The 144179-nt window shown below is 41.6% G+C and overlaps 6 protein-coding genes across 11 annotated transcripts; 3 read left to right on the forward strand and 3 right to left on the reverse strand.

The window, feature by feature from the left end:
* Positions 1 to 5017: 5017 nt before the first annotated feature.
* Positions 5018 to 9255, reverse strand: plac8l1 (PLAC8 like 1). 2 transcript variants are annotated; one of them, XR_009770219.1, is made up of 5 exons: positions 9122 to 9255; positions 8340 to 8557; positions 8134 to 8270; positions 7130 to 7369; positions 5018 to 5114 (listed from the first exon to the last, which is right to left on the reverse strand). XR_009770219.1 is itself a non-coding variant. In XM_061702847.1 (4 exons), the coding sequence occupies exons 1-4, from the start codon at positions 9145 to 9147 to the stop codon at positions 7238 to 7240; spliced, it is 513 nt and encodes a 170-aa protein (XP_061558831.1). In that variant the 5' UTR covers positions 9148 to 9255; the 3' UTR covers positions 6691 to 7237. The 2 variants fall into 2 exon arrangements, 1 of the variants encoding a protein (XP_061558831.1); XM_061702847.1 differs by lacking the exon at positions 5018 to 5114 and having other exon boundaries at positions 6691 to 7369.
* A 5849-nt stretch (positions 9256 to 15104) lies between these two features.
* On the reverse strand, positions 15105 to 37459 carry lars1b (leucyl-tRNA synthetase 1b). 2 transcript variants are annotated; one of them, XM_061702998.1, is made up of 32 exons: positions 37357 to 37459; positions 36910 to 37031; positions 35478 to 35565; positions 35305 to 35385; positions 35082 to 35219; positions 34398 to 34559; positions 34210 to 34322; positions 34083 to 34146; positions 33074 to 33162; positions 32755 to 32980; positions 29614 to 29701; positions 29184 to 29260; positions 28997 to 29050; positions 28779 to 28919; positions 27897 to 27974; positions 27690 to 27775; positions 27548 to 27613; positions 27335 to 27417; positions 26054 to 26192; positions 25739 to 25951; positions 24825 to 24882; positions 24618 to 24681; positions 22481 to 22664; positions 20699 to 20789; positions 20447 to 20587; positions 19720 to 19860; positions 19378 to 19488; positions 19188 to 19298; positions 17465 to 17569; positions 17245 to 17340; positions 17028 to 17160; positions 15105 to 15474 (listed from the first exon to the last, which is right to left on the reverse strand). In XM_061702998.1, exons 1-32 carry the CDS (start codon positions 37360 to 37362, stop codon positions 15269 to 15271), a joined length of 3555 nt encoding a protein of 1184 aa, XP_061558982.1. In that variant the 5' UTR covers positions 37363 to 37459; the 3' UTR covers positions 15105 to 15268. The 2 variants fall into 2 exon arrangements, with proteins under 2 accessions (XP_061558982.1, XP_061558983.1); XM_061702999.1 differs by having other exon boundaries at positions 15381 to 15514.
* Positions 37460 to 37746: 287 nt separating this feature from the next.
* rbm27 (RNA binding motif protein 27) lies at positions 37747 to 59367 on the forward strand. Its single transcript, XM_061703013.1, has 21 exons — positions 37747 to 37925; positions 40013 to 40131; positions 40455 to 40582; positions 40662 to 40741; positions 43923 to 44125; positions 44344 to 44646; positions 46151 to 46387; positions 46796 to 46975; positions 48011 to 48157; positions 48265 to 48418; positions 49185 to 49332; positions 49480 to 49689; positions 49904 to 50017; positions 50521 to 50646; positions 50800 to 50874; positions 51370 to 51540; positions 52072 to 52176; positions 54545 to 54742; positions 54830 to 54913; positions 55116 to 55235; positions 57909 to 59367. Exons 1-21 carry the CDS (start codon positions 37867 to 37869, stop codon positions 58005 to 58007), a joined length of 3060 nt encoding a protein of 1019 aa, XP_061558997.1. The 5' UTR covers positions 37747 to 37866; the 3' UTR covers positions 58008 to 59367.
* A 7790-nt stretch (positions 59368 to 67157) lies between these two features.
* LOC133415978 (POU domain, class 4, transcription factor 3-like) lies at positions 67158 to 70763 on the forward strand. The gene is made up of 2 exons (XM_061702544.1): positions 67158 to 67341; positions 67578 to 70763. The coding sequence occupies exons 1-2, from the start codon at positions 67261 to 67263 to the stop codon at positions 68508 to 68510; spliced, it is 1014 nt and encodes a 337-aa protein (XP_061558528.1). The 5' UTR covers positions 67158 to 67260; the 3' UTR covers positions 68511 to 70763.
* Positions 70764 to 86659: 15896 nt separating this feature from the next.
* rad50 (RAD50 homolog, double strand break repair protein) lies at positions 86660 to 116640 on the reverse strand. Of its 4 annotated transcripts, none has more exons than XM_061703107.1 (28): positions 116571 to 116640; positions 107062 to 107199; positions 106907 to 106990; positions 106416 to 106567; positions 103798 to 103983; positions 103520 to 103724; positions 101721 to 101849; positions 101422 to 101587; positions 101228 to 101286; positions 100957 to 101091; positions 100667 to 100873; positions 100397 to 100579; positions 100152 to 100309; positions 99288 to 99463; positions 98968 to 99205; positions 97014 to 97203; positions 96785 to 96911; positions 96233 to 96426; positions 96018 to 96128; positions 95819 to 95911; positions 95544 to 95657; positions 90573 to 90700; positions 90373 to 90474; positions 90144 to 90266; positions 87803 to 87888; positions 87348 to 87490; positions 87107 to 87240; positions 86660 to 86984 (listed from the first exon to the last, which is right to left on the reverse strand). In XM_061703107.1, the coding sequence occupies exons 2-28, from the start codon at positions 107188 to 107190 to the stop codon at positions 86798 to 86800; spliced, it is 3939 nt and encodes a 1312-aa protein (XP_061559091.1). In that variant the 5' UTR covers positions 107191 to 107199; positions 116571 to 116640; the 3' UTR covers positions 86660 to 86797. The 4 variants fall into 4 exon arrangements, with proteins under 4 accessions (XP_061559091.1, XP_061559090.1, XP_061559093.1 ...); XM_061703106.1 differs by lacking the exon at positions 116571 to 116640 and adding an exon at positions 107658 to 107938; XM_061703109.1 differs by lacking the exons at positions 86660 to 86984; positions 87107 to 87240; positions 87348 to 87490; positions 116571 to 116640 and adding exons at positions 89681 to 89771; positions 107658 to 107938 and having other exon boundaries at positions 87819 to 87888.
* Positions 116641 to 118221: 1581 nt separating this feature from the next.
* Positions 118222 to 127814, forward strand: drd1b (dopamine receptor D1b). The gene has a single exon (XM_061702853.1). It carries the CDS (start codon positions 119314 to 119316, stop codon positions 120706 to 120708), a length of 1395 nt encoding a protein of 464 aa, XP_061558837.1. The 5' UTR covers positions 118222 to 119313; the 3' UTR covers positions 120709 to 127814.
* Positions 127815 to 144179: the final 16365 nt, after the last annotated feature.

Below are 144179 nucleotides of genomic sequence, written 5' to 3' on the forward strand. Positions count from 1 at the left end.
CTGAAGCACAAGGCCCCCCTCGGCATCACGGGGTCCCCCAGCCAGCGAGGGCGTTACCGGCAGCGGAATAACAAATAGTCCTTGTGGAGCGAGCGTAAACATTCACTTTGAAGCTTTCACATGAAAGTAGTCGAGATGGCACCTTCAAAGGAGTCTTTCTCCCCCTCTGGTGTACCTCGTACGCCAATATGTCTTCAGCTAGCCTGCAGAGACAAGAGACGTTAGTTAGCGTTTAGCTGTGAGCGGCCAAACATTTCATCCCATTCAATTTGATAGAAAAACTCACTGAACACAACCAAGACTCCAGCGTGGTGCGAACAATCGGTTAATACAGTACCTTGACTTGTGAGTTCACTACGTTCCATAATCAAGCCTGCAACTCAATTTATTTGTATTTGAAAGTAATTTTTCCCATTGAAATGAACTGAAATGCCCTCAATCTGTTCCAGCCTCCCAAAATCACCAGCATTTCTAAACATAAACATAAGAAAAGAGAAGCTAAATATACGAAATAAAAAAATGTACTTAAACAATTAAATTGTACTTAAAAGTTAAATACAACTGAACTGTACTTAAGAAAGTGCTTTTACAAAAATGTAACTGTAACATTACGCACGGCTTGAATATTAACACTACACTTAAACATAGGAAGATTAAAAAAGTATGAAGTGTCCTGTGCTTTGGCTATGTGTACCGTAGGAGTGAATGGTGGACTTTGCGTACCACTAGAGGGAGCCCACGTACCACTAGTGAATCACTGGTCTATGCTTTCGCTTTACCACGGATGTTTTTAATGTGTTTGCTTTCTATGTTGCTTTAACATTGGCAGGTATCCGATACGAAATCGGATTTCTTTGGAAGAGGTTAGATTCCGATCTATAAGGATAATCGATTCTATGTGGTTTTCTCGTTGTTGTTTGTGCTGCTGCGACTTGTCGGAATTGCGTCACTTGAACAATGCAATGTAAATCCAGCCTTGTATCTCTTTTAACCACTGTCAACGAGCCAAAAAACAAAAAAACAAAAAAAAACATCAACAAATAAACAAACACAAAAATATGCACACTGCAAGACATGTTTGTCGCTTTTGTTAACAGTTCAACCTTGGCGTAGCTGTACATTTCCCTGAGTGACATTCTAATTGGAACTGCAACACAATAAGGTCCCAGAATGCATCACACCTCCTTTTCCATTTAACTGAAGCAGAGAAAGTGCACTCACAAAAGTACTCACTATATCGCTGAAGTACTGCAAGTAAACAAACAAAACAAAACCAAACACAACAAAACTAAAAACCGTATTATGGCTGTGCTGTGTGTATCGATAAATCAATGATGTTGCCGTTGGTGCGAAAATTATTTCTAATTGTGCCTTTCTTTCCCCCTCCTCTCCTCCTGTTCCCTGAACTCGGTTTCATCTCAGTGTCTTAAACTACCCTTTGCACTGCACAAGTAATACAATTCTGTATATGAGAGTGCATAGTGTCTATATACTCCACTGAATGGAGTGTCACCTCAGTGATCAAAGTGATAAATGCGCACCTCGCCTTCATTATTTCGGTGCTGTCGGAGTCCGTTTCTTGCTGCTTTATTCTGACAAAACTGTGACGGGGGGTGGATAACAAAATGGCAGATCCAGTACAAAAATAGGTTACTTGTGTGTGTAGCCCATCATTGGCTGCAATTAGTATAATGAAATATAATAGTTTTTAATTATACAAAAATGACAAGAATTGGGCTAATTTTGCAGTCCTGCTATTAAGTACAGACAGTAAAACATGCTCTATAGCTGGAAGATTATTATATTGTAAAAAGATGGAAGATTATTATTTTGTAAATATAATATAATTTTTGTTGGGTGATTTTATGAAACATTTATTACAAAACACTATTTCATTGCATCTTCATTGTAGGGGGACAAGAAAAATGCCCCACCCCATTGTCATCATCATCATCATCATCATCATAATACAGTTTTCTCAATTGCCAAAACATGTTTCTTGAAACCTCCGCCCATTTTCTCCACACCTTAAACATCCATCCATCCATTTTCTGAGCTGCTTCTCCTCACTAGGGTCGCGGGCGTGCTGGAGCCTAAAAACAGAATTATTATTATTATATTATCTTTACTCTTCACAATACAAATGCATTTTTTCAAAACAAAAGTCATTTGTAATTTTGATACAGACTTGAACAAGAATCATAGAAATTGATACACACAATTTGCTTTCGCGGGCCATATAAAATGATGCGGTGGGCCAGATCTGGCCCCTGGGCCTTGGGTTTGACACCGGTGATGTAGGTTAACGAAATAAGCAATTACCTGTTCACGTCTCAGAATCTTCGGACTACAGTATGGTGGACACAAAGAATCTGCTGAGGTTGGGCTGCACTAACTGCATTCCCGCTTCCCTCATTGTCAAAGCACATGCTCTACGAAAGTTCACAATGAATTTCATCTGAAATACCTAATTACTTTTTGTCTTGTACTGTACCTCCTCTTTCTCCTTGGCCACCTCTTACTCTGCCTCTTTCTCTCTGATTGTCTCCATTCATAGTGAAACTCCCTGAACTGGCTTACATTGGTTTCTTCACATCATTAGCACATAAAGTGTGATCAATTTTGAGTTGATGTGTTTATGTTGCGCCAGCTGTGCTTTCACTTTTGCTACCCTTGCTTGCCAATATGCAACACAGGGGCATCAGAGTGCAAAATGTGTTTTAGTGGGTGAAAATATGTTCACAAGCTGCGGCTGAAAAGTGTTTAATGTTCCACCAAAAGGGTGTCCAATTCATAAGTGGGTTCAGGACATTGAGCGTTTGGTCTCGATTGGCAAAAACTGTAAATGTGATAATGAGCTCATTTCCCCATGACATACTGTGGGTGTAGGTTTTTTTTGTCTTACTGTGCTTGTGTGGCATAACTCTTGACTTCTAGCCCTGTGCGTGCATGCATGTGCGTATGTCTAAACCCAAGTGCTGCATGTTATATCACCAGGGGATCAACTATATTCCAGCTTTGTGCATTTGATTGCACTTTTCTCATTTATATTTCTCCTGGACGACTTTACCAGTGTTGGCTTACTAAAATAAATACATTTTAATATCCACCTCTTTCTTTCCGTATGGAACTAAGAATCGACCCACTTAAGCTTTTTGCAGCTAATTTTAAATTGCATGAAGCCTTGATGGAAGTCCTCCTAAAAATGGACTTTATTGTGTTGAATTCTTTGGAAATCCAGTCCCCTGAAGCCATGAGTTCACCACGTAACCCAAAAAATGAGAATGGCGGTTTGATCAACATAACGCTTCTTTGTCGCCTCGTCATCTTTACATAGTGCTGGTGCTGGTGGGTGTGCATCTTTAGGCTGTTTTATACGTGTTCCCCCTTGAGCTGTGTTTTCATTTCAGCTGTTTGTGAGTGGTAAAAGTGTGCAATCACATCACAGTGATACAGCCTAAATTAATCATCCACAAATTTCCCGAAAGGGCTGTTTTCTATAAGCGTGTGTATTCCACAGCCGATACATCTGTGCGTTTTGATGCCGAAAGTGCAGGAAGTAATATGAGCGTACAGTTTTATGGCCTGCCTGCTGACTGCTTGGAATCTTGACTTCTTCTCCTGCTTTGGGAATCGAGGGTCTGACCTCAGATCAGTACACTGGACTGACTACTTCTCCCTCTGGGGCAGTTTCACTCCTTAGGATTATTATTAGAAAACAGCAGATTGACATCTGCAGCAAGACTGCCCCCTGGTGGCTAAGTAGGCATTATCGAAGGATTTTTTTATTTTATTTTTGGGATGGCACTGCCACATCCCGTTTTACAGTCAGTAGGGCTGTGAAACATTTCCTATCCGCAGTGGGTAGCTGGCAATACCCAAAAGTGGGAGGAAATCCCACTTTTCCCAGTGGCCCATTTTTTTTTTTTTTGCTTCCCCACCCTTAGATCCTGACTGTGACAGAATCATGTTTCTGGATAACACAGCTGTATCCAAAAGCCAATAAACCTTCTGAATCCACAGAGGGGGAACCGGCTGGACCCAAAAATGACCTAAAGTCCTACATTTTGAGTGTATGGGTTTGTTGTCAGGCATATTTCCATGTCATGTTTTTGCTGCTGGGTCCCTTTTCCACTTAGGAGGACTGGGAAAATCTCCAAACCCACAGCATGGTCCCAAGCCAGACTTCAAACTGAACTGGAATCTTACTTTTTACACTCTCTCTTTTTTTTGGGGGGTGGGGGATTATGCAAAAGATGTTGAAAAATTATTTCTTGACCTTCTTCCAACCAGGAAGTTCAAAAAACCTGCGACTGACTGTTGAACAGTCCATGGAGTACCCCTGCCTAACCGATGAGAACAAGTGCTATTAAAAAATAAAAAATAAAAATAAAAATTATGATGGAGTTCAGAGAACTTTCCAATCCGCTTTTCCTTTTTCATAATTTTTCTATGCCGTCACTCTGTTCCTAGTGTTTATTTTCAGACAGATTCCGACATATTTTTGTTTTTTTTACTTGTAGCTCGGAAATTTTGTCAGCAAACACAATAGCTAAACAAACACTACTTTCTTATGAGGCAGGGCTTTGTCGCCATCTTGTGGCATTTTATAGAATTCCCCCCAAAAAACAAAAATACGCAAATAGATTACTTTTGAGGCAGCAGAAAATAGGTTTTCACAAGAAAACATGCATGGTTCACTGTATGCAACACTTCATTTTTCCTTTTTTCCCGAATTGCGATGAATTGCTTTCCAGGTCGTCAGCGACCTCCACTAGATGGTAATAAATGACATGTTTGCCCTTTGAGCACCCATCTGGTTTGCGCATAGTGATGTTTTCACACCCTCACGGTGAACGCTTGCTGGCTGGCATTTCAAATTGAGGGAAACAAGGCAATCAAGATTAATAACATGATTGAACGCCTGCAGGGTGGGAACGCAGGCGGGGATGCGTAAAGGCATAACAGCAAGTATGAAAATTCTATTTGTTATCAACACGCTGTACCTCGGCTTTTAACTGCAGCTGTTGTTGTGACTTTCGGCTTGTCTCGTCAGGGGTCACTCGGGCATCTTTTGGGTCCTTGCTGGCCACTTCATTAGGTACCTGCGCAATCTAAAGTATGAATGTCAAACACACACATAAAAAATGGAAGCAGGTGTGTGTGAGTATTGAATGTGATTGGTTAATTCTCAACACAGCCACATCCCCATTTTTTTTTTGTCTTTCTTCAAATGAGTTGTCCAGTCTATTGGTCAAATTAATGGTGAAAAAAAGTTTTGACTTGATTAATCTTGGGTCTCATTTTTTTGACATCACAAATATCTGGCATTTGAACAGGGGTGTGTTGACTTTTCATATCTACTGTATTGGCTCTCCAGAGGCCCAGTTTTGCGCCCGCATTACTTCCTCGCTTTACCTCGCCATCATGTAAGAGAGAGCGATTACATTTAATGTGTCAGCTGACCTTTGGTGTGAAAGACAAAAATCAAAAAAGCTCCTGCAAAATCCATAAAGCATTACAACACGGCAGCTGGAAAGATTATGAGGCTCATATCTCTGGACGTGCAGGAAAATAATACAGATAATGACTTTTTCTTTTTTTCCTATAATGCATTCTGATGAAAACCAGACAAAGCGGCTTATGGCAGTAAAGTTTGTAGATTTATTGTGCCCCCCCCCTATCCATCCATCCATCTCGATAGCACTTGTGCTCAATAGGTTTTTGGCTCATAATTAAATGTGTGTAGTTGGATGTAGTCAAGCCAAACATGTCCACTCTGTCACAGTGACATCTAAATCAATATGAAAACATTTTAGAAATCCCTCCATCCATTTTCTGTGCCGCTTCTCCTCACTCGGGTCACGGGCGTGCTGGAGCCTATCCCAGCTATCATCGGGCAGGTTGCCAGCCAATCGCAGGGCACATACAAACAAACAACCAGTCGCACTCACACCTACGGGCAATTTAGAGTCTCCAATTAATGAATGTTTTTGGGATGTGGGAGGAAACCAGAGTGCCCGGAGAAAACCCACACAGGCACGGGGAGAACATGCAAACTCCACACAGGCGGGGCCGGGGATTGAACCCCACGCCTCAGAACTGCGAGGCAGACGCTCTAACCAGTCGGCTATCGTGCCGCGTGTTAGACACAGGCAGCGTGCTAATAGAATCATGTTGCTACTGTAAGTGAGGCTCCACAGTGTGCTCATTAAATGCTAACATTACCCCAAAAATGTTCATTCTGTCAGGAAGTTTGAATATTTTGCTGTTTGTATGTACTTTGTCTGTCTGCAATGAATTCATGATGGTGATATTGACTCATTATAATAAATAATGCATGTTTCACTGACACGGACAGATGTATTAATTTAACAATACTGTACATTTATTATTGTGGCTGTAGTTAAGATTAGTGTAATTGCTTCAAACTTAAATCTGTTGTTGATATTTTGTCCCTCACATGTGGACTATATAAGGTAACCAAAATGAATGTGATTAGAAAAGTCAATACATTAGAAAAGATGATGCAAAAGCTATATAAAAATTAGTGCTGCAACTAAGGATTATTTGAATAATCAATTAATATGACGATTATTTTCTTGTTTAAACAATGAATCGGATTAAAAATATGTTTTCATTTCCATTCCTTTATTCAAGAATAGGATTTTTTTCAAATTGACAGTGCAGAAAATGTACAAACATAAATTGATTGTGATTTAGTTATTGCTTTGGTCTGTACCATGTCATAAAATGGTGACATTTTTGTTTTGTTTTCCAAAGTCAGATGTTTGCAAACATCTTATTTTGATTAAACATAGAGATAACTGGTCTGCTTTCACGGAGCACTACAGAAATCTGGGATTATTTACTGTTGAGAGGATAAAATTCTGAGGATTTGGACAAGGTCTCTCAATGATTAATCATTTATCAAAATAGTTGTCGATAGTTTGATATGCGATTAGTTGTTGATTAATCGATCGTTACACCTCTAAAAATGTAATAATAATGCTTAGTTTTGATTGACACTGACAGTTAGACAACATAAAGTGAGCGTTTGTATTTTATATTAAGACACAATTGTGGCTATAGCTTTCCGATTGCATCTCATTACATTGTGCAGGTGTACCTAATAAAGTGGTTTGTGCAGCTTTTCTTCAGGGGCCTTTGGAATTGACACTGCTGAGTTCAAGTACGTGAGACCTTCGGGGTCAGGTCTGGAGGTCGTGGTTCCAGTTCACGAGCACTGTAGTGCGGTGGATACGTGGTACGTCCGAGTCACCGTGCGCCGCTTCAGCTCTCGTGCCATCTGACACACGGCCAGGGAGTAACAGCAACACACGGCGCTCCAGTCGTCGCAAATGTTACCCTGTAGATGAACACAACACACACACACACACATTGTCACATTATTGTTCGAGGTCATCCTATTGATTTTGAGTATTCTATGAGGCTAAGATTTTTGACGAATTAAGAGATCAAACTTTTACAGCTTGCTTTTTGAGCTTAGCGCAAGCATGCTATTGATTTTGTATTTCACCAATACCAAATTTAACACACCCGCTCCCAATTCATACCTGAGACCTTGTAACACTAATGAGTCACCTAAAGAGAAAAAATGGCTCATTGTGCATTTTGGACATTTTCACTTCTGGGTGTACTCACTTTTGTTGCCATTGGTTTAGACATTGTGTATTATGTAATTTTGAGGGGGCTTTGGTCACCCACAAGAGGGAGACATTCACCAGGGATGTGTATCGTCCAAGGAGGTGCAGGAGATGAAAAGGTTAAAGGGAGTTGTTGGCTTCAAAGGGAGTGGTTGGCTATTTGAATTTAAAAAAAAAACTGTATGTGGACATGACTGGTTCTCGTATTGTTATTTACCGCATCTCCACAGGGCAGTAAATGTACACCGTTATACAAGTTGTAGACTGACTACTTTACATTGTAGTAAAGTGTCGGTTCTTGAGCGTTGCTTCAGGGAAAGGTATGATGAAATATTTACAAAAACACACTTTAAAAACAGTCACCATGTTGGAGTAAGAACCCTCTTGATTTCTTGTCGTATCTTCCATTTTTTATTATTTTTTGGTGCCCATGGTAAATCTGTCCTGTTCTGTACGTGAGACTCACTCGTATCTTGTACCTCTCCCTGAGCGCAACCCTCAGAGCGAAGGAGGACCCTGGCAGGAGAGGCAAACAGAGACACTCCCCGTACTGGTGAGCGAGACTCAGGTCCAAACAGCACGGCGCCACAGCACCGACGACACCTGCACGAGAAGAACACAATCTTAACCAATGGAATCAAAGAAGGACAACACATGCATAACATCAGTTACACGTGCGCTCGTCTGCGCAGATGTCAAACAGGCCGCTGCTCCAGTCGCCCCCCGTCTGCGTGATGGTGGTGACGGTCGTCGTGGTGACACCAAGGCCGGGCTGAGTCAGTGCGACTGCGCTCGAGTAAGGGACGCTGTTTGACCAGCAGTTCATGTCACTTCCTGTGGAGAAACCTCCACCCTCCTTTTCCTGAAACATGGACCCTGATCGAGAGGGTCTATTTGACATAGACTTGTTACATACGGTAGACGTTTAGTGAATTTGCATGAAACACTTGCCATAATATATATATATATATATACACACACACACAGAAACGCAGTATGTTACTTAAGGCATTGACTGTACAGTTAAAAGGTTTTCATGATGGTAATAAATTAAATTGGCATTATTTTCTTTATTAATTGGGAGAAAATTGCTTACAACCTAACCATTGCATTTTGGATCTGAGAAATAGAGCAATTTATTAAAAAAAAAAACATTATTTCCTTATTAGAAATGAATAAATAGACTTTCAGCCACAACACTCATCTCATCTTTAAGATTTAAAACAATAATAAAATAGTATTTTATCTGTCTGCCTTAAAAGTGAGCATCGTTATCTTTGTAAAGGCAGAATTATTGATTCAGCTCTCGTATCGGATTTCATTACATTATGCAAGTGTACCTAATGTTTTGGCCTGTGACTAGAACACCAAGAAAGAATAAAACAGCTTCCCCAAACATTATTTGCTGTCAGGCTCAGTGGTGAAGACAAGCGCTCAACAAGCTAAACACTTACTGGTGTGTGACAGCGGTCTGCTCCATCACTACAAGCTGCTGGCATCCAGAAAGGGGAGCAAAGCCTGGGAGATTCGGCAAGAATGAGGAGGAGGAGGAGGTGGAAGAAGAAGAATTGACATTCACCCAGCGAGAGCGAACATGTCAGGGGCAGATAAAGCAGCCCAACGCAAGGCTCGGCAAAAAAAGGAAAACGCTGCCTGGTAGAGATAAGTCTACTAGCTGTCCTCTGCCCTTAATGCTGAAAAAGATCACATCAGGTTTGTAGGACATGAACACACAAAAATACCATTCGAGAAAATTGTTAAAAGGATAGGCTTTAGAAATTTAACAGTCATGAACATACACTTGACACAAACCCTCACATACTGTTTGGGTCAAATATGACCCATTTTGACATTTGACAGCAATAAAACAAAAAAATACTCCAAATGTCATTCTTTAACGTTGAAATTTGACCCAAAACAGATAAAAATGAAAATATTTTAAAATGGAATCCTGTTGTACAAGTGCTGGAATTTAAACCATGTCAACTAAAATTGATCTTAAAGTCACCAGTGCCTGTTGTATCAAGGGATACTGTTAATGGTAGGAACCTTGCAACTGAAATTTCCAACAATTATCACATCTGCATAGGTTCTGGCTGGAAAATGCAGCTGTTTGTCTTTGGACCATGGGGAAATCTTGAAACAGTAATGAGTAAAACTGCATACGAATGACCATACATATTAAACAGCTCAGTAGATAAGAGTGGGTCCTCCAGTGACCAAAGGGTTAGTGGTTCGAATCCCGGCTACGACAGTGTGCATGTTGGCAGGGCAAGACACTGAACCAGCTGCCCATTGGTGTATGAATGTGTGGGTGAATTTGAGGCTTTCTAAAGCGCTTTGGGCACTGTGACGGTGTCGATAAAGCGCTATATACTGGAAGTGCAGTCCTTTTACCATTTTACCATTTACCATAAGGAGCAGAAGTCACACAGAGGTCAGAGGGTGCGTTGACACAGGTGTGAGAGCTGCATCTGTAAAAGCAAGCAGACAATGAAGAAAATAAAAAATAACACTTTCCCATTTCGATGAAACATTACAGCTTAATCATCCATCCATTAAAGTGAAATAATTTTGAGAGAGAAAAAACAACTACCTGTGAATCTTAATGTAGACAATCAAAATTGACTTGCAACATACTGTGTGCATGGAAAATTAACAGTAAGTAAACATTGAAAACATTTTTAATCGTTTTGAATTCAGGGCCACATTGGGGCACATTCCTAATGATGATCATGTTCCTTACAACAACACAAGCAAGTAAATGTTACACTCACCCTTGGGCGTGAAATCAAAAACTGACTTCAACAGATGAGGTGCAGGCAAGGGAAAAATTGATTCAAGGAGAAAATACCTACAGTTAACCTGCAAAAGTGGATTTATTCGTTCCATTGGCTGTGACATGATGCGACTTTTTTTTTTTTGGTTTGTTCCGACCCTGTCCAAAAACTAATCAAGTAAAAACACAAGTTCAGAGACAACATGTTTTGTCTGCATCACAGGAATAAGCATCGAAAGGAAGACGCATGAATAATAGCCATCCCTCGAGCTGAAGTATTAATCGTGTTGCCTTTGAAGCACAGAACCACTGTATTACTAATAACTTGAAGGAATAAGGCTCCTTATTTGGTACCCAATGTCACTTCTAAACAGCTCTTTTTGGCAATGATGTGTTTTTCCCTAGTATTTATGCAAACAATCACGTATCCAGCACTGAATAATCAATATGAAATATAACGCCTTGCCGTATCATTGACAATACTGCATATAAACTCATGACAAAGAACACAGAGGACATGAATTTATGACAAAAAATCAACCAAAATGGTTTTTGCCAATGGAATGGAGTGCCTGCATGATGATCAATAAAATAAATTATAGCAGGGGCCCAAAATGGATCGATTTTGGACCTTGACCATCAGTTTGGAAAACTTTAAAGGGGAAATTTTTATGGAAAATTTAGTTTTTATTGCTTGTATAGAAATAGTTGGGTCTCCACAGTCCCTGCCCACCAGTCGGGCGTGGAATTAAACAACAAAGTACATTGGGAGGGAAAAAGTATGGAAACCCTTTGGAATTTCTGCATAAATTGGTCATGAAATGTGGTCTGATATTCATCTAAACCACAAGAATAAACATAGACTGCTTAAACTAATACCACACAAACAATTACAACCCCAATTCCAATGAAGTTGGGACGTTGTGTTAAACATAAATAAAAACAGAATACAATGATTCGCAAATCATGTTCAACCTATATTTAATTGAATACAATACAAATACAAGATTTTTAATGTTAAAACTGATCAACTTTATTGTTTTTAGCAAATAAGCATTAACTTTGAATTTTAGGGCTGCAACACGTTCCAAAAAAGTCATGTTTACCACTGTGTTACATCACCTTTTTCATTCAATAAACGTTTGAGGACACTAATTATTGAAGCTTTGAAGGTGAAATTCTTTCCAATTCTTGCTTGATGTACAGCTTCAGCTGTTCAACAGTGCGGGGTCTCCGTTGTCGTATTTTACGCTTCATAATGCGCCACACCTTTTCAATGGGAGACAGGTCTGGACTGCAGGCAGGCCAGTCTAGTACCCGCACTCTTTTACTACAAAGCCACGCTGCTGTAACACGTGCAGAATGTGGTTTGGCATTGTCTTGCTGAAATAAGCAGAGGCGTCCACGAAAAAGACGTTGCTTGGTTGGCAGTGTATATTTCTCCAAAACCTGTATGTACCTTCCAGCATTAATGGTGCCTTCACAGATGTGTAAGTTACCCATGCCATCACAGATTCTGGCTTTTGAACTATGCGTCCATAACAGTCCGGATGGTTCTTTTCCTCTTTGGCCGGGGGACACGACGTCCACAATTTCCAAAAACAATTTCAAATGTGGACTCGTCGGATCACAGAATACTTTTCCCCTTTGCATCAGTCTATCTTGGATGAGCTCGGGCCCAGACAAGCCGGCGGCGTTTCTGGGTGTTGTTGATAAATGGCTTTTGCTTTGCATAGTAGAGTTTTAAGTTGCACTTACGGATGTAGCGCCAAACTGTATTTACTGACATTGGTTTTCTGAAGTGTTCCTGAGCTCATATGTTGATATCCTTTACAAATTGATGTCGGTTTTTGTTGCAGTGCCGCCTGAGGGATCGAAGGTCACGGGCATTCAATGTTGGTTTTCGGCCTTGCCGCTTACATGCAGTGATTTCCTTTTGATGATATTATGTACCGTAGATGATGAAATCCCTAAATTCCTTGCAATTGTACGTTGAGGAACATTGTCCTTAAACTGTTCGAATATTTTCTATATATATATATTTTTTGCCACCTGTCCCAGCTTTTTTGGAACATGTTGCAGCCATAAAATTCTAAGTTAATGATTATTTGTTAAAAACAATAAAATTGATCAGTTTAAACATTAAATATCTTGTCTTGTATTAAATATAGGTTGAACATGATTTGCAAATCATTGTATTCTGTTTTTATTTATGTTTAACACAACGTCCCAACTTAATTGGAATTGGGGTTGTATGTTTTAATTTTTCATGTAAACATTCACAGAACAAGGAGGGAAAAGTAATTGAACCCTTGGATTTAATAACTAGTTGTCCCTTATCCTTTGGCAGCAGGAATAACCTTCACCAAACATTTTCTGTAGCTGCAGATCAGACGTGCACAATCAGGATGAATTTTATACAATTCCTCTTTACAAAACAGTTGCAAGTTGAGCTAGATTCCTGTGATGTCTGGTGTGCACAGACAGACCTTTATTGGTGCTTCGTAATTGGCCCTTTTGCCCTGGATAAGAAAAGTCCCCTTTTACATGGATCACTTTTTTGGGGGGTATTATTATTATTCGAATCGAATGGCAATGACCGATCGAATCCCTCAAGGGTCAGTTCTTCGACCCCTCATGTTCAGCCTGTATATGCTATCCTTGGGTCAAATTCTTCAGAACTTTAATTTTGACTATCATAGGTATGCAGATGACACAGAGTTATATCTAGGGGTGTCTCCAGATGACTACAGTTCTAATTGAGGTGTTGTGTCACGGTCTAAAACAGATAAATAACTGGATGAGCCAACATTTTCTTCAATTAAACCACAACACTGAGATAATTGTTTTTGGCAATAAAGAGGGTTGCTGTTAGTAAATACCTGGGGTCACTCTCTTTAAAAACCAAAGACCAAGTCCGAAACCTTGGTGTTCTGCTAGATTCCAACCTGACTTTCAACAGTCATATCAAATCAATTATTAAAACTGCCTTCTACCATCTGAATAACATACCCAGAGTGAAGGCTAGCATGTGTCAAGCAGACCAGGAGAAGCTCATCCATGCTTTTACCTCAAATAGACTTGACTGTTGTAATTGTCTTCTGACTGGACTCCCTAAAAAGAGCATTAAACAGCTGCAGCTCATTCAGAATGAGAAGACCAGAAGAAAGAGGTCAGATCATATTACGGCAATTCTAAAGTCTTTACACTGGCTTCCAATCAGCTTTAGAATAGATTTTAAAGTTCTGCTACTGGTCTATAAATCACTAAACGGTTTAGGTCCTGAATACATGAATGAAATTCTAATTGAATATAAACCCAGTAGGGCTCTGAGATCAACAGACTCAGGTCAAATAGTGGAGTACAGAGACCACAGCAGACATGGCGAAGCAACATTTTGCTTTTATGCTGCACACTAATGGAAAAAGTCTGCATGTTTTTAAGTCCAGGTTAAAAACTCTTTTTTTCCCCATGTTTTTTTTTCTTGCACTGTACGCTGGTTTAATTGTATTTTTTTTATATATTGTATTTTTTCCCCTCTTTGTTTTAAATATTTATAAGCTGATTTTTTTCTTTGTTTTTAGATGCTTTTAATCATGTAAAGCACATCGAGTTACCTTGTGTATGAAATGCGCTATATAAATACATTTGCTTTGCTTTGCTTATTAAGCACTATTTTAGAAAATGAAAAAAAAAAAGATCTTCTCTGTCATCAGTTTCAACCAAAATGCTTTTGATATCAAAAAGACATTTATTTGAGTTCTGGGGAAACACATATGCTCGCACATTGCCCCTCACCTCACTCTCCTATTAGCTCTATTGGGAGGGGGATTAGGGGACTGTCAGACAGGCAGGGAATTTAAAGACATTTTTGCAGATCAAACAAGTTCACCGGTTTCGTTTAATTTGAATCTTAATCATGTTGATGTGGACGCCAGAAGAAAAGCATGACCAGAAACACATTTTGTGAACCATTTTGAAAATAGAATTCACGTTGTCTAATAGGGTCTCGTGTGTTTTTCAGTTCAGTCACTTTTTTAGATTTGGAGTTTAAGTGCAGTCACAAGCTCTGCCTCTAGTTGTCATGGTAACGACATTGGCCATTGATCCGGCATTAAGTGTGGGGAGGATGAGGGCTGGCTTACTTGCTTGCTTAAGATAAGGCTGCCCACTCCTTTGCAGCTGATTTCAGCAAGACAAGAATTAGGGTGTAAATGAGACTAGAAATCTTGAGGCAGACTACTTTGAAGAAAGCATGTCACAGATAAGGTATTAAAAGACATGGAAGGGTTTTAAATTGTGAAAGAAAATGCATGCCACTTTTCAGTCAGGTGCATTTTGTACCCAATTCCAACCGATGCATGAGACCCACACTACTGAGGCGATTATTGTGCTACCGAAATCTCAAAAGTGCTTCCAAGAAATCGATTCCTGAGTAGAAAATGTGCCTTGGGAAGAAATGTAACAGATATAAGAGGAGGGGAGGGGAATCTGAAGAGGCTAAACATTTCATTTCACAGATTTTATTATTTCCTTGGAAATAATAGTAATAATAAAAAAAAGCGGACGTTAGACAAACGGCATCTACAGACACACAACAGGAGGGACCATGATGCCTCACCTTAGATGCACAAAACAAGCCAGCAGACATGATTCAATCAGTTTGAAAAGCTGTATTTTAATGATAAAAGTTGCTCCAAAGTGGGTGGTTTCTTCTTGTTTCTTTCTTTTTTTTTAATCAAAAAAAGTTTCCAGAAATCAAATCATAATGTCCTGTTGTGTCATAACATTTAATGATGACTGTTTTTGTGTGTTTTAACTTTTAATGAACCAGGTAGGCCAGAGTGTCGCCAATGTCCACTGTGAGGCCGTTGTCAACCACGGTGACTTTCTTCTCGTCCAGGTTGATGCTGAACACGGACTGAGCGGAGATGGTGACTTTGCCCTGCTCCTCCTGTCCCAGCACGGGCACCCGACGTGGCCCCAGCAGGGGGTCCTCGTACCTCATCAGCTTCACTTTGGGGAGATCTGGTGGGAGGAAGCGTGGCACCAGGAGGTCAGGGGCGAGCTTGAAATGGCAAATCGAGAGTGCTCAGACGAAAACATGAATTGTGGACTGTAATGCTGGTTAATAAATCACACGTTATTATAGCAAACCCCAGATGTGACAATTAAGGAACTGCAGCAAAGAAAGGGGTGACATGAAGAACTCCTATCATATTCTGGTCATGCCATGATTTAACTGATCATACTCATTCTGCTTACGTAGTTGTATATTGTTGCCGTTCACTTGTAGGTTAAGGTTTCACTGAAAATGCATTTCATTGGACAGCAACAATAAAGCAATGCCCAGACACCATGAAAACACATTTGCGCATATATATATATATATATATATATATATATATATATATATATATATATATATACACGTGTATATACACACACACACATATACATATATATATATATATATATATATATATACACACACACACACATACATATATATATACATATACATATATACACACACACACACACACTGACACTTTAACAGAATACCTTTTCAGCCTTTGCATTGAAACTGGCATCCTAAAACCCTATTCACTATTCGTATTGACAGTAGCGAATCACACTCAAATCATTACTCCTTGTACTATTCGGTAATAATAGTCCAACAACTGAAAAATGAGAATCAGAATCATCTTTATTTGCCAAGTATGTCCATAAAACACACAAGGAATTTGTCTCCGGTAGTTGGAGCCGCTCTAGTATGACAAGAGACAGTCAATTGACAGAGAACACTTTTGAGACATAAAGACATTGACAAAAAACAGTCACTGAAAACTATCTATTGAACCGATAAGAGGATGCTGGCATGTTTTATCTGACGCATTTTAGCTGTTGCGGCTCTGTACAGGAAAGTTTTTCTTTTTAGGTTAAAATGGCTTACTTTAACCTTGCCGTACCTTGGCCATAGATAGAATCCCGGGTCTGTTTTGCGCTTGTTGGTGCCATAAATCCTCGCGGACCGGACCAAGCTGCCGCCTTTCCAGCTAACCTACTGGGTACTTAGCCTGTTGGCTATCTAGCCACTGTTGTCATCTTTCACGATTTGTTAGATTAACTTTCTCCAATTCAATCTGCCGACTCCAGCGATGGCTCCTTTTCGGCTTGCGTTGTGGCACTTCCATGTTATCCGTGCGACTCATTGAAGCGAGCTAAATGCAAGCCTTCTTCAATGGAGAGTATATGTGCAGAAGCGATGTCCACCAAGTAAAAATGGCCGGCGTCCGTAAAACAACAGGAGTGGCAGCATTGCAGCTCTTGTCAGAATAAAGTATTGTATTTTTTGATTTGTTTTGATTTGAAAGTGAAAATTCTGACTCAAGATTCTTTCTTTATGGGGATTTGTGAGTTATTTCGAATCACCACTGATTCATTCGTAGCTCAAGTTTTCAGTAACATCTACTCAGAGACCCATTTTCAAATGTATGTGTTTTTAGCAACACTGAATCCATATCTAATTTCAGTTAAAATGGCCCCAAAGTCAACCTGGACCATAGTGGATTACCAACCTTTGATGAGTCTGTTGACCTTGGCGAGTCTGCGGACAACGTTGTCCCTGCTGTCCCCCTGTCTGATGTCGAGCTTGGTAGAGAAGAGGCCGTTGCACGGCTGAGGGTTGACCAGGGACACGCACACTGCCGGCTGTCGAGAGAAAAATTGTGCATTTCTAATTCATGCAGACCACATGTAACCTTGAGAAGCACAAAGCCGTCCTTCACACGTCACCTCGGATCTGAACACACAGAACGGTTGCCCCGGGCAACAGTCTTCCTTCACTTTGTTGTCGGCCTCGGATGCAAAAAAGATGTCGATCTGCTCCAGCTACATTAAGCATGAAAAAATGATGAAACACATTCAAAATTCCTTATCTTTCTGATTGACTGTTGAGCTACAGTATGTCAGGCATATTTGAGAGTACAATCAGTCTTGTGTGGTGTAAACACACCTCAAGAGAATTGGTTAAGTAGACGCGGTTCTCAATCAGAACTGCCCGCTCGTCAAACTCCAGCTCGAGGTCCAAAACTCTGGGCCCGTTCTTCTCGAGGTTCTCCTATGGAAAGCAGCATGCATGATGGTTTAACTCACTGGTGGTTTATCTGTCAAGTTTAAGGGAAACAACTTGGACTCCATCAGTAGCTCAATATAGGTCTCCACGGGGGATTAAATTGAGTGTTGCGGTGCCATTTGTGAAAGGATTTTAAAAAACAAAAAAGCAAAAAAAACAATTGAGATGGAAAAAGCGAAACAATAAGAGAACAAACAAAACACACATTTTGTTTGCGTTTTTCCTCTTCGCTCGATAGTACCTATGAAGATTATAAGCAACTGAGACCTGCAAATTCCAGTGTAAAATCAATACAGCACTTTCTTCCCGCAAATGTCCTTGTTCAACAAAATTGAAGAAAAACTTTTTATTGTCCTCCAGACAGACAGAAGACAAAATAAACCTTCAGCTCCAGGGCACATTTTAAAACAAACAGACAGGACAGGTCGTTTGTAGATAAGGTTAAAAAAAACATTTTGTAATAAAATAATTCACTTTAATTTCTATAAGTTATTTAATTAGAATTAATGAACCAATTACAGTGGTGCCTTGAGATACAAGTGACCTGACTTATGAGCTTTTCAAGATGCGAGCTGTCGTCCTGCCAATTTTCTTGCTTTGAGTTGTGAGAAAAAACTTGAGATACGAGTGCTTTAGGGTGGCAGGGAACTCAACTCACCTCGCAACAAGCAGTAGTTTGGCAGATTGTGAACAATTCTTCCAAATAAAGAGGCTTTGCGCTGTTTAATGCCACTCCCAGTTGATGTTTACTGTCCAACTAAACATAATACAAAAGGAATTTCACGTTGTCTATTTAAAAAAAAACACACAGCTTTGCCTTACGACAGTCCCTTTAGCCTAATGCTAACAAACTATGTAAAACGCCATTGTCGGGCTAATGAAGAGCTTCTACTGAATGTCGCTGTGTTATAATGCTTTAAGCAACGGATACTTGAACACAAATGGTGCATTAACACATTAAGACAGACAATAAAACAATACTAACGCACATATCTTTTATCTGCAAAGAATAACTAATATTACTGTGGCTTACTGAGGTGTGGCACAATGTCCATTGAAATTAAGTAAAAACGTAGCAAGGTTCTTTATATTTAATATGTTATTACAGTGTTTTTTCTTTTTTTTTTTTTTTTACAGACTGCTATTTTCCTTATTAAAAACAATTACAAAGGGTTTTGTTAGGTTTTCTGAGGGGCTGGAACGGATTAATTGCATTTCCATACATTTCAATGGGGAAAGATTAGTTGAGATACGAGTTTTTTTGAGTTACGAGCGTGATCAGAGAAATAATTAAACTTGTATCTTAAGGCCACACTATTAGATGTTTTTAGAATGTCATGTATGTATATACAAAATGGGTCATATTACTATTTTACATAATTTACAAAAAATAAAAAATAAATAACCTGTATTTATTAATAAATACAAATGGAAAAATACAATTCATTAATCAATTGTGGGGGGAAAAATGCGACAAATTGTCTTCATACTGTAAAATGCTCGCTGAGCCGGATTAAAGAATGGAGTGGGCTATTTTGCCCACACCTATGCTAGACACCTTATGATTAGATGCAAATGGCCCGCCACACCGTTAATAGCGTACCTTGATCATGGCCACAAAGGGCATGACTCTCTTCATGTACTTCTTCAGCTCAGGCAGCGCTCCGAGCTCGCTCGCTATGACCTTGTTGTCTGGAAGGACGCCGTTGTTGCTCTGCACAAAGACAAACAAAGGCGCAATTTGGGTATCCATCTGACGCATAATGTACAGTACGTGTGTGCATGTCACCGACCTTGTAGTGTTTGCCCAGCAGGGATAAGGCGCTGTGCTGCCATGTGGGGTAGCTCTTGGCCACGTAGATGGTGCAGTGGGAAGGCTTGGCGGGGGGCTTTGAGTCACCTTTCTGTGCAAGAAAAACATCATCAAAATCAGACTGATCTTACTAATACTGATAATTACAAAAGACTACTGGCCAGAAACATTTACATAGTGTATAGTGGATTTGATTATGCATAAAGGCGCATCTTAATAAATCTTAATATAGAAGATGGGTGTATGTATGGATAAACCAGAAACAAAATATAAACGCCTTACCACCAAATGAACAGAACTCCGTCGTATGCCTGCATTGTACCTTATTTTTCGGGGGAAGCATGTATGCTTTGAGTCTCAGTCGGAGATCGTGTGCCGTCTCCATCAGGTACTGAGAGGAGCGGATGAGAATCTCATCCACTGGACCGGCGGCAGGCCACGATGCCTTTGTCACAGAAGTAGGCTGTCAGAGGGAAAAAAACAGATGGAGGAGGGGAGACAGCTTTAACTGGACTTCAGAAATGCATTTGCATTATAACAACAAAACATAGCAGGGTGAAAACATTCGCGCCTATTAGCTTTTTAGCTGGTGCACGAAATCAAACTGGATTATCATGGTTCGATTGTTGCTAGGTGACAACCAAAAATACCCATCTCCACCTCAGCAGCCTTCTTTTGTACTCATACATGAGTGTTCAAAATATTCTTGGTCCTCTATGTTGTTAGGAATATGCACAATAAGTGTGGGCCCTACTTTAAGGGTGGCAACAAGCGGAAGCATATGTGTGTGAAGACAAGCTCCTGGTGGTAGCGCCGAGAAAGAGAGTGAGAAGTGGATTAAATAAGCCGGGCTGATGACGGGCATACTCATGAATAAATATTAGCGCCGGTCTTTTAAAACGTCGCTTTGGTGCCGCATCTCCTTTCCAGAGAATAAAAGGAGTTGAACACAGCGGCGGAAGGAAAGGATGAAAGTCAGGTTTCACCTCGTGGCCAGTATTCCTAATGTGAATACCAAAATGGAGGTGGCAAATTTACATATTTCTTACCTTGCCCAGGAGACCCCAGGTGTATTCGCACAGGTGTGGGCAGATTGGGGCCAGCAGAAGCGTTTGTCTCTCTATGAACTGGAAGACCAGCTCTTTGTGCATGCCTTCAATAGCCAACTCCCTGTACTTATCTTTGGCAGCCTATAGGAACCATTCATCATATTAATACTGGTTTTAGGTGGATTTGGGATTTTTTGGGGGGGGGAATAAACAATTATGAATTGCTTGGTAGGATGACAGAATGTTGTTTACCTGGAACTCGAAGAAGCCGCACTTCAAAGCCTCCTTGAACATCAACCTGTCATAATGTTGCTCAGTCTTGAAGATTCCGGAATTCATCTCGCTGGCCAAGACACAAAATTCTTTAAGGTTTAGTCTAGGGGCCTCTTTTTATTTTTATTTTTTAATGCAGCCACTGAAACGCTTGCAGACAGGCTCGCTATCAGCTCTTGAAACTCTCAATTTATTTTACTACAACTTTCGTATTAGATTTCAATAGAATAATATGCAAAGTGTACTCACTCATATATATCATAAATAAGGAGGAGACTCTGGAGCGCGTCACCAGTTTTAGGTACCTTTGGGTGGTCAAAGACAGTAAACTATCTTCACGGAAACACAGATGTTGTGTACAAAACATCACAGCAGCGACTGCACTCCGGATACTCAATCAGTGTGGAGTGTACAGCGACCTGATGGAAATGTTTTATCACTCCATGGTCAAATCTGTCCTGACCTTTGCCAACAACCCCTGGTTTGGCAGTCTCACATTAGGTGATAAAAAAAAAAAGGTTAGAACGTGGTTAAAACAGCAAGTAAAATTATTGGTGTCACACTGTCCGCCCTGTCAACAACGTTTTGCAAAAGGGTACACTCCATACAGTGTCCTGATCATGCCGAGTTCCAGGTCCTATCCTCTGGCAGGTGATTCGAAGTGCCAAAGACACAATCAAACAGTGGAGAAAAATTCATTTGTAATTGAAGCCATCACACAATTAAATTTGAAAAGTGACACTTTCAGACATTCATGGATACAAATATAATGATGTTCCTGCCTCCAGTTGTCCCTTACAGTTTTATCATGTATTCATTCATTCATATTCCTCTCCAGTGTTGTTGTTGATGTATGTGATTGTACTTCCTATGTCTGTTTTTTACTTGTCTGCAAGATTTAATGTATTAAAAAACAAAGTACAGCGAGTACACACCAGAGACAATAGTATTAGGAAACCTTGGCCTTAAAAAAACTCATAGGGGCTAATTTACTAAAGTCCCAAATAATGGGTGCTAAATTTGATGTTAAATCACCCTTACTAATTGTGTGTGCTGTTAGCAAAGGGCGGAAAAGTGGTGGAGACTGCAGGATTTTAAAAAAAGATGGATTTGCACTTAAGTAGCTCAGATGTTTTTCACCATGGAAAATTTGGGAGAGCCTGACAACCTCAAAATGAAGTTTGAAGTGATGGAACCGGAAGTGTTAGTGGAAGAGACAACTACACATATTGTATCAAGAAATCTATCGCTCCAATAATTTTGGGGAAGCCATCAAGCGCCTAAAAGTCAAATTTTGTTTAATTTAATCCACCCCGAATGGGTGGCTACTTGATGTATGTGTCTATCCTGCCCATCCTTGCATTTAAAATTGGGAACAGGACACATGAAAAAACTGCTCTGAGAGAGGCCAGGACCAATTGTTACAAACTCAGCCAGTGAAATTCATATCAGATTTGGTAAATCACATTGCTTGTGTTAATTAATCTATTTGCATGTTCTCCTCCCAGAACAAACAAAATGAAGTGTGTGGCAATTTTGCATGTTTAGCAGACGCAATCTTGGGTGCGCCCGATAAGTGGATCAGACTCCACATCTTTTTGCATGTGCAATCAAGTTTACGTCCATTTTTGCATGGGCAAACTTTGAGTAAATCAGGCCTGAAGATTCTAACTGATTAACTATTACTATATATGTCTCAATATCTGTGTCCATTTTCTACCTCTGGCATGGTGTTGCATGTAAATGAATGGCTGAGTCTACCTCGTGAAAACACGGTCATTGAAAGTGTCGGCAGGTCCGGTCCTCAGGTTGTTCTGGTTGGCTAGCATCTCCTTCACCCACTCCAGCCAGGTGTAAAGGCGCAGGATGCCGGCGTCCGCCATGGTCTCCACAAAGTTGGCATCCTCCACCGTGTCACCTGCGTCGGCCAGAGCCAGACGCATACCTGAAGTAGAGGAAGATGGACGGGAGAACACTACAGTTTACCGTAGTTCCTCAAATAGTTGCCTGGGACTTACACTTGATAGAGCGTCAAAGAGCACCGGAGTACAATGTTCACCAAAAAAAACTTAAATAAAATGATAATAAACAGTGTACAGTATCCGAGCCCTAGCACAAAGGGTGAAAAATAGTGAGTAACTGACGCACTCCCATATAGATGTTTTAGAAATTGCCTTTATTAATAGTTTAAACCAACTACACCACAACTATGATACCAAAAAAATCTTACAATATTACCCTTAAAAATAAGTGGCTTTCAGGTGGTTTGATTTGGAAAAAATGTGCCTGAAGTGCGCATGTATATGCGATGAAGACTCTCCACTAACAACCCAGGCTCCTCCCCAACATACTCGTCTTTCAGTTGAGATACATCACTTTCAACAAACTTTAGACGTATCAGATAGTTATTGGTAATTACATCTTTTTTTTCTGAGACGGGGATAAAAGGAGCCATTTATTTTAGGTGAAGCGTCTCACTGTTCAAGGGAACGACGCACCCGGGCTCAAAACGAGGTTATATCAGAGCGGAGGCCAATATTTGAGGAAAGGAGGTAATTCATGCATAGGCAAACATGAGGACAAATAACTTCATTTCTTAATCTGCACAATGACTGTCAACTTGAGACTCCTGCAAATACCCAGCAGACACCAGTTCGAGCTAGGCGACATCTTCATCAAGAGATGCCTTAATTATACATCACTGTGATATAAGTGATGCCACTAGGACCCCCAACACACACACACACACACACCCCTCCCCACTCTCCTCACCCACCCTCTACCAGTTTTTATACACAACTCACTCTTGATCCCACAGCTGTCGAACTAGTGAACCGCAAAGCAACAATGAACAGAAAGACGTCTTCCGGGCCCTCTGTCTCCATCTACAGGCGGAAGCTGTCAGTCAACGCCCGACAGGCACCAGTGAGAGGTGTGAGACGGGCCACGAACTTAATGCGTCTCTCTGCTGTCAGAACTTCTGTCTGCTGTTCTTTACACAGTAGCCGTCTCAACACACAATGTAACACATACATATATTATTCAACTTGCCCAAACCAGAAGAAGGCCAGGGAAAAATAGGGTGTCAGAGTGAGATTTAAAATAAATAAGTAAATAAATAAATATTTTTTTTACATAAAAATAAAAAACAAACTCAAGTCAATGCTCTCTTCTCGCTACAAAAGTGAAAGAATTCATAGCTAGAAAGCATGAAATTGATGGAAGCATTATAAAGGGCAATTAACTTTTCCTCCATCTTGTTTTCTGATGAGACCGCAACAGGAGGTCCATCTTACATCTGCAATCTGGGCATGAATTTGTACTTCCATATGGAATAAAGAGCAACTTTATTAGCTAAACTGTGATTAAAACAAATTAAACGATCATACAGGAAGTAATTTCTAATAGGGCAGTAAATTATTTCTGGCAGATAATTCCATCTCATTAGGAATATAAATGATGCTGTTTATTTTCTAACTAAATGTTTATTGTATAATGTTGTGTAATGACTCATGCGCTTGGCAGATGTTTTACTTGAGTTTCAATGAGCATTGCAGATGACTTAAAAAGTTTATATATATAAAAAAAAAAGCATTGAGGATAGCTTTAATGTAACTGTTCATTCAAGTTTAATGAAGACCTAGGAGGATTGTGAGAGTTTTATGTTTTCCTTGTTGAACATATGCTAGTTATTTTTGAGTGAAGTTTTCACACTGATGTTATATTGGGTGGTTTAAATTAAAAGCCAGCAGGGAAATCCAGGAGCACAGATCAGAAACAAATGACTTGTAGAGTAAACAAATTTCATTCATTATTACCCCCCAATTCAATTTGTCTAATATAGAAGAATGCAAAACATTGCGGAGATTAAACCATAATGCAAGAGGAATTGACTTACCGTCTGCTGAGAACTTTTTGATGGCTTGGCTCAGAGTGAGGAAGTTTCCGGTTGATTTGGACATCTGTTGGACAAGAAAAGCAGATGTTAACACCACGCACCACAGCTTCTTATCAAGAATTCCATCAAAAACAGTGCAAAATCACTTAATTGTGACTGGTTTGTTTGATTAAATATGACAAATCATGTCAACAAAATTTGACGCACCTTCTCCGAGTTGAGGAGCAGGTGCCCGTTGGCTCGCACGGCCTGTGGCCACTTCCCACTGTGGGCGATAGAGGGTGACTGACGTTGGTGGTAGTGGTGATGGTGGTACAAAAAGTGTTCGTACAATTTTCCAAGTTAATTCTGGATGCAGTTTTCAAACTTTTTCCACTACAGTGAACCCCCATTTATCGTGGGGATAAGTTCCAGACCCACCCGCAATAGGTGATATGATTTATTTTAAAATAGTTTTACCCCTCCCATAAGCTATGCTTTAAACTTATACTTAAATTATAACACATTTTTTAAAACACATATTAAAAGCATTTGAGCACAAAAAAATGGATAGAAATTACTGTACACATTATAGTGTCTGTGTTAGATACGTGCTGCTCGAGTGAAATGAAAAAAAAAAAAGTGACAGTCGCATAGGCAGTTTATTTAACTGTGCAAAGTCAAGCAGACAAATACAAGATGAGAAGACTAACAAACAGCTACAGTAGGTCAAAGGTCACGTCCAGACGCTCACACAGAAACTAACTGGCCATGTTCCAGATGCCACTCACTAGGCCATTGCCCTTAAAGACACACAGCTTTGGCGCACCGTTGTTGTGACTTTCGGCTTGTCCCAACGTATCATTATTAAGCTTCATAAAACCAGTATATTTCTTAACATTCTTTTTAATTTTGTTTTTGTACAAAACAAAGCTATTTTTCTTTATCAAATATATTTTGTGTGGTTTAGGGGGCCTGGAACAGATTAATGGAATTTTCATTCATTTCAGTTGGGACTATTGATTTGATTAGGAGTAAATTGAGTTTGGTTACAGAAAAAACTGTACTTTATAAGTCAAGGTTCCTGTGTACACAGTCAAAATTATTATTAGAGACATCAAATACAATAAACACAAGCTCACCTGTCATTGGGCCACATGGCCACGTGGTTGTACAGGTAGTAAGACAAGTGGTTGGGCACCAGGTCTTTGCCAGACACGCGCACATCCACCGGGTACCAGTACTCAAACTCCCTCCTGAGCCTCTGAAGATGCTCTTTTGGGATGTCAGTCTTCGGGAAGGGGGAGGTTTTAAAAAAGATGAAGTCCCACACCTCCTTGGTCATTTGATATGGTCTGAGAGATGAACAAAAAAAAACAAAAAAAAAAACAGTCACATAATAATTCCCTGTGTATGACATGGTGTTTTGGTTCCTGACGTATGATTCGTGTCCTTACTTGATGCCCAGCGGTGAGGCCCCCTGTCCGTTGAGCACGCCTCCCTGGAGGAGGTGGGCCACGGTGTAGTAGGCCATGTAAATGGTGGAGTCCGAGAGGGACTCTATCAGCCACTGCTCGTCCCAAGGCAGCCGTGTTCCTATGGCAACCGAGCGCAAACACGGATGACAAGAGTGACATGCACATACAGTACAATAACAAAAGCATTAAAAGGATAGCCGACTTATATAAAAGCAAGAAAAAAAACAAGCTTAAGGGAATTATAAAAAGAAAAAAAAAATATTCCTGGCTACGGAAGATAAGCCCCTGTCAGTTTGTGTAGCGTTAACGTACGAAAAAGCATTCACTCCCTCTCAGGTGTATAAAAGCATGTCAGCTACAGTGTCTTGCCTGTCAACAGCCTTTAAGTCACTTTCAGTCAACAGTAGACCAACTTTGGATGCCTCTGCTGATTTACAGGTCCAGTCAGTCACTAAAAGTTAGACTTCAAAGCTAAAAAGAAGAAAATTTGTCCCTCCTCCTTACAGTTATGTGAAAACTATAGAGGACATTGATTGACGATCGAATAGACTATTGAGGAAGCTTGCATCTACAAAGGACAGATCACTACAAGGTCTAAAAATCGTGTTGTTGAAGTGAACACGCTAAGGCGAACAAGTAACGTGAAGAGTTTTGGATTTCTTCAAATCTTCCTTTTCACATTCAAACGCACAGGCAAAGTGCTCCTCTTGTTGAGAAATAGGTGAGTGTCAACCGAAGGTACAAAGGCTGTGGGGGATGCAGAGGGACTGAAGTGCTAACTTTGCCTGCCTGGGGAACCTCATTCAATTCACTTTTAACCAGTGTTGTACATTTGTACAGTACAATTGATATTTTATCAACATATTTTCAACAAACTGTGTTGCTCTTAGGTTGAAATGAACCCACACTAGAGGTACTGAGACGCCAAGTTTGCCTGCCAGGGAATCTACTTCCATGTGCTTTTCATTCACCATTGTTTAATTTTTTTATTAAATGCTTCTAATAAACAGTATTGTATTTAAGTCCAAAGAGCCTTACGAAACACTGACTTATTCTCTTTAGGCGACGCAAACCGCTAACTAGTTAGGCCCAAATTAACTGCCACCTCTGCTGCTACAAAATTAACTGAGTTGACGCAATCAATCGATTCAAATTCTTTATGAACAATACCAATTTTAAGGATAAATTATAATCAAGCAAGCGAACTCCAAATGAGAACAATGGTGAACTAGGCTTGGTACACTCAAGGTAAACACTTACCAAGCCCGTAAGTACGGGAGCACGCATGCTCCTGAAGCCATGCCAAAGTAGCCTGAAAGTTTCTCCTGGTTTCATCGCAAAATCTGTGCAAGACGGAATAGATGAGAAAGAATCAATTACAATATGTTTGGTCTTCATTACAGTCCTTATCCTGTATAAAAAATAAATAAATAAAGCACAAAGTTCATCCTATCAAATGAATTGAGCTCTTACGTCTCCAAAGTCTTGAGGGCTTCATTGGCCTGCTGCTTCCATACAGCATCGCCGTAGTCCAAATACCTGAGATACAAACGAGCTAATTTGAATACACTCCGACTGCAGAGTTTCTTAGTTGTGCTCTGTTCGAGTCACTCACCACTGATCGCAGAGCGCCACCACGCACTCGTCAGCCGAACGCGACATGACCTGCTTTTCTGGCTCCATGTAGATGCAGGCCTCGCCCTGAAAACAAGCGGTGCAGCTACATCATCACTTTGGGATAGCAATAAATCAAGCAGTCTACTAAATCATACATCACAAACTCCAGTATCCTACAAGAGACTGCAGATAGAGGTTTTCCTACCTTTTCTACCATCATCATCTGGATGGGCTTCTTCACATCCTGGACCTTCTGCCCCTTGAAACTGTCAACCAACATGATCTGACAGGAATCAATTCATCAGTATAATACACATAAAAAATTAAAGACGTCATTCCAAAATGCAACTGAATAATTGTAAAAAAATAAATAAATAAATAAAAAGAATAATAATAATGTTCCCATCAAAATGTATGCTGCTTAATGGATATCGGGTTAAGGGTTAATTTAATACTCTGCAAGGGTAACACATTATAAAGTACTATGTGTTTTGTTGCACAATGTAGAACATACAATCCATCATATGGGATTTGTCTCTAATATCCATCTACCATCCATTCACTGTACCGCTTATCCTCACAAGGTGTGCCTATCCCAACTGAGTTTGTGCAAGAGGCGACATACCCTAAACTGGTCACCAGTCAATCATGGGAAACATATAGACAAACAACCATTCACACACACATTGACACCGAAGGACAATTTAGAGTCTTCAATTAACCTACCATGCATGTTTTGGGGAATTTGGCAGGAAACCAAGAGTACCCAATAAAATCCAAGGAAGGCCGGAGGCCAGATTTGAACCCACGACCTCAGAACTCTGAGGTGTGTGAGAAACACATCAATTCCCAAAGTCAGCTGGGATAGGCTCCAACTCACCAGTGACCCTAATGAGGACAAGCGGTCTGGGACAAACGATGGATGGGTGGATAGTCCATGTATAGAGTATGTGCTGGTGTATCTCATCAAGCATGCAGAGACATTTTCTATGCACGTGTCTAGTAACAGAGCTACCAAACATGTATTCAGTCATTAGATACACTATCGTCAATTCCCACAGTAGCGGCTCTGAGTAGGCGGACTAACCCCTTCATAGAAACCCTTTAGGTAGACTTTCTCCTTGGCCTCGGCCAGCTTCTCCTTGTCATTCTGGCTTTGGATCTTCAGCTCATCACAGACCAGCGGAGCAGACAGGTTCCCATAACCTGGAATATCTATAATGGGAACCTGAAACACAGACACACACATCCTTTAAAACTACAATTGATGAGTTTATGCTGACATGTCTGAGCAGATGAGCTTACCGGCTCAAACGGCAGCACCATCTTGTCCTCAATTCCATACTTGTCCCTCAGGGCCTGTTGAATATACAGTATTCCGTTTTCGCTAACCAAGCTTTGTCACAATAAATGTGGCGTTTGGTCGACTGAAATTGAAGCTTTTACATTACCGGTATCTAGTTGCAGCTGTATACAAAAATCAGCAACTCACTTGTTTTTTCTTGATGTCCCTGAGAGCAGCGATGTCATCAGGCGCATCAGAAGGCACACTGGTAACTACCCCCGTGCCTGATGGAAACCAAAAACAAGAGGGAAAAGGTATTACATTTTGGACAACTTTTAAAGTGCTACTTTGCCGTCGTAGTACATCGAAGCTGAGCCGCTCTCTAACTGCGTGTGATGAGCACCAGGACGGACATTTCCAAAGAGGAAAAGGTAAATAAAGCTGTTTGGGAAGCCGCTGAAATGTCAGTGCACGAAAACCATCTGTGTTTAACGCAACTCATTGTGCTCCCTAACCTTTAAAACCAGGTGGACCTAAGGGTAATTAGAAATTTGATTGTGACATTTAACTTTTGCTTTTCAGAATGAAAAACACCGGATTGTGAATGCTTAATTGTTTTAGCTTCACTTTCTCGTACCTTTGTCCTCCTTGATGGTGAGCATGGGCAGAGCATAGATGATCTTGTAGCAGGTCAGGGGAGCGCTCAGGGCGCAGCCGAGGATGTCCTGCGAGCAAATATGTTTCGTGATCACGATTGGATGAGCTGCGGTAAAAGGAAATGTTTTAAAGGGCACCTCTACTGTTTAGATAACTATTGCCTGTAACTTTGGTAAGGGGGCTGTAGTTTTGTCATGCATTCCTGACACAAGGGTGGTTTTCCCTCTCTCGCTATTAATCAGTACGAGTATGGGGGTTCTCCTTTTATGACACTCCAGACATAGGTTGTTGAATCAGTATGTGAAGCGGCGTAAGAAGGCACACTCAGTTACCCCCGAACGTAGTGTTTTTCATTTGATTATTTTATATCCAGGGCTTACAAGTGATTTTTTAAATACAAATATTTAAAAAAATTATGACTTTACTACTGTGTTATTGAAGGAAAGTAACAGATTATGACGCATTCAGGCTTGTGTACAAATTTGGGTTTCGTCATCTCCGCCGAAACGGAACTCTGTCGTAAAACAAAGACCCCCTTTAATGTTGTATTTATTAACTTGCTGGACTCATCACTTTCGACTGCAATGTGTTTACAGTGCTGTGAATCAATTGGTGTTCATTGACTATAGATATCTTCGATACCACAAATTTCCTTTCCGATCTGACAGGGAGTAAAATTCAAGTTGGTATCGGCGATACTGATCAGATAATGATACTTTGTGCAAATACACCTAATGTGTATCCTGCGACCCTTGTGAGAATAAGCGGCTCAGACAACGGATGGATAGATGTCGGCAAAAAAAAACAACCAACCCAGTGCATTTCAAATTATAGCTTTCTAATGAATACAGGACAGAGTAATGTATTATTATTATTGCTGTTATTATTATTTATTTTAAATTCGGATGTGAATTGAGGTAGGAGAGACTCACTGTTTTAGAATACTGGCTGACTCAAATTGAGATAGCTAGTAAATATTTAATTAAACAAATAAATACCACGATAATTGCACAAGTTTGTCAATACCTGCAATTGAAAACATTAATTTAACAATGAAAGCAAATTAGAATGGTTGGTAATAATAACCGACATATTTTAGAAATATAATTGTATTTTTTAATCCATCTTTTCAAGTACCGTATTTTCACGACCATAAGGCGCACTTAAAAGTCTTTTAAGATTTCTCCAAAATGGACGGGGCGCCTTATAATGCGGCACACCTTATGTGTGCACCGAGTTCCAACATCTATAAATGTTGTTGTGTGATGAGCGCTCCGCTTGACTTTTTTTTTTGGACTTTTTGGCCGCTTGACTGACTGGAAGCATTTCCTGCCGACACGCTGCTTATACAGAGGAAAAGCGGACGTGACTGAGGTCAGCATGCGGACGCTAAAGCCACACTCCCCAGTAGGTATGTAGCGCTGGGGTGTGCATTGTGCAAAACAACATTGGTTTGGCTAAGGACCCCCGAAAATGGCACCTACGAAGAGACACGCTTACGAAGCACAGTTTAAACTGCAAGCTATCAGTTACGCGGAGGAACATGGGAATCGAGCAGCCGCGAGAGAATTCAATATCAACGAATCCATGGTTCGCAAGTGGAGGAAGCAGGAAAACGAGCTTCGCCAAGTCAAGAAGACAAAGCTGAGTTTCCGTGGAAAAAAAAGAAAAACAAAACGCGGAAACAAGGCGAGGTGGCCCGAGTTGGACAAAGGGCCCCTGAAAATGGCACCTAGGAAGAGACACGCATACGAAGCACAGTTTAAACTGCAAGCTATTAGTTACACGGAGGAACCTGGGAATCCAGCAGCCGCAGCCGCGAGAGAATTCAAGACTGACGAATCCGTGGTTCGCAAGTGGAGGAAGCAGGAAAACGAGCTTCGCCAAGTCAAGAAGACGAAGCTGAGTTTCCGTGGGGAAAAAAAAGAAAAACAAAACGCGGAAACAAGGCGAGGTGGCGCAAGTTGTAAGACCAACTCGAACAATGGATTAATGAGCAAAGAACAGCCGGGAGAAGCGTCTCAAGTCACCATTCGACTGAGTGCAATAACTCTGCCATGTGCAGCAAGTGAGGAAGCTTGCCATCATTCCGGGAGGCTTGAATAAGGAACTCCAACTGCTGGTCATCCGTGTAAACAGGGCGGTCAAAGTGAAGTTGCGAGCGGCGTGGAAGCGAAGGATGACAGATGGCAAACACAGTTTTACTAAGTCTAGGAGGCAGCGCCGGGCGAGTTACGCCACAATTTGTGAATGCTTGGGCTCACGTGTCTGCTTGCACTGTTGTTCGAGCTTTTGTAAAAACTAACATTTCTGAGGAGCTGCACGGCAACGAGACTGAGTCCGACAATGACGAGCGGGAATCCGGCGTGTTTGTTGGAGAACTTGCCCAGCTGTTCATTTCGGATACAGAAGATGAGGACTTTAATGGATTTGTGGATGAGGATTGATCAAAAAATAACCTGAGTACATTGTTAAATACTTCAATAAAGCACAACCGAACTCAGTTTTGCTCCCGCTGCCTTTTTAAAAACATTGTTTTAGCATGCATGCATGCTACCGTATGTTTTAAGCTAGTGTATGTTTTATCATGCCTGCGCCCAATAATACGCACGGTGCGCCTTATGTACGTGTTAAATACAGAAATAGAACCCATAACTGAGACTGCGCCATTTAATACGGTGAGCCTTATGGTCGTGAAAATACGGTATATATTTTTCTAAGTTCAACATTGCTATTTTAATCACAATTGCCCTGTCTCTAGTCCATTGAGTCTTTAAATGATTAAGTCTGAAAGAAACTTTACCTGAATAAAACTATGCTGTTCTCCCAGTGACATTTTCTCAGTGATACCAATTATACTCTAAAATGAACTCCTGTAGCTATTTGTTGAAGCATGTACTCATTTTGTTACCTACGTTATAACCATATTTATTTAATCGACTCCAACAGCAACAGTGCTAAGTTGTACTTAAAACGCCACATCACGTCAATTTTATTTTATCATCGCATCCCTTGATTCTATGAATCATATTTACGCCTATTTTAAAATTCACCATCACTAGACGATAGAGTTAACCAAGGCAATGCCTTCTAACATACTTTTAACCACATATATGCACACCTGTCCCAATATTTCCATGACCACAGGGACCACACCATTCTCCTTGGTGAAGCCTTGGAAGGACATGTTCCTAGCAGACCTCCTGGTACAGATGAAGACATCTGCGCTGGTGGTTTCAAAGGCCACGTAGTTCATGTCGGGCCTCACCCAGCAGTTGGTTTGACCGAACATGGTCTCCGGCCTCAGGGTTGCGGCCACCAGGTAGATATTTTTGCCTTTCATGGCGCTGCAGGGGAGATGGCGTCAACGCTGTACTTCGCTTTGCATCTCCCTCAAATTCCCATGAATTATATGAATTAATAGCAACAAAGTTTGGTACCTGCTGTAAAACACCTTGGACTTGAATTTGGCTGTGTATGGCTCAACAATCTTCATCTTGATAAGTGTATACTCCTGAGGTCCAACTCCCTACAAGTGACGCAGAACAAAATCCAAAAATGTCAGCATATAACAAATTAATTTAGTTTTTCAGATAAAATTTCAAGCTTTTCCAGATCCTTAAAATAGTAATAAAATACTAATTAATACTGTCTTGTATGCATGCAGGCGGCACGGTGGACAACTGGTTAGAGCCTCAGCCTCACAGTTCTGAGGACCCGGGTTCAATCCCCGGTCCCGCCTGTGTGGAGTTTGCATGTTCTCCCCGTGTCTGCGTGGGTTTTCTCCGGGCACTCCGGTTTCCACCCACATCCAAAAAACATGCATTAATTGGAGACTCTAAATTGCCCGTAGGTGTGACTGTGAGTGCGACTGGTTGTTTGTTTGTATGTGCCCTGCGATTGGCTGGCAACCAGTGCAGGGTGTACCCCGCCTCCTGCCCGATGACAGCTGGGATAGGCTCCAGCACGCCCCCGACCCTAGTGAGGAGAAGCAGCTCAGAAAATGGATGGATGGATGGATGGATGGATGCATGCATATACAGAAGTGGGTAGTAACGCGCTACATTTACTCCGTTACATTTACTCAAGTAACATTTTGGATAAATTGTACTTGTCAGAGTAGTTTTTATGAAGCATACATTTTACTTTTACTCGAGTATTTATGTTAAGAAGAAAATATACTTTTACTCCATTACAATAATCTACATGCCGTTTGCTACTTTCATTTATCAATGAAGATCATTTGAAGAACAAAATGTGAACACGCTATGCTCACTCATTTTGATTTTCTGAAAGAGGCAACACCAAGTCAGTCAGATTGCTTTATGGTTAAAAATTCAAATAGTTTATCCAAAACGTTTTAAAACCCCATACATTCAAGCATTTATTCTAGGATGCCAAGCACCTTTTGATAATCCTATTGTTTTTCAAAGGACCAAGTATGTGTACCTCTCCTGTCTGCCTGTCATGGTCCATACATGGTTGTCCATCCTTGGGGGAGTAGATGGTATACCTGCACAGATATTTACAATATTAATTAACATCAAACAACTTCCCCAAAAATTTTTCATTTCACCTTTTCCCGAAATTAATCCTTTTTCTCTCCTTTAGCGTGACAAACTGCCAGCGGACAAAGGAGTCGTAGAATGGGTTCACGTCTGTGGTGATGAACGAGCGTCGCCAGTCCACCTGGCAGATCACAGCACATATTTAATAACCTTTCAATTTGTGTCGTGTACAAAAAAAAAAAAAAAGATTTTGTACCTTGACGCCCATCATTTTGAGGTCTTTGACAGCCAGAGGAGGGAAATATTCCAGCCAGTGTTCGGCATTGGCAAACTTGACGATATCACAGTCAGTCAGGCCTAGAGACCTCATGATGTTCCACTGGAAGCTGGAGGAGCCGGATTTGGCCACTGCTTTACTCTAACAGGAAAAGCACAGACGATTACAAAATGGCAGAAACTGTATAGACATTAGTAGTAATGGTGTATAGGTGACAAAGTTCTGGTCTGGTCCAATTACTGGGGTTGTTTGACTTTATATTTACATGTAGTATTAGCTATAGTTACACCTGCACAAACTAATGGCTTCCAACTATAGTACATAAAAAATTCAACCTTTATGATAACATTCCATATCGGCAGTTTGGCATTAGATTTTTTTAACGCTATGCTCCGTTATTACCTTTAAAAAAAATCATCTATTTGCCATTTTTGTGCTCAGGCCATACGAATAACAATATTGCTTTGGGACCAGTTACACAACTAGTGCTTTGCTGCCATCTTGCGGCACCTATAGGAAACCATTCGCTGACTTTCTCTATTTAAAGTATTTAACTATTTCATGTCAGTGTGTGGACAGTAGTGTCTATAAACGTATATAATTGCAGTTACAAACCGTTTTTTTCGCTTTTTAAATTTTTTTAATGGAGTCTCAAATTCAGACCTTCTTGCTCTTAGCTTTGTCTTTGATGATGATTTCATCACACGTCATCGCTTTCTCCTTCTCCTCTTCCTCCTCGTCGGGAAACTGTGGGGGATTTCCATACAGTTCCATCTCCCTCTTGAGCTTGTCTGCACAGGCCTTTGCGAAGGAGAAAACTGATTTTGGTGCAATGTTGGACACTGCATGTATGAAGCGATCTTAAGGAATACACAAAAACACTCACTTTGATTGGCATGCCTGTGCAGTGGAGACCAAACGGGAAAAGGCATTTCTTCCCTTTCAAGGACTGGTAGCCAACTGCAAACTGCAGAAACGACATGTTTTTGAGACACCTTATAAGACATGAGACACATGTCTTTATAATCTTTCTTTCGTTTTTAAATCATTTCAACTCACCTCACACTTTGATAAGCTGAACGTGTGACCAAGATGCAACCGCCCATTCATGTAAGGGTAGGGGAAGGTGACAAAATACTTATTTTTGCTGTGAAATAGAGTTACTCATTAAAATATGGAAGGAAAAGTATGAGCCATCACATTACATCACTGCAAGAATATTTTACGTGACATTGCACATCATCCGTCCGTTTTCTAAAGCGCTTGTAATCATTCACACAAACATTCACAACTATGGACAATTTAGTCTTCAATGAACCGAACATTCATGAATGGATAAAGCCGGAATAAGAAAACACAAATGCCACACAGGACGGCCAGCAGCCACCGCCAAGCTGTACCAATACAGTATTGTTTTTGTACAACAATACTCAACTTTTAATTTCATATGTACCTGAGGCTAGAACGCAAAGCGTAGAAAGTCTGTGTCACTGAAATGTACGGGTGCAGTCAGTGAATTGGGCGATCGATCGACAGCCTCTCAAAATATCCACACTCTCTCCTTATTCTTGCTTGTTACGTTTTTGGGGTCGTCTGCTTCTTCCTTGACAATCACGCCATGTTTTTGTGGTTGAATAATGAAAAAAAAATCATACAGTCCAGTAATATTGTATGTGGAGCCTCAAAACCCAATACAGGGTCACAGTTTTTGTTAAAGCAGATGGAGAGATATGTGGTGCTGAATTGCTTGTATTGAGGCAACAATCGCCAGCTATGATTTTTTTTCACGATTCTCCACTTTAGATGCATTTTGCGGGCCTTTAAAGGGATGAATTGTCCACCTTACCAACATCAATTTACATGCAGTTTACCATGTAAGGTGCTTTTGAACGGCTACTATAAAATATAGGGTTAACAATCAGTTATATGAATCAAATTACCACAAATCGGAATCTATAGCAATTACTGACAAATGTGACAAGTGACAACATACCTGAAGGACCAAGCAGGTAGTGCGTGGCATGACACAATAACTGAAATAACGTGTTCACAAAAAGCAAGCAGTTGTTAGCACCTCAGCCTCACAGTTCTGAGGTTCGGGATTTTAATCTCGACTCCAGCCTTCTTACGTGGAGTTTTCACATGTTGCTGTGGGTTTTCTCTTGGTACTGCAGCTTCCTCTAGCATTCCAAAAACATGCATGGTAGGTTCATTGAAGATTCTAACTTGTCTATAGGTATGAAGGTGAGGGTAAATGGTTGTCACACTTATGACCCCAGTGAGGGTAAGTAGTACAGGAAAAAAAGATGGACAAAGTGCAGTACTGTAAGTTTTTTTTTTTTTTTGCTGGTACACTTAGGTACCAAGTAGGCGGTGCTTATATGTCCCAGGAAGAACTCATCCAACCTCAAACCCAAATGCAAACAGTATTTGTGTAACATAAAGTGTTTTGGTCTATCCTTTTGAGAATTTTAACAGAGGCGCTACTTACTGTGCACTTTCCCCAATTGTTATCGCTGCATCATTCTCAAACGATTTGTCCTTCTCCCATTTAGCTTGGATTTCGAGCTCAATCTTTCTCAAAAAGTCCAACTTTGCAGTTCCCTTGCGCTCCTGTAAAGACATGTAAAGTAAGCAAGATGTACAGAAACGCAGTGGCAGCTGGAAAGTAATCAATGCGTCTCTAATCGCCAGCGCTGAGAATGGAACAACAAGTTATGTCGTGTAACTGTAGAGAATCGAGCGGAACATTACACGCTACATTTAAAACGTTGGCGTATTTCGTGTGGGTTTCTTCAGAGTTACTTCGACTGACATGCTGTTTGCTAGCTGACTTTGCTAACAGCGACGATCCGTCAATGCAGTGCAAAATGTCCACGCTCGCTTTTTATTTCCATATTTGGAAAAGAAAAAAAAACTAACCAAATAATTGACTCACCGTCATTTTGGCACAAACGATAAGTTATTCGGTTGCTTTAGGGGGGGGGAAAGGGCAAGGGAAACCCACGCCACTGCTGTTCGGCTGATGACACTGCTGTCAGCCCCGCTGACTTCTGGGAGATGAAGTCCATTGAACACAATTACGTGTATAACGCTTTCTACCTAGCAAAGTGAATATCTTGCTTCATTCTATCAAACAAGCAAAATGTTTTTTTATTTCATATATATATATATATATATATATATATATATATATATATATATATATATATATATAAAAGACTTCAAGGCTTCTGGGAATATTTCAGCGATTTATGGTTGGCTAAAGACATGTTTTGACGTTTACGACACCTCGAGTCAGTTACCATGCCGTAAAGTGCTTCGATGCGACCTGCCACCAGTGGAGAACGACAGAAGGCCCCGAAAGCTTCTTAAATTTATAGACGATGAAAGCAGGCGTATTGGGGCTCCGTTTCATTTTATAAAGCGCATTATCGTCTTCCTCACGATGATTATAGAGAATGTGGACGCCCTCAAGTCGTGGCTGGCGAAACTCCTAGAACCAATGTAGGTGTTTGAATTGAAATGTCATTTAGCTCGCATGCTACGTAGTTGGCTAGTGGGTTAGCGTCAATGAGGGGGGGGGGGAATGGCTAGAAGCTGACCACCGTGGCCGATCGGTAGCTATTGACGGGAAAAGAAAACTGTTTGGTCCCCCCCCCTCCCTTTATTCGAAAATAACATGCTCACTATGTTGCGCGTTATGGCTGGACGTAGAAATGATTGAACTTGATTAGAAATAACTTTATTCTGTAGCACGCCTCCAAGCTGCAACACAGCGTGCACCCTCCTGTTTGCATTTCTAGAAGCTCTCTTGGGCTCTTCAACTCAATCCAAAATGTGTAAACACCATTGACAGTAGACGCTTGAAATGAAGGTTACCATAGTTACCATCCCTCCCCCGTGGAAAACTTGTTTAAATTGCACTTTTGTTTTTTAAATAACAGGATGGCATGCAGATAAGTTGCCATAAAGTGTTTAACTCATTCACTGCCAGCCTTCCCAGTTAACATGGATATTTGACTTCTAAAGCCGTCAATGGCAGTGAATGTGTTAAAGATGCTGGTGTTTTCATACAGGCTGTCTTGTAATTCACCTGCCACAACCTTAGGTACACACACAACATTATATCTAGCAAACATTCTGCTTTTTGACTAAAATTCTAGGCCCAGAACATCATTGTGTTTCCAAACATTTATCGAGCCAAGGTAAGTATTTTACATTTGAAAGATTTCACGGTACACCACCAAACGAAAATGTCACAAACAAAAAAAGTGTTACAGTACACTGAAATACTCATGATCTCAGATTAATTTACTCACAAATTTAGCTTTGTGAAAGCTATTATTCTGTTTTATGAGTGATAACTGGTGGATGCACAGGTAAAGTGTACCATCTGCTATCTAGTAAAAGCACATTTAATTATTCTACCTGTCACTATATTCCTCTGGCATTGATAGATGAACAAATATGCATTATTTGCAGAAAATGAATAACAACATTGGAACCTATTACGTGAAATTGGATCATTTCCCGCAGCACATCTCATGATCTCTCATGGCGCGGTGGTTAGGAATCACTGATTTAATTTTTTTTATTTTTTTATTTTTTTTTGTCCTGTTCAGCTGTTATGTCAAGCAGAAAGGAAGCTCTGTACGCCTTTTATGCCAAAACAGTTTTACTGTGTCACAGTGTCCTTTTTAAGCTGCGGATATTCTGATGGATATCTTCTTGAGAATTATAGTCGTTCAGTTGAAAAGAGTTTTTAAAGGGGAGTAACAGAAAAAAAACAAAGATGAGTGAAAGGGTAACTATATAATATAGGAAAAGAAGATGACAAACGACAAAGCACTTGCTGTAAACAAAATGAGGAAGGTAAAGCGTTATATAACTAGTACAATTACACATTAGATTTGAGTGTTGTATGGGTCAGTAGTGCTATACCCTGTGAGGGAAGGATTGGACAGGACAGGACAGGGACAGGAGGGGAAACATGCAGGACAGGGGTCGTGGACAGGGCTGTACAACTGAACTGTGTTGGGAGTGGCTATGTAAATTATAAACATCTGTAGGACCAGAGTGTAAGTGAGGGAATACCAAAGAAATTCGCATAGTTATAAGTTTTGTTGCAATGAGTGAGTGGCCCCATACCCAGCAAATAAATCCCAGGGGTGTGTGTCTGCGGACACATGCAGGTGAATTGACACCGTTTCGCATGCACAATAACCGTCAGATGTGTCCCGTAATTGCTGTGCCTGCACCGCGGGGGCTGAGGACACCTCCCACACCGACGGATCCAGGGTGATCCACTGGCCCCATCGAGTACCCACCGAATCACTGATTTGTCATTCAGTCTTGACTGTTAAGTTTTAAAAAATATACAATTCTATATATAGTCTTCTAACTATTAACATTTAGTTTTCACACTGAGCTAAAATAACTAATGAAACATTATTTGTTTATTTTAAAAAGTTGAACTCAATTAGTACATATTTGAAACACATTTCTGACACATTGTTTTACTATGGTGTCACAAGGACCCAAGTACTTTTGAGGATCTTAAATCAAGACTTCCTTTATTTCTTTATTTGCAGATGTGATGCTGACCCCTCTGCGTTGGCCAATTACGTTGTGGCTCTGGTGAAGAAGGACAAACCGGAGAAGGAGCTCAGAGCACTTTGTGCCGATCAGCTCGACGTCTTCCTGCAAAAAGGTGTCACTTCCTAACGCTGCCGAATATAATAAATTAAAATCATGCCAGTGTTTTAAACTTGATAAATGTGTCAATATGATTTCTTCATTGCCTCTTGGAAATGAATAAATAATATTAATTTACTGGACTAGTTTTAATGGGCGGTAGTCTGTTTACAGGGTAGTCTGTTTACAGTGCTTTGGATGGGTTGGAATTTTACGGACAATTACTTTGGCAATGGAGAATGAGCGTGCTCATAAGACATCAGCATTTATTGCTGCTAATATGCAAAATAGAGAATAATGAATGCTTAAACTAATCATGTATTTATCGTGTCATTCCAGAGACTATAGGCTTTGTGGATAAACTTTTTGAATGTCTGACAAGCAAGAACTACCAGGGGAACCCCATTGCCAAGGAAGTTCCAAAAGAAGTTGTTAACCTTCCACCAGCCAAATCAGATGCATTGGATGTAAGAAGGAATCCGAGTTTCTCTGCTTCTATTTTCTAAACATGCCATGTGAGATAATTGCTTTTTTTGTTGTTGGAAGATTGAGGCTCCAGAGGAGGAGAGAGAAAACAGGCGCAGGAGAAGTCCTCTGAGAAACCGCTCCGACTTCAACGAGTCCAGGTTTGATTTTTGCTCCTATTACGTGCGTAACTACACTATTCAAACAAAAAAGGTTGTGCTACCATGACCTTGACAACTTTAATCTCGAACTGCTAGTATTATATTGTTGTTATGTGGTCACATGGTTGCTTGAGGGCTTGGTCCTACACTTAATTTAATATACTTGCATGGACTCTTGTTTCTAACAAATCCGAGTCTGTAACATTACGGAAAATACAATTTTGTTAATCTTCTGCAAAACATTCTACTTACCTGTCTATTGAATTCTGTAGGGTTCCACTAGAATTGATTTAATTACTTTAGTCAGACATCCTATATTTATTTTATTTTATATAAATTCTTTTAATTAAAATGCTTACATTTTAGACAAAGTATAAATTGTAACAGTCTCTTCCAATAATAATGGCTTTCCAACTGAAAATAAAACATGCAGTGTGTGCAGACAGAAATAAAATGTTGGACATTTCTCTGCTTATTTCCTGTGTTTGTTTACTTCTATTAAATAAGATGATTGTGTCTCCAAAAAGTTGTGCTGGTTAAATTGAAAGGGTTTATTTATATAAACTGCCCATTGAGGACCCCTGATTTATTACAGTAAGTATGGGTGTCTCATGTTTGGTATTTAAACAATACGTAACTATCCAACATAGTATTTATTACCATATAACATTCTGGGGAAAAAAGAGCTATTAATTAGACAGCTATAAAACTTTTTTTTTTTCCCCCAATTAATTTTAAACTGAAACTTAGGTACCACTACAGGCACATATATAATGTCAATAGTTTACAGTATGCTGGAAAACGTAATTTATCTCAGTAGTTCAATTCAAAAAGTGAAAATCATATGCGGTAGATTCACTGCACATAGTGAACTATTTCATTATTTTATTTATTTTATTTTTATAGTTTTAAGGATTATAGCTTACAGCTAACAAAGCCCCAAATTTACCATCTCAAGAAATTTGAATATTACATAATCAAAAATACTTTGGAACGTACAAATTAGGTAGGAAAAGTCTTTCCTATAAATGTAATCTGTATAATATTCGATACAATACTGGAATTGAACTATTTAAATAAATATTCCAATTTATTGAGATGCACTTGTATTTGTATTTGGTGGTCGGTGCCTGTCGTGGTGGCAATCCCCGAACCCGTTGGTGGACACCAACGGTGAGGGATGCCGTCAAGCTGAAGGAGTCCTAATGGGCCTTTTTGGCCTGTGGGACTCCTGAGGCAGCTGATGGGTACCGGCTGGCCAAGCGGAATGCAGCTTTGGTGGTCGCTGAAGCAAAAACTCGTGCATGGGAGGAGTTCGGTGAGGCCATGGAGAAAGACTTCCGGACGGCTTTGAGGAAGTTCTGGTCCACCATCCGACGTCTCAGGAGGGGAAAGCAGTGCACCATCAACACTGTGTATAGTGGGGATGGGGCGGTGCTGACCTCGACTCGGGACGTTGTGAGCCGGTGGGGAGAATACTTCGAAGACCTCCTCAATTCCACCGACACGCCTTCCCATGAGGGAGCAAAGTCTGGGTTCTCTGAGGCGGGCTCTCCTATCTCTCGGGTTGAGGTCACCGAGGTGGTTAAAAAGCTCCTCGGTGGCAGGGCCCCGGGGGTGGATGAGATTCGCCCGGAGTTCCTCAAGGCTCTGGATGTTGTAGGGCTGTCCTGGTTGACACGCCTCTGCGACATCGCGTGGATATCGGGGACAGTGCCTCTGGATTGGCAGACTGGGGTGGTGGTCCCCCTTTTTAAGAAGGGGGACCGGAGGGTGTGTTCCAACTACAGGGGGATCACACTCCTCAGCCTCCCTGGTAAGGTCTATTCAGGTGTGCTGGAGAGGAGAGTCCGTCGGGAAGTTGAATCCCAGATTCAGGAAGAGCAGTGTGGTTTTCGTCCTGGCTGTGTAAAAGTGGACCAGCTCTACACCTTTGGCAGGGTCCTCGAGGGTGCATGGGAGTTCGCCCAACCAGTCTACATGTGTTTTGTGGACTTGGAGAAGGCGTTCGACCGTGTCCCTCGGGTGGCCCTGTGGGGGGTGCTTCGGGAGTATGGGGTACCGAACCCCCTGATACGGGCTGTTCGGTCCCTGTACGACCGGAGTCAGAGTTTGGTCCGCATATCCGGCAGTAAGTCGGACTCGTTTCCGGTGAGGGTTGGACTCCGCCAAGGCTGCCCTTTGTCACCGATTCTGTTCATAACTTTTATGGACAGAATTTCTAGGCGCAGCCGAGGCGTAGAGGGGGTCCAGTTTGGTGGCCTCGTCTGGAGAAGAACTTCATCAAGCCGTGACCTCCAACTCTCATTGGAGCAGTTCGCAGCCGAGTGTGAAGCGTCTGGGATGAGAATCAGCACCTCCAAATCTGAGACCATGGTCCTCAGTCGGAAAAGGGTGGCGTGCCCTCTCCAGGTCTTGGATGAGATCCTGCCCCAAGTGGAGGAGTTCAAGTATCTTGGGGTCTTATTCACGAGTGAGGGAAGAATGGAACGGGAGATCGACAGGCAGATCGGTGCAGCGTCTGCAGTGATGTGGACTTTTTATCGATCCGTTGTGGTAAAGAAGGAGCTAAGCTGAAAGGCGAAGCTCTCGATTTACCGGTCGATCTACATTCCGACCCTCACCTATGGTCACGAGCTGTGGGTCGTGACCGAAAGAACGAGATCCCGGATACAAGCGGCCGAAATGAGTTTCCTCCGCAGGGTGTCCGGGCTCTCCCTTAGAGATAGGGCGAGAAGCTCGGTCATCCGGGAGGATCTCAGAGTAGAGCCGTTGCTCCTTCAAATCGAGAGGAGCCAGATGAGGTGGCTGGGGCATCTGATTTGGATGCCTCCCAGACACCTCCCTGGTGAGGTGTTCCGGGCACGTTCCACCGCGAGGAGACCCCGGGGACGACCCAGGACACGCTGGAGAGACTACATCCTTCGGCTGGCCTGGAGAGAGATGGATGAAGTGGCTGGGGAAAGGGAAGTCTGGGCGTCCCTGCTAAAGCTATTGCACCCGCGACCCGACCTCGGATAAGCGGTAGAAGATGGATGGATGGATGGACTTGTAATTGTAAACTAGATGCACAATCATAGTTAGAAGTGGGATATATTTGTCTTTGTAAACCTGCACTTTAACATTACGACTGAACAAAAAGAATGAACAAAAACAATCATATCCGTTTCCGACCACACAGGAGTCGCGACGACAGGAGGCGGGACGAGCGCAAGAGGCGCGACTTCGATCGTCACAGCAAGAGCAGCGGTGGCGGCGGCGGCGGCGACTTGCACCGCGAGCGGGAGCGTCACGAACGTCGCAAAGGGAGCTCCCGCGGGAGGAGCAACAGCCGCAGCCGGAGCCGGAGCAGGAGTGGCAGCCGGGGGAAGAGCAGAGGACGAGGTGAGAAACAACAACCGCAGCTCAGCAGAGGACGAGGCTGTTTTTGAGCCAGTATAAGTTGTAATCGTCAGGATAAAATGTGGACCGCTTTGCATGTACCTCATAGGGGATTTAGCCACACAGGCTGGAATGTGCCTTACTGTCCTCAAGGTTGGTGTGTGTGATGTGACGTATGATTGTCTGCGTTCTGTTGCGATACTTTGTTGTGTTTGTGACAGACTTCAAGTCAAAGTTCGAGGTGGAGAGGAAGGACGCGGACGGCTACAACTCGTCCATGCCGGGCAGGCCCCAGCATCCTCCGCAGCTCATGTCGCCTCTACTGCCCACCCCCCTGCATCCCTTCTCGTCCACCGCCGGCGGTCCGGGACCTGGCGGCATCCCCTTGGCGACGCACACGCACATGCCCGACGGCACCACGGACAGCTGGTCCAGCTACTATGGCAAACCGAGGAAAGATGGCGTCGGCAAGCCGTTCAGCAATAAGAACCCTTCACGCAAGCAGCGATGCAGGGATTACGACGGTAAACACAGTTACTCCTCTCATAATTTAGAGTTAATATCAGGAATGTATTGAAACTGTAAACTAGTTATCGTAAAAATATTTCCTCAAATTGTTGCCACTGCTCTACGAGACAGGATGATAAATCCCAGATTGCATGATAAACTTAAAAAAGGGTTTCACATCAAATAGGACCTCCTTTCTTTCCACTTAAAAATAACAGGTGGGAGTAATGTACTATGACTGATAACCACCATGTGTTACAGTATCACAATCTTAATTTATTGTTGTGTGTGTGCGCATGTGGTCTTGCACATGTGTCTGACTGTGACTCCTCAGTAAAGTAAACACACAGGATAGAAGAGAAAGATATGTGAAATAAAATAGTAAAAAGTTTGGGTTCACTTAGAAATAGTGTAGAAATGTACTTTTTTTTTTTTTTTTTTAATAAATAAAGAGGAAAAGCATTTTTTTCAATTAAGATAATCAGAAATACAGGCGAGACATCCAAACTTTTGAACTAGTAACATAAAATTATTCGAGGGACCCTAAATTTTTAAACAGTCGTATATAATTTACTATATTATTTTATTAAATATACAAAAAATGTGGGATATTATCTATTTTTAACCCTGGCAGAGCAGACATGGCATCTGAAAAGCTGATGTTTTACATTTGAGTTGACCATTTCACAATTATCTGAATTTGTTTTAATATACCTTTATCGTATGTGATGTATATGTTTATCCTAATAAATAAATCCTAGTGTATTGAATAAATAAGTCAAATATTTATACTACTGTTTGTCATTAGATAAATGTACTTATACAAATTAATGGCTCACCGAGAATAAAGATCGTATCCCTTTAATCGACACCTAATACTCTATGTAGTTGAATAAGTAAATACCCCATGGCCACTATATGATTATATTGTTGTGGTTTTCTAGTATTATATATTGTACGTGCAGCGTCGATTAAAACACGTGCATTAGCTTTGTAATAACACAGTTGTAGTTTGCCCATAGGGCTTATTGATGATTGTGTTTAGTGTCATCACTAATGACCACTAATGTTGATCACTCAGGCTATCGTCCCCAGTCGAGGGTGTAGGGGGAAGGGGCCGGCCCAAACATACCTCTCCAGAGGGAAGCGGAGTTAAAATATCCAGCGCCCCTGAAGGCCCCTGCTGCTATCACTGTCACAGTACTCTGCCACAAGGGATCGGTTCCCTTAATGAGACCGTGCAGTAAATACTGTCTGGCTTAGTCTCCTAGAACCATAAGTCTTTGTTGAACATGTTTCTCAACCCAACCACCACGAGGCCAAATCTTGTTTTAGAATTAGCTCCAAAGTGCAGTGAACTTCCGCTTTTAGTGAGGATTAGGGACTGACTTGCCACAAATAAAAAGTAATTGACGCCCCCCCAAAAAGATTTTATTTGAACCGCAAATATTCAGGGGTACACTCTATTTGTAGATTCATATGACAAACAAGAACTTTCTGACATGATCTCTCCCCATGCAGAAAAAGGATTTTGCGTCCGCGGTGACCTGTGCCCGTTCGACCACGGCAACGATCCTCTCATCGTAGATGACGTCAATCTGCCAAACATCATCCCTTTCCCGCCACCGCCAGTGATACCCCCCGGTGGGCTGCCCATGCCACCGCCCATTACCGAGCCAACCCCCTCACTCAGGATACCGCCGCCACCGATGCCGCCCTATGGCCAGCCACCGCCACCTGGCGTCTTTTCGTTGACTGGTGAGTATCTATTTGTGTCTGTCTGTCAAGAATGATGGTACTTATCATTAGCATATCTCCTCTAATACTGTACAGATCGTATATGGTATCAAGTATTGCATTTTCTGCTCCAATGTCGTTGAGAATACTCACATGTGATGTTCAGTTAGGAGGAATCTTGTGTGGTGGTCAATTCTACAATACTGATCGTGTTTTTTTCCAGTTAAGTGTTAAGTAATGAATAAATGTTTCTCAGTAAATTAGTATATTCTGCACACAAGAGCAGAACTAGGAGCCCCCCCCCCCCCTGTATTCTGTGTTCACTGTCAATTAAAAGCAACCAATGAATATATGAATTAAGAGCTCGCCCACGGATGTGTGAAGGGCCTGCTGTTATGAGACATCAGCTTGGGCTTGTGTCTCCATCAGGACCTCCTCCACTGATCGCAACCAGTGGAATGGAAGCGCCCAACCACCAGTCGGCGATCACGTCGTCGCCTCCAGTCGGACCGCCCGGCGTGAGGCTGCCGCCACCTCTTCCTTTGCCTCCTCTGCCTCCTCCCTCCTCTTCGTCGGTGTCGCTGCGTCCCCGTTATGTCCAGTCTGAATGTAAGCAGATTGGATGCTCGTCATGGGATTTCACCACTCATCTCTTATTTTGCCCACTCCACTAAACTACCCAATTATGTTCACTTGCATATATATTTTTTTTCTCTTCGTGATTTGTGTTTTTTGTTGGCGTTGTCGGCAAGGTGCAGTGTCGCCTGTTGACCAGAGAGTGGCAGTGCTACTTATTTTATGGGCATTTTTTTTGGTTTCAGTAAATTGTTATCCCTCTTGTCTCTGTTCATAAATAAGTAAAAGAACTTTAATGCAATGCCTTGCTTCCTACATAAATTAAGTTCATTTTCAAGCTGCAAAACCTAATTCAACTTGACTACTAAAAAACAAAGCTGATGTAAAACTCATTTTCATGTTGTTGAATGTATTGTCTTATTTTTTTTTTAGCATGCATGCATATTGTTACTGTCCAATGAAAAGCATGCATCTCCAAGAGGTTTTTTTTTTTTTTTTTTTTTTCCTTGTGTACCACAATTATATTTTTTATTATTTAACATCGCAAAATTTGGAGAGCTTTTCATTGGACAGCAATGACATGTTTGTCAGCATTTCAGTCCTATTCATTATGTTAAGTTTAATTTAAATGATAATTATCACAATATAGATGTATGGCTACATCTGCCTTAAAGTTCTAAGGTTCTGGGTTTGAATATCAGCTACGGTTTTCTTGTGTGGAGTTTGCATGTTATCCTGGTACTTGCGTGGGTATGCTGCTTTTCTCCGAAATTCCAAAATTATGATGTTAGCTTCATTGAAAACTCTACATTGTCCATAGGTGTACAGTAAATGTGGGTGTGAATGGTTGTTTGTCTCTATGTGTGGCTGCTGACAAGTACCCTGCCTCTTATTGAAAGTCAGCTGGGATAGGCTCCAGCATACCTGAGACCTCAATGAGGACTAACTCTATAGGAAATGGATGTATGGATATATGTATGGCCAAGACTGGCGTTGAATTCCACGCAGTGTATTTACATGCATCAAAATCTCTTTTTAGTTATTCAAAACACCTTTTTGTAATCTCAGATAACTACGATCCAGAGGGCTATAACCCAGAATCGCCAGGACTGACTGGTGCAGGTCGCAACCAGTATCGCCAATTCATTCCCAGAGTGCAGACGCAGCGCCCCAACCTCATTGGCCTCACGTCCAATGACGGACAAGGCTCCAGAGGTATCAGTTCAAATATTGACCTTCTCAGTGCTCTAATTCCTTCACAATAGAAAGTACTAGAAGGAAAAGCATGTGAAATGAGATTATATTTCTTTCCGTCCCCTCAGCTGCTAACATAGTGATCCAGACGGAGCCCGCAACTCCCGCCAGCACACTGGGAAGCAACATGTCCTGTTTCAACTCCGAGCAGCACAACAGGAAGAGACCCATGGGCTGTATGATAGCTGAGGGACCCACGGCTAAAAAACCCTGGATGCAGAAGTAAGAATTAAAGGGTTTTACCCAAAAGTCCTTTTGTTTCTCTAAAATTTAGCTCAGTTGTAATGCTGTGAAGTTCATTTGGGTTAATAAAGTTGCCAAGGGGTCCATAAGTATTACTCAGAGGAGTTTTTGCCTTTATACACTATACCCTTTATGCATGCAATAAGACAATCAACATGTGACTGAAGATTTGTGGTAATGGCATCAACCATTTAGGAATTTACAAATTTTATGTGTGTGACGTAGGCCTACCTCCATTATTAGGGACTCAAAAGTATTGAAACAAGGTGACATAATTGTAAATATAGTCATCATTTTCAAAATTTGAATGAAAAAAAATCATTAATTCCGATTCATTGAGAAGCTTTGTCAGGCCTTCACTTACTGCTGCTTTGTGGGTCTTAACTGCCTTTTTTCCTCAATTACTGAAAAGCATGGTTCAGGCATCTTGGAATCAGGCCACTAAATAAGGATATTCTTTTTCTGTCTGCCTGCAGTCCTCGAAGAGTTTCTGCGAAGTATTAAATGTAATGATTATAGTGGGAGTTATGTCACTTTTGATAAATCCTTAATGTTAACATCTTATTTTTGTGAAATGTTGAATTCAAGCTGAAACTGTCCCAGTTCAATCACATTGATTGTTGTATTTCAAAACCCAAAGGCACTATACCCGAAACATAAATGACTTTCTTTCCACAGTTTACACAGGTAACTAAGAACTTTGCCAGTATCTGTTGCATCACTTAGTACTTCTCACTTGTTTCAGGCCAAACTTCAACAACAAAGGCAGCTTCCCAAAGAGGAACTTCCACGTGAACACCAAGCTGGAGGTGCGCAATATCCCGCCTGAGCTCAACACCATCACCAAGCTCAATGAGCACTTCAGCAAGTTTGGGACCATTGTGAACATTCAGGTAACATCTTAAGCAGGATAAATAAAAAGAATGAGATTTTGGTACTGGCTTTTCAAAGAATAATAATAATGAAAACACCTGAAATAGAGAGCAGACATCCACCAAGGCTGAAAAATCCTTATTTGGGATTTGATTTCATACACCCAGGTGGTGTTCGGCGGCGACCCAGAGGTGGCGTTGATCCAGTTCACATCCAACGAAGAAGCCCGTCGGGCCATGTACTCCGTGGAGGCGGTGCTAAACAACCGCTTCATCAACATGCGCTGGCATCGCAAGTTCAGCATGCCGGGGATTCACCAGCTGGAGCAGGGCACGGGGAGCCAGGTGGCCGGGTCCGCTCCCAACCTCGGGCCGCAGGTAAAGCCGTGTGAAGGAATTAAAACACCGCGGTAGCTTGATTTACAGTTTTGAGTTACAAGCCACTGCATGGTCTTTTTTTTTTCTTCTCTTTGTGTTGTAAGCACAGTTATAAGCTTGGTCCATTAATTAAACTCAGTCAAGGTACCACTGTATTATTGTACTGGTTTTACATACACAAACTACCCATCTTAAATATTTGTTTGTTTTGCAGGGTATGAAGCAGCACAATCCTGCCACTTACGTGCTGAACAAGCATCGGTCGCCAGCGCCGGTAGGCCCCACGAGCACGCCTGACAACCTGAACCCCAGTGCAGAAGCTGGCAATGTACGTCTTTACCTCCGTGCATGTGTGACCCCTGTTTATATTCATTACAGTATAATGCAACTATAATTACCCCTTTTTTAGCTCCGTGTTAAGTGGGAGACTGGTTGAATGCCTGTTTAACGGAGAAATGTTATTAAAAAGCCCAAAAACGATTAAATCACAAATGCTCATAATATTTACTATATATGGTTGATCACTTTCATTGACTTAGTACTGTGTGGCACACGGAGCACTTAATGAAAACTGAATTGGCTCCCGATAGGAAAATATTCACCTGTGTATGCTTTGTGAATTTGAAGTACTTACAGATTAAGTTTAGGAATACATGTTCTTGAATGTTTTGGTCAAGTACAAAACAAAGTCAATAATAATCATTTGTATGCGTTCAGAAAAGTTTTACGAAAACAGCGTTTATAAGTGAAGTCATGGTTGTGCACAATCTCCCAGATCCATGTGATGACCTAAATGTGTTGCTCTCTCATCTCGCTGTGCGTGGCACTTAGGTGGCGCCGACGCTGACAAACACCCAGAAGGGCCCCTACGCTTCCAACCCGCTCAAGTCGTCCTCCAAGTGCCTTGGGAAAACGGCGAAAGCGCTGGAAGCACAGGAAGCCCTGAAGAAGAAACAGGCATGTTCCCCATGTTGCTTAATCTTTTAATACGCATTTTGAGGGTGATGTGATGGCATTGAGGCCGTTTGTATCTGTCTGTCTGTAAAATGCCCTAATTCGCTGTAACTTACCTTCCCAATTTAATATTTTATGCCGTTTGTTTTTATTCAGGAAGCGTTAAAACTACAGCATGACTTGCGAAAGAAGAAGCAAGAAATGTTAAAGACACAGATTGAGTGTCAGAAGGTGAGAATTACTTGTGCACACCAAGGCATGATATGTTTTCATCTTTTTATCTTGCCATATTGAAACCAAGGCATGAAAAGTATGTTGCTCGCAGTCTATCTTGTCAGTCCCACTCAAAGCATGATATGTTGCTTCTTTTGTTGATGTGTTGCTTCTTTGGCTCTTGCCACTTCAAACCAAAGCATCATATATTCCTTTATCTTTATCTAGCCAAAGTGCAAAACAAGGCATCATATGTTGCTGCAAAAATCTATTCGCAACAAACCCACATCAAAGTCACACCATAAATTAAAGGCAACGATGAAGGCTTTTTTGATGTGTATAATTATTTTCTTAATATGCCCCTATACTGTATGACGGCAATATGACTAAGTTCACCCAACTCACACAATAATTAGATGTAGCAAGTGACATGGCGGGGTGGTTTGGCACTGACAAGCTCCCGCCCACATACGTTTTCATCTTGTTGAATGTTGTGTGTCCATATCTTATCAGGCGCTGATTAACCGTCTGGAGAAGAACAGGGGGATGAAACCAGAGGAAAGAGCCAACATCATGAAGACACTGAAGGAACTGACTGAAAAGATAGCCCAGCTCCAGAATGAAATGAATCCGGCCTCCCAGGTCTCCAAGGCCAATCACAACCAGCCCAAGACAAAGACCGACGTGAGTTCGGGGCCCCTGCAGAGTGTTAGAAGTTTCGCAGTTCGACTTCTGTGAAATTAAAGCACTCCAAATAGTCCCTGACGAAGGAGGCAGAAACATGCTAACATAGTACAGCTTGCGGCACGGTGGACGACTGGTTAGAGCGTCAGCCTCACAGTTCTGAGGACCCGGGTTCAATACCCGGTCCCACCTGTGTGGCGTTTGCATGTTCTCCCCGTGCCTGCGTGGGTTTTCTCCGGGCACTCCGGTTTCCTCCCACATCCCAAAAACATGCATTAATTGGTGACTCTAAATTGCCCATAGGTGTGACTGTGAGTGTGAATGGTTGTTTGTTTGTATGTGCCCTGCGATTGGCTGGCAACCAGTTCAGGGTGTACCCCGCCTCCTGCCCGATGACAGCTGGATAGGCTCCAGCACGCCCGCGACCCTAGTGAGGAGAAGCGGCTCAGAAAATGGATGGATGGATAGTACAGCTTCAAGTTAAATAAAATGTTTCATCACTCTGTATTTTGGTTCACTTCTCGCGTGCAGGCCCAGAAGGAGCTGCTGGATGCTGAGTTGGATTTCCACAAGAAGCTAAGCTCTGGAGAAGACACGACAGATCTCAAGAGAAAACTGGGCCAGCTACAGAAGGAGGTAAAATATTATTTGGACACCATCCTCGCATTTCAACCGTAGGAGCTTTCCACCGGAACTAGGAACCTTCTGAGGACCATTGTTTACGTCACATGAATCTTTAAAGGGAGGGGTAATATTTTTAAATCCCTCCTTGGGGGTAGTACCTAGGCAGGGTTCAAGCTCTTTGGTGGTGAGGTTTGCAGTGCTATTTACCCTTAAGATTCAGCAACTTGGCTCTTCAATGCTAATATCTACCCCTAAAAGAGTCTCGACTCAGGGGAGATGGCTGTGTAGTACATTTCAAAAGTTCCTCATATTTGGAGCAAGGTTCTGCAGTGCTAGTTAGCCCTGAAAGAGTCCGCACTTGAGGGAAGTCCATTCCAAGCTTTCAGAAACCTTTAGGCAGGGTCTGCAGTTATTTACATTGGAACTATTGCATTTTATTTCACCCGTCACATTTGAAAAGTTTACAACTCTTTGCATACTCTTGTTTTGATTGGCCATACCTTGCCTGTATGTAAGTCTTTCTACTTCCACCTACTGGAATGGAGCTAGAATGTGTTTGTTTTTCACACGTTTAGCAGAGGTGTACTAAAAGTTTCTGGTACTCGTGATTAATAAAATCAAGTGTCAATCAGCACGGCTTATCTAGAAGTAGAAAAAAAGCCAATGCGCACAATGCACATGAAGAACCAATAACTGCACTATATTTAATAGGTGTTAATAAATGGGGTTTGTGTCTTTTTGAGTTTAAGCTCATCAGTCGTAATAGGAGACAAACAAAAATGGCCCCTGATAGGAAAAAGGTTCGCTGCTAAGATCCATCTTAAGGATGCACTCAGTTATCCCAACATCACACTGTCCCGACATGTGCTGTCCCGCTGAAACACAACACAGAGGAGGCTTGTTGTGTCACAACGTCCGCCGAATAGGAACACAGCTTTTGATAGTAACACCCTGCCGAACATGTCTACCCAACCCCATCCCTCCTTCCCTGTGGGTTCTAAATTAGCTACTGGTTAAAAAATGCATTACCCCCGCTCAGCCCAAGCCAATCCTCCCCGTGCACATTTAAAAGCGCTGCCACTTTAGCAAGCCCAGAGGAAGAGCTAAATGCTAACGAAGCCCAATCAGACACTCAACGCTCTCTCGCACCGATGGAGGCCATCTCATTAAAGTTTAAGCCATCGGGTACGAAAATCACAGGCAGGAGAGTGAAAAGTGAGTAGAGAGGACCAAATGGAAGTTAAGGTTTAGGAGAGGTGAGGAAGTAAACTTCAGAGATGTGAGACAGGACGTCTAATTGAAAAGTGAGGGGATGACGGAGAGAAAGCGAGTCAAAGGAACTATTTTAAGGGCTAAATGTATTAAAAATATAATACAATTGAAAATGTTTATTATCTTCTGAGCATTGATAAGACAGGCCTCACGGTCTTCAAACTTCGTCTGAAAAGATTTTGTTTTGAAGTGCCCATTTTGGCCCTTTCCAGAACTCCTACAAAAAAACAAAAGTTCTTCTGATTGCTACCTTCTCATTCAATAGCATTAGGGAGAGTGTCCAAACTTTTTACTTTTTACGAGAGAGAAAAGGGGGGCTAAATTGTAAAACAAAAGGATTTTTTATCATTGCATGTGCGTATAGCATGGCAGTCAAGTTTAATGACTAACCGTTAAACCTAAAAAAAAAACTAATAACTTTTATTAGACCGATGTCAGTAAGGAGTACACTCTTGAGTACTCACCGATACCATTAGTACTTTTGATACATAAAATTTCAATATACACAATAACATAATTGTGAACAAAAGACCTCTTTCTTTCTTTCTGACAAACGTGATGATTCACCAATGTGTCAAAACACCGCTGTCTAGCGCCAACTACTGGCGAGGATGACTTAGTCAACGTCAATTTATTTTTTGTCTTCCATATCGGTGGCTGGTATCATCAACCTTAACAAGTACCCGATATCTTAACATTCACTGGCAGTCCTCCATGTTAACATGGATATTTGAATTTAAGACCCGTCAATGGCACTGAATGTGTTTTAACTGGTATGGGTACTTCTCCATCCCTACTTCACAATATGAAATTTGGTCTCTAAAACCCATGCTGGAAAGGACTCAGGAAGTCTGCCGTTTTGTTTTGAAGCAGCCATTTTGGAAATTCCATGACTCCTTCAAAGCTGAACTCGTCCTAAAGATTTTGCCCTATTAATACCAAATTGGAACCACGGGGTTTGAACCATTTCTAAAAACTACTTTTATTTTGTAACATGACCTTTGGTAAGCATGTATATCACGAGAAACGTTTTCCATATCTCGAGGGTTGTAGGTTCCCCACCCATGCTTTAAATTCTGTCTTTTGTTTTGTCGTGCCCTCCGTCCAGGCAACACAACTTGGCATCCTGCGATCCCCGACGTGTCGAGGCCGCGGCCGGGGGAAGGTTCCGCCGGAAGCAGGCGCCATTCGCGCGAGGGGCCGCAGCGGTTCTGTAAACCGCATGGTGGTGGACCACCGGCCCAGAGCTCTGTCTATCGTGGGGGTCACTCAGGAGGAGAAGGAGGAGCTCATGTCACACTTTGTGGTGAGAACACAACACAAGTGTTCTCTTTAAATGCTGACAGTTAGTTGCACTGTCAAGCCTTTAAGCTTTTTTTTTTCGGATTCTTAGAAATTTGGTGATCTAGAGGATCTCAGTGACCAGGACGCCACCAGTGTCGTCATGACCTTCAAGACTCGGAGCGAAGCCGAGAATGTAAGCCGTGTTATTCCCTAACCACCAATATGAACTCTGTCCATCTGTAGGTGTGCATTATTTTTATGACATACTGTAATGTAATGCTTTAATTTTATTTTTTAATTTTTATTTTTTTTGTGGACCCCACTATTGCTGGTTGAGCCCAGTTTGAGAGCACATGATCTAAACCTTACATTATTTTCCCACTGGCATCGTCTAGGCAGCCAACCAGGGAGCCAAGTTCAAAGGTCGCGTGTTGCAAATTTCCTGGCACAAGCCTAAAACGCCCTCTGTCACCACAGAGCCTGAGGAGGAGGAGTCCAAAGACGACAACAACACGGTACCACCAGACACTAATGCTCACTTTAGCGGCATGTAGTTGTTCAACCTCAGTGGCATATGTTGTGTGTAGTTGAATATAACCATGTGTCCCAACTAACAATTGCATTCAACCACTTGAAACAACTTTAATGCTCCATATTAAACTTACCGTAATACGTTTAGTCAAGTTTATATGTCAAGATGATTTTTTTTTTATAGCAACTTTTGTAGTTCAAAAGTTACGTACACGGATGTGCGCTGCTTCTACTGACAAACAACATGGCTGTGAAAGAAAGGAGCTGGTTTACAAAAAGCGTTAGTCAGCTTTGGCAACTTAGCGATTTGGTCGCCATATTTAGCGACATTTTCTGACCCATCTAGGGAGAGGGACTATTTTTCAAAATAGCAGCTAGTGAATTGAATTCCTGCTAAGAAACAGACAACATGCTCGGAATCATTTGTTTTCCGTGTGACAAGAAAGAAGCAGTCACAAAGTCAGTCGCACTGAGCATTGCTGAAGACACGGTGCCCATTTACAGTATACGTAGCAAACGTAAGGATTTATCAAGATGTTGGCAACGTTTTCCCTGAGATACGTGCTTCCAAGCTGCGAATATTTTGCGTTTGCTTACACAGATGAGAAAAGACTGAAAAGTCTGAGAGTGAAAAGTGTAATTGAAAAGCAAAAGGTGTGTGTGAAAAGTGAGAGCTTTCAACAGACATATGGGCTAGCTAAATAATGCAATTAGATTCCTTTTTTTATGTTTAATGAACTTTTTTTTTTTATGAAGAATCGTGTTTACTTACATGTTTTGACAAAAGGGACATTTTTCCAAAAGTAATGGCATAGTTTCACATTATCTGTAATGAAAAAAATCTTTATTTCTATTGTTTCTGCAGAAGTTAAAGCAAGTTATTGCTGGGGAAAATTGCGACAAAGCACTACATTTGTCTGAATGAAGCTCCTCAACTCACTTCATCATAGTTCCTTGGTACCAAGATGCTACAAGACGGCGCCAAAGTAATACTTTTAGACATACCTACCTCCAAACCAGACAGGAAGTCCATGTGCCAGGCAACTTTGAAGTGGGGGGGAAACTTTGGAATGTTTCGGTTGTTATTGGCAGGTTCGACTCTCTGCCTCGCCGCAGCGCTCTTCAATTTTTAAACACGCCGAAGCTCTCAGTAAAATTTTTGTCTGAGCTCCTCGCAGCAAGGGAGCGTCTTTGACCTCCTGAGGGAAGCGACACAACTGTCACGAGGAATCCTCTCCCGGACGCTTTAGCGCAAAGCTTTTGAGGCCACAGTCTCGTAGGTCTTGTGACCTACGTACCCCATTATGTCACAAGACATTGGGAGGGATCGTCTTTCCAAGAATATGACTCGATGCGTAAATCAACCTTGATCACAATTCATACTGTCAAGCCGGTTTAGTCGTTCCATAGGAAAGAATGTAAAGAGGTGAAAATTCAATATACAGTTCTGTGGTTACTTTTCCTAGCTGCCACGTTATGCTGCTTAAAATAGAAAATCCGATTTCCGATTGTAATCACCCCCTCCGCCTCTTGCTTATAGAAAAAGTAAATGCCAATGACATTATTCAAAAAAGTTTTGTTTAGTTTGAGTGGGATTTGCTTTATTTCTCCTGTTGTCAAACAAGCTTTTATTTATTTACCCCCCCCCCCAGCAAGTATTTCCACCGGTATTAACTTACATCGACTTCCGCAGATGCGATAGTGAACAATCCTTACAAAAAAAGAGGCTTCAAGCTGGTTAATAGCGCTCCCAGTTTAATTTTACTATCAAACTAAAAATACGACAAATAGAATTACATGTATGCATATTAAAAAAAAAAGGTAACTTTGCTTTGATAAAGTCTGCTAGCATAATGCTAACAATCCCAAAACCCATAGACAAGCTAATGATTAGCAAGGATGTTGCCGTGTTATAACCCTTTAAACAACAGATATTTGAACAAACAGGGCCACAATACATGCAGACAGACAGTATAACAATACTCACAGGCATATATTCTTTATCCTGTGGGAAAAATTACTCATATTGCTGCAGCTTGGTGAGCAGTTGTGCCCGTCTCCTTGTATAAGCGGTATAGAAAATGGATGAATGATGTATTATACTGCCCCCCTGGTGGCCAAGACACGCACACCTGAAAAAGCTGCACGACTATTGCACAAACTGATTAATTTGTTACCCTCTTTTTAATTGTGCTATTACTGTGTGTTAACACTATAGAGTGGTATTTTTCAAAAAAAATTTGTTGGTGATTTTTATTTCGTTAGCTGGAACAGATTAGTGGCATTTATCTCCTCCATCTGCGGTCCCTTCTCAAGGTTGCTTTTTCCCAAAATGGGGTTTTGAGTTTTTCCTTGCCTGATTGGGGGCTTTAGATGTCGTCAATCATTGCCAACTGTGGGCCTGTGAAGCCCTTTGAGACTATTTTGTGATTAAGGGCTATACAAATATACTTGACTTGACAAGTGAGCCTTGAAACTGTATGGCTCAGTCGCTAGCCACTTTAAAAAAAAAAAATTGTCACTAGAGTGTTCGGAAAAGTCGTTTTGACCGATGCGTTAGACGCGGCGTGTTTTTTGCAGTTCCCCTTTGTTACTATGGTGGAAAAGGCGTCCAAATCTGAAGAAAGTACTAATGTTGTTCGGTGTCCTTTTATCAGCAGAAGGAAGGTCGCTCCTATGTGCCCGGCGAGGAGGAAGAAGAGGAAGAGGACGATGACGAAGACGACAAGTATGAAAGCCGATCTTGGAGACGATGAAGGCGTCCTTACGACAGCGAAAAAAATCGCCGTTGCGGATAACACGGAAGGACCCCCCTTTTTTCTTAGAATTTTCAACAAAGTCATTTTAAGACTAACAGAAGTTTGGTTTTCTCGGGTTTCCCCCCACTCAACAAAACGATCTCACTTTTGCTGAGAAAGGCGAAGGTTCAGTTCTCCAAGATAGTTTAAATGTGCTTACTTTACTGTCGGTAATGCACAACATTTGCATCTACTGTGAAAAGCTATTTTTATACATAACTGTATTTAAAATTGTTTTTTTTGGGGGGGGGGGGCAATGCAGTCTCAGTTAAATGACCACAATAATTTATTTCTTTGCCTCTTACCTGCTCTAGCTCGGCAACAATTGGATTCAGAAATGAAAATACATTGAACCCACAAATGCTTCCATTCATTCATTTAGTATGGCCCTTTGAGGACTTTCTAAAAACTAATAGGAAAATCACCTTGTGGTCATTTACTGTAAATATATCACATTTCTTTTTAATTTCCACTCTGCTTCTCAAGCAAACAAAAAGACGAGCCAGTCATTCCTAAATATCGATAGACAGATGTTTGAATGTAAAAAAAAAAAAAAAAAAAAAAAGCAGTTGATTTTAACATCTAGAGAATTATAATGGAATTTCTTTCTTTGCCTTACACCCGTCAGCCCCTCGGCGGAATTTTTTACAAGATGTGGTTCACTTTTTCTTTGTTTTTGTGTAAATTTTGTACATTTGCTTAAAAACATTTGCATTTCAGTTTTCTGTCATTTTAATCTGGGGGAGGGAAAACATGATCCTGTTTCATTAAATCGTTCCCCCTTAAAGATTTATTTCTAGTTTCCTGCTTTATACTGTATCAAAATTCAACCGTAATCCACATAGTAATGTTTACACGCACCCTGATGTGGAGTTGCTTGATTGCATTCATTTTTGGGGGAGTAAAAAACTAAAACCAAAAGAATATTTATTGAACTTTTCCTGCATGTAAATACACTCACTGTGTCCTTTGGAGTCATCTTCGCGCCTAGATTACTTTTCTCACAAGTCCATAATAAGTTCTCTGTTGGTTTTAAAAAGGACAAAGTAACTGGTTTCTTGTATATTCAGAGAAGTTGCTCTCTATCCCACTTTTTTTTTTTTTGTACTCGTGTGTGTTTGCTAATACACCGTAGTGTTAAAAAAAAAAAATTGTAAGTTTATCGGATAATAGTTTTGGATTTGTTACTGTTTATATTTACAGGATGTGGATGATGACGATGATGTATTTTTCATGTCATTTTGCTCGTAAAAAGATGGATTTCTAATTTACAAGCATGTTTGCTTTTGCCAATAAAGACAAGGAATGGGCTGCTTGGGGGAGAAAAAAATGAAAAGGGGGGGGAAAAAAGAAAAAAATACAATTTGATCTTGGGGGGGCATTTAAAAGATAAAAAAAAAAAAAAAATCATATTGGCAAGTTTTGAAGAAGAAAAAAAGCAAAGCAAAAGCATTCCAGGAAATACCATCTTAAAACTGTTGTTGTCTCATCTTTTTACACCTCAGTTTCTTTTTTGGGGGGGGGGGGGGGGCATATACAAAGAGAGGTAACCCACATTTTGGGGTGAGAACGTGCCATAGTCTATTACTACCATATGCCAAAGTAGTAAAGTCAGTATTAAAGTAAATATACAAAAAACACTTGTAGGGCAATCGAGTCATTCTATGAATATGGCTTTAGGAATAGTGATTTCATGGGCGGGGGGGTTGCACCGCTTTTTAAATAAGAGTCTTATAACAGTTAAATAGCATTATAAAGCAACATAAAGTGCAGCTTAATGTATATTTTTTATTAAATTGAATGGTGTTAAAGATTTTTACAAATAGTGACATGAAATCAAGGGACAGCTATTTTTTGGAAACTTATTTTTTAAAGTATTATGCTTAATAACTATAACCCCAATTCCAATGACGTTGGGACGTTGTGTTAAACAAATAAAAACTGAATACAATGATTTGCAAATCATGTTCAACCTATATTTAATTGAATACACTACAAAGATATTTAATGTTCAAACTGATAAACTTTATTGTTTTTAGCAAATAATCATTAACTTAGAATTTTATGGCTGCAACACATTCCAAAAAAGCTGGGTAAGAATGAAGAATTTGTAGAATGACCCCATACAGTAAATACAAATCAAATGAAAAACAACAGAGATGACTGATGAGTCTCCACACTGTGGCAACCAACATTTTAGTCATATTTACAAAGCTTTGTAATGACCATAATAGTGATTAACTGAGAATGAATAACTATGAGCGTAAGCTAGCAACCAAGGGTAGCAAGCATAACCTTCAAAATTGCAGCGGTTACAAGGAGATGTCTTCTTCTTTTCCTTTCGGCTTGTCCCTTTAGGGGTCGCCACAGCGCGTCAACCTTTCTCCTGCATCCTCTCGAACACCAACTGCCCTCATGTCTTCCCTCACGACATCCATCAACCTTCTCTTTGGTCTTCCTCTAGCTCTCTTGCCTGGCAGCTCCATCCTCATCATCCTTCTACCAATATACTCACTATTTCACTTCTGCCATTTCACTATACACACTATTTCTCCTCTTCCCCTCTCAAACCATCCAAGTCTGCTCTCTCTGACTTTGTCTCCTAAACATCTAACCTTGGCTGTTCCTCTGATGAGCTCATTTCTAATTTTATCCAACCTGGTCACTCCGAGAGCGAACCTCAACGTCTTCATTTCCGCCACCTCCAGCTCTGCTTCCTGTTGTCTCTTCAGTGCCACTGTCTCTAATCCATACATCATGGCTGGCCTCACCACTGTTTTATATACTTTGCCCTTCATCCTAGCAGAGACTCTTCTGTCACATAACACACCAGACACCTTCCTCCACCCGCTCCAACCTGCTTGGACCCGTTTCTTCACTTCCTGACCACACTCACCATTGCTTTGGACTGTTGACCCCAAGTATTTAAAGTCCTCCACCCTTGCTATCTCTTCTCGCTGTAGCCTCACTCTTCCCCCACCACTCCTCTCATTCATGCACATATATTCTGTTTTACTTCGGCTAATCTTCATTCCTCTGCTTTCCAGTGCATTCCTCCATCTTTCTAACTGTTCGTCCACCTGCTCCCTGCTTTCACTGCAGATCACAATGTCATCTGCAAACATCATGGTCCACGGGGATTCCAGTCTAACCTCATCTGTCAGTCTATCCATCACCACTGCAAACAGGAAGGGGCTCAGGGCTGATCCCTGATGCAGTCCCACCTCCACCTTAAATTCGTCACCACTGTTCTGCTGCCCTCGTACATGTCCTGTATTATTCTAACATACTTCTCTGCCACTCCAGACTTCTGCATGCAGTACCACAGTTCCTCTCTGGGTACTCTGTCATAGGCTATCTCTAGATCCACAAAGACACAATGTAGCTCCTTCGGACCTTCTCTGTACTTTTCCATTAACATCCTCAAGGCAAATAATGCATATGTGGTACTCTTTCTAGGCATGGAACCATACTGTTGCTCGCAAATACTCACTTCTGTCCTGAGTCTAGCCTCCACTACTCTTTCCCATAACTTCATTGTGTGGCTCATCAACTTTATTCCTCTATAGTTCCCACAGCTCTGCACATCATCCTTGTTCTTAAAAATGGGCACCAGCACACTTTTCCTCCATTTCTCAGGTATCTTCTCATGCGCTAGAATTCTATTGAACAAGCTGGTCAAAAACTCCACAGCCACCTCTCCTAGATGCTTCCATACCTCCACAGGAATGTCATCAGGACCAACTGCCTTTCCATTTTTCATCCTCTTTAATGCCTTTCTAACTTCCCCCTTACTAATCATTGCCACTTCCTGGTCCACCACACTTGCCTCTTCTACTCCCCTTTCTCTCTCATTTTCCTCATTCATCAACTTCTCGAAGTATTCTTTTCATCTAGCTAGCACACTACTGGCACCAGTCAACATATTTCCATCTCTATCCTTAATCACCCTAACCTGCTGCACAACCTTCCCATCTCTATCCCTCTGTCTGGCCAGCCTGTATAGATCCTTTTCTCCTTCTTTAGTGTCCAACCTGCCATACATGTCATCATATGCCTCTTGTTTGGCCTTTGCCACCTCTACCTTTGCCCTATGTCGCATCTCAATGTATTCCTTTCGCCTCTCCTCTGTCTTCTCAGTGTCCCACTTCTTCTTAGCTAACCTTTTTCCTTGTATGATTTCCTGTACTGTGAGGTTCCACCACCAAGTCTCCTTCTCTCCTTTCCTGCCAGAAGATACACCAAGTACTCTCCTGCCTGCCTCTCTGATCACCTTGGCTGTAGTGGTCCAGTCTTCTGGAAGCTCCTCCTGTCCATCGAGAGCCTGTCTCACCTCTTCCAGAAAAGCTGCACAACACTCGTCCTGTCTCAGCTTCCACTACATGGTTCTCTGCTCTGCCTTTGTCTTATTAATCTTCCTCCCCACCACCAGAGTCATCTTACACACCACCATCCTATGCTGTCTAGCCACACTCTCCCCTACCGCCACCTTACAGTCGGTAACCTCCTTCAGATTACATCGTCTGCACAAGATGTAATCCACCTGCGTGCTTCTACCTCCGCTCTTGTAGGTCACCCTATGTTCCTGCCTCTTCTGGAAAAAAGTGTTCACTTCAGCCATTTGCATCCTTTTTGCAAAGTCTACCACCATCTGTCCCTCCAAGTTCCTTTCCTGGATGCCGTACTTACCCATGAGCCCTATTTCCTTCACCAACATGTCCATTACAATCTGCACCAATCACGACTCTCTCTCTGTCAGGGATGCTCAGAATGACTTCGTCTAGCTCCTTCCAGAATTTCTCTTTCACCTCTAGGTCAGATCCTACCTGTGGGGCATAGCCACTAATCACATTATACATAACACCCTCAATTTCAAGTTTCAGCCTCATCACTCGATCTGATACTCTTTTCACCTCAAAGACATTCTTATCCAACTCTTCTTTTAAAATAACCCAGAGTCCATTTCTCTACCCATCTACACCATGGTAAAATAATTTAAACCCTGCCCCTAAACTTCTAGCCTTACTGCCTTTCCACCTGGTCTCCTGGACACACAATATATCAACCTTTCTCCTAATCATCATGTCAACCAACTCCCGAGATTTTCCTGTCATAGTCCCAACATTCAAAGTCCCCACATTCAGTTCTAGGCTCTGTGCTTTCCTCTTCTCTTTCTGCCGAAGAACCCGCTTTCCACCTCTTCTTCTTCGACTTCGACCCACAGTAACTGAATTTCCAACGGCGCCCTGCGGGTTCGGTGGCGGACGTTGTTCAACCGGGGCACGACCGATCCGGTATGGAATTCTTTGGATCAACGCTTATATTTGTTTGGCAAAGTTTTAAGCCGGATGCCCTTCCTGACGCAACCCTCTGCATTTATCCGGGCTTGGGACCGGCCTACAGTTTGTACTGGCTTGTGCCCCCCATAGGGCTGCATTAACAAGGAGATGTAAAACTTGAAATTAATCTGAATTACAACAGATAGCGAGTGAATTTTGCCAAGCTTGATTTGACTGGAGGTTGACAAAGCGCTGAGTGCATAGAATCTGCCGGGACATGACGTTTTTAACCAGAGTCAACGGGGAAAGATTTGTGCGCCCCAGATCGAAAGTTGTTCTGAAGCCGCTCCTTCGTTATTTTAGTGGTGTACTTTGGGTCATTGTCTTGTTGGAAGGTGAACCTTCGGCCCAGTCTGAGGTTCTGAGCACTCTGGAAAAGGTTTTCGTCCAGGATATCCCTGTACTTGGCCGCATTCATCTTTCCTTCGATTGCAACCGGTCTCCCTGTCTTCCTTGGGACTGTATTGGACAGGTGATGAGCAGTGCCTGGTTTTCTCCACACATGCCACTTAGAATTAAGGCCAACAATTTCTATCTTGGTCTCATCAGACCAGAGAATTTCTCACCATCTTGGAGTCCTTCAGGTGTTTTTTAGCAAACCCCACAGGTTTTCATGTGTCTTGCCCTGAGGAGAGGCTTCCGTCGGGCCACTCTGCCATAAAGCCCCGACTGGTGGAGGGCTGCAGTGATGGTTGACTTTCTCGAACTTACTCCCATCTCCCGACTGCATCTCTGGAGCCACAGTGATCTTTGGGTTCTTTAGCTCTCTCACCAAGGCTCTTCTCCCCCGATTGCTGCTAGTCACGTGTGTGGCTTTCCTAATCAAGTCCAATCAGTATAATCAAACACAGCTGGACTGCACTGAAGGTGTAGAACCATCTTAAGGATGATCAGACGAAATGGACAGCACCCGAGTTAAAAATGAGTGTCACAGCAAAGGGTCTGAATACTTACGTCTGTGTGATATTTCAGTTTTTCTTTTTTAATAAATCTGCAAAAATGTCAACAATTCCGTTTTTTTGTGTCAATATGGGGTGCTGTGTGTGCATTAATGGGGGGGGGGGGGGGGGGGACGAACTTAAATGATTTTAGCAAATGGCTGCAATATAACAAAGAGGGAAACATTTAAGGGGGTCTGAATACTTTCCGTACCCACTGTATATACTGTATATGTGTGTGTGTGTGTGTGTATATATATATATATATATATATATATATATATATATATATATATATATATATATATATTATGACAGCGCCATCTTCCACATCAGCATCACCCACACAGACACACACGATGACAGCTCCCAAACAATGTCCACTCAATAATGAATGACCCTGGTGCCTATTAGGGGGGTAAAAAATGTGGGTGAGAAAAGGAAATTCATCCTTTATTTAGAGTAAAATGGAGGTTGACAGCTTGTGTGTGTGTGTGATGACATGCAGTCTCAGTCGAGGACTAGAGGATCAGCGCTACTAGATTTTAGTCCTTCATTAGATACCCACCCGCCTTATCTCTCCATCCAGCCATTTTCTAAAGCGCTTATCCTCAGGGTCAAGGGTGAGCTGGAGCCTATCCCATTGACAATCACGATGCCAGGACAATGGTAGTATCCAGTACCTTATTCAGTCTGGTTGTCACCACGAGTGTAATGAATATTAGTGGCAGCGTGGTAATGGATGCCAGCCTGGCCACCATGCTGCTTGTTGCATTATTGACAAGTTTAGAGAAGCAGACGTGAGCATCGGGATCAGATGGAATAGATCGCCTCAAAAATACTTAGCTTGAACTTAAAAGTTAAATACAACTGAACTTAAAACATTTAGTGTCGCGCTTGGAAAATGTTTAATCGACTAACATTATACACATTTTAATCATTTAATACAGTGATTATTTTGCATATAACTAGAGCACAGGTGTCAAACTCAAGGCCTAGGGGCCAAATTTGTCATTGAATGTGGCCCGCAAAAGCAATTTATGTGCGTCGACTTCATGTTTCATTCTAAAATACCAAAATTTCCAATTATTTTAACCTTTAATAACGTTTAGAATTGCAAGCATTTATGTTACGAGTTCCCCAGTGAATAATACTTGACCAGTTTTCATCAGTTTCTGATTTAAAAACTAGTTCTCCATCAATTTGTTGTGTGTTTGTCATAATGGCCCTCACAGCAGGAAACCATAACTATGATGTGCCCCCCGGAAAAATTTGTTTGACACCCCTGCACTAGTGGAAGCCTGTGTACCACACTTATTAAGAATCACTGTTCTAGTTCATTCATATGAGGGAGCCAAGCAGCTTTGTATGAGGACAAACTTGATTTTCTAGATTAAACAGTAAAATAAAGGTCATATTTTCAAGATTAAAGTCATATTATGCAAGTGAAATTGCAAAATATTTAGGAAAAAAGGTGGATATTTTTTTAGCTAAAAAGTCCATCCATTCATCCATTCTCTGAGCCGCTTATCCTTACAAGGGTCACGGGAAAATAAAAAGTTATACATCTTTCAAGGAAGTTTTGTTTTGAGAAAATGTATAATTTTAGATTAATGTTATTATATTTCCAGAATAAAGTCGCAATATTTTTGGGGCGAACGTGTATATCTTCATAAAAATAAGTGGTATATTTTTAAAGTAATTTTCAAGAAAAAAAAGGCATATATATTTTTTTCAAGTTTTAATATTACAAGAATATTACGATTGTAATCTCAAAATATCCAACTTTTTATACGAAAAATATACCACTTCATTCAAGAAGAATTACGACTTTGATCTAAACAAAAGTCTTTTTATCTTGAAAATATGCAACTTATTATTGCAAAAAAATACCTGCCTTTTTATGTCAAAAATACTGTATGCGACAAATTTATTCATTAAAAATTACGACATCAATCAAAAAAAATATACACAATTTTTCATCCCAAAAATATAACGCTTTGATTTTAAAAATATCTTACTTTTTTCCCTTAAAATATTTGCTTTCTGTCTAGTAAAAATTACAACTTCAACCTAAAGAAATGTACGACATTTGTCTTGAAATATAATAACAATATAATAATATATAATTTTCTCAAAAATGTAAGATTTTGACTGTCGTATTTTTCTTTTCTTCTCTGGGTGGCTTTAATACTTAGCAAGTTCACAGAAGACATCAGCACCGTGGACAGCTCATCAAACTGCTCGCCAAGTTACTGAGCTGTCACGATGCTTATTGGTTACACTGGCACAAGCGAGTTCAATATTCAATATGCCACCCATGTCAATGCTCACTTTTACCTGACACTCTCAGAGGGGTGTTTCATTATCGTGGTTTTCCACGTGCTATAAAATGCAACAAACACGTTTATAATGTATTTTGCATTTCATTATGTTTTGTAATCAGTTTATTATTTGCTTAAAGAACACAGCCATATCCCCAGATATAAGAGGATGTGCACACATTTTGTTGTTGTTTTTATTTACAGCCCCTCTCAAACAGTTCTACAGGTTTATAGCTCACATTATGGTGGGAAAAGTTTTGAAATTATTTATCTTGGTCTCATTTTTTTTTATATCACATAAACTTGCCAGTTGAACAGCGGTGTGTAGACTTTTTATGTCCACTGTATATGTGTAATGTTGACAGCGCACAGCTATAAGGGATGTCGAGCGTGATCTTGCGCATGCGTTGCGGGCCACCTGTTGTAAGCGGAGCTGAGTAAAGTGTGCGAGGAGGGAGGTGAACGAAGAAGAAGACGAAGAAGAAAACGAGAGGAGGATGAGAGGGAGGTGTGGCGGGGGCAAAACGGATGCACTCAGTCCAGACTGGGACAACCTGCGGAGAGCACACGAGGAGGACGAGGCGAGGAAGAAGAAGAAGAAGAAGAAAAGATGATGATGATGACTGTGGACGGCAAGCAACACTTGGGCCTGCACGAGGGCGTGCGCAGAGCGTGTGTGCAAGGGCCTCAGGTAGGTCGACGGACGGCCAGGGGAAGTGGAGGAGGATGAGGGCAGAAGGACGGGGACGGGCGGGCGTAATCACAGAGGGAAAAATGTGTAAATGTGATTTGACATGACTTTGTTCCATCCGATACACACTCCTCCCTCCTCCTGCTTCCTTCCATATTAATTTTTATGACCCTCCTCTCCTCTTCTCTGACACAATTCCCCACTGACTCCCTCACCATGCGCGCTCCTGCTGGCAGCTCCAGGCCAATATATTGGGGGGCGGCGTGGAGGAGAGCCTGCTGGCTCGGGCAGAGGCTCTGCAGGCGGCGGCTGACAGCATCCTCGTCTCCCAGGCAAGGAGAGACGCCAGCTTCCATACCATGAGCGGCGTGGCCTCCTGCACCACCGCGTCCTCCTCTTCCTCCGCCGTCATCGCCTCGCACCATCACCAGAACTTCCAGAGCCACCAGCTGGGGCAGAGCCTGGAGGCCGGGGACCTTCTGGAGCAGCTTTCCGGCAGCCTGGGGGTGACCGTGATGGGCGCGCCGCCTGAGCCGGGCGTGACGCTCCACCACCAGCACCCTAGCCACCACCACCACCACCACCATCACCTCCAGACCATGGGGCAGCTGCACCAGGCGATGGTCGCCATGGGCCACCCTCACCCGGCCGTGCCCGCGCACGGCGAGGTGGAGTCGGACCCGCGTGAGTTGGAAGCCTTCGCCGAGCGTTTCAAGCAAAGGCGCATCAAACTCGGCGTGACTCAGGCGGACGTGGGCTCGGCTCTGGCCGACCTCAAGATCCCCGGTGTGGGTTCCCTGAGCCAAAGCACCATCTGTAGGTTCGAGTCGCTCACGTTGTCGCACAACAACATGATCGCGCTCAAGCCGGTCCTGCACGCCTGGCTGGAGGAGGCAGAGGCAGCGCACCGGGACAGGAGCGCCGCGCCGGAGCCGCTCGGAGGAGGGGGCGGCGGGGGGGCGGACGACGCCAGGCGGCGCAGGCGCACGTCCATCGCCGCCCCGGAGAAGAGGTCCTTGGAGGCTTACTTTGCCATCCAGCCCAGGCCGTCGTCGGAGAAGATCGCCGCCATCGCCGAGAAGCTGGACCTGAAAAAGAACGTGGTGCGGGTGTGGTTCTGCAACCAGAGGCAGAAGCAGAAGCGCATGAAGTACTCGGCCATGTACTGACTTTGAACGCATCATCAATAAAACACCTTTGCTGCTGCTGCTGCTTCTGATGATGGTGACATTGCATTTTCATCAACTCCTAAAATTGATGATCCCGTGGGATTAAATTAAAACGGCAGCTCTTCACTTCTGATACTTGGGATTATCTGTTCCATTTTTCTTCATTTTATTGCACTTTTTTGGGGGTTCTCAAACTTTTTGGGTCCAGGGGAAATTTTCCAAAGACCAACCTCATAATCTTAATGCCAATTGTACTTAACATGTATGTAGACCCCTAAAGGCCATTGGAATTATTTATTTTTGAAACGTTTCAACATACGTAGTAATATTTTCCCAATTTAGCTCAATTGGGTGTCACATTCGGTTATGGTTTCCCTACTATGAAAATCATATAAATGGTCATATTATAACATAAATTGAACAATTTGGTTGTCATTATTTTCCATGACTTCTGATTTCAAATCAAATCTATTGTTAAATACATAAGGACATTTATGGGCAATTGATAATAACAGTCAAATAGTGGAAACCAAATATTTTAATATAATATTTGTACTATATGTTGAGAGTGGATTTGGTGAGGGAAATGGTAGGTAAAAAGTGAAGAATTTTTGCAATTTTGGTAAACCATCTTCTGCCAAAATGATGAGAACAAATCCATTTTGCAAGAAACATGACAGTTGTTTAGGAGGGCCAAAAAAAGTGAAGTGATGGCCCACATGTAACCCTTGGGCCTTGAGTTTGATACCATGAAGATGTTGGCGTATTTAAAGCTTATATAAATCATTACCAGAGCTTGTTATTGGCTTATTATGTATATTTTATTGGCTCGCCGGTTCTGCACTTAAAAAAAAAAAAAAAAAAAAGATACGACTGAATAATTTATCGCAAATTATTTCCCAGACCCCCAAACTACGACTCACGGACCCCAGTTTGAGATCCCCTGTTTTAAAAGTATTAAAATGAGACTTATTGAACACTCGATTGTGCTGTATAATACTATAAATACACCAGACACTTTATTTCACATTCAGGGATATTATGTCACTTTAGAAATGATATCAAACAAACTGTTTTAGTGTTGAGAATACTGAGTGCGTGTTGGTTGACATCACTTCACTTTATCGCATCTATGTACAAATGTTACTGAATGTAACAAATGAATGATTGCTGTGTGGATTATTTGTGTTGAATTATTTATAACACTTTCTATATTTTATTACCTTTTTTTTTTTTTTTTTGGAGCAATGTAACAAGAGTTTATGCATTTCTAAAAGCCAGCAGTTCTCCAGAGCACTCGCCGGTCAGTTTATTAGGTACACCTGCCCAATGCAAAAACAATGCTTCATTTTACTTGGAATACTTCCATTTATTGTTGGTGGATTATGCATGTGTGCCTAATATTGTGGCTGGCGAGTGTACATGTGCACACACACAAGACAGCACGTCATTGAAAGAATTGCTGCACCTTTAAATTTCAGTTTTTAAAAGGAATAAATGATTGGTTATTTTCTAAAAGTTGTTATTTGTGTGACTCATTTGAAACTTGGTATTGGTGATGATAAATAAAAAAAAAAATTACTTTTGTAAATGTTTATGGAGCCCAGGCATATTCATATTTCACTTATTCCTCCCACATCCTCGTTATATGGTATCGTTTTCGGTGATTTTTATAATACTTAGGACGACCTCTTTAATTGATACACTTTCAAATATGGATGCAGCGTCATGACGATGCGATATTAATTATACGTTGGAATCAAAATGGAGTAGAGGGGAGGGAGACGTGCAGCATCATATGGTGAAGGTATCATTTGATTCATGTTTATTATAAATTTTGTGTCATTTACAGTATATATTTGTTAATGTTCTTTTTTCTTAAATAAGCACAGATACATATCAAATATTGCGTTCATCGTTTTAATGATAATTTTAACTGTTTTTAAATGTTAAAACAAGAATAGCTAATTATTTTTAATCAACGGCGACATAACCCGAATTCGTACGTAGGCCGGAACACTAACCCACGATAACAAAGCAGTAATAATCACAGCAAACATTAGTATGAAAAACAATTAAATGCCATCAATGTATTGTAAATAAAAGTTCAAAAAAAATGCAAGCATACCGTGCGTAACCATAAAATGTCGTATGTCGGGACTGTCGTAAATGGAGGTTTCCTTGTAGTGATTCCTGTGCGTATTAACATCCTCTTTATGAATATTTTAATATGCCATCTATTATTGTATTGTGTGTAAGGTTCTATTTTTGTATCAATTAAAATCTCCTCTAATTGGGACTGTTGAATTGAATAAAACACACACATGTGCACCAATGTTAAATCATTTTATTTTTACTATGGTGTTTGCCTATAGTGGTGTTGAACTGAAACCCACCATACTGAGAGTTGTTCCTTGTATTTTGAAACAAAATAATGATAATAATAATAATACTAATAAGAATAATAATGCAAAATAATAGACACTGCCCTTAGTAGTGCAAAATTAATACTGTTAAAGTATGTTTCTTAAATCAGACACAAAAAAGTGTCATTCATTCATTCTTTTTGCATGGCATTCAACTATTCAGATTTTTTATTTTTTTTTTAGCAGAAAGATTTCCCCCATTATGAATAAAACCTTACTTGCCGAAATATGTGAAAAATCTAATAACATGCAATTGACCGACCTCGGAAATTAATAATACCACCTGTCTGATATTAATATTATCTGATGAAACAACGTGTGAAAAAACTTCCCTAGGAAAAAATAAATAAATAAACAAAAGCTCAAATGTTTATTTACCCAAAATCCTGTCTGTATAACATTTTGGAACACAGCGTGCTGTATATTCTTTAAGGGAGAGACAGCTCTTGTATTGGAATTCACAGTGCAAGTGCGCCTAATGAACTGTCCGTTGGGTACATTAAAAACCCATCCACAAATAATTTTATGTGTGGGGGCGGGGGCATCAATAGAAGGTTAAACAGGGTCTGGGCCATGTGAATAATGGATGGGCGGCTTGAAATGAGAAGCGGCCGTGCTGGTAAGTGGAGCTGAAGGTGTGTGTGTGTGTGTGTGTGGCAACGGAGGCACACTTTAATTATTTACAATGCAGGTTGTCATGCAACAAGCTTGCATTGAAATGTTGTTGCTTTTTTTGGGGTGGGGCGGGGCGGTGGGACTAACATCTTTGACGGGGATGTTGACAGAATGGGGATGAAAGTTGCTATGGAACAGTGGAGTGGGCAAAAAGGCCAAAAATATTTAACCCACAAATTATATTAATCCATGTCATAAAGATTTGTTGCATCACATTTTCATGTAGTAGGGCCCTTAGATGACTTTAGAATAAACTTACAACTCCAATTCCAATGAACTTGGGACGTGGTGTTAAAGATAAATAAAAACAGAATACAATGATTTGCAAATGATCACCCTATATTTAATTGAATACACTACGAAGACAAGATATTTAATGTTCAAACTGATACACTTTATTGTTTTTAGCAAATAATCATTAACTTGGAATTTTATGGCTGCAACACGTTCCAAAAAAGCTGGGACAGGTGGGAAAAAAGACTGCGAAAGTTGAGGAATGCTCATCAAACACCTGTTTGGAACATCCCACAGGTGAACAGGCTAATTGGGAACAGGTGGGTGCCATGATTGGGTATAAAAGGAGCTTTCCCGAATTGTTCAGTCATTCACAAGCAAAGATGGGGCGAGGTGCATCTCTTTGTGAACAAGTGCGAGAGAAAATAGTCGAACAGTTTAAGGACAATGTTCGTCAACGTAGAATTCCAAGGAATTTTGGGATTTCATCATCTACGGTCCATATCATCATCAAAAGGTTCAGAGAATCTGGAGAAATCACTGCATGTAAGCGGCAAGGCCGAAAACCAACATTGAAGGCCCGTGACCTTCGATCCCTCAGGCGGCACTGCATCAAAAACCGGCATCAATGTGTAAAGGATATCACCACATGGGCTCAGGAACACTTCAGAAAACCAATATCAGTAAATACAGTTAGGCGCTACGTCCGTAAGTGCAACTTGAAACGCTACTATGCAAAGCAAAAGCCATTTATCAACAACACCCAGAAACGGCGACGGCCTTTCTGGGCACGAGCTCATCTAAGATGGACTGATGCAAAGTGGAAAAGTGTTCTGTAGTCCGACGAGTCCACATTTCAAATTGTTTTGGGAAATTGTGGACGTCGTGTCCTCCGGGCCAAAGAGGAAAAGAACCATCCGGACTGTTATGGACGCAAAGTTCAAAAGCCAGCATCTGTGATGGTATGGGGCTGTGTTAGTGCCAATGGCATGGGTAACTTACACATCTGTTAAGGCACCATTAATGCTGAAAGGTATATACAGATTTTGGAGAAACATATGCTGCCATCCAAGCAACTTCTTTTTCATGGACGCCCTGCTTATTTCAGGAAGACAATGCCAAGCCAATGTTGTTACAACAGCATGGCTTCGTAGTAAAAGAGTGCGGGTACTCGACTAGCCTTCCTGCAGTCCAGACCTGTCTCCCATTGAAAATGTGTGGCGCATTATGAAGTGTAAATCACGATAACGAAGACCCCGGACTGTTGAACAGCTGAAGCTGTACATCAAGCAATAATGGGAAAGAATTCCACCTACAAATCTTCAACAATTAGTGTCCTCAGTTCCCCAACGTTTATTGAATGTTGTTCAAAGAAAAGGTGACGTAACACAGTGGTAAACATGACCCTGTCCTAGCTTTTTGGGAACGTGTTGCAGCCATCAAATTCTAAGTTAATAATTATTTGCTAAAAACAATAAAGTTTATCAGTTTGAACATTAAATATCTTGCCTTTGTATTGTATTAAATTAAATATAGGTTGAACATGATTTGCAAGTCATTGTATTCTGTTTTTATTTATGTTTAACAGAACGTTCCAACAATTGGGGTTGTACTTCCAAAGGTGCTATTGACTTGAAAATTTCACCAGAGGTTGGGAACAACCCAAGTAAGTAGAACAAATAAGCTCAGAAATTAAGTTGGGTGTAAAAATGTGAAATGACACGGGAGGAAAAGTATTGAACATATAAATTAAGGCATGCAAAGCCAAGACAACACCTAAAATCTATCAACAATCAAACAGCAATCCAGCCCCTTGTCAGTGCAAATGTATATCAGCTGGTTCAGTCCTAATTGATGGCCTACAAAAAGGTCTCATTACCTAGGTGTGAGTCAAAACATATTTCATGATGAAGTTTATCAGTTTGAACATTAAATATCTTTTCTTTGTAGTGTATTCAATTAAATATAGGTTGAACATGATTTGCAAATCATTGTATTCTGTTTTTATTTATGTTTAACACAACGTCACAACTTCATTGGAATTGGGGTTGTATGTATAAACTGTATAATTGCACACACATACACACACAAAATGGCTGACATGCCAAGGGCAGGGTAGAGTAAGGGAATGCAAGAGGGGAGAAGGGGGAGAGAGAGTGTGTGTGCGGGGGGCACCCCCCCCCCCCCCCCCAAATCAATAATTCATCCATAGCCAGTAGCGACAAATGAGAATGAGGAAGACAGCTAGCTCGCTACTCTATTAGTCATCTTCTATCACCATCATGACAACTATCAACACGCACACACACAAAACCTGAGGATTGGATGATGGATGTCTTCTAAATGGAGATGATGTCCATCTGTCTGTAACTGCATTAAGCTTTTCTATGGTTGGAGATCTATGGAGCAACAGCATCAACAACCAAAACAAAGCATTTGATTTGATTTGATCCAAACATGCAGCACACTGAGAGGTGTGCCTAATATTCTGCCCGAATGTTATTACTCAGTTCAGGTGTGCCTAATGTTGTGGTCGGTTAAGGGAATAACATTTTTTCCAAGTTGACATTTTTTTAAGGAGACAAAAATCTGCAACATGTGATGAATCATGATTAAATTAGGTGAATAATAAAAATGAGAAAAAGAGAAAATGGATGGATGGAATAATTAAAATGTAAAAATAAAAAAATCAGGCTGAAAGAGCTCTAAATAATTCAGGTATTAAGAGAAACGCAAGCACTAAGATGCGGTATATTACATTTAAATTAATTTTGGATTTATTTCCAAATCTTTTTCAGTTTCTTTTCATTTTTTCAGAATTTTTTGTTTTTTTTTGGGTGGGTGGGCTGGGGGGGAACTATGTGTATTAAAGTTGAAATATGGCTATTGTGGACATTGGGTACCAAAATACCTTCCGTACAGCCATTCATTTTTCATACATCCCAACTTCATTGGAATTGGGGTTGTAGTTTTTGATATACAACATACTTATAGATGCATATTTTAGCATATTTACAAGGCTTATAATCAATGCATTTCGAGTTCTCAAGGAAAAAACAAATTTTGCGGAGGACATCTTGGAACTTTTCGTGGCCAGCGGTATTTTTGGAAAGCGTGGGATTTTAAAAGTACTGTATATGTACCAAATTTCATGCTTGTATCCCCATTTGAATGATTATTTCACCTATCTGCGGTGAAAACAACATTTCCACTTACTGCACTTGGTTTTCATTGGACAGTGACTATATGTCCCCTGGTGGCTGTGAGCTGACAAAAGCGATCTGATTGGACACTCAGTCGGTGCTTCCGAGTCAATGAGATTTTTTGGGTGTAAATAATACAGTAATTAACTTCAAATGCTAGACATTAACTGACATGGTAGATTTCATTAAGTCGCTATCCTACAAAAAACATGTATTGCCATTTTTTGTTGTTGCGTTCATAGCTAAATTTATTTTATCTTAATATTTATGTCCGTTTTTATCGTTGACATATTTAAATAAATAAATAAATAAATAAAATCTTCAAAACGTTTTACAAAAGCCCAGGGGTCCCTCGTGCTTGGGCCCCGAGTACACCATTAAACCCCCCCCCCCAAATCCCTCGACACACAAACACTAAAATGCTTTACTTTAAAAACATACATTGACATAATTAAACAGGATGTAAAGAAATTAAACAGCTTTAGCCACACAGTGCCCCTTGTTCTGGTGTGCATGCCTTGGCCATCTGGGGCCAGTATAAGATAGACATACGGATATACATGGCAATAAGCCAATGTAATATTACTCGTTCTTCGCAGAGGATAAAGAATGCCTGTGATTATTGTTATATTATCGGTCTGAGACCGATGCTATTTGTTAGCCCGTCTATTGTGTTTCCCATTATGTGTTCACATTAAGCTAAAGTTCAATGGTTGTTTTAAATACACATAATTCTTAATTTGACAGTAAACTTCAACAGGGCGTGGCATTAAACAGTTTGCAGGCTCTTTTTGAAAATATTTTTTCACTATCTGCCAAGCTGCTGCTTGTTGTGAAGTGATTTGCACTGAGTTCACTGCCACCATATAGTGCTCGTATCTCAGGTTTTTGCTCGCAAGACAAAGCAAAAAAACAACAACAGTGTATCCATCCACCCATCCATTTTCTGAGCCGCTTCTCCTCACTAGGGTCACGGCGTGCTGGAGCCCATCCCAGCTATCATCGGGCAGGAGGCGGGGTACACCCTGAACTGGTTGCCAGCCAATCGCAGGGCACATACAAACAAACAACCATTCGCACTCACATTCACACCTACGGGCAATTTCGAGTAGTCAATTAACCTAGCATGCATGTTTTTTGGGATGTGGGAAGAAACCGGAGTGCCCGGAGAAAACCCACGCAGGCACGGGGAGAACATGCAAACTCCACACAGGCGGGGCCGGGGATTGTACCCCGGTCCTCAGAACTGTGAGGCAGACGCTCAAACCAGTCGGTCACCGTGCCGCCACAACAGCGTATAGTATCTCGAAAAGCTCAAGAGATGTTTAAAAAACACTGTGAATTCTATGTTGTCACATAAACACAATGTGCAAGGTATCCCCACAAAGAAAATCTCGGAAGAATGTGGAATCCCGCAGACAAAGGACGAGGGGAGCAAAGATATTATTAGAGGCGCTCTTACTTAATTCATCCAACAGGCCTGCAGAACACTACAATCCTCTCCATTCATAATTCAAAGTGCTCTCCATTATCAAAGTGCCTTGAGGAATAAGATTAGCCAGCCAGAAATAACTCACAGTGGTGTGATTTCTTTCTCTCTTTTGAGCAGGGGGGTCAGGTGATAGATAGTCTGGGAGGAAGTCAGCGCAGTTAATTATCCTCTCCAAGAAAATGTGGCTGCACAGAGAGGAAACTAGGAAGTGGAAAAGTCAGGAAGAGGAGAAGGGAAGAAAAGATACAGAGGAAATCAGAACGGGACGACAAGTTTGACATTCCGTCATCCCAACTGTCCAAACTCATCATGGCGTCAAGGTGAGCGCACGTCCCGGCGGTCTGAAACAAAGCTGAAGTTGAGCCGGTGTGACAACAGGGAGCCCCCGTGGGACCCTCAGACACAAGACAAGAGGGCCCCGGCGTGTTGCGTGCAAAGGGGGGAGGCGGGCTGACATCATCAAAAACACTTGGAAGATTTCTTCAGCGCTTCCTCCAATTTGGGAATAAGTTTGGACACATTCCATCCATTTTCTACAGTGCTTGTCCTCAATCGGGAGCCTATCCCAGCTGACTTTGGGCGACAGGTGCGGTACACCCTGGACTGGTCGCCAGTCAGTTGAAGGGCACATATAGACACGGACAACCATTCGCACTCACATTCATACCGTCACTGAGTGGGAAGTGAACAAATTTGTGATAAAACAAAAAAAATATATCTACAAATTTGCTGATACAGCCCATGCTTTTTATTTGACAGTGGACTTGTACAGCGCAGTAATTATCTACAGTATAGTGCTTGTCCTCATTAGGGTGGCGGGCCAGCTTTTACCCTTGACACAAAGAAACCAGTTTTGTGACAAAAGTTTTAAAAAAGAGAATAAACAACATTTGGAGCTCGAGTAATCCCCCACTATTCACAGGGGATAGTGGCCAAGACCTGATGCGAATAGCAACAAACATTTATTAATTACTTTAAAAGATAAATATACCACAAACTGTAATTCAATCTCATTTTACATTACCATTAAGAATAAATGGCTGACAGATTATTTGATTTAGAACAAATGCACCCAAAGTGCGCACGACGACTCGCTGACATACAAAGCCTGTCTCTGTTGAGATCTTTCACTTCAACATAGTTCCTTGACATCAAGAGGCCACAAAATGGCGCTATGTCTAATAGAAAAGTAGTCATACTTTTCTAGTAGAAAGTGCAAAAAGCTCTATGTTGTGGCATCTAGGAAGTTTCAGAAAGTGCACCAAAACATTGGATGGGCGACTTTTTCAGCAAATAAAGCTCAGTTATAGGTACCCTAAAAAAAATCTTCGATAAAACAATCAGGCTCCGATAATAAACAAATAATAATTATCACAATTTAACCTTTTATCTGTCTCTTCAATGACATTGAATTTATGAGGGAAAAAACCTTTGAAATTGAAATTGGGGAAAAAAGATGACATTTTCAGCTCCTTTTGAGATCTCTAGTCATGTTAAGAACAAACTCTGAATGTGAAAAGAAACTGTATTAAAATCTTGGAAAGAAAACTACAATAACGCCCTCGATCATCATAATCATGATCCAGAATCACGATTATCTTGAAGGATCTTTGTTTGACGGTTGAGTCTACAACAGGGACACAAGGAAGCAAGGAAGTGAGAAGAAGTGTTACAAGATGGCGAGCGGAGAATACGCCAATGGCAGCGACCGCCACCCTGCTCCCTTTCTTTGAAGACGCACATGAAACACAGAGCAGAAGCCCCTGGAGGACGGCCCCCGGCAGTTGCGGCAACACCCCCCACTTCCACCCAACATCAGCCCACACCAGCCCCGTCGTCTGATCCCAGAGGCCCCGGGCCCTCAAGTCAGCCCTGAGGCAACTCGACCAAAAGCAGCTGACTGCACACAAAAACAGAGAAAGAAGGCAAGAAACAAAACATCAAGATACATAAAAATGTCTTTTAACACCCGATGTGTGTGTTGACACAGTTGCGGCATTAAGAGGGATGGCTCTTTTGTCTGATATATTCTCACCATTCAAACACAAGGATAGCGGGTGTCTCTGCCAAATGTGCTTGAAAAAAATGTCAAGTTACATGAAGACACATGAGCAAGCTGTCAAGTGCATGCCACAGCAACAGGTGGCGCTATAGCACCAAACCACGGGGCCATTTTAACCAATTCGATGCCGGAAGAAAGTCATTCCCAGGAAAAGACAGGAACACATTTACATCAATTAATTCATCAAGTGAAAAATTATTCAAAAAAAACAAAACATTAAATAATAGAAGAGACAAGGCCAAAAATTTAATAAAAAATTCATTACATTCAAATAAAAAAATTAAAATGTGGTTGATTAAAATAAACTAAAAAAGAAAAACAATTAAAGCATGATTAAGTAGCTGTGGAGTGCACTGAATGAAAGAAAATCAAAATAGTAACGGTAAATAGAATTAGACAAATAAAATTAAAACTAAGCTGTGGACAACCACTAATTTAAAACTGAATTATGTCACAGTTAAAAGCGATTAATGAATGACAATAAGACATAACTTAAAATAAAAAATGCAATAAACCCAGGCAAACGTAGAGAAAAAAATAGCAGACTTACTCATAAATCTAACAAATCCCAAAATTACATGGTGCAAGATAATGGCACACCTTTTGAACAACTATTTTATATTTTTCTCAAATTACATCCAAAGAGAAAATGAAAACAATTAAAAGCATCAGCCTCACGCAATGATTGAAGGAAAATACAAAAACAATCTAATTAAATACATTGATATATATTTACATACACACACACATATGTACACACAAAAAAAATAGTGAATAACTGAAAATATGTTATAAAAAGCAACAACAAAACACCAGAGGCACACAGGTATAAAAATCCTATTTTAAAAAAATAATGAAAATAACATAAATAAAATTAAGCAGCGGTCAACTGCAATGACGAAACAAAGAAAGAAAAAATACATATATAAATTGAAAAACAATTAAATTACATAATAAAAGACAAAATATCATATCGATACAATTCAATTAAATTCGAAAAGAAATTACGCAGCCGACCACCAAGAGGCACAGAAATTACAATTTGGGTTATTTTAACCGTGTTAAAAAACAAAACAAAATAAAACTCTTCTATTGTAATTCATTAGATCATGTACGTCTCACTTTTGGAGATTCATGAAGGTTTGGGATTATTCCAACATGTGTATAGAAAAAAAAATATATATATATTAATGAGTCTCACGGTTCACTAGCACATGCACACACACACACACACACACACACACACACACACACATACTCAAAGACACACTGAATTTGACACATGGACCTGACCTCCAACAGGAAGCGCCTGCTGCACCCCTCCTCCTGCCCATACAGCGCTCACATTGCATCACATCAGCGAGTGATGGCTGCAAGAGGGAGAAGAGTGCTGAAACATGTTCCTTCCAGAGAGCTGTGCATCTACACCCGTGTATTTCTGGGAATGGCCCGAGTGCTTGAGTGCATCTGCGCAAGACAACAGTCTCTTTAAGACGTCTTTGTGGGCTGAATACTTAACGGGAGCTTATTTATATTTGATCAGAGCTTCTGCGGCTAAGTAGCTAATAAAGAGATTAGCCGCCCTATTAAAAAAAGGAACGTTTAGTGGCGATGAATAGTCATCATCATCGTTTTGTGACCTAAGCATTTAGACTATAGATACAATCGAGGCCGTGGGAGTTTTGGTGGTTAAGGTTCTGGTAAGGTGGAGATTTCCAGTTGAGATAATTAGAAATGATTAAAGATGATAAATTCAGCACAACAACACAAAAAGACAAATGGAATCAAATCTTAAAAAACTGATTATACTTATGCCAAGTGCTTAGTATATTATCACTTATGAATATTTTTTTTTTCCTTTAGTGCAGAGTACACCTCTCACACTCTCTCACACTTGCGGAAACACATTATCTAACACACCTGAGTCATGTGACACATTAATGTGTCACATGACACCGGGGAGGGAAAAGGGCTTATTGGGCCCAATGTGGACATTTTCACTTATGGGTGTACAGTGTGCGCTCGCTATATCATGGTTTACCTATTGTGGATTCAGTGCACTGCAGACTTTTTTTCTATATTCATATCACGCATAATTCGCTATATCGAGTGATTTTGAGTGTATGCTGTGATTTCTTTGTAGTAAAATCAACACTTACTAGCCTGAAACCAAACAAAACTGTGAAAAAAAAGAAAAATGCATTAAATCATATATTACAAACAAATAAAATGTATATAGTGTACAGTAAGTACTATTGTATGCTTAAGAGTTTAAAAGGTGTTTGAGGATACAAAGTGCTTATAAGAGTATGGTGAAGGTTAATAGGTGTGGGGAGAAGATTAATGTCTGAGGAGGTCCATACAGCTTTAAAATATGTATAAATAAGGAAAAACATGTTCATTACTTCTGGGATTTCACTTATTGCGAGGCTGTTCCGGAACCGAACCCCTGCGATAAACGAGGGATTACTGTACTTACCTTTATTGCCAGTGGTTTAGAAATTATTGGCTGTGTGCAGGGCTGATATGATGAACCGAATAACTCAAATAACCCAAATACAAAATAAGTCAAAGCAAAAATTTTCCACATGGACTAATGTGATTGCAGATGCGCGCACACTCTGTGTAGAAATAAATTATCATGATGGTGGCGATCAAGGAAGAAATAGTCCATAAAAGACAGTGAAGTTTGGAATCATTTCACACTTTAAAAAGAAGATAAAGTGCATTGTGTCGACTGCAAAGTAGAATTTGCCTATCACAACAGCACATCTACAATCGTAAACACAAGACAACATATTGATATTAGCTAGTTTAATAAAGCCTACTGCTGCTAGTTAGAACATATTGTTACAGCCCCGCAAGTGGTAAAGGACAACTGCTGGTGCATTTTCAATTGCTTTATTAGTTGGACTAGCTAACCTGAGCTAAAACCAGCCAACTAGACTCTCATTTGCTGATGCACACGTCACTCACCATACACTCGCCTGACTTTGGTGCGGGCAGCGTGGGTTCAGTTCCCACTCAGTGACGGTGCGAATGTGAGTGCGAATGGTTGTCCGTGTCTATATGTGCCCTGCGACTGACTGGCGACCAGTTCAGGGTGTAGTCCGCCTTTCGCCCGAAGTCAGACCTTAAGCGGTCTTGAAAACGGATGGACGGATGGATGGACGTCACTCACCAGACCAGGCCTCACCTTTTAAGAACACACACATTCAGAATCAGATACTACAGTGTAGAATGTGATGATGACGCCCCCCCAAGTGGACAAAAATACACGCACCTCACATGCACATTTAGTTTTGGTATTGTTTCTTAATAATTAAACATATATTTTTATCTGACTACTCGATAATCGGTATTGGATAATCAGTAGAATCATTGATTATAAAAAATATTCGAAAGCTGCCCTAGCTGTGTGTTATTTTTTTTGTGTAAAAAAACACGATGTACAATGAATACTTTACATTGTAAAAAAGCACAATTTCTTCAGTGTTGTCCCATGAAAAGCCAAGTACTCACTTTTTTAGAGATACTGTAGACTGCTAACGTTTTCTCCTCGCACTAGCTGCTGACTGGTTAGCCGGCATATGCTTGTCACTTATGATCACACGATAGTGTTTTATGTGTGGTGTTACAATCTTAAAAGTGTTACATTAAATAACTGCTAGTTTTATACTTGAGTGGCATGCCATCCATCCATTTTCTATAGCACTTGGCCTCATTAAGGTCGAGAGACGTGTCCATGAAGACATACAGTACATGACGAGAATATAACTGGCAATTTATCTCAGTTTGGCCATATAGAGGACAATTTGACACTTAATTAGTAAGGAAGCGTTTCTAGGCACAGCGAGACACAGGACTCCCCCTAGTGGACATCGAAAGATGACACTTGCTACCTTTCAGACTGGTGGTGGGAAGTGCGAAATTACCCAATTGGGGGTGGTGGGGGTGGGATTACAAGGGCAAACCTCAGTGCTCCATTCCAAAGCTAAAAATAAAATAAAACATTTTAAAATAAAAGGGTTTTTGGTGGTCGACGGAATGCTCCAATCGGAAGTCAATCATCGATGGGGGGTGCCCGCTACAATAACAAACAAAACAAAAACAAAAACACTGGTTTACGTGATCAAATGTGTTCTGTGTTGATTTAAAGTCATATTGTATGATTTGGCGGTAATACTTTAGAGAAGAATCAGCACTAAACGGGAGAGTTTGGAAGTGGAACATGTGCAAAGGTGAAGATTATGTTGCGATTATAAGTTATCTGACTTTGAACTAATGAGATATATAACCTGTACAATTCAATAAAAAAATAAATAATAATCTAGCGAGTGGGAGTAAAACTAAACCACTGAGATAATGTGTTTTTTATGTTATACAGGTAGCTGGGGATGTGGCTGTGTTCAGATTTTACAAATCAATATGTTTAATGAATAAGCACACAACTTCCACCATATAAAGTGCCTCCGATTAACCGCAAATAAAGTTCAGCTGTTCTAGTAGGATTTTGCACCAGTCCCACAACCAAAGGTTTATGAAACCCCTAGTCTTCACTATACCATAAAAAAAAAGAAGAAGATCCAAACACATTTTATGAGCAGACAATGGGTTTTATTTTTTTCTTTGGAGGCAATACATTAAATATGCCCTTAAATAAACTGTATATAATAAATACGATGAATTCCAATGATTGGGATTGCAACGGCTTCAAGGCTTGAACAGCTGTTCAAGGTCATTAAGTACAGTAGCTGTTTTGTAAAACAGGGAGATGGAATGTGAACACATTTCATACTGATGAAATCATAATTGATGTAAACATTTCATAAGTGACCTTTGCGTCTATGCTGACGGCTGGGTTGCCTTTGTGGAAGATGCAGTGGTGCTTGGATGGTTGTACCAAATTCTGTAATGCCCGCACTCTTTGAGATCCTTCATAAGAAGGGGCATTTGGTATTTGTTGCCCGTCGAATTGAGTTGCTGTAGCACATCTTTGCATTTAAACTGCAACATGAGGATAAAGTCAGAGTGATGCACAAAATAAAAAACAAAATAAAAAAAAGAAATAAAACTGACAAATTGGACATTTAAGGTAGTCCTTACTTTTTTCAGATCATTGTACTCCTTTAAATGTTTCGCAATCACCATGGTCTCTTGGTGCTTGTCCAGGATCTCGTGAACTTTGCAGAAAAACTTGTCCTGTTGGGACACAGAAAAATGATAACCTTATAAAATGGTTAACATCCAAGAACATTCACAATAATTATCCTATCCTCACCTCACATCTTTTGATGCCTTCTGCCAGATGTCTCAAACTATAAAAGTCTCCCTGGGGGGAAAAAAAAGAAGACAAAATGTCACTTTTTCACTTTACACACATTATCAAAATAGTGTATTTACAATAAAAAGAATATATAAATAAATACATTTTAAAAAATTATTATTATTATTTTATTTATTTATTTATTTATTTTTTACAAGGACTGAAACTGATTCGCCTACCGTGGGAAATGATATGTTTCCTTCCAACAGGTCCATGATGGGTTGGAGTTTAAGTTTGACTCTTTCGTGGGTCAGCTCGGTTGCAGCAGGATTGCCCAGCGGGGCCATGAAGGACAGTAGCAGGAGGACCGTGGTCATCATTTTTGCTAATAGAAATACCTTGTCGAAATGACTTTGAATTGATGAATCGTTTCAATTGTCAGCTACTAGCTCGTTCTGACACTTCAATCGTGAGCATGGGACTTATACTCTTCTCACCCCACCCCTTTTTAGGGTTGTTTCTTACCCCCTTAGTTCGGAAGAAAAAAAAAATACTGTTACACTGTAGTACACAGGAAATAAGATTTGTTTGATTTAGCGTCCAACAAAATGAGATATGCTTCTTTGAATTTGAAGGTCATATTAGGTAAAAATATTAGAAATTGACCCTCAGAGCATATTTTTTGGTCTCCTTCTACGAGTTGAATTTCAGTTTGTTATAAACAAGAGCTGAAGTTAATGGGGAACAACATCTCGACATCACAGTAAAGATGAACATTTAGTGTATGCGATCACATTTCTGAGACCTCTCTTTCACTAAGCGTGATCACTTGGAAACATACTGAGACAATATTATTGATATTCTATAAATCAGAAATATTTTTACAGTAATTGCAGCTTGCAGGAAATATCCTTGAGTAATGCAAGCTACCAACATCGACCTTATCTATACTCATCTAAATAAAACTAACTTTTAACTCCAATTCCAATGAAGTTGGGACGTTGTGTTAAACAAATAAAAACAGAATACAATGATTTACAAATCATGTTCAACCTATATTTAATTGGATACACTACAAAGACAAGATATTTAATGTTCAAACTGATAAACTTCATTCTTTTTAGCAAATAATCATTAACTTAGAATTTTATGGTTGTAGCATGTTCCAAAAAAGCTGGGACAGGTGGCAAAAAAGACTGAAAAAGTTGAGGAATGCTCATCAAACACCTATTTGGAACATCCCACAGTTTAACAGGCTAATTGGGAACAGGTGGGTGCCATGATTGGGTATAAAAGGAGCTTCCCTGAATTGCTCAGTCATTCACAAGCAAAGATGGGGGCGAGGTTCACCTCTTTGTGAACAAGTGCGTGAGAAAATAGTCAAACAGTTTAAGGACAATGTTCCTCAACGTACAATTGCAAGGAATTTAGGGATTTCATCATCTGTGGTCCATAATATCATCAAAAGGTTCAGAGAATCTGGAGAAATCACTGCATGTCAGCAGCAAGGCCGAAAACCAACATTGAATGCCCGTGACCTTCGATCCCTCAGGCGGCACTGCATCAAAAACCGACATCAACGTGTAAAGGATATCACCACATGTGCTCAGGAACACTTCAGAAAACCAATTTCAGTAAATACAGTTCGGTGCTACATCCAGAAGTGCAACTTGAAACTCTACTATGCAAAGCAAAAGCCGATTATCAACAACACCCAGAAATGCCGCCGGCTTCTCTGGGCCCGAGCTCATCTAAGATGGACTGATGCAAAGTGAAAAAGTGTTCCGTGGTCCGACAAGTCCACATTTCAAATTGTTTTGGGAAATTGTGGACGTCGTGTCCTCCGGGCCAAAGAGGAAAAGAACCATCCAGACTGTTATGGACGCAAAGTTCAAAAGCCAGCATCTGTGATGGTATGGGGCTGTTAGTGTCAATGGCATGGGTAACTTACACATTTGTGAAGGCACCATTAATGCTGAAAGGTACATACAGGTTTTAGAGAACCATATGTTGCCATCCAAGCAACGTCTTTTTCATGGACGCCCCTGCTTTTTCAGCCAGACAATGCCAAACCACATTCTGCACGTGTTACAGCAGCGTGGCTTCGTAGTAAAAGAGTGCGGGTACTAGACTGGCCTTCCTGCAGTCCAGACCTGCCTCCCATTGAAAATGTGTGCCGCATTATGAAGCGTAAAATACGACAACCGAGACCCCGGACTGTTGAACAGCTGAAGCTGTACATCAAGCAATAATGGGAAAGAATTCCACCTACAAATCTTCAACAATTAATGTCCCCAATTCCCAAACGTTTATTGTATGTTGTTAAAAGAAAAGGTGACGTAACACAGTGGTAAACATGACCCTGTCCCAGGTTTTTTGGAACATGTTGCAGCCATAGAATTCTAAGTCAATGATTATTTGCTAAAAACAATAAAGTTTATCACTTTGAACATTAAATATCTTGTCTTTGTAATGTATTAAATTAAATATAGGTTGAACATGATTTGCAAATCATTGTATTCTGTTTTTATTTTTGTTTAACACAAGGTCCCGACTTCATTGGAATTGGGGTTGTATTTTTTGTCAGCTGCTTCTGATTGGACATCAATACAGCTTTTAAAAGACATTTCAACAGTTGATCATTATACAATTATATAATTTTGGTAAAATCATTTTGAAAACCTTTGAAGAATCTGGAGACACCTTGTGGGATACGTTTGAGGTGCAAACTTATGTCTAATGTCCCTCTGTTTTTGCTTATTCAGAAGCACAAATTGAACCAAACCAAAAACACGGACACATTTTTATTCATTGTTTGATATTTGTGTATATTGAAGTGTTTCCTTCTATCATAAACAAACACAAGTGGAACACCAAACAGGTAATAATAAAACAAAAGTTGAGTTACTGTACAACTGTGGTGGCATGCTCAGTGCAGGAAGGAGGAGAGGGAGCTGATGCTGCACTTGGTGATCTCAGAATTCTGGTCCTGGTTCTTTCGGATGCGGTAGAAGTGTTCGATGTAACTGGAGCGCCCCAGCAACTCCACAAAGTCCTCGTCATGCGTGATGATCAGCAGCTGGAAGTTGCGCTGGCGTGAACGACTCTTAATTATTCTGTGCCAAGCAAGGAGGAGGAAAAGGGAAGTGATAATTTTTTTGTTAGATGTTTTCAATAAAGAAAAATAGAACTGTTTATTGAAATACATTTTACAGAAGTATTATATGTGTGTACTCACTCGACAAGGGCGTGTGCCAGCGATTCAATGTTTTCTCTGTCCAGGTTGGTGGTGGGCTCATCCAGTGCCAAAATCCCACAATTCAGACAGAAGGTCTCTGCCAAGGCAAGACGGATAATGAGGGATGCCAGCACCTGTGGATGCACAAACACAGAATCAAACAACATGCACAAGGCTAAGAAAAGGAGAAAATATATTTTTTTTTTACAGAAAATGTATGGATGGAAAATCAAGCGGGTACCTTCTGTCCAGCACTGCACCGTCCTCTCATATCCAAAGCGGTGTCGCCCTTCACCATAACTACTCGATAGTTGTAAACCCTTCGTTTTACTCCGGCAGACGAGTTCTCGTCCACATCTGAGCGTATTTCCACGTACTCGATGTCTGGAGAGATGAAGTGAGGACGATCGAGATGTGGATGGGTGAGAGTGAACCTTTGACATCAGTGAGTAAGGTCCCAAAATTGACAGCTAATTAAATAGTTCATCCAAATATTTAACTTGCTTGTCTTTGATTTTGTTAAAGCTAAAACACCCGACATCCACTTCTCTCGCACTGTTTTGTTGGACACAAAGATTACGGCAATATCCCTCTTTGCTGGGTTTGGTGTGAAAGGCAAAAGAATATAAATGCTGCTTCTTTTGATGTGGCAATTTTGCGGGATCTCTGTGTAAAAGAGGCGAAAGGCTAACGTACCTTGTCCCCGATAGGTGCTGCGCCAAAGGTCTCTGATGATTTTGTTAATTTCATCCATCTTCATACTGTGAAACTTCATGATAGTTCTGAAATGTCCAAAGATAAAAGTGCAATATTTGAGGAACAAATCTTCTGTTGGATATCAAATCAATCAATAAATACTGGTATCATTTTTTATTTTGTGATTTTCAAGAAGAAAAAAAAAAACATATTTAAAATTAACACTGTACTTTTTTGGGGTTTTGCTGCACATTGATGGTCATGTCATAAAATGAGTTAAAATGTGTGAAATATTGTATACTAAAAACAAAAAAGTCCCTAGTGTGTATAAATAGTAACAGAGTTAACAACTTACAGTTAAGCCTTCAGTGAATACCCTGGCCAAATTTTTAGTTTTATTTGGTAAATGGTTATTCCTTAGATGGAACTCAAGCAAATTTTGTCCCAAATTGATATTAAACTCTTGTGTGAGCAACCCAACCATGAAATCGCTTTTTTTTCTGTTTAATTGTTGGTCACAATATTCCAAAACAGAAACTATTTGAATTGGTGTCATATTGATATACGGTAAACAAGTAGGTTGATGAGGGCGGTAAAACTGCAGAAAACTGGATGTTGGCATCCTGTGTGTAGTTAATAAACCCACCAACTGATGACAAGCTCTCATGTGGTCAAAATATCAAGTGTAAGTCAACCGCCATCCTTCCGACGCCCATATATGGCAACTGAAGAGGAGAGTCGTGATGAAATAGGAAATAAAAAAGATGAGTAATCCTTATCTATCTATGGGATTTGCTTACTTGACAAAGTAGTAAGGGTTTTGATTCCATACGGCAAGTTGTCACCAATTCTTTATGAATGTTTTGAAATGATTATTGTGAAAATAAATCATGAGTATTTAGCACAATGTGTCAAAAAGTAGGCTAAATATTTTTGAGAACTAGCTGCGTGTGCCTACTGACCAATTTGAAAAAAGAAAAAAAAAGTGCTGGACTACTCAGACTTTTAGGTTGTTTTTCTTTTTCTGTTCAATATGAAATGCTAAAGAAAAGCATACGTCACACGATGGTTGATAATATATAAAACCTTTGACATAATTTGTTGTCAAAGGCCAAGTTCATTTTTTGGCTTTCACATGCTCTGAGAGCACAAGGAGAGTAACTGGCACCCCTCATCCGTTGGACGGTGGCCAAAGCCTACTTGCTGACAATCTTGATAATTCTGATGAAAAAGCTGACTCAACCAATGCAGGCGTGATGGAAATGTCACTCCCGTGTGACATTATGACAGTTTGGCAGTGACGCACAGACCTATGTTTCTTTTACGCCTCTCAGGCTATGTTTACAAATTTGCCAGTTGCTTTTACCCAGTGTGGAATTTACCACAGATTATTTTTGTTTGAGCTAGAGACAGGTGCTGGATTTTATAGTTTAAAAACTGTCGCGGATTCTATTTCACACTGACAGAAGAACAAATTCATGCATTTTTGGAACCTTTTCACTGTTTGTGTGCTCAGGCCAAAGCAATACAAACATTACTTTGGCGCCATCTTGCGGCCTCTGGGTGCCAAGGAAATATATTTAAGACAACTGAGGAGCTTTATTTGGACAACAGCAGTGCTTTGCCCTCATCTTGTGGCATCTTTGTGCCAAGGGACTATGTTTCAGTAAGATGAGGTATTTTTAAAAAAATACCTCATCGTACTGAAAGTAGTGCTTTGCTACCATCACTATCTATAGGCAATTATAAACAAAGGCCCGATTAGCCGATGTTTCCTAAAAGATTATCCTGAGCGATTTTATCCCATAGTGTGGAGTGTGTTAAGCGAGGTTTTTTTTCCCTGCTTGATCTGCTGGGGAAAATCGTCAGGGCCAACACCTGTTCCAACATTTACAATTGCAAATCCTTATGAGTGTAGTCTAAAAAGCCTGGTTCGAGACCACAGAGCCACAGACGCCATGATTGTGATCTGAAACAGAACAACGGCCAATTAGGAAGCGACCTAAAGCTTGCACCGTTGCAGGACACAAGCAGAGAAGCAAGTGGTTGCGTTGAATGCTTGTATAATGGATCTACCAAATAAAAATGAGTATAAGGAGCAAAGTAGTTACTGGATAAACAAACAGTTACCAAAGCTTTTTGGTATTTCTTCTACTACTGCATTTATCAATCAATTTTCAATACTCCTTATCTTTGTATTTTCCAGCGGTTTGTTGCACTGTGGCACCATGCTGCCTCTGACAAGTCACTCTTGGTACTATGGCAGTCATCATTTTATGTTGGAACTTTGCAACCCAATTCCTAGAATAGTGAACTGACTGTATTTGAGTGTCACACTCACTGATCAAGGGCTTTGTAGTAGAGATCCAGATCTTTGATGACTAGCTCTGTCGTGCGCATTACAATCATCTTGTTTTTGTAGAGCTCGTCCGCTTTATTGTACTGGTCTTCTCGCAGCTCTTTTCTGAAAGTGGGCCATCAAGAGAAATCAAGGCTGCACAACAAACGCAGAGGACTGGCAGTACTGTCGAGCCGATAGACTGCTGGCTCGGTAGCCTAGCGTAGCTCACTTGTAATGCAGCAACTCCTCCTCAAAGCCATTCTGGCGACCCAGTGCAATGCTGCGGTTCTTCTTCAGGTCCTCCATCTTACGCTCGGCTTCACGTCGTTCTCTGCACGAGCACAAAAGGAGGTGAAGTGAGAACCATGAAATGAACTAATAGTACTTGTACATGGATTTACTCGTTGATGCAAAGACGAGGGCTCTTACTGGCGTAGTTGAATCACTTGCATGTTGCCTAGGTCTTTGCAAAGGGCCTCTCGCTGAGCCTCAACCTCTTTAAGCTCCTCAACCCGCTTTCTTAGGGTCAGGTTGTCCTGTAACCAGCGCTCCTGCACCTGAGACATGAGAAAATGTATGTTAAACATCTATTAAAGTGATTCCCAACCAGTGTCACGGCACATTAGTGAGAGATCATCAGGGGCCTTGTACAAAAGGTGTGTACGCACGCTGACCTTTGCCGTGTTTTTCACGGCAAAGGTCAGATGTATCAAGAGTGAAATGACCGTGGAAATGTGCGGTGCCTCACGCGAACTGCATGGCTGGCACTTAGACGTGATGCTAGGAAACTGTTATCATAAATTTGCACATCAACATTCAATTTCTGGCGGCACGGTAGACGACTGGTTAGAGCATCAGCCTCACAGTTCGGAGGACCCGGGTTCAATCCCCGGCCCCGCTTGTGTGGAGTTTGCATATTCTCCCCGTGCCTGCTTAGGTTTTCTCCGGGCACTCCGGTTTCCTCCCACATCCCAAAAAACATGCATTAATTGGAGACTCTAAAATTGCCCGCACTAATGGTTGTTTGTTTGTGTGTGCCCTGCGATCGGCTGGCAACCAGTTCAGGGTGTACCCCGCCTCCTGCCCGTTGACAGCTGGGATAGGCTCCAGCACGCCCGCGACCCTAGTGAGGAGAAGCGGCTCAGAAAAGGGATGGATGGATGGCATTCAATTTCAACAATGTAATTGAGGCAAGGACTCGGAATTCATTTCTTAACCAGTGTATTTAATGAACCACTGACATTTGTGAGGACAATTCTGTCCATAAAAGTTATTAACAGAATCGGTGACAAAGGGCAGCCTTAGCGGAGTCCAACCCTCACCGGGAACGACTCCGACTTACTGCCGGATATGCGGACCAAACTCTGACTCCGGTCGTACAGGGATCGAACAACCCGTATCAGGGGGTACGGTACCCCATACTCCTGAAGCACCCTCCACAGGACTCCCAGAGGGACACGGTCAAACGCATTCTCCAAGTCCACAAAACACATGTAGACTGGTTGGGCGAACTCCCATGCTCCCTTGAGGACCCTGCCGAGAGTGTAGAGCTGGTTCACTGTTCCACGGCTAGGAGGAAACCACACTGATCCTCCTGAATCTGAGATTCGACTTCCCGACGGACCCTCCTCTCCAGCACCCCTGAATAGACCTTACAAGGGGTGCTGAGGAGTGTGATCCCCCTGTAGTTGGAACACATCCAAGAAGGGGGACCACCACCCCAGTCTGCCAATCCAGAGGCACTGTCCCCAATGTCCACGCGATGTTGCAAAGGCGTGTCAACCAGGACAGCCCCACAATATCCAGAGCCTTAAGGAACTCCGGGAGAATCTCATCCACCCCCGGGGCCCTGCCACCGAGGAGCTTTTTAACTACCTCGGTGACCTCAAACCCAGAGATAGGAGAGCCCGCCTCAGAGAACCCACACTCTGCTTCCTCATGGGAAGGCGTGTCGGTGGAATTGAGGAGGTCTTCGAAGTATTTTCCCCACCGACTCACAACGTCCCGAGTCGAGGTCAGCAGCGCCCCATCTCCACTATACACAGTGTTGGTGGTGCACTTCTTTCCTTTCCTGAGACGCCCGATGGTGGACCAGAATTTCCTCGAAGCCGTCCGGAAGTCTTTCTCCATGGCCTTACCGAACTCCTCCCATACCCGGGTTTTTGCTTCAGCGACCACCAAAGCTGCATTTCGCTTGGCCAGCCGGTACCCATTAGCTGCCTCAGGAGTCCCACAGGCCAAAAAGGCCCGATAGGACTCCTTCTTCAGTTTAACGGCATCCCTCACCGTTGGTGTCCACCAACGGGTTCGGGGATTGCCGCCACGACAGACACCGACCACCTTACGGCCACAGCTCCGGTCGGCCGCCTCAGCAATAGAGGCCCGGAACATGGTCCACTCAGACTCGATGTCCCCCGCCTCCCCCGGAACATGAGCAAAGTTCTGTCGGAGGTGGGAGTTGAAACTCCTTCTGACAGGGGATTCTGCCAGACGTTCCCAGCAGACCCTCACAATACGTTTGGGTCTGCCACGCCGGACTGGCATCTTCCCCCACCATCGGAGCCAACTCACCACCAGGTGGTGATCAGTTGACAGCTCGCCCCGCTCTTCACCCGAGTGTCCAAGGCATGCGGCCGCAAGTCTGATGACACGACCACAAAGTCGATCATCGAACTGCGACCTAGGGTGTCCTGGTGCCAAGTGCACGTATGGACACCCTTATGCTTGAACATGGTGTTCGTTATGGACAATCCGTGACGAGCACAGAAGTCAAATAACAAAACACCGCTCGGGTTCTGATCGGGGGGGCCGTTCCTCCCAATCACGCCCTTCCAGGTCTCACTGTCATTGCCCACGTGAGCATTGAAGTCCCCCGGCAGGACGATGGAGTCCCCAGCGGGAGCGCTCTCCAGCACCCCCTCCAAGGACTCCAAAAACAACAGTCAGGACCCGTCCCCCCACCCGAAGGCGGAGGGAGGCTACCCTCTCGTTCACTGGGGTGAACCAACGTACAGGCACCAAGCCGGGGGGCAATAAGTATACCCACACCTGCTCGGCGCCTCTCACCGTGGGCAACTCCAGAGTGGAAGAGAGTCCAACCCCTCTCGAGAGGACTGGTACCAGAGCCCAAGCTGTGTGTGGAGGCGAGTCCGACTATATCTTTTCGGAACTTCTCGACCTCACACACCAGCTCGGGCTCCTTCCCTGCCAGAGAGGTGACATTCCACGTCCCTAGAGCCAGCTTCTGTAGCCGGGGATCGGACCGCCAAGGTCCCCGCCTTCGGCCACCGCCCAGCTCACACTGCACCCGACCCCTATGGCCCCTCCCACAGTTGGTGAGCCCATGGGAAGGTGGACCCACGTTACCCTTTCGGGCTGTGATCGGCTTCGAGCCCCACCACCAGGCCTGGCTCCAGTGGGGTGCCCTGGTGACCCGGATCCGGGCAAGGGAAAACAAAGTCCATTGTTTGTCGTCATCATTAGGGGTCATTGAGCCGTGCCTTGTCTGGTTCCTCACCTAGGACCTGTTTGTCATGGGTGACCCTGCCAGGGGCATAAAGCCCCAGACAACTTAACTCCTAGGATCACTGGGACACACAAACCCCACCACCACGACAAAGTGACGGCTCAAGGATGGAAAAAAAAAGTCCTTTGAATGCTGCTGCACCCATGCAGACTGATAAAAAGAGTTCTTTGAATTTACTTCATTGGAACGTATATCGGTTGCACATGGTTAAAATGTGTTAAAATTATATATTTTTTTAGGAGAAGAGGGGTAAATTATGTCATTTTAACACATTTTAATCACGTGCAACCAATGTACGTTCAAATTAAGTAAATTCAAAGGACTCTTTTTATCAGTCTGCATGGGTGCAGCAGCAGCCAGTTGTTGGAGCGTAATTATATCAGATGCCGGAGGAGACGACAGGGACAGCGGACGAATCCACCTAACATGTAGCGCGTGGCTGCGACTGCACATAAAAAGAGTCCTTAGAACTTCCTTAATTTGAACATGTACATCGGTTGCACATGATTAAAATGTGTTGAAATGACATAATTTACCCCTATTCTCCTAAGAAAATAAACCATTTTTTTTCAGTCTGCGTGTTCTCTCCTGAGTAGTAATAATAAATTGAGTATTCAAACAGGAGTCACAGTTTTTGATATCCTCTTTGATATGCTGATGTACTTCTATTTGAATTCAAATGATTTATAACAAATACCTTTCATACAACATTTACGCATGAACCTTTATCTCACAGGGCTGAGTGTAGGTTACTGTATGAACACATTTGTTATGAGTTATAAAAATACATGGTAATAACCTTGTGGGGTGATTAGAGTCAGCCACATGTGCTCCCACCACCCGAAAGAGTAGTGTCACCCATGATTGCAGCAACTCTCTCCTCAAACGGGGTGAGGACCTCCGCGGCGTTGGGCAGCTGTCCTCCGTTTCACATCCACCTTAATGTCTTCCCACTACTTTTTTAGTTCAGCGTGTGGGTTGTTCTGACCCCACAGCATTGACAGCGGCACACGCGCTGTCCCATTCACTCCTCCTTCGCGAGTTGTTAACGCCAGAGGACAGCGTGCCAAAGACGATTTTCTTGCGCACCTCCACTTCATTCAGCAACTTTACATTCAGAAAATTTATTTTTCTTTATTACCTTGCTCATTATCCTTTTTTCTGATCATGCAGATAATCAGGATCTCAGGTGCAGGCATCATTTAAATATGATTTGCATATTTAAATGTGGGCGTGAACAGGGAGGAGTCGGCTACTCCAGCATGTGCGCTTATTTCCACGTTGATTGGGATGTACGAAGAAAATGTGCTTGGATTCATACGTACACACAGATTCATACATCTGGATATTTTTATGCGTACGTTTTCTGGATTTGAGCGTACGCCATGTTTCAGTAGGAAATCCACGCAAGTCTTTTTACATGAGGCCCCTGGTGTGCTGTGGGAAATTACCCAAATTCACCTTTCCCCACCCTAATTTTGTTTTCAATAAAATTATTTACTAAAACTGTTGTTCATCGGTGCCAGCGACATATTGTGACAGGCAGAACAATACGCTTCCACTAGATGGCAAAAGGTAAAACTAACCTGTGTATCCCCCTGTTCCCATTCATAGAACAGAATTAAGTTGTGTTTAATTAAAGAAGCAAACATTTCACACAAAGTAAATTTAGGAGTAAAGTGAGACAAGATCATCATCATTTCAGTATATATAATTTTTGTGACCTTTTGGTTTGGTGGCGTGTGCGTGTTATGAGATTTTTCTAATGTATGATATGAATATGTTAAACAAAATATGTAAATAGGTGCCTTGGCTCAATTCAGGTTGGTAAACACAACTCTATTGCACAACCACATTGGTGTGGATTACATTACCTTTTGAGTGTCAATGTCCTGCCGGATGTTTCCCATCTCTTTGCTGATCTTCTCTTTGTGTCGTTCAGCCTCGTGGAGCTGGGTGTTAGTATCCTGAAGCTCAGACTCTTTTTGCTGCAACAACACATCATAGGTTTGCACAATCCTAATACAAAAAATTTTAAGTTTCTTGAGTTTTTGGACCATATGTCACTTCACGGGATTCAACATTTAACCCTTTATTGGACACTCATTGAACTTGCTCAGGGTCAGTGTGATCGCATTAAATAACTTACCTCCTTATATTCATCTTTGCCCTCTTCAAGATACTTGCAGATGTCTCTTTCCAAGATGGTGATGGTCTTTACTTTCTCTTTGATAGCGTTGATCTATCGTTGACAAACCATGAAGAACCATTAACATAATTGCACACAGAGAGGAAAAATAGCTTTTCAGCTGGGTTTGACTTGTGAGTGAACATTAACATGCGTCCACCTTCTCCTGTCCTTCCTCCTGTTTTTGCCTTTTACGTTCCATCAGTTCCTGTTTCTCCTGCTGCATCTTATCTAGGGTGGCGGACAACGGAGACAGCTGTTCCTTTGCCTCCTGGTTGTGGCGAGAACATGGGCATTTATAATTATTTTTCTGCAAAGCTGGCATTCCGTTTAAAAATGAAAGACAGGACAAATGCGAAAAAACAATGAATGTACCCGGATGTCCCTTGTTAAGGTCTGAATCTCCGTGGTGAAATCAACACACTGCTCCTCTAGCTGCTGCTGCTTCTGCATGTCGCTGCTCAGCTGGAGTTTCTCTGCTTTGGTCTCGTTCACACAACTCTTCAGCATCTGTATCTGATCCTGCTGGTCTTGGATCAACTTACGTTTCAGTTCCATCTTACTGCATGCTGAAAGGGACCCAATGTAAAGACGTTCAGTGCAACCATTTCATCATTCCATGATTCCATCTAGCGAATGAGTGTGAAAGTGTACAATGGACCAACAAATTTCATACATTGGTGGATATGTTTCATAGCTAGGCAGTGATTCCTAACCATTGTGCGGTAGCACAGTGTGCCATGAGAGATAATCCGGTGTGTTAGATGAAATTATCAAATTTCACTCAGTGTAAGTACATTTGTGGTAAACTGAGCGAGATCATACTTATTTCATAAAGGTTTGTGCCATTTTTGTTTGAGATTTGTAAAATATTGCCCTTGGCTCAATTAAGATTTGAAAACACTGAGCTAGCGGAAATCATCTCACCGGTGTCTAACTTGAGTTGAGTCTCCTGCTTCTCCTGACTGACTTGCTGAATGGTTCTGGTCAGGTCTACTCCCTGGAGTTTGGCTCCATTCTGAGCTATTTTCCTCTCCACTTCCTTTAGGTCCATCTAGAAAAAACAACAATTCTGACTTGTCAAATAAAGTCACTTTTTATGTAAAGATGAAGAAGTCTCTTGATTTGATCCTAGAAGCAAACAGGAGAATAGTACCAGGAATCTGTCCATGAGGGCAATGTCCTGCTGACAAGCTTTGGCTGTTTCCTCCTCAGACATCAGCATCGCAAGCAGAGTCTCCTGCTCCTCTACATCACTTTTCAGCCTCTCAATTTCTCTGTTCACACTCTGCAACCGATTTCTCAGCTCGGGTAACTCCTTCTCTTGTAACTGCACAATGGACTGCCTGCGGGGACAGGCAAAATGTTTTTGTGTAATCTGACACAATATACATTATTACATACATATACCCTACCTTCTGAGGAACTACTGATTTGTAAAGTTTGTAAAAGCGATGGTAAAGACAAAAAGCATGATAACCACAGAAAAGCTGTCTAAATACCAGAGCTGCCAACCTATAAACATTTTATTCCAGAACAATTTGTCCAAATTTGTCTGAATTTCCATATTTTCCACATTTTGTCAAGAACATTACAGTGGGACAGTTATTGCAGTATATTACGTAATACAAATAATTCTGCATACTGTTCAATTTTACAACATAATCATGACTCTATAATCGTAATTGTTAATAAATTATGGCTTTAATATTTGTATTTATTTTTATTGCCTCAACCTTGTAATGGCGGACGCAGTTGCAGCCTGAATCAAAGTATATGAGATTTCGATGTGCTATTGTCAAAATTCGGCTTTACTAATATTGTTTTGAACCTTGGTTTAAAAAAAAAAGAAAAGAAAAAGTCTATTAAATCAGATCTCAAATGTCAACATTAAAACTCAGCACTGTTTTTCAAATAAACAAATAACATTGCTGATAGATTGAATTGGATAGTTTATGCATGGACAATAGTTCAGATTTCTATTTTGTGAATGTACTTGTATAGATGTTTTTTCTAGCATGCTATTAATATTATATATTTATATTTCCAATATCCACTATTGCAACTGAAATGATGGCAATTTCCCCATTGTGGGACTAATAAAGGTTATCTTGTATTGCAAATATTTATTATTATTAATGATAAAATACTTTTAACATGGCGGCACGGTGGACGACTGGTTAGAGCGTCAGCCTCAAAGTTCTGAGGACCCGGGTTCAATCCCCGGCCCCGCCTGTGTGGAGTTTGCATGTTCTCCCCGTGTCAGCGTGGGTTTTCTCCGGGCACTCCGGTTTCCTCCCACATCCCAAAAACATGCATTAATTGGAGACTCTAAATTGTCCGTAGGCATGACTGTGAGTGCGAATGGTTGTTTGTTTCTATGTGCCCTGCGATTGTCTGGCAACCAGTTCATGGTGTACCCCGCCTCCTGCCCGATGACAGCTGGGATTGGCTCCAGCACGCCCGCGACCCTAGTGAGGAAAAGCGGCTCAGAAAATGGATGGATGGATACTTTTAACCTGACCCTGTTCTTATAAGACGTCTCCAGTGACATATTAATTGATTTCCGGTTCGTTTTGTGGGGCCGTAAATTATTCACACAATAAAATAGCGCACCCCCAAGTAGCTTTTTTTCCTCTCTCTTTTTGTCACGGTGGCCGGACACAGATCCGTACTTCCCGTTAATGTCGGACGCTGGATTTTGTTCTCCCCCAATAGCCGGAACAATCACTTTTATGGCCTTAACGAGTCAGCGTTGAGTGATTTCCGTAACAAAATACTGACGTTCCGTAACATTTGGCAGCTTAAAAGCAATCCTTGTGTATATTATCTGTCCTAGGTTTACGACAGTCCCGACATATAACTTTTCATTACAAGGTTATAAGTAGCACGTTGCGTAACAACACGTTTGACGCATGTATTATTTTTTTTTTTTATTTGATTGTTTTATATTTACGTCCTTTTCATACAAATATTTACTGTAATTAAGAGTTTATTACTGCGTGAGCATAGGTTAGTGATAGACCACAATTAATACAAATTGGGGTTACGGTGGATCGTAACTTCACTGTAAACCAATGACCCCCTGTATTAGAGTTGAGTTGTTATACCTGACTGGTTTTAGAGTCATCATCTCATCTCGCCTTTTCTCCTTCCTCTTCAGGTCCTGCTCTGTGTTTTTCAGCTTATCTGGAACCAGGCGCAGTTTGGACTGCATGTCGCTGATGACCTCCTGCAGGTCAGCCTCGGACGGGAATGTCCGCTGGCAGACGGGGCAGCAGGGCTCCCTCTCCTCAGTCAGCTGGCTAATGAACTGGGTGTAGACTGCAGTGGCTCCAGCGAGCATGGCTAGAAAAAATAAAAGCAAGAAAAATAGACAACTAATTTAACTCTCTGCAATTGCACTGCATAAATTTATGGAAACGCCAACCTCTTTGTTTGGAGATTTTTTCTAGGTCCTCCTTTACTTTGCCAAGGTCCTGCTCCAGATCTTGACTTCCGCACACAATGAAGAACTTTTCTTCGTCATTTGTCAACTGCTGCTCCTTTTTACGTAGCTCAGCAGCAATGTGGCTCTTATTCTGCTCGCTGGACGCTAAGTCCTTACTGAGAGACATGAAATCACAAAAGGTCGTCATGACAAAGAAAGGTTCAATAAAAGGGCAAAAACATATTATAGTGGAACCTCCAAAGTGGAATAGAATCAGTTCTGTAATGCTGGTTGACTTCCAAGTCGTTCTTATTTTAAAACACAGAAAATAAAGTAAAATTAATTCATTTGTTCTAGACTCAAACAGTCTGTAACAATCAAACCTTCATTAACAGGCAAAGGTTTAAATAACATTTTATCATTCATTCACTGCGAATGACGGCTACAGACGTCAAATACCCATTTTAACTGGGAGGGTTGGGAGTGAATGAGTAAACTGCTAATCAAGTATATAAAGATATGTACTGTAAAAGTAACCCCCCCCAAAAATTACTCTTGCATTGACAATGCCTGATAGACACCTGATGGAGAAGGAACAGGGAGGTTTTTGCAGAGAGATACTATCAGCCTTTTTTTTTTTTCTTTTAACAGGTATTGCTGGAATTAGTGCAGTGTGTAGTAGGGCGGCCCTCTTGGGGAGCAGGGTGGTGCTGGGGGCCAAAAAGCCAATTAAAAGTTAATGCAAATGCTCAGTTAGTGATGTGATGTGAAATTATGGCTGAAGTCCAAATTATAGAGCTTAGAGGGCATTCGACTATGGAGGTTCCAATGCATATTGGAAGCTGCTATTATTAGACAACACACTTGAGTTTGGCCAGTTTGTCCCTGGTGCTGTGTATTTCCTTTGACTTAGCGTAGAGCCAGTCCTCCAGCTCTCTTTTGTTGGGGAAGTGGCCCAGCAGTGACACCAGATCGTCACTGTGACGCGATTTGATCTTGCGTACCTGCTCCTCTTTTTCTTTCTACATCACCAAGAACAGGAACATTAGGAGGGGAAACAACAGACAACTGCATATGAGGAAGAGCCCACGCAAGCATGAAAATGTTACCTTGTCCTTTGTCAGCATGTCCATCTGTGTGCGTGCAGTCGTGTGTATGTTGAGCAGTCCCATCTCTTGGTCCAGCTGTCTTTGTGTGCGGTCGAGCTCTGCCTTTTCTCTCTGGAGCTCCACAACCTCGACCTTCAGCTCCTCTACATTGGACATCTGCAGGGCTCTCTGCAGCTCACGCTCCTAAAAACAACAAATTAGCTAGAATGCCTGTTTCGTGTTTTTTTTTTTTTTTTTTTGCGCCAGCTGAGGAAACATCAACAAGCTCACCGCTTTGGCCAGATCATTTTCCAGCTCCTGCATTCTGCCGGACGAACCTTCAAGCCTCTGCAGCTCAGTGCGGACAATCCGGAGCTCTTGCTGCTTCTTTCCCTGCAGGTCTCTTTTCAGCTCCACTGTCCTCTCCAGGCCCGTCTTCTTGTCCCTGATCTCATCAATTGACTGTTGTTTCTGCTCCTCCTTTTCCTGCAAGTCCACCTGGTTCAAGGAACGAAAGAAGGACATTGGTACTCAATGTAATCCAACAATCAACTGGCCTGAGTGGTATTACGTTTTCTTACCATAACCTGAGCGACTGTGGCTTTTTCCTGCTCCAGTCTCTGTGTGAGGTGACGATGAAAGCTCTCAAGCTGAAGAGTCGTGAAAGGCGGTCGGTCGTAGCCCTCCATCTCCAGTTGGGACGACAATAAACGGACCTGTAACAACGAAAAGGTAAGTCAGTTGTCAAACACTGTCATTGTTATTCTTTATTAAAGGCCATTTTAACTGGTAGGAACAATTACTGTATGCGGTTCCTTTAAAGAAAATGAAAATAAAATGATTTGCTATCACCTGAGTGTCACGGTTTTTGATGTTTTGTGTGTGGCGGTCAGCCTCCAGCTGTAAACGTCCTGGGAAGAAGAGAGCATATGGATTTTTATCTGGGACAAATGTTTGTTCACTCTTCTGTTCACGAGCAAAACCACTGTGATTTTCTTTCTATGCACTAAAATTAAACACGTTCGTAAATTGATGTGACTGTGTACCTTGTTCCACCAAGAGATCAGCCTTGACCCTGTTGAGTCTCTGACACTCCCTGCCAGCTCGCTCCAGCTCCTTCTGGCAGTCGGTCAGCCTGCGTTCCTTCTCCCTCACTGTTTTCTGGTGGTTCTGGTACAGCTCCTGCAGCTGCTCAGTCGAACCCTGGAACACCTGGAAGCCAACACATATTACTGGGTTGATGCGGCTCTGGAGTATTTAGAATTGTTATACATTTTCTGAATGACGGGTGAAGTGTCAGATGTGTGTACATTTTATGTATTTATTAACAATCTGTATTTTGCACCTGTTCCATTGTTTCCTCCAGCTCCTTGTTGTCTTCTTCCATCTGTTTCTTCCTGCTGTCCAAAGCTTTAATATCATTGTCCAGCTTCATTACTTTTCCCAGTTTTAAGTCAATGTCTGCCAGCAGATTCTGACAATACAAAAACAAACAAACAAAAAACATATTTACAACCCCAATTCCAATTAAGTTGGGACGTTGTGTTAAACATAAATAAAAACAGAATACAATGATATGCAAATCATGTTCAACCTATATTTAATTGAATACACTACGAAGACAAGATATTTAATGTTCAAACTGATAAACTTGATTGTTTTAGCAAATAATCATGAACTTAGAATTTTATGGCTGCAACACAAAAAAGACTGAGAAAGTTGAGGAAGGCTCATCAAACACCTGTTTGGAACATCCCACAGGTGAACAGGCTAATTGGGAACAGGTGGTTGCCATGATTGGGTATAATGGGAGCTTCCCGGAATTGCTCACAAGCAAAGATGGGGTGACGTTCACCTCTTTGTGAACAAGTGCGTGAGACAATAGTCACACAGTTTAAGGACAATGTTCTTCAACGTACAATTGCAAGGAATTTAGGGATTTCATCATCTACGGTACATAATATCATCAAAAGGTTCAGCGAATCTGGAGAAATCACTGCATGTAAGCGGCAAGGCCGAAAACCAACATTGAATGCCCATGACCTTCGATCCCTCAGGCGGCACTGTATCAAAAACTGACATCAATGTGTAAAGGATATCACCACATGTGCTCAGGAACACTTCAGAAAACCAATGTCAGTAAATACAGTTCGGCGCTACATCCGGAAGTTCAACTTAAAACTCTACTATGCAAAGCAAAAGCCATTTATCAACAACACCCAGAAAAACCGCCGGCTTCTCTGGGCCTGAGCTCATCTCAGATGGACTGATGCAAAGTAGAAAAGTGCCCTGTGGTCCGACGAGTCCACAGTTCAAATTGTTTTTGGAAATTGTGGATGTCGTGTCCTCCGGGCCAAAGGGGAAAAGAACCATCCGGACTGTTATGGACGTAAAGTTCAAAAGCCAGCATCTGTGATGGTATGGGGCTGTGTTTTATTGCCAATGGCATTGGTAACTTACACATCTGTGAAGGCACCATTAATGCTGAAAGGTACATACAGGTTTTGGAGAAACATATGCTGCCATACGAGCAATGTCTTTTTCATGGACGCCCCTGCTTATTTCAGCAAGACAATGCCAAACCACATTCTGCACGTGTTAAAACAGCGTGGCTTCGTAGTAAAAGAGTCCGGCTACTAGATTGGCCTGCCTGCAGTCCAGACCTGTCTCCCATTGAAAATGGATGCGCATTATGAAGTGTTAACTACGACCACGGAGACCCCGGACTGTTGAACAGCTGAAGCTGTACATCAAGCAAGAATGGGAACGAATTCCACCTATAAAGCTTCGACCATTAGTGTCCTCAATTCCCAAACGTTTATTGAATGTTTTTAAAAGAAAAGGTGATGTAACACAGTGGTAAACATGACCCTGTCCCAGCTTTTTTGGAACGTGTTGCAGCCATAAAATTATAAATTAATGGATTATTTGTTTTATTTTTATTTGCTCAAAACAATAAAGTTTATCAGTTTGAACATTAAATATCTTTGTAGTGTATTCACTTAAATATAGGTTGAACATGATTTTCAAATAATTGTATTCTGTTTTTATTTATGTTTAACACAACATCCCAACTTCATTGGAATTGGGGTTGTATTTACATGGCATTTTATCACTTCGATATCCAACGCACACTGCACACACCTCCAGTGGATTTATCTGGCTTTCAATCAGATGGATACTGTCCTTGGAGGCCATCAGCTGAGCCTCCTTGTTGGCAACAATCTCTCTAATTTGCTGGGCTTTTTCTTTGTTCTGCTTCAAGAAGCGCAACTCCACCTGACACTCTCTCACGGTGTTGTTCTGCTTGAGACGCAACTGACGCATTGTGTCCAGAGCTTTGATATACCTAAAGGCAATAAGAACATCAGATACACATTTACTGAGAGGGGAAGAAAAAAATGCAAATGATTTGGCTTTACTTGGTTGCAGCGAAGATGGAATCAAACTTTTCTTTGAGCGCCTTGCCCTCACTAAGTGGCCAGTTGGAATCCTCTTGGTGGCAGAATATGACGTGATTCAACACGGGCTTGGACACGCCGAGTGCGGATATCATCTCACGGTCCAACTCGCCACACTTGGATGACAAGCTCACCTTCTCGCCATCCCTGGATGAATACATAAAGAGAACATGAGCATTTTGTATTTCCAATACAGCAAACCCTGTTTATCATGAGGGATACGCTCCAGACCCACAATCAAAAGGTGAAAATCTGCACTATTGAGAGACCATAAAAATTGTTTTTAAAAAAAACTTTGTTTCATTTGAAGAAGAACAGATTTAGCATTAAAGGTCCCATATTTCGGCTATTTAGACCTCCATAGTGTGACTGTAACATGAACCAGGAAAAAACCCTCTCTGACAGCTACTTCTGTTTGACCCAGTTTTGTATCTGTTTTGTCCATATTTGGTTAAGACCGCCCCCTTTTCTCTGACTGGTTGCCTCCATGTAGAAGACCCACTTGTGAGAGCACACATTTTTATGGTTACAGCGCTGGCTACGGGACGGAGAGGTAGGCAGAGATCTTCGCTAGTGACGTAGCTGAGCCCGAGAAATTCGAATAACCTGATTTTAGGCCTCTCTGCAGAACTAATGAATGCCTGGATGATTTTAATTAATATTTCACGTTTACTGAGGCACCATAGAGACAATATTACATACCAAATCCTCGAAGAAGTTGGTTTGACAAAATACGGGACCTTTAAGGCCTTTTCACACCGCACTTGGCAACGTGCAGCACGCCGTCAACTTTCCCATTCATTGCCATTGTCAGAAAGTGCCTCCGATAGGAGAGGGGCTGGCGGAGTGATTTCTGAGAACGAATTCGGCCAACGGCAAGGTGCGGTGTCCCACTATCTTGAGCTTTGGAACAACAGAAAAATGAAAGGATTGCTGATTGTTGGATTACATTAAGTACCAATGTCCTCCTTTATACACCTCAAACCGCTGTTTGTGATATTGTAGCTGTACGAACGAGCTAAAATTCCGAGATCCTGCCGTGAAATTAGTATGGGATGCACCCAATCCCTTTTTTTTTTTTTTTTTTTTTTTTGCTGATGCGTCCCCTTCTCCTACTTCAAATAAGCAGAGCCAGGGCATTTTTTTTGCAACAAGGACAAATACATATTGCTGAGTTGCGGTCTAGTCAGCGGGGAAAGCCTCCTGACCTTCCTCTACTACAACCCCAATTCCAATGAAGTTGGGACGTTGTGTTAATCATACACGCCAATGGGAATAGGTAACTTACACATCTGTGAAGGCATCTTTAACGCTGAAAGGTACATACAGGTTTTGGAGAAACATATGCTGCTATCCAAGGAACATCTTTTTCATAGCCGCCACTGTTTATTTCAGCAAGACAATGCCAAGCCACATTCTGGTGTTACAACAGCGTGGCTTCGTAGTAAAAGAGTGCGGGTACTAGACTGGCCTGTCTGCAGTCCAGACCTGTCTCCCATTGAAAATGTGTGGCGCATTATGAAGCGTAAAATACGACAACGGAGACCGCGAACTGTTGAACAGCTGTACATCAAGCAAGAATTTTTGGAACGCAGCTTTTTTGGAACGTGTTGCAGCCATAAAATTCTGTTAATGATGATTTGCTAAAAACAATAAAGTTTTTCAGTTTGAACATTAAATATCTTGTCTTTGTAGTGTATTCAATTAAATATAGGTTGAACATGATTGGCAAATCATTGTATTCTGTTTTTATTTATGTTTAACACAACATCCCAACTTCATTGGAATTGTACGTCAGCACTTTCAAATTTGGGCATGGTCGGAATTGGTCGCACCGGCGTGCCGTCATCCTTGCAAGCTGCCACACGGACCTTTTGTAGTGAGCAAGTGCGGTGTGAAAAGGCCTTTTCATAAGCAGTTGTCATTTTATATTTGTATGATACTTAGTGTTAAATAATGAATCACAGGACACAATGATTATTACCCATCTTCATTTGTTATTAAAGTTAAGAGAGTGGTAAATATTGTTTTAATTTAAGTGGTTAACTTCTGCTTATACTGGTATGAAAATTAAATTGTGTAATTTTTACTTAAAACAGAGGCAGCACAGTGGAATCTGAAAAAAAATTATGCAAAAAAAATTTATCTCAATGGGCAATTCTGGCAGCACGGTGATCGACTGGTTAGAGCGTCTGCCTCAGAGGACCAGGCTTCAATCCCCGGCCCCGCCTGTGTGGTGTTTACATGTTCTCCCCGTGCCTGCGTGGGTTTTCTCCGGGCACTCCAGTTTCCTCCCACATCCCCAAAACATGCATGCATGTTAATTGAAGACTTTAATTTGCCCGTAGGTGTGAATGTGAGTGTGAATGGTTGTTTGTTTGTATGTCCCCTGCGATTGACTGGCAACCAGTTCAGGGTTTCCCCGCCTCCTGCCCGATGATAGCTGGGATAGGCTCCAGCGCTCCCGCGACTCTTGTGAGGATAAGCGGCTCAGCTAATGGATGGGTGGATGGATGGGAAATTCTGCTGCGACCACATCAGAAATCGGATGGCGGTACAAAGAGTCGGCTAAAACTTACTTTAGCCGGGTAATAACCTGCTCCAAGCTTTTAAATGAGTAGTTCTTCGCTTTCTGGGTGCAGGACATGGAACGATGGATGGTGACTTTCTCTCCGTTGACATCAGAGAACAGAAGTCGTATCTGCGCTCGCACGTCTGTTTCGTGAACATCCTGGCATCACATATGTTGATGAAAGATCACGTTAGAATGTAGGGTAGGAATAGGGGACCGACAGCCCCAAAAAGCATTTATCTGGCTTGCACTAGAAGTCTATTAACAAATGAAATGTGATATGTTGATATCATGGGGTTATGCAACATTTGTAAAATTGTTATTTAACAAAATATTTATATATTTTTATTGCATTTACTCTGGCCCTGATAAAAACTGAGATTCCCCCAATAGTAAACAGGTTCACATCCTCTGGTTTTGAGTCATTCTACTCATCCAGGTTTAACTTTACCCACAAACTTTACAACAGTGTCCCAAGGTAAAATAATAACAATACACCTTTGGATCATGGACAAAAGCGCCTCCTTTAGAACCTGGGGGAAGTTCTCCTGCTGTGGCATACTTGAGGCACTCAATAATGGTCTGAAAAACAAAAAAATACTATCAATTTCAGCTCAAATGTGTCCCAACAGGTTCTGTGGAAATCCTTGTACCGTTTTGCCTGCTCCGTTTGGACCAACCAGAACCGTGAGGGGAGAGAAGAACGAGATGACTTGTTTGTCTTTGTCCTCAATCCCAAAGCTGCGCACCCCGAGGATGCTCATCTTGTCTATTTTGGACATGTTTGCTTCCTGCAAGAAAAAAAAAAAATTAAAATAAAATAAAAGCCCCCAAAATTTTTAAAAATAAATAAATAAATAGTGTAGTTATAACAAGTGTTTTGAGGGTTCAGGAGGTTTTTTTTTTTTTTTTTTTTTGTATTTGTCTACCTTTCGTATTACTTAAATATTATTAAAATTAAAGTTCACCTGTAAAGGTTGTACTGCATTTTTTGGTTCAATCTGAAATTATACCTGAAAGCCCTAACTTTTTGTGAGTAGTTTAAGAACCTAAGAAGCATTGCATCGTACAATGTACATCATTTGTTCCATTTTACTGTCTTTTTGAGTCGTTTGAGGAAAAGTCACCACGTTTCAGGATACACGAAGGGCACGTGGATTCCCGTTGTTGTAGTCCGGGGTTAAAAACATTAAAACAAACCATACTGTAGGGGTTGGTAAAATGATAACAACAGACAATAAATACGTACTTCAACACTTTGGACGGCTACGTAACGGTCCCTCAGTAATCGTCTTTTTGAGTATGGACTACTTTTATACCGGGCTAAAGTCACTCTAACGAGACTTCTCCGGTAAGCTAGCTTATTTTAACGTACGTACGGTTACACTAGCAAAAAAAAAAAAAAAAAGTATAGTAGTGGCGGGCTTTTCAAACGTTTCTTTCTCAGAATTTCGAGAATGGCCACAATTCGTAACTATCTTCGCATCTCAAGTCCCACTGTCACGAAAACACGCTGACTTGGAACGTGTCTTCATGTTACGCAGCTCGCGCTACACGGTAATATGACGTCATCACGCACGACGTATGACCCGGGTGTGCAACGTGCAGCGGAACTAAGATGATTGACGTTTGGTCCACGTGTGATGTGTTCATGGGACTCACATAGGACTCGAATGGGGGGATGTGACAATTGTATGTATGTATAATCTAAATAATCGTTATGAATCTACTAATCAAAATACAGTACTGTAGTTAAAATCTTAGATCACCATAAGAGGGCAGTATTTCCAGGTACAGTACTGTGCAAAAGAAAAATGCTTAATACTTTAATTTTGATTGGACTCAGTGTATTTCCCCTGCCTTTCCTTTTTGATAGCATGCTTTTTATTGGCTGGCCACTGTACAATGTCACAGTGTGAGAAGCTTTTAAAGGGAGGTCTCACACACACACACACACACACACATACATATATATATATATATATATATATATATGTATATGTATATATATATATATATATATATATGTATATATATATATATATATATATATATATATATATATATATATATATATGTATATATACACACACACACACACACACACAGGTTACACTACACACTGTATTAGCCAAATGAACACAAAGCAAATAATTCTCCATCCATCTAATTTCTATAGTGCTTATTGTTATTAGGGTTGCATGTGAGCTAGTGCCTATTTGCCACCGTGGGGGACCTAGTTTCAAGACCCCGACTGGACCATCCGCCAACATCCCCCGGACTCACGGCTGTGGTGTCCTTGAGCAAGACACTGATACCCCGAAATGCTCCCCAGGCGCTTCAGCTGCCCCCTGCTCCAGTGTGTTCCACTAACATGTGTATGTGTTCACTGTGATGGGTTAAATGCAGAGAACATATTTCGTGTGCATGCATGCATGTTCATGACAATAAAAGGTGATTCTTCTTCTTCTTCAGCTGACTTTGCAACAAGAGGCTGAGCACACCTTGGATTGGTTGCCAATAAATCACAGCTTCACGGGACACAGAAAACCAATCACACTCAAATTCACGCTGTCACTGAGTGGAAAATGAACCCACTTTGCTTGCACTAAAAGTCAGGCGAGTTAACCACTACACTATCAGTGAGTGTAAGACTTATTTAAAAAATAATAATAATTCATGTGTAAAAGTCTCTTGGTATTATTCCAACCCCCCCAATGTTATGCTTTCTGATCATCACTTTTGTGTGTGTGTACTGGGGTCCATATTGAAGTCCTGGTGTTGACTACCTGCAGCTACTCCTAAAAACCTGGTAAAGTGACCTCTGTAATTCCCTCTGTTCTGTTCCACATTAAAGTATGCTGCACACACAAACACACACACACACACACCATCTTCTACTTTCAGTCCACTGACTCAGTCTGTCTGTGTTATCAGACCACTGACTCAAAGAGCCTAAATCTGCCCAGCTCGTGGCCCTCTTTCTATTTTCATCATGTCCTGACTTGAAAATGCCAAGACCTTATGTCTTTCACCCATGGAGGTCTACTGTGTGTGTTGTTGTGCTTATACTGAGTATGAATGACTGTTACGCATGTCGCACAGGCTACTAAATTGTGAGACATAAATTGTGGGGCGTGTATAATACAGGTAATCACACGCCAAACAGTTTCTTTGTTCTGGCATTCACAAATGTATACAGTGGAACCTGAAAATTTGAACACAATTCCTTCCACTGGTTGACTTCCGAGTTAGTCCTTAACCCTTTCCCAGATGAAATAATGTAAAGTGAATTGCAGTACTCTGCCGCATATTCATAGTTCACTATTCGCAAAATCAATTATTTTTCTGCTGAACCTATCCCCAGATATTTCCAGAAAAACTCACTTATTCTGAAATGTCCTAACATGCCATAAGATGCATCACAGTACAGTCTAAATAGGTATAAATAGGTGTCAATTGGTGTCAAGGAAGTACTTTGAAATGATACAGCAACTGAGAAACAAGCTTTGTATGTCAAGGAGGAACTCAGTTTAACCTGGGTTGTTAGTGGAAGTGACAGAGATTCTTTGCCATATGTACATGTGCACTTCCGGTGTATTCAAAAATCAAATCACGTGTAAGTCTTTTTTTCTTCTTTTTTTTAAGGGTAATGTTTTAAGATAAATTTGAAATGTTAAAACTGTTTTGGGATCATAGTTTGTGGTATATGCGATTGGCTGGCGACCAGTTCAGGTTGTACCCCACCTCTCGTCTGACGATAGCTGGGATAGGCTCCAGCAGGCCTGCGACCCTAGTGAGCATTTCCACTGCTGTATAGCTGGAATTTCCACACTGATGGATGACTACAGGCTTATTTTTTATTTGATTCCATTCATAGGCGGGTGATATGAAGTGAAATGACAGTGGATAGGTGTGCTGGCAAAAGTACTAGCACTCAGTACTTAAGTAAAAGTACAGATACAAAAAAAAGACTGGGAGTACAGATTCCACTCCTGTACTTATGAACATTTTAAAAGTACAAAGTTTATTGTCACACTAAACATAAAACAAAGAGAATTAGATGTTGTGTATGTAAAACAACAACGTAGGTTTGCCTTAGGAAAGTATATCTTAATGCTAACAAACAATGCAAAATGGCATTGACGGACTAACGAATAACAGCAGATATTTTCAACACAAATGGTTTGATGTGTTGAAAGACAATATAACAATACTCACAGGCATATATTATTTATCCTTTGTGAAAAATGACTGATATTACTGCAGCTTACCGAGTCAGTTGTGAAACTCTTCTTTCTGTGTCTCCATGTCTGTATAATACTGCCCCCATGTGGCCACAGCAAAAACACCAGAAGGTGCAGCACAATGTCCATTGAATTGAAGCAAAAAAATGTGGCGAAAACTGTGGAATTTTCTACATTATTTTTAATTGTGTCATTACGATATGTTTTTTAAAAAAAATAAATTACAATATCATAGAGTGCTATTTTTCCTATTAATAACATTTAAAAAGGTTTTTATTGGGGGGTTGGAGTGGATTAATGGAATTTCCATTTATTTCAATGGTGAAGGATGATTTTAGATTTTTTATTCACGAGCATGGTCACGGATTGAATTAAACCCGTATGTCAAGGCACCACTGTACTAAAGTGAAGTACAGATACCTGAAAAATCTACTTCACTAAATAGAGTATTTGTACTGTACTTCATTACTTCCCACAACTGTTCAAATAGTCTGTAAAACAGATGTTCTTCATTGGTGAACAACAGAAGTACACGTTTTAAATGCTACAACTCCTGCCTTGGATGTCATGAGATTATGCAGGTGTACCTAATGCAGTGTCTGTCTGCGCAGTCGAAATTATGAATGAGAGCACACTCCATGTCAGACTTCTACTGAGAGACATGAGGCGTGGGTGAAGCACAGACGACCCGATGAGAGAACATGCCCAGGTCCCGGTACTGGAAGCTAAATTAGCCTTTTGCTGCTGAAGTGTAAGTGCAGGTACGTGTGTCATCAGTGTGGGAAGCCACGCTGCCACAGTGGAGAGGAGTTCTTTTATGTGTCTTTTATGTTCTTCTATGACACACATAGTACATTCTATCACCATAGTTGCAGACTTGAAAAGGAAGACCAGAAGACATGGGTTGCGTTAAACAAGCCAGGAAGTATGCCTTTGTTAGACTGAGACGAGCCTTTTGGCCTCATGTGGTGGCCTCCACTATAATAAACGCCAGAACGAGACCAAATCAATGCCTCTCCCCAAATAGATGCCTCCTTCAAACAGGAGTAAATACACACTATTAACGAAATACTTTATGTTGTGCAATTAAAAATAACTGTACATATGAAACTATTTCACAGTTCAAGTGTTGCTCTGTATTAAATATAAAAATGATAAAAGTAACAACAATCATCTGGTGGAGTCAATTGAGTTTGATTGCATCACAGGTATCTTTAAAATCAGTTTGAAGCTATAAGTGCACACTGACAGCCCAGGTTTGCTACATGAGCTCCAATGTAACAACAATTACTAAGTGACTGTTTTTTTGTCAATGTCTTTATGTCTCCAAAGTGTTCTCTGTCAATTGACTGTCTGTTGACGTACTAGAGCGGCTCCAACTACCAGAGACAAATTCCTTGTGTGTTTTTGGACATACTTGACAAATAAAGATGATTCTGATTCTGATTATGTAAAATCCTGCATTGACACACATAATATTGTTCACTTTTGATGGACGCTTGGCTTGACATATGAAAAGATATTTGGTGACTACAAATGGTGCAAAATGAACTCTGCATGCCTACCTATAAGCATGTAGAACTGAAAATTAGCAGAAAAAAACACAATCCACTAAATTCATGAATCAAGTAAAAAAAAAATAAAAGCTTCATATTTCTTAGTCTCAAAGATGTCTGTAATGTACAACCCCAATTCCAATGAAGTTGGGACGTTGTGTTAAACATAAATAAAAACAATACAATGATTTGCAAATCATGTTCAACCTATATTTAATTGAATACACAACAAAGACAAGATATTTAATGTTCAAACTGAAAAACTTTATTGTTTTTAGAAAATAACCATTAACAGAATTTTATGGCTGCAACACGTTCCCAAAAAGCTGGGACAGGGTCACGTTTACCACTGTTTTACATCACCTTTTCTTTTAACAACATTCAATAAACGTTTGGGAACTGAGGACACTAATTGTTGAAGCTTTGTAGGTGGAATTCTTTCCCATTCTTGCTTAATGTACAGCTTCAGCTGTTATGCAGTCCGGGGTCTCCGTTGCCGTATTTTACGCTTCATAATGCGCCACACATTTTCAATGGGAAACAGGTCTGGACTGCAGACAGGCCAGTCTAGTACCCGCACTCTTTTACTGCGAAGCCACGCTGTTGTAACACCAGAACGTGGCTTGGCATTGTCTTGCTGAAATAAGCAGGGGCGTCTATGAAAAAGACGTTCCTTAGATAGCAGCATATGTTTCTCCAAAACCTGTATGTACCTTTCAGCGTTAATGGTGCCTTCACAGATGTGTAAGTTACTCATGCCATTGGCACTAACACAGCCCCCATACGATCACAGATGCTGGCTTTTGTACTTTGCGTCCATAACAGTCCGGATGCTTCTTTTCCTCTTTGGCCCGGAGGCCACGACGTCCACAATTTTCAAAAACAATTTGAAATGTGGACTCGTCGGACTACAGAGCACTTTTCCACTTTGCATCAGTCCATCTTAGATGAGCTCGTGCCCAGAGGAGCCGGCGGCGTTTCTGGGTGTTGTTGATAAATGGCTTTTGCTTTGCATAGTAGAGTTTCAAGTTGCACTTCTGGATGTAGCGCCGAACTGTATTTACTGACATTGTTTTTCTGAAGTGTTCTTGAGCCCATGTGATGATATCCTTCACACATTGATGTTGGTTTTTGATGCAGTGCCGCCTGAGCGCTCAAAGGTCACGGGCATTCAATGTTGGTTTTTGGCCTTGCCGCTTACATGCAGTGATTTCTCCAGATTCTCTGAACCTTTTGATGATATTATGGACCATAGATGATGAAATCCCTAAATTCCTTGTAATTGTACGTTGACCAACATTGTCCTTAAACTGTTCGACTATTTTCTCACACACTTCGCCCCATCTTTGCTTGTGAATGACTGACCAATTCGGGGAAGCTCCTTTTATACCTAATCATGGCACCCACCTGTTCCCAATTAGCCTGTTCACCTGTGGGATGTTCCAAACAGGTGTTTGATGAGCATTCCTCAACTTTCTCAGTCTTTTTTGCCACCTGTCACAGCTTTTTCGGAACGTGTTACAGCCATAAAATTCAAAGTTAATGATTATTTGCTAAAAACAATAAAGTTGATCAGTTTGAACATTAAATATATTGTCTTTGTAGTGTATTCAATTTAATATAGGTTGAACATGATTTGCAAATCATTGTATTCTGTTTTTATTGGGGTTGGGGGTTGTACTTCATTGGGGGTTGTACTTCAATGATGGTGCCCTTGGGGATTATTTGACAATTTTGCTGTTTTTTCCCCAATAATTTATCCCATTCAATAATTGGTTATTTGATTTATTGCAGATGATAACATACAACATATTGAAGCATTGAAACATCCATCCATCCATTTTCTGAGCCGCTTCTCCTCACTAGGGTCGCGGGCGTGCTGGAGCCAATCCCAGCTGTCATCGGGCAGGAGGCGGGGTACACCCTGAACTGGTTGCCAGCCAATCGCAGGGCACATACAAACAAACAACCATTTGCACTCACATTCACACCTACAGGCAATTTAGAGTCTCCAATTCATGCATGTTTTGGGGATGTGGGAGGAAACTGGAGTGCCCGGAGAAAACCCACGCAGGCACGGGGAGAACATGCAAACTCCACACAGGCGGGGCCGGGGATTGAACCCGGGTCCTCAGAACTGCGAGGCTGACGCTCTAACCAGTCGCCCACCGTGCTGCCGCATTGAAACATGTAACATTTAAAAGGTTGTCCTTCATCCATCCTCCATGTAATGACAATCCTGCTTCTTTTTTTGTAACCCTCCACTGCAAATAGTCAATGCTCCCAAGGTATATTCCTTGAGCACTGTACACAAAAAAGTACCACTTAAGAGGGTTTTGTGATGTTCCATTTTTGGGACTCCCTCAGTGTATTGTTTGTTCTTTCATCTTATCTTCGCTGCCAGCTCGATATCTCCTCGGCAGCTGCAAAACGCAGAATGAGCTGGCGCATGAAATTACCAAAGGTGAAGATGCCAAGTGAGCCCGCCCCAGATAGCCAACTTAAGAAGGAACTATTATTATCGTGATGTCAGTGGTTGCCTGTTTGAGGATCTATAGCCTTGTTGTTGTTTTGTTTTGTTAAATCATATGAGTAGGCAAAATGCGCACTTGCAAGACAAAATGGGAAAGAAAATGAAGCAACAGAAAAACTGCCAAAGATTAGGTTTTATGGATGGGGGGCTTAGCCCCCAGGAGATGCACAGTATGTTAGCAAATGCAGCGCACGAGCACAGAATTTCACAAACAGCTAACAAAGACTGAGATATTGCTTTTTAACATTTTTGGGTACGTTTTAAAACAATACAATACTGCGTAAAAGTTCAAAGTCCCTGATAGATTTGTAGTGTTATTTCTGTTTTTTTCATACAGTGCACAAACACAAGAAGTATGTTTACAGGATTAACCACACAAAAAGCTGTACACATTGTTACAGTGTATGCAAAACTGTATGTGTGCTGTGAAATTAATTAATTCATAAAATTCACTTTATGACCTCCTTCATCTTCATCTCCTTCATATATAAACAACCATGAACTTCACAATGCATTTCAGACTAATTGACAAGCTAGCTAACCACCCCCAAGCCATATAAATACAGTATATAAAGCATCAAATATTGTGTTTTACAACAATACTTAACTATATTTATCATTTTTAACTAGCTTGTGGATGAAAAAGCAAAGCTTATGGCCAAAATGTACACACCAAATGAATAGGAACACTTTAAAATATTCACACTCTCACTTTAATTTTCACCAACGTCCACTTTCTTGAGCAACATGCTTCTTCCTTCACTATTGATCTAACTTTTTATGGTTTCAATAAATGTGATAAAGTACAAGATACGGTATGTGCAGCATCAAATGCCCATACAGGCTCGCTGTTCAGGGCGTCCATATATCCAATCGCTCAATTTGTAGGGGTAAGTCGTCAACTGCTGTCATTTTCTGGTTTGACCGCATCGCGCAGTGTGCGGCAGGCCTAACATGCATGCTTTTGGAATGTGGGAGGAACCCGGGAGAACATTCAAACTTCATACAGGAAGGCCCAAGCTGAGCCTTTAATGGAATTTTGAATCTAAATTTCAATTTAAGGAAAAAAAGGAAACGTGCCTCCCATAGAGATCAATGTGCACCCGAGAATGCGCTTCAATGGTCAACATGAAAAGCCACAATTTCACAAACAAATTTGATTCATTAGTGCCATAAGTTAATTGCCGCGTCAAATTCATTGTTAAAAGGTCAACATTGCAGAGAATGAAACCAAAAAAAGACATATCCACATCTCTATTCGCTTCTACTCCTATTTTGTTTGCTTTTTGGAGCAGACATAAATTAGCCTGCATGGCTGCTTTTGTGTGTCTGTGTGTGTGCGTGCGCATGAACCTGCCTGTGTGTGCGTGCGTGTGTTTGAGTCTAACGTGGTCTTAGTTTGAACTTGGCCGGCTGCACGCATAGCCTGGCTCAGAGCTGCGGGGAAATGTGGGCGTTGTGTCTGCCAGGCCTCTTACACTTGGCTTGTCTACATGCATTACACTCTCTCACAACACGCACACAAACACACACGCACGCGCGCTTCTCACGACATGTGCCTAGTCATGACACGTCATAGAAGCACACATGCAAAAGCCTGGAAAATGAGACTTTGTGTTTTAAAACAAATATGCACATTGATTGTCACGCATACGCACGAGCACAGCAACGCACTGTATTAAAGGGGACATATAATGGAAAATGTAGTTTGTTGTGATTGTTGAGAAGGAAGGGTTTGGTTAAATTAGCCGGTGGTGGCTTCATCCACGGAAAGCAGAGCTGCAAGTGAAAGCTAACAGCGCTACTTTCTGATCAGCGGCACTTACTTGATTGCTCAGTGATGTCGTGGAGGTGCAGGGTGGTAGGGCAGGTGGTATTTTTGTTTGGCTGTGTGTCCATGCACCACGTACACACAGTATAGTGCCACTGTGTCACGGCACATTAGTGTGCAGTGAGAGATCATCAAGTGTGCCACAAGAGATGACCAAACTTGACTTAATTGGTCCAAAAATCATAATTTATTTACTCCAAATAATACAAATGTGTTCATCTATCTATGCCAGCGAGTTAGTGTATAGATACAAGCAGCACAATCTGGTATATGCGCTCACTACCTTCGCATTCGGCAAATCAGGTCAAAGCACTTCCTCCTCGCTCGGGTGGATGCGGAAGGGGACCGTTACAAAGCACCCATAGGATCTTTAAACATCTACAAAGTCTTTTTTTAAACACAAGATGACAATAGATGGTGTTAACATGAATGATATCATATTTGTATAAATACATGATATACATGCATTTAACTTTTGTCTGAAGACACCAGCCATAAATTTATATTAGAAAGTTCGGCTTGAAGCAATCATGTAATCGATCCTTGATACACCGGCAGCATTGTAGTGTATTCAATTAAATATAGGTTGAACATGATTTGCAAATCATTGTATTCTGTTTTTATTTATGTTTACCACAACGTCCCAACTTCATTGGAATTGGGGTTGTATATTTAGTGAGAAATATGGTGACTTGTAAGCACTTATTTCAGTCGCTGTATGATCGTAAACATAGCATACACAGGAAGTCAGCTGTTCTATAGCGTTGGCTGCTTACATTCCGCCCTGCGATTGGCTGCCGACCAGTTCAGGGTGTACCCCGCCTCTCGCCCGAAGATAGCTGGGATAGGCTCAAGCACGCCCGCGACCCTTGTGGGGATAAAGGGGTACAGAAAATGGCTGGCTGGATGGATGATTACATTCCACTAGGTGGCTGACAGAAGGTACAATTAACCTGTGTATCCACCTGTTGCTATTCATACAACAGACAAAACAGCATTATGGTCATTTGTGAGGGAATTGGGATGAGAGTAGATTTTGTGCACTTTTTGTGACATTTTTGATTTGTGGTGTGTAAAATATGAACCTTGGCTCAATCATTGGGAATCATTGGCATAAACTGATGCCTTCATGTGTTAAAATGTGTTAATGCATTGTCTTGTCACTGTCTCATCCAACACACACACGCACTCTTATGCTGGCCCCTAAAATGAGCGAATGTTGTGTCTCTTCGAGTCTAAGAATAGGGCAGAATAAAATATGTCTCATTTTAATAATGTCCTGCTTGTTATTTATTGTGTGCACTCGATGGCGCCATTGAGCAACTTGTTTTCCAAGTTCTAGTCAGGCCACCGAGACGTCTTCTTTTGCAGCGTCTCCATTCCCTTTATGACGTATACAGCAATATAATAGCGACCTGTTATGCGGGCTTTTAAAAAAATTGCATGGCAGGCATAGCTTTTATTTATTGCGTGTGTTTAAATCCCTAATAGAAGTGATTTGGACACTGTTTCTCACATAAGTCTCATGTGAGTAAACCTGAGACGGCTAAGCTCTGTAGTAAATTAAATGTGGTGAATTTGTGTTTCTTTTTTTTCTCTCTCTTAACGCCCCCTCCCCTCGCTCCTCGCGCCCCTGGATGGTCGAATGGTGAGGCAGTGAGCGGAGAGAGAGACGCGCTCATCTCTCGGCGAGCCCCCACAGTTCGATGACACTCTCCTCCTGCTCCACGGGTGGGTCACGATGGCAAGAAACAATCACCTCCCCGAAAAAAATAAAAAAAAAAAATAAAATGAGGAGGAATAAAGAGCAGCGTCGCAAGGAGTGACTTCCCTCGGAGAAGCGCGCACGCGTGGGTGTGAGACGCACGTTTAATGTACTCCAAAGAATACAAGTCAGGACGTCGGGAGTGAACTAAACAATTTTATTTATTTAATGGACTTTAAAAAAAAACAACAACCGGATTTTACAACCATCCACGGATTGCACAGCAAAGGAAAATTTAAAAGGCAAATCTGTCATATTGGAAAGTGACCTTGATGGATTATGTGATCGCGACACTTTGAGAATGATGCTTTCAGCCTAATGTTTTTATTATTGTGAGTATAAAACTTTTTTTTTTTTTTCACCAGCCGCCCACATAGAAATTTTGGCTTTTACCAATCTGCATTCAAAGACACTGAAGAAATATAACACAGACAGCAGTGGTGGGTTTCGATCCAGATGGCCAATATAGTCAAGTGGAAACGCCTGGAGTACCATTAAACAAATCAGATAAACGCACTGCGAAAGCCGTCAATAGACGTTATTGACGAGGTGCTATATAAGGCTAATGACTGCCAGCACTCGACGCAGCTCGGCAGCAAACGTGGTTGGGAAACTTTCCCAGAAGGTGGACGGTAGAGTAACAGCAGCCTTTTCTGCGGTCTTTGAATGCACCATGTTATGAGCACACCACTAATTGGACCGAATAATATGCGCAGAATGTGTGGCGAGAGTTGATGCTGGGATAGTTGGCGAGATTCTGACCACCAAAAGCCAGGATGGCGGTTCCGACCAGGTGCCTATGGGTGACCCGGGTGACGGGAGAAGCGACGCAGAGACGGCCGACTTTTCAGTCCTGAGATCCGTCCCTGGCGCGGCGCAGCTGCAGTGGGCCGGGGGATGTGATGGGGTGACGGCTCACCCCCGCCCCGATCCCTAAAATCCCACCCACCCCGGATACAGTCTCGCTTAAACAATGGATCACAATTTCTCAACGGTTCGAGACGGCAGACAGATTCTGCCCGAGCACGACTCGTCCAAACGGGTCCTGACGGGATGCTTCCTTTCCCTCCTCATCTTCACCACGCTGTTGGGCAACACGCTGGTGTGCGTAGCCGTCACCAAGTTCCGCCACCTGCGCTCCAAGGTCACCAACTTCTTCGTCATCTCTCTGGCCATCTCCGACCTTCTGGTCGCCATCCTGGTGATGCCTTGGAAGGCCGCAACAGAGATCGTAGGTTTCTGGCCCTTTGGAGCCTTCTGCAACGTATGGGTGGCGTTTGACATCATGTGCTCCACCGCCTCCATCTTGAATCTTTGCGTGATCAGCGTCGACCGCTACTGGGCCATCTCCAGTCCGTTCCGCTACGAACGCAAAATGACCCCCAGAGTGGCGTGTCTGATGATCAGCGTAGCCTGGACGCTGTCCGTTCTCATCTCTTTCATCCCAGTTCAGCTGAACTGGCACAAAACTCAGAGTACTACCTACGCTGAGTTCAACGGAACGTACCCGGGCGATTTGCCCCCCGACAACTGTGACTCCAGCCTTAACCGGTCATACGCCATCTCCTCGTCGCTCATCAGTTTCTACATCCCCGTGGCAATCATGATTGTCACGTACACCCGCATCTACCGCATCGCCCAGAAACAGATCCGGAGGATATCCGCCTTGGAGAGGGCAGCGGAGAGTGCCAAAAACCGTCACAGCAGCATGGGGAACACGTCCAGCATAGAGAGCGAGAGTTTGTTCAAAATGTCCTTCAAGCGAGAAACCAAAGTGTTAAAGACGCTCTCAGTCATCATGGGGGTGTTTGTGTGCTGCTGGTTGCCCTTCTTCATCCTCAACTGCATGGTTCCCTTCTGCGAGCCCAACCTGCCCAACGATGCCAACGACTTCCACTGCATCAGCCCGACCACCTTTGACGTGTTCGTGTGGTTTGGCTGGGCCAACTCATCGCTCAACCCCATCATCTACGCCTTCAACGCCGACTTCCGCAAGGCCTTCTCCATCCTGCTGGGCTGCCACCGCCTTTGCCCGGGGAGCAACACCATCGAGATCCTCAGCATCAACAACAACGCCGGAGCGCCACTTCCCAACCCCAGCTGCCAGTACCAGCCCAAAAGCCACATTCCAAAGGAGGGCAACCACTCGGATGGCTCCGTGATGCCCCACAGCATCTTGTGTCAGGAGGAGGAGTTACACAAGTTGGATGGAGGCGTCACAGACGAGATGGAGGTTGGTGTGGTAAACAACGCCTTGGACAAACTGTGCCCAGCCATCTCGGGGAATCTAGACAGCGACACAGAGATTACTCTGGAAAAGATCAACCCCATAACCCAGAACGGACAGCACAAAACCATGTCCTGCTGAACACTCGGAACGGACATCTTGCCTGACATAGTGAGTGTGTTACGTCCTACAGGACATTCGGACTATCAACCCTGATCCACAAGGGAAAAAAAAAAAACTTCCGAATGTTTCCAAGTTAAAGGCACTTTATTCCCGGTAAACATACTGCAAAATGCTGATGGTGTGATACCAGACCACCACATGCACATGGATGCATCCCACCCCCCCAATAATTAAGATGCATAAATGTTCATCCTGTACAGTACAGAGTGACTTTTAACAGTATATAGCGCAAAGGAAGATGTAGTAAACGTTATCAAAATGTAATGCAGTCGATATCTGATTCTATTTTTAATTTCAGTATAACTATGGCAGTTTTATTTGGAGAGCAAACATTTTAAGGCAGCCAAAAGATTTGGGTTCGCCCTGCGATTTTGACTTAAGCTCTACTGGGCAAGGAACCATATTTGGAGACCGAAGTGGGAGTTCAAAACGGACAAGGCAGTAGAACAACGGGGTTGGTTTGAGCGAGTCTAAAGCCTCTCAAAAGACATGTACAGTGAACCCTGGCATATTTGCAGTTGTGCATTTGCTAATTCAACCATTAGATTATTTTTTCTGAGTGTGTGGAACCTTTCCTATGTTATTTGCTGAAAAATTGGCGATTTTCTTTACCACTTTGGCACCATCTTGTGGCCATCTTGTGTCAATGACATGTTGAGGAGTTTCATTGAGACAATCGTGCTTTGCTTCCATCTTGTGGAAAATCTAAAGCCAATTACAAAGGTATTTAGGGGGTCAGTTAAATCCATATCTCCTGTGAATAGTGGGGGTTCACTGTACAACAATAATTAGTTGTCTAAAAAGGGGTACACACAAACCGCTTCTTAAATGATTTTTTGTTTTTACACGTAAGAGACACATGAAAACAACCTGCAAGATGTTCTCAGTGTTTACTGTGCTCAAAATGAAAATTTATTTGGCGTCTACATTGCAGATGCAGACTTCTCCTTTATATTGTGGTGAGTGACTTGGGACACCTGTTAGAGAAACACTCAACACAGGCGCAGCACAATTAGAGGAGCAACTCCTCTAATTGTGCTGCGGATTTTCAGGTCGCTTCCTGATTGGTTTTCATTCCGTTTCATGTCACAATCACGGGATTCAGCGGCTCGGCCCAACTCGGTGTTTACCACACGTAAGGATTTGCGATCGTAAATATTGAACAGATTTAACATTACCAATTACAATCAGGGATGAAAAATGACACCACAGAATAACTGCTCGGGTTAATTTTTTCAGAGACATCAGACAATTGGGCGTTTACAGACTTTGATCGGAAGAGAGTAAAAAAAATGCTTAAATTAGGAGCGGGTATGTGTGTACCCCGCTTGAGGTTGGGCTTTGTAAATATCTCCGAGTGGAGATATTGCTGTTCACCAGGGACCAAGTAAATTGGCTTACATGAAGGCTCTTCCACATTTTCTTCTCTTAAGTTTATTGACCCCTCGTCCCTTAAGATTCTACCTCCATTTAGATCATTACTTTTAAAATCCCAAATTAGGGGTGGCTTCTCTGTTTTATTCCCTCTCCTTCTTGTGGTTGAAGTTGTTCAGTTTATTTAAAATTTAAATTTTTGTTTTTAGCAAATACCACCAGTCTTTGAATGTAAGTCTGCAGAGTGAAATAAACAAAAAAACAAACCTGGATTTAGACGGAGGAGAAGGAGTGCACTCAACCTTAATGAAAGTGAAGGTGACTGACCTTTCGCGAAACGTGTAAATATCTGATTTCTTAAATTGCTCGTGCCGGCCGACGTGCTGTGTTCCTGGTGTCCATCTTGGAAGCATGCTGTGTTCACAGCATGGTGACAATGATGCAGTGCAGATAGTTCGTCATTACTCCTCATGCTATGTCCAATTAATAATTGAGATTGCCTCATTGATTTAATATAACCGGTGCAAAGTAACAGGTCTGCAACACCTCCTTTTGTGAGCATTCAGCAGGCTGTCATTGTAACTGTGTAACCTGATATGACCTTCCTTATGAATGATGGTTGACAACATGATAAAGAATGATGTATGCGGTTCCATGAAGTCCTAATGCCAATTGATCCTAATGATTAGAATTTTAACAATACAATGAACCCCCACTATTTGCAAGGGATAGGGATCGAAATCAAAGCAAAGTCAAAAGCCAAAGTCTGCAATTGTCACCCCCCCCAAAAAGGTATATACTGTACTTTAATTGCCTATAAATGCCACATGATGGCAGGAAAGGACTACTTTTCTCTTAATGAAGCTCCTCAACTCACTTCCACTCCAAGATGCCACCTAGATAGCGCCAAAGTAATACTTCTATTAATTTAGCCTGTGCACAAAGTGGCGAAAAATGGAGGATAGGCAAATTTGTGAATGCTGAACTGCAAATATGCAGGGGTTGACTGTATTCTCTATAGGGGGTTTTCGGTTTACGACAAGTTCTGTTGCTACCAAAATTTGTATGTAAGTCATAAACATGCCGTAGTCTGTCACTAAATTAAGCTAACACATTAATAATGTTATAATTACAGTATATAATTGTGTGAAAAACTCTTATAGGCCACAGTAAAAGGATCAAATGAAGTACGATGGTAACTGTGAGTGCTTCTTTGCCGTGTGACCACGTAATCGTACGTATCTGTGGATCATTTATTCATTCCATAAAAAAAAAAAGAAATCATTATTTTGCTGTTTGTTTTAATCTAAAAAAAAAATCAAGCTTAAAATGTTAATGAAAAAGAATGTATTTTTTTGTGTAAAATAATTAACTTAGCTATTTTTTATTTGTATTTCTAACTTGAAAATGGAAAGAACAACTCATACACAGATATTCATACCGCTGCACAAACTTGTTCATTGTGCGCGGTACATAACCTCAAAACACTGTTGGTTGGTACCATACCATAAACCGAGGACCCCCCTGTTCGTATATGAGAGGTATGTCTTGGACAGGAAGTAGCTGAGTCAGAAGCTTTCTTGCCAGGTCTACATGGAAAGGGGTATTTCCCCCACCCCCCAAAAAACATTTTGAATTTTACTTATTTATGCTCATTATAGGCCACAGAAAATTATATTTTTTTCCTCTTTTTTTATTTGTTCATTTTGTTTATTCAAGTATCACGTTCTGGAGTAACTTTTGATTTGTGATTACTGTTATGTCGCCTTATGATTTGAGATTATAGCCTGTTGATTTGACTTGGCGAGACAGCCTGTTTTTTCTCCTGGTTTATTTATGCAGCAAAACTACAGTAGCCATGAAAAAAAAAAGTATTTATTTTCAAAGTTTACCCCTTATTGGTGAGGAAAAGTACTTTTTAGGGGGAATTTATTATTATTATTAATATTATTATTAAAATGGAAATTATTTTACTCTTTTATAGGTGACAGAAAATAACGGTTTGGGGGTTGCTTATTATTGTTATTATTATTCTAAAATATTGTTCACATTCAAGGGGTGACTATCTGGAAAAATTCCACTTTACCATTTGCCCAATCTGTCCACACATTTGCCAATGTTGCGTTTTGCACAAGTGCTTCTGATTGGTTGAAATAGCTTGCTTGGTTAGGGGTTAGAGTGCCACCTGTTGCATGGGCATAGACTGCACAGCCTGTAAATTAAAAAAAAAATGCATGTTTACTGGTTGACTTTTTTAATTTTTAATTTTTTACCTTGACACTAACTAACATGGTTGAGGTTGCCAATAATTCGTTTGTGACTCACTAGCGCCTCTGTAGGAAAAATGTGGTACTAAAAGATGGCACCAGCTTGTTACCAAAATCATATAAATACCTGTAAAGATGAAATCAGGGGACCTTAAACAAATGCAGGAAAACGAGGTGAACGTGCGTATTAAAGCCAGACCAAAGTTAGGTTTGCTGAAATGACATTGTGTATTTTTCCAGGCAAGTCCAAATACATCTCTTCGGTCAATGTCATGTGTTTGGCTGCGGGTGAAAGAAAGAGTGGTGGAGCAAGCGCCTAGCCTGACACCGGTGGTTGAAAGTGTTTGCGCACATCAGGGGAAGAGAAAGACGATCCGATAGAAAGCAATTGTTCTTGAACGCGGCGTTTGATTTTCCCGTGCTGGAAAATCCAATGCTGTCCATCCGGGCAACGTGGGTAGCTTGTAGCTCAATATGTGGCACACAAGCAGCTCATTGTCCTCGCTGCCTCGTCCTCCTCTCACGCTGATCTGTTGGCTGAACATGGATTAGCAGGCATTTTGCTGTCAGCTCGTTTCAATTTCAAACAGCCCTAATTATCTTTCAAGTGCCACTACTTCAAGTATCTTCCCCGCTTTTAGTGGGATCTGATGCCTTCCAAAAACAGGCCAGGAACTACAAACATGTGCAGGATGCATGGGAAAGCACCTTGGAGAACATTTCCTCCTCCTCCAACTCTCACTCACTCGTTTGCTTTTTTTCTTGGCTGCCTCTGTCGCCCTGATGAACATTCCAGATGTTAACACGACTGAGTTTAATATTAAACAGACAAGGCCTAGTGCTTCCCTGCTGTACTCAGAGTCACGGCACAGAATCAAAGCTTGCAGATAGATGTTCAAGGTAGAACTGTTGATGCTCTAATCACTGCGGCCAAATGTGGAGACATTGGGGGGCATATTAATGCTGCCTTCAATAAAACTGGGAACATACGAACTTGGAAACACAAAGTCAAAATGGAACCTATCAATGAATGTAACATTTTATTCAAATCCAGATCGTCTTTTTTAAGCGCCATTCGATAAAACTGGGTAATAATCTTAACTATCCTTCTACCCTCCCCAGTGGGAAATCTGACTTTGAGTAGCATTCTACTGCACTTCTCCCAGTTTTTGCGCTTTATTCTTATTTTACAACATTATTGTGCATGTGGATTTGCTTCACCTTCGCCAATTATGCGGTCAATTATACTTTTGTTTTTTGGTTGGAGGTCAGAAATGTCTCACTTCCCAGTTGCATGACATCAGACAACTGTAACTTGACAAAGTCTTGGTCTTTCTCTGTTTTTGTTCCATTGTTGCACGATGTCTGACAAATGTAAGTCTGTGAAATTGGAATGCAACAAGTCTTTTAAGTTTGTTTTTGTTCTATTATTAGGCAATGTCAGACTGCTCCAGCTATGAAATCGATTTGCATTACTTCGCAAGTAGGATCTCTGACTTCAAGTGGAATTCTATTCCGCTGGTCCTATTCTGGAAGTCAGAAATTTTGAACTTCCAAGTTGTCACAAATACAACAATAGTCTTTTAGTATGTTTTGTTCCATTCTATTCCAAATCCATTTACTTTCCTATCAAATAGGAACTCTGGCTTCAAGTGGCATTTGATTCCACTCATCTCATCTTACATATTATATGGAGGTCATAAATTATGGACTTCATGGATGTCAGTGATGCATCAATGGTTTAGCATGGTTTTGTTCCATTGTTGCACAATGTCACACTCCTGTAACTCAAGTGGCATTCTTTTACATTCATTCTATTCTATTCCAAAATTGCTGACTTACCAGTTTTCTGGAATGCAGTAATTGCCTTTTAGTATTTTTTTGTTCCCCTTTTCTGTAATGTCAAGACTACTTTAACTCAGTCAAGTCAGGGTGCATCAGTTTGCACCATGTTCACGAGTATTTTGAGTGGCATCACTTTTCATCCAAGGTCAGAGATTTCAAACTAACCAGTTTGCTTGAATACAGCAAAAGTGCAGTTGTTACATTATTTTGTGATGAATTTCAAAGGTCGTGTTTTTGCCCCAAATTCGAGCAGGAGAAGACCACCTAGTTTTTCTGTCATGTCTTATGTCTTTTAGTACATTATTGTTGCATTATTGCTTGACATCGGTAAAGTCAGGATACACAAATATGCCCAAGCTTCATTGCATTCTCTCTCGTCTGCGGTAAGACATTTCTGACTTGACAGTTTGTTCGGTGCAGCAATAATTCCTCTTATTTTGGTACATTGTTGACACTCTGTGAAGTTGAGGTACTGTACAACGATTTGCCCCGAAGTATGAGGTTTGACTTTTAATGGCTTTTCCTACTACACCTTTCCTTCCTGAACATTGGAAATTTTAGGCTTCCCAGTTTAGAATGTTGCTTGACAGCCCTGATGTCGCCAGTAGGAACTACAAGTGGCATTTCTTTGTATTTCCTTTTTTGTTCTCCCAGTTTTCTTGATTGCAGCAGTCTTTTTTTTTTTTCATAAGTACATCGATTTGCCCCAAATTTACAAGTAGTAGCTTTGACTTTGAGTGGCATTCTATGTCACGTTCCAAACAAAGATCAGGCATTTCCCACGTCCCAGTTTTGGTTAACGCTGGTTAAGAATGCTTTCAATTGTTGTTTGTATGCCTTTCCCTCAATGTATCTTGAGCTGCGAGTTCATCTCTGGTGTATTTTGGCTCCATGTTAAAGTACCCCGAGGCTTCACCTTGCTAACACGGTGAGTCATCCGCTCACACGTCACCGCTTTGATTCGGAAGAAGGCCGACGTCAGGCCATGGCCCCCTCGAGTAACACGTTTCCTTTTCATCCCCCTGCATGTCCTCCAGTTAGGAGTTAGTGACAGAACAATGTCTCCCAATCAGAGCTGAGTTTGACGTATTTAGCAAAATGACAAAGCCTTACTGCCTCTCTTAAACTCTCCTTCCAAGTGGGTGGGACCCACTACTGTGATGCAGGGGCCAAAGGTAAAGCACTACAATTTTGTTGTGTCAGCTCTTGTAAAAAATAGAACACTAACAGCTTCAATGGCAGTATTTACATGTGACGGATGTGGGGGTTACGTATTGTACTATGATGTTTAAAAAAAAAAAAAAGTCATTTTTTTCATGACAAACACAAGTGCTTTTTATCTTAAAAGAAAAACTTAAAAAGAGTAGCAAATGCTGTTTGTCTGCTTCTCCATTGTTTGTACTCATGATGCAGGTGGCTGGTGACTATTTATATATTTATTTACTTGTTTTTGATGTTCTTTCATGAAAGTGATGTCAAAGATTATACTCCTCAGACTTATTACTGTATTTAGTTTACGGTATGTACAAAGCGATATATAGATGATGTGTCCTCAAAAATAAATATGTATGGCTCTTTTTTTTTCATTTTTATTTTTTAATTATTATTGTTTTGTTTTTTTGCATCCATGCTCTGTGAATGGTGTTATTTTGTGGTTAGCATGTGTTCTGAGCTTCTGGGTTCTTTGTCATGTCATCATATTTTATGTAGGTTATTTTTTAAAAAACTATGTTAACTTGGGGCGGCACGGTGGACGACTGGTTAGAGCGTCAGCCTCACAGTTCTGAGGACCCGGGTTCAATCCCTGGCCCCGCCTGTGTGGAGTTTGCATGTTCTCCCCGTGCCTGTGTGGGTTTTCTCCAGGAACTCTGGTTTCCTCCCACATCCCAAAAACATGCATTAATTGGAGACTCTAAATTGCCCATAGGTGTGAATGTGAGTGCGGATGGTTGTTTGTTTCTATGTGCCCTGCGATTGGCTGGCAACCAGTTCAGGGTGTACCCCGCCTCCTGCCCGATGACAGCTGGGATAGGCTCCAGCACGCCCGCGACCCTAGTGAGGAGAAGCGGCTCAGAAAATGGATGGATATTAACTTGGATTTGTATTTTCTTTCCAAAGATTACGATTTTGACAGAATCAACACACCGTGATTATCTCAAACCTTTTTTTTCTCATTGGAATGAATGGAAATGCAATTAATCCGTTCCAGCCCCGTCCAAAAAACGCTCCCAAAAATCTTTAGTGTTTCTTCATAAGAAAAATTACACTCAACAGTATTGTACTGTATTAAAACACACAGTAATAACATTTGCGTGGCACATAACCTGCAAACACGGCAAATGCGAGCACAAAGCATGACTGTACCAAGTGTATTAGCCTTCCTGGTTCTTCTTCTGTGGAGTTCATTGGCAGTTGGCAGGCCAGCTTAATGACTCATTACTGCCATCAACTGACACTGTCCTCCCACTACAAGGAAACCAATGTGAATTTATGTTGGCAGGATGGTGTGAAGTGTGCTGTCGCCATCTAGCGGTGGGGGTCTAAAGCCCACGTGTATCTCAAATTTTGCTCGTATCTGATGAATATAAATTTCTTGCTTGTCCATATCCAATTTGAAAGCTGTTGAAATGTTCAGACGTTAAAATTTCAAATTAGGCTATCTGATCAGGCTGATTTTTTTTCTTTTTTTTTTTTCCTAGGCAGGACGGTGGGGTACTGGTTAGCACCTCTTCCTCACAATTGAGAGGTTTTGGGTTTTAATCTTAGTTTGCATGTTCACAACGTACTTGTATGGGTTTTCTCCAGGTACTCCGGATTCCCTACAAGCATGTTAGGATCATTAAAGGCTTTAAATTGCCCATTGGTGAGAATGTCAGTCTGAATGGTTGTTTGTCTCTACGCGTGACCAGTTCAGGGTCTACCCCGCCTCTTCGTCAAAGTGAGCCGGGAAAGCTTCCAACTGACCCGTGACCCGAATGAGGACAAGGTCTATAGAACATGGGTGTATGTGTGTGTTATTGTACCTTTGACACTTTGCAGCTATCGGAAGATCACGTCGCTGCAATGGATCGATGTAGATTGATTTGGAACCGTGACGCATTTTTTCCCTCTTTTTTTTTTTTTTTTTTTTTTTTTTTTTTTTGGTTCCAGCTTCCAGCTTCCTGAGCTGCCTTGCCCGTGCATTTACATAACCAGAAAGCCACTTGACAGCTGACACATCCTCGTCCTGCCACGGCCCCCCACCACCGCCTAGCACTCCACTACGCCCAGCCTCATTTGTTACTTTAAATGTGGCACACGCTCACGTTCCCTTTGCTGCGGATAAATGATGCATTGCGAGACACTTGGCAGCTCTCACGACGTTATACATGGCATTACTCCTTCCCATATGCATGTACTACATTTTACGACTTTACATGGCTACTGTATGTACAGCAGTGTTAAAAGTATGAAATACAGTGGAAGCTCCAAAGCCAAACAATAATTACAAATAATTTCTTCCCATACGAAATACAGTTAACTTCTGCTGCGTCACGAATCAGAATTCAGTTATGTGACAACTCACCGACTTGTCACATAACTAAAAGTGACAAGTTCAAGCCGACAAGCGCTATTTAAACAAGAATAGAGCCAAATACGCCTCCTAGCAGACTGCCTATCACACCATCGTTTGATGGTGCATTTCCTAACCCTGCAAAACCAAAGAACTCCTATGTATAACCCGTCAAAAATTAAGGTTTTATTTCAGAAGCGGACAAGTGCCATATGTATTTTAGCTAGCATAAGCTCCGGTGAAGCTCGTTATGATCCCATATATATGTGTGTGTGTGTATATACACACACAGAGTATAAACAGTTGAAACTGTACCAGTTTTTGGGCTTTTGACGTTGGATGTTCCATGCACAACAACCACAGTTGAAGTGACGCGAGTTGGGAAAACATGCAAAACGTGTGTGTGAACGGTATGAACGCACCATTTGACCAAACTTTCAATATAATTCATTCATTCATCTTCCATTCCGCTTATCCTCACTAGGGTCGTGGGCGTGCTGGAGCCTATCCCAGCTATCTTCGGGCGAGAGGCGGGGTACACCCCTGAACTGGTCGCCAGCCAATCCCATTTTTCAATATATGATGTTAATTCAAACTACACGTAATGTGGGTAATGCTAAAAAAAAACCAGCCTACAGTCTGCAATTTAAAGTACTTCCACATGCCCATTGTTGTCTCCCGCCACCCAAGTAGTTATTGACACAAACACAAACGCATCCACGTCGCCTTAATGTGACATCGTGCCCAGCCAAGTGCATGTTTGCCATCTGAGCGAGGCATGGAAGCTAAATTCAAAACTGTGACTTTAATTATTAACATCTTGGCTGGATGCTGCATGCGTTCTGCTCGAAGCTCCATCTAACTTGCATCCATCAACTCACCTAATCCCACCTCATAGGAAGCACGTTAAGAAACACCTAGATGGGCTGTCATTTCTTTCTTTCTTTCTTTTTTTTTTAAGGAAAAAAAAGTCAAAGAAAATGACAATCAACAAGCTTTCTGGCATAATTCTGACTAGATATTCTTGGCCATTAATAAGTTAGCATTAGCATTGTAAACAAGCTGATGTTAGCCACAGATGCTACGTTGGTAGCATGACTTATTCGTTGGATTGTTATTACAACACTACATGTTATCGGTTTTAAGTTAACTTATTGGAATATACAATCCATTCAAAATCAAAAACATACATGTCGAGCAAAACTTCCTCATCACTTCTGAATCATTTCAGCTTCCTGCGTTCCCTTCACTCCGCTTCCGTTTGCTAGCCTTATACCCCGTTGTTGGCCAACGAGGGATGGGCATTTTTGTTTTTGTTTTCCAGAGGTGGATATTCTAAAGTAGTCTGCGGGGTGAACCCGCTTTGAGTGTGGCCGCAATTGCACGGAAAAGGATTGATACCTCGTCAGTCACACCTACTGTTTCTATTTGGTTGTTTTTACTCAGTTGGGGTGGTTTCTTAAAAGTCCTATTAGAGGTACAAGATGAAGACAGAGAGGGCTGATATTTTCACAGATCATTTCAGTCATGTACTACTGTCAGGTAATATTGACAGTATCAAGTAATTAAGCATTATAAACTCCCCCTTAAACAGGGCTTGGCCTTGGCAAGTTAAAAGATATTCTGGAACCTTCAACACCTGTTTAAAGATTCACATGAATATATGTACATACAGTATTTGAGCCTGAATGTATTTCCCCTGTGATGAATTTTTATTTAAAAAAAACAAACAAACTAAGATTTATGTAATGATTCCACCCTGGAAACAGTTCAAATAAATCATTAAAAGCCCCAAATTATTGACATTCTTGACTATGATGAGTGTATTTTTAAACTTTTGATTGCAGCCGATTGGACAAGCTGCCAAATCCCATACATGGATATTAAAGCAATACTGGACAGAGAGGTCAGAGTGGAAATACAGTCAAGGTTAATGATAGATTGAAGGCAGAAGAACACACACGCACGCATCCATGCACGCACACACACAAAAACAAACATAACGTATTGTGTGTGTGCGTGCATGGTTTAATGTGCTTATGTAACCACACCAGCACCCACTCAGCTCTTTGGCTCACTCCAAACAGACTTTATTCTGGAGTCCGAAGCAGATGACACACTATATTATTATCATAGATTATTTTACATTGCTTTTTCATCCGACAGACAAAATGGCTGTCAAGCAATTTCCATGGTAAAAGGCTCTGTGAGTGCCCCAGAAGAAAGTAGTCGGCTTATACAGCACTTACTGAGGGCGCACTTAGCAATTAGTACATTATTAAAAGCAATGTTTTATCTGAAAAAAAAAAACAACAACAAAAAAATGGGTACAATGAGTTTGACAATCCCTCCAAAAATGAAGAAAATGAAATTCGCTGCAGGCAAATATATTCGACTTTACATTTCACAAGGCAATTAAATGAGAAACACATTGCAGTATTACTTTTAAAATTAGGCTAATGAGTCATTGTAGTGTCTAAAAATAATTCCACAGATTTTATTTTTAGACCCTTTAGTTATTCAAACAGTGGAAATGTAAATTCTACTCCATACAATAAGTCATCCATCCATTTCTGTTGTCCTCAGTGGGGCCAGGGTTGAGCTGGAGCCTATGCCAGCTGACTTTAGAGTGAGCGACGGGGTACACCCTGGACTGGTCACTTGGCAATTGCAAGGCACATAAAGATTAAAAAACATTCATGCTCACATTCACATGTATTGACAATTAGCCTCTCGTGGTGGCCATGCAGGACAGACAATACCTGAGGAAATAAACGATGAAGAAATTCGCAACAGTAATCAACAATCCTGCCCTGCGATTGGCTGGTGACCAGTCCAGGGTGTACCCCGCTTCTTGCCCACTGTCAGCTGGGATAGGCTCCAGCTCACTCATGACCCTAATGAATATAAAGTATAGAAAATGAAACGTTTAAGACTTTTGCACAGTATCGTCATCCTGTTGAATCACCAATAGACCTTGAGTCTGTGAAAGCAGCCATGTGAGCTGCAGCCCACCCTGCCCACCTCAGAATGCTTGAAATGAATGGCTCTGATTCTGGCAAATGCGCTCAACGAAGAACAGTGTCGTTTAATGTCTAAGTTAATGTTGCACAATTGTTGTTCAGTCGGTCGAAACTAAACATTCATCCATGTTCTATAGCGCTAGTCCTCACTAGAGTAGCGGATGAGCCTGAAACAGTTCGCACCTATGGACAATTTAGATTGCTGCCATCGAAATTGTTTTCCCCAACTGTATCGTTTGGTCCCTCGCTATGTCACATCACGCATCACATCAATCTTGTGTCCCACTTCATCAGTGAAAACGAGAAAGTGTCATCATCTCAGGAACAGTCAACCGGATCATCTGGTTGATCATGTATCACCTATTGATGTTCCTGTGATAATTGCTCGCCTGCGGGGTCAAGCTGGCCAACATGGAGAACTGCACTGATCTACATTGCCAGCTGATTGCATAATTGAGTAATTCTAATCTTCCGTCATTATTAGGCTGAGTGCTAATCAATTCACATATGCACTGGGACCTCTGAGGTTGAACATAACGCATGTTTAGAAAAACATGGGGGGGGGGGGGATTGGGTCCTTGCGGCCTCCTCAGGGTGGCCGGTTTTCGCGGCACCTTGGTGGGGCCGGGGACCGCCCTAGGTCCCTCGGTGTGGGATGTGTCTCATCCACTGGGCTGCTCTCGGGTGGACTCCTGGCTCTCGATTGATTGGGGTCCTCAGCCTCCGCGGTGCAGGCACAGCAATTACACTTCTGTCAGTCATTGTGCATGCGAAACGGTATCAAGTCACTTGTATGTATAGTGACTTGACACAAACCCCTGGGGCTTATTCGCTGGGTGTGGGGCCACTCACTTACTGCGACAAATAACTCATGATTATGCGAATTGCTTGGGTATCCCCTCACTCACAGTCTGGTCCTATAGACGTTTATAATTTATATAGCCAATCCCACCACACTTTAGTTGTACAGCCGGGTTCACGACACTTGTCCTGGATGCTTCCCCTCCTGTCCTTGTCCTGCCCTATCTTGTACTGTCCTTCCCTCGCAGGGTGTAGCACTACTGCCCCATACAACACTCATATCTGTGTCATTGTTCTAGGTATATAAGGATTTACTTTCCTCATCTTGTTTACAGTTAGTGCTTTCTCTGTTGTTGTCTCCTTTTCTCACTCCCCGATAGAAACATTGTTCTGTTCGACTGATCGACTCTGATTCTCCATAAATATCCATCAAAATACTAAGAAAACACAAAAGGAACAGAAAACACAGCTTAAAAAGTCTAGTGTGACACAATGAAACTGTTCCGGTATGAAAGGGATACAGATCCTTCTTTCTGCTTGACATAATTTATTGCAACTTATTTCGAGGGGCCCCATGCTCCAGCTCGCAGATCCCTGGGGCACCCCAGTATGAGGACCATTTTGGGACTTTATTGTCTGTTGCTAACATCTGTCAATGACACAAAAGTGGCACTAAACAACACTGTTAACCAAGCCTCGCTTGTGTAAGCAGTAGGTGCACACACAAGCATGTTCTTCACCTTGCAGCTCCAGCACATTTGCTTTGCTTGATGATTAATTGTCTCCAAGCGACACACTATAAATATATATATTCTCTGCAGAGGATATGGCCTACCTTTGCATTCTTTTTTTTATGAGTAACTTCTCAAATACTTTTCACGAGTGGGACATCAATGGAAAGTAGTTTATTAGATGTCTTGCTTCAGGTGGTTATCATCTCAACTGGGAAATGTTCGCTAATGATACGTTCCTACAGAGCAATAACTCATTTGCAGTGATCAAAACTGCCGATGCAGTGCGGAGGACGATACCTCATCACTGGCCGTGACTCTCTACTGATCCGTTGTGGTTGGCAAACATGCTGGAAGCTGATCGATTAGCCCAAAGAAAGGACATCCTTTCTGCTTCAAGTGTCTTGCCGGGCTGATAATGACAGGAGAGCAGAATCAATAGTGTGAACAGACACAAAGGAATAGCTCTCATTACAAAGCCAAAGAGGACATTCACCTGCTGTCTTAGTGTGTTCATGCAGAGAAAATAAGTGATGACTTCACAATAGACAAGAGGGATCCCAATAAATGCTGAATTTGATGCATCTTTATTTGTCATTCTGCAATCCCATTATTATGAGGGAGAATTTGCCACATTCAAAAGAAAAGGTGTACTGTATCTACAGAAAGTGTGTATAGGCTTATGTTTTAATGCAGGTCTTATGTATCTATCTACTGCATGTGTGTACATGGCATGTTTCTCGAGCCACACAGAGGAAGGCCTGCTTCTACCACTACTGATGAAAACACTGAACTCTTAGAGCAAACTTTCGTTGGAGCAGTACCAACACTGCTCTAGTGTCTATTGGCGGGCCATGAGCAAAAACTTCAAAACGTGCAAGGCCTAAGCTGGCAAATGTTGATGGTTTAGGGGTATGGTTATCCCTCATATCTGTCTGAATGAAACCTGAAACAAAATAGAAAAAAAGGAAGAGTAAGGTAACTCTAAATTAAAAAAATATGTATTAACGTCCATCTATCCATCCATCCATCCATTTTCTCAACCACTTCTCCTCACTAGGGTCGCAGGCGTGCTGGACCCTATCCCAGCAATCATCGGGCAGGAGGCAGGGTACACCCTCAACTGGTTGCCAGCCAATCGCAGGGCACATACAAACAAACAACCATTCGCACTCACAGTCACACCTACGGGCAATTTAGAGTCTCCAATTAATACATGTTTTTGGGATGTGGGAGGAAACCGGAGTGCCTGGAGAAAACCCACGCTGGCACAGGGAGAACATGCAAACTCCACACAGGCGGGGCCGGGGATTGAACCCAGGTCCTCAGAACTGTGAGGCTGACGCTCTAACCAGTCGTGCACCGTGCCGCCTGTATTAACATGAAACCTATCAAAAATAAATAAATTAATTAAATAAAAAAATATATATATTTTTTTAATTAAAAAAAAAAGAAAAAATAAATTGGTATGTGTGCAGGTAACTAAACTTAATGGTCCAGGCCACAGAGACCATATTGGGAATGCCCGTCTATGTCCATTGATCTTTCCTATTCTGCCCTACATCTGTCAGGATTCCTTAAAAGCACCTGTGCCTTACTGGAGAACCCGTCCATCTCAGCTGTCTACCCTAACATCCATCAGCTTTCCATACTTCCATTCTATCACCTGTCTCGCCTCTGCTCCCACTCCCCCATCGAGCATTTACATTCCTATTGGTGCTCATTCAGCCTGATTGCAGAGCAGGTCTGACACACACGCACACACACACACACACACACACACACACACACACACACACACACACACACACACACACACACACACACACACACACACACAGGAAGAACCTGGCTGCAATTTGGCGACCAGGGAAATAGAAATGTTAATGAAATGCGACCACTTGCGGCTAAGTCACCGAAACTTATCTTAACTTTGGAGCTGCTTGGCTGAGGTGACTACTGATGCTGTGAGGAAGTTTCAAACATTGCCTCCAAAAATGCCAAGTGCTTCCATTTAATTAAAAAAAACAAAAAAAAACATTAGTACACATGCACAATTTATTGAGATCCAATGCAAGACTTGTATTTAAAATCCGCATTTATCTGAGGTAATTTGATTCATTTGTATGAATTAATGAAAGTGGCGGGGTGGGGGTTTATAACTTGGTGGGGAAAAAAAGATGGAGTTGTGCATCGATTGAACTGCCACTAAACAATAAACCTGCAGGTCATATGAGTAAAAGCCACTGGTGTGCAACAACATGAGTTTGATGTTGCTGCTGTTTACAACTTTTAATTCACCGATCGACTTTAGCTTCTGGTATCTGGAAGTATACCATCGGATTAAATATTTATGCTCCAACTTTGTGCTTTGGTAGATTTACTAATCCACTGTCAGTCATCATATGGATTTTTTTCGGCCCGATCAATGGCAGCCCATAGATACTGCAGGGGAATAAGCCCCCAGAAATATCCAAAGCAAACAGGTTGTAGTAATTCTAACTATCTGAGTGATAAACTTGAATGATGAAATTGTGTGCGTGTGTGTGTGTGTGTGTGTGTGTTACTAGACTCGTCCAGTCAACACAGTTTAATTTCCACTGTTCATGAACTGTGACAGAAGAATTATCCAGCAAGGACTTTAAAAAATGCTTCAGGCAGTCCACATAACTAGATTTTTAACGGTTGAAAAGAAAAACTAATAAACTGAAGTTACTGATTTTTAAGATTGGGGAAAAAAGGCCCATTTTGCAATTCAATGTCCAGAAAAAAAAACCATCCATCCTTCCATTTTCTACACCACTTATCTTCATTAGGGTCACGGGCTGCTGGAGCCTATCCAAGCTATCTTCGGGCGGGAGACGGGTTACACCCTGAACCGGTCGCCAGCCAATCGCAGGGCACATAGAAATAAACCATTCACACTCACAGTCAGTTTAGAGTCTTCAATTAACCTACCCTGCATGTTTTTGGGATTTGAGAGGAAACCGGAGTGCCCGGAGAAAACCCACCCAGACACGGGGAGAACATTTGAACCCCGGTCCCCAGAACTGTGAGGCAGATGTGCTAACCAGTCGCCAACCGTGCTGGCAAAAAAAAACCCCATAGGAGGTTAAACAAAGATAAGAAAGGTATAATATTCTAGCTTTCTAAATACTGTACAATGGTGCCTTGAGATATGAGTGACCTGACTTACATGTTTTTCGAGATACTATCCGTTGCTTTGACTGCAAATCTGAGATATGAGCGCTGAAATACGAGTCACGATGGCTCAAAGGCACACTACGGTTCAGCCAAGGGTTTACAACAGATGCCAGTGCGTTCTCCTACCGGCCCGTCACATTCTGATGGTGTGCCTCACGTTCTATGAAGGCTTTCCATGGCTGATATGTGGACGGCGGGCAGCGTTGGAGCACGTTTGTAGCCCTAGCAGAGTCGAATAAAGCTCCCCTGCCAGGCCCGGCTCCAGAGTCGGCATCAGCATGTGGGGGCAAGCTGACTGCTGCTTGATAATATTCTGATAATATATCTGTCTACAAGGCCATTGTAAGTAAATTAAACACATGGCTAAGCTTTAGAAGAGTTGTAGGCTGCCAGTGTGAGATGACGTGTGGACCGACTCCAAGTTTTGACACGTCCTATTACGTACTGTCAAGTTCAGTTGCATTCACCCCATTTTACTACAGCCAACTGAGTTTCTCATTCACACCATGACCACTGTGGCAAATTTTTGGGCAGTTTCAAAAGCTCACGAGAAATCAAGCATGGAAATCACCCTATGTCATGTTTGCCTATCCAGTCCAATCACGCTGTCTCACAACCATCCTGTTTTGCCTATGGTGGCCTGAAATGGGACTGCCGTGGCCTGTGTTAGTGTTAATGTACTGTAGCCGAAGTTTTGATTGACACCGATAGGTACGTTGTATTTTATTCAAATACAATTATATTTTTATATTTTAAAACAAAGTAATTTAGCAATATATTGATGATATCTTGTTAATTCAAGTCATGCATTGGTGCTCTTTCACCATGGCAAACCATAATAAACATTGCTAAATCAGCAATACCGCTCAAGCAAAAGTGACTATTATTATAATTAGAATTCCAGCTGTATTCACTCAGATAATATTGTGTAGGTTTTTGATACGCATATATTGCGGAAACATTTAATATTTGTATTAAAAACAAAACATTTACATTTTGGGCCAATTATATTCCTGTATATTGGTAAAAATATATATACTGGCAGCACTCTTTTTTCATCACACATGATAGGCTGTAGATGGTTCAGCTGCGATGGTTTGGCAGTGTAACTTTGATACAGTAAATACCGTGTATTAACTGGAATATGATTAATTTTTCTCCTGAGCTTCACCCAATAGGAAGACAACTGCTCGTGTGACCTATTTCTCACAGACAAATGCTAGTCTACGTTTGTTCAAAAAAAAGATTAAAAAACAAGAGCGAACGACAAACCCCCCTGAAGTACTCATTTCCTGTTTGGAATAAACATGGGACTGTTCGTGAGAAGATGAGAGCAGAAAACCATTGTCAATGCCGGGCTTAGTTTATCATGTCTCAGCATTGTGACATTGAAATGGCCCTTTTCAAACGCACAGTGTATTCCACTGGATATCCTTCAATTGTCCATCCTTTCATTTATTTCCTATAGGGCTTGTTCTTCTGAGAGTCGTCGACGAGCTGGATCATATTCTAGCTGATTTTGGGTGAGAGAAACAGATTACCGGTCTGGACAGGTTGCCAGCCAATTGTACATAATTTATAGTCTTCAATGAAATAACATGCATGTTTTTGATATTCAAACGATTGGATTTAAACAGGGGAAAAATAACCACAACCACAGTGTCTTTAAATATTTTAAATATTGCCTAGTGAGGCTTGAAAAGATGAAATCTTTTGGCTTGAGTTCTTGGCTTACATTTGTTGAAGGTGAACACTGAGACGGTGCTTATTAAGGTGTCATTGACTCTGCTAACAAGCAAAGTAGTGCTTTCCCTCAAAATACTTAAATATAATTTGTGACTTCCAAAAATCCTCCTTACGTCATCCTCTTTTTCAGAGTCCTACACACAGAGGGAAGAAACGATGCCTCCACACACACCTTTGGGGGGGCTGTTGCTTTTCTCAAACTCCCTTAGTAAGTCAGCAATTCAATGAGACGCTTCCTGAAATAAAGACAAGAGAGGCATGTGGCCGAGAGGCCCGCATTAATCCTGCTGAGCGGCTATTAAAAATAGAAAATATACCGTAGTAAGTGTGATGGACATATTTAAGAGGTGCCCCAAAGCCAATGTGGCGCAGTAGTCTAAAAAAAGATGAAAAGTGTACTTTTGTTAGATATCTTTTTTAAATGCACATAAAAGGAGGGCAGCTGCATCCCCATCATCGGCTGGGGGTTCGGCTGGCCGATGAGCCAGACCAACATCGCCTTCCTCGTTGTTTTCGCGGTCGCCATGAATACTTGCCGGCACAAATAACACCTGAAAAACAACAACATTTGTGAATAATAAAATATGGCAAGGCGGCACGGTGGGCGACTGGTTAGCACGTCAGCCTCACAGTTCTGAGGACCCGGGTTCAATCCCTGGCCCCGCCTGTGTGGAGTTTGCATGTTCTCCCCATACCTGTGTGGGTTTTCTCCGGGCACTCCGGTTTCCTCCCACATCCCAAAAACATGCTTTAATTTGATACTCTAAATTGGATGATGGATGGAAAATATGGCAAATGAAATACAATTGACCACACAAAATGTCACCCAAGTTTTTTTTAAATGTTTTACACACTAACGAGTCTTTTGAACCCAACTTTCAAGTGCACGTTTTTCAAAAATTTCCTAACAAATGCACGCTTGTTAATTTTTTATACTACTGTGCCAAATGGGCTTTGGGGCACCTCTTAAATATGTCAGATCCATCTGAAACTTCAGAGGAAGTGTTTTCTCTTGGTTGCACACCATATCCAGGCCTTCGCTCATTGAAATATTCATTTTTCAAATTCTCCCTACAAATAAAGACCACCCAAGAGGACATCAATCAATTTAATTGCAGGTATCCAAATTCAACCTATTGATGATTTAAACAGGTGAAGAAAGATCCATCCGTTTTCTACAGTGTTTGGCCTCATTAGGGTATAGAGTGTATGGCTGAGATTTGAGGTACAGCTGATTCACTACATTAGTTGCAAGAAAATGAAGAAAACCCAAAATATTAGATACTTTACTTTACTACAACCACATCCCCAGGTATGAGGGTGTGCACATTTTTGCAACCACATTATGTGAGTTGTTTATTTTTAATTTTCCTCTTGAACAAACTTGTTTTTGGTGCTGTACAGGTTAGAGGTCACATTAATGGACAAAGTTTGGGAATTCTTTACCATTTTTTAATGTAACAAAAAACTGGCATGTGTGTAGACCTTTTATGTCCACTGTATATCAGTGTCTAAAATGGTAGGTACACACCCAAAATATCGGGGAATATACAGCCAGAAAATTAAGCATAGCCAGAATATTAGGTACAACAGTCGAAGAAAAAATAGGCACACCCATAATATTAGGTACACCTAATACTGGTAATAGTGGTTTAGGTACTTAGGGTAAACATGCAACCACAATATTAGGTACATTAAAGCCAGAATATCATGTCCAGTTGTTTTAATGTTTTTCCAAGTCATGTTTATACACAAATGTGAAATTTATTCTCTGAAAGTTCCAGTGATCTTGGTGTTGACGAAACCTTGAGTGGCACCTGAAACCTGAAATTTTTTTTTTACCTATTTGGTATGCTGAATTTGCAGGGTGTGTTGGCTAATTAGTGTTCAATAACTGAAATTAAATTGGATTTCTTTCTCATAGATTTGCCCATTTCCAACATGGACTCGTTCTGATTGGTCACACGTCTGGTCCCGTCTCTTGGGAACTTGGCTATGTGTTTTTAATTGACCTGTCTGTGAACATGGACTTTTTATCATTTGGTGTCCTTAGGGCATTGTGAGTTCCATTCATATCTGACTATCGTGGGAACTTCAAGAGGAAGTGAGAAATCCAATTCCCACTGAAATATGTTCTCAAACTCCTTCTATCTTCCTGTTGTAATGGAATGTACTTGCGTCTTCTACTGCCTCCACTCCTGTCTTTCAGTCCTACTTCAGTTCCAATGTGCCACTGCTAGTCTGTTAGGGTTTTATTCTAATTTAATCAGTCTGATATCACCTACCAATTCATTATTGGAATACATTTGCAATAACTTAATGATACTATTATAAAATTGACATTGGCAACAGTGTTTAAAACGACATTATGAGGCCTATGTGCATTGCCAGAGGCAACTATTTGAGGAAGTATATTATACTGGCTGTAGAGTTTGAATTAATTAAGTCAGCCAAGGGGAATTTAGTAAATCCATTGAAGAGAATAATACCTTTTCTAAGATCTTATAGTGTGTGGTGTACTCAAAAGCTGAGGTCACTTCCTAAATGGCTCTGGTTCCGGCCCGAGGACAATCACAAAATCCGTAGATTGTTCGAACTTGGTGTTTAACACACACATAAGGATATTAATAAATAATGAACGTTTAACATTTACGAATGACAGCCCTGACTGTTTTCCAAGCAGAAATCACTCTTAAAACACACCACAGTAAAATTACTCAGGAACAAACAAAAAAAAGTAATTAGCTACACTGTATTTACAAATGCCGCTGGGCATGCTGGGATACCCAGCGTCACCTTCCCAAAGCTGCCCATCCCAGCATGCCTAGTGGGATTTTGTAAAATAGTGTTGGGAATTACGTGTCCATCCATCCATCCATTTTCTACCGCTTATCCGAGGTCGGGTCGCGGGTGCAGTAGCTTTAGCATGGATGCCCAGACTTCCCTCTCCCCAGCCACTTCATCCAGCTCTTCCGGGGGGATGTCGAGGCGTTCCCAGGCCAGCCGAAAGACGTCGTCTCTCCAGCGTGTCCTGGGTCATCCCCGGGCTCTCCTCCCGGTGGGACGTGCCCGGAACACCTCACCAGGGAGGCGTCCGGGAGGCATCCCAATCAGATGCCCCAGCCACCTCATCTGCCTCCTCTCGATGTGGAGGAGCAGCGGCTCTACTCTGAGATCCTCCCGGATGACCGAGCTGCTCACCCTATCTCTAAGGGAGAGCCCGGACACCCTGCGGCGGAAACTCATTTTGGCCGCTTGTATCCGGGATCTTCTTCTTTCGGTCACGACCCACAGCTCGTGACCATAGGTGAGTGTAGGAACATAGATCGACCAGTAAATTGAGAGCTTCGCCTTTCGGCTTAGCTCCTTCTTTACCACAATGGACCGATACACTCCTCCACTTGGGGCAGGATCTCTGGAGAGGGCACGCCACCCTTTTCCGACTGAGGACCATGGTCTCAGATTTGGAAGTGCTGATTCTCATCCCAGCTGCTTCACACTAGGCTGCGAACTGCTCCAGTGAGAGTTGGCGATCACGGCTTGATGAAGCCAATAGAACCCCATCATCTGCAAAAAGCAGAGATGCAATACTGAGGCCACCAAACCGGACCCCCTCTACGCCTCTGCTGCGCCTTGAAATTCTGTCCATAAATGTTATGAACAGAATAGGTGACAAAGGGCAGCCTTGGCGGAGTCCAACCATCACTGGGAACGAGTCCGACATACTGCCGGATATGCGGACCAAACTCTTACTCCGGTCGTACAGGGACCGAACAGCCTCTATCAGGGGGTTCGGTACCCCATACTCCCGAAGCACCCCCCACAGGACTCAGCGAGGGACAATATCGAACACCTTCTCCAAGTCCTCCCATGCACCCTCGAGGACCCGGCCGAGGGTCGAGGGTGTAGAGCTGGTCTACTATTTCACGGCCAGGACGAAAACCACACTGCTCCTCCTGGATCTGAGATTCGACTTCCTGACGGACCCTCCTCACCAGCACCCCAGAATAGACCTTACCAAGGAGGTTGAAGGAGGAAGTACGTGTGGCAGTAGTAATCATCATGTGTGTTTGTACGTACCTGTAACATGTTGTGCTGTCTTTTTGTTCATACTGTGAGTAAGTTTCATATTCTATTTAGTGACCACCTTGTTCGTTCAACGAATAACTGCTTGACATTGAGTTTGACAGACAGCATTAAGGATCTTAAGAGTTATGGTTCACATGGATCCTCTTTTATTTCAAGTGTTTACTGCAGTGAAACAAGGTGTGAGTAAACTCAAAAACAGCAGCGGGTGGCTTATCAGCACACGGAAGTGTGGAAATATGAAAATAACAAGTCAAAAGAGAAACCCCAGGCAACACTCCTCGATCAAATTAAAGTGCAGTGGAGGAGCAGTGGGGCTGACCTTATGTTTTGAGAGACTCATTCAAGTGATATGAATATAACACATAAAACTCCTCCAGATTGACTGAGTTTCCACAAATCTGCGAGGAGGAAGATGATGGACAAAAAAGCGGAAGGAGAAAACACATCCAGAGAAATTACTTTTGGCAGCTAAAGGTGCTATACCGCAATTTTGAGCTGTGATATGATTCAAAATGATCTGCGTCTACATCTTAAAGGTGCTGTGGTTACCGTTAACGTGCAACATCAGCTACTGGGGAGAGAATCTCACGAAGCGGCCCATAACATGTTTTCTCTTTAACCACATTTGAATTGCGTTAAAGAGGAGAAACCTAGGTAGAGTGGTCATCGCCAATCGAGTAATAGCGTTTGACTGCGGATATGTCATAAGCAACACCTACTTAGTCACACTACACTAAGGCTAGATTGACACTACACTCTGATCACTGAGTTTGTATTTAAACATAACCTGAAACAA

Source organism: Phycodurus eques, chromosome 17 (assembly GCF_024500275.1).
Source record: "Phycodurus eques isolate BA_2022a chromosome 17, UOR_Pequ_1.1, whole genome shotgun sequence".
Classification (NCBI taxonomy): Eukaryota; Metazoa; Chordata; class Actinopteri; order Syngnathiformes; family Syngnathidae; genus Phycodurus; species Phycodurus eques.

Excerpts from the sequence above, each read along its gene's own strand:
- drd1b (XM_061702853.1), top strand. The coding sequence starts at position 119,314 with ATGGATCACAATTTCTCAACGGTTCGAGACGGCAGACAGATTCTGCCC.
- plac8l1 (XM_061702847.1), bottom strand. The coding sequence starts at position 9,147 with ATGGAGCAGACCGCTGTCACACACCA. Across the intron at positions 8,271-8,339 it reads CTGCGCAGACGAGCGCACGT|GTGTCGTCGGTGCTGTGGCG; the intron begins GTAACTGATGTT and ends CTTCTCGTGCAG. Across the intron at positions 7,370-8,133 it reads GGGAGAGGTACAAGATACGA|GGTAACATTTGCGACGACTG; the intron begins GTGAGTCTCACG and ends GTTCATCTACAG.
- LOC133415978 (XM_061702544.1), top strand. The coding sequence starts at position 67,261 with ATGATGATGATGACTGTGGACGGCAAGCAACACTTGGGCCTGCACGAG. Across the intron at positions 67,342-67,577 it reads CGTGTGTGCAAGGGCCTCAG|CTCCAGGCCAATATATTGGG; the intron begins GTAGGTCGACGG and ends TCCTGCTGGCAG.
- rad50 (XM_061703107.1), bottom strand. The coding sequence starts at position 107,190 with ATGTCCAAAATAGACAAGATGAGCATCCTCGGGGTGCGCAGCTTTGGG. Across the intron at positions 103,984-106,415 it reads CAGGTTATTACCCGGCTAAA|GGATGGCGAGAAGGTGAGCT; the intron begins GTAAGTTTTAGC and ends GTATTCATCCAG. Across the intron at positions 100,874-100,956 it reads CCACAGTCGCTCAGGTTATG|GTGGACTTGCAGGAAAAGGA; the intron begins GTAAGAAAACGT and ends TCCTTGAACCAG.
- lars1b (XM_061702998.1), bottom strand. Across the intron at positions 34,147-34,209 it reads AGGATTAATTTCGGGAAAAG|GTATACCATCTACTCCCCCA; the intron begins GTGAAATGAAAA and ends ATATCTGTGCAG. Across the intron at positions 19,299-19,377 it reads TGCTGGGCAAACACTACAAG|AGCAACAACGGCGTCCTTCC; the intron begins GTCGGTGACATG and ends GTCTTTGTGCAG.
- rbm27 (XM_061703013.1), top strand. The coding sequence starts at position 37,867 with ATGATTATAGAGAATGTGGACGCCCTCAAGTCGTGGCTGGCGAAACTC. Across the intron at positions 44,647-46,150 it reads GCGATGCAGGGATTACGACG|AAAAAGGATTTTGCGTCCGC; the intron begins GTAAACACAGTT and ends CTCCCCATGCAG. Across the intron at positions 50,647-50,799 it reads AAGCCCTGAAGAAGAAACAG|GAAGCGTTAAAACTACAGCA; the intron begins GCATGTTCCCCA and ends GTTTTTATTCAG.